This window comes from Heptranchias perlo, chromosome 14, assembly GCF_035084215.1.
Source record: "Heptranchias perlo isolate sHepPer1 chromosome 14, sHepPer1.hap1, whole genome shotgun sequence".
In the NCBI taxonomy this organism is placed as follows: domain Eukaryota; kingdom Metazoa; phylum Chordata; class Chondrichthyes; order Hexanchiformes; family Hexanchidae; genus Heptranchias; species Heptranchias perlo.
The window spans coordinates 50,381,582-50,525,760 of NC_090338.1; the positions used below are offsets into that span (position 1 = coordinate 50,381,582).

A 144,179-nucleotide genomic window follows, 5' to 3' on the forward strand; every position below is an offset into this window, starting at 1 on the left:
CGGGCTCCTCCTCGGGCCTCCCTTTTTTCGGCTTGTGTCCGTTTCGAACGCGCGGATCCGGGAATTGTGGAACGCGGCGGGGGAATCGTCTGGCGCAGCACGTCACAATGCACTCGGCTCCTCAGCCAATCGGGCCAAGCCGTGCCTGCCCGCCCCGCCTTGAACATTCCAGGCAGGAGGCACGTGAGGAGCGGGAGCGGCGGCGGGTGCTGCTGGTCAGAGAGGAGCAGCGGACCGGCTCACTCAAGACAAGCGGGATAGGAAATTCAAATCCCATCCCTGCAGATTTCATTGCTTAAAAACCGGAGACTCCGTCTGGAAATGTTTTATCAATTTCTGAAATACTGAAGCACTGTACAATATTGGAAGAATACACATTTAATGATAAACTTCTGGTAATATATCTTATTGCTCTATATTACCAAAGCCAAATGATAGGCAACGCTGAAAGTTTCTTTAATAGTAGAAAAAAGAATCGACATAGATTGCAAAAATTACGGGGTATTTTGCGCCGAGAAAAAAATTAGGTTACTTTTCATGAAAAGAATGTCTTTCAAGTAAAGACTTGAGAGGTCTTCATAACAATACCCAGCATTTGACCGTGGATGTACCCTGTGTTTGGGTAGTTCATTTTATTTTCCATATAATCCCATACTGGTTGCAGGATCTGGGATTTTTCTTACTACTTATGCCACAGAACTAATTCCGTTACTGGTTACTACCTAAATCATTTTTAAAAACACAAATAAAGATACGTGTATGGCATTGTAATCTTATTTTAAGCGATCGCTCCTAATCTCCCCGCAGCAAAGGTGTGCAAACAATTTCAAAAAATGATAAGAATTTGTCTTGAGACTACTTCAATTTATGTATACACATTTCATTTGTGAATGCTTTAAGTTTATTTATTTTTGTGCCCATCTCCTCCTTTCTTGAAGGCATTGACTCGTGCTAGGATAGCCTTCGATAGGCACCAGTCAGTCTCCAGTACCTATTCCAAGTTGCCATTCTTCATCTCGGAGAACAGTGACTGTTAGGAGGCAATTCGACAAGGGGGAATCACAACTGAGCCCAATGCCAACCCAACATTCATACATATGCACTTTCAAGCAGGAATCACTGGATAGTGATCAGGAGCAAGCACCCTGCCTGTTTTCTCCCTTCTTGGGTCAGGAGGACTAAGGGCTTTTCTACTCCTGCTTTGGTTGAGCTTGGCTAACTCAGCACAGAGCAGGAATCAAATTTGTGATTTTCTTATTAGTATTCCTTCTTCTAGAGTTCACAATCTGGGACAAAATCAATTTTGGAAAAAACATGGCTTAATTAATGACAGCCAACACAGATTTGTGAAAGGCAAGTCCTGTCTAGCAAACTTAATTAAGCTCTTTGATGAAATAACAGAGAGGATTGATGAAGGTAGTGCATTTGATGTATATAGGGGCAGTAGTAGCATGGATACGAAATTGGCTCAGGGGCAGAGAGTAGTGGTGAACAGTTCTTTTTCAGACTGGAGGGAAGTATACAGTGGTGTCCCCAGGGGTTGGTATTATTTCCACTGCTCTTTTTGATATATATATATATATATATATATATATAAATAAATAAATGACCTGGACTTGAGTATAGCAGGTACAATTTCAAAGTTTGCAGATGACACTAAACTTGGAAATAGAGTAAAACAGTGAGGAGGGTAGTAGCAGACTTCAGGAGGACATAGACAAATTGGTGAAATGGCGCATACATGGCAGATGAAATTTAATGCAGAGAAGTGAAGTGATGCATTTTGGTAGAAAGAATGAGGAAAGGCAATATAAACTAAATGGTACAATTTTAAACATTCACATACACAAATCTTTGAAGGTGGCAGGGCAAGCTGATAAAAAAAAAGCATCTAGGATCGTTGGTTTTATAAATAGAGAGAGAGTATAAAAGCAAGGAAGTTATACTAAGCCTTTTTAAAACACTGGTTAAGCCTCAGCTAGAGTGCTGTGTCCAACGAAGGATGTCAAGGCCGTGAAGAGAGTGCAGAGGAGATGTAAGCAAGAATGACATTGAGCCCACAGCACAGAAACAGGCCATTCGGCCCAACTAGTCTATGCCGGCATTTATGCTCCACCGAGCCTCCTCCCTCCCTACTTCATCTAATCCTATCAGCATACCCTTCTATTCCTTTCTCCCATATATGCTTATTTAACTTCCCCTTAAATGTATCTATTCTATTTGCCTTAATTACATGTGTTCCACATTCTTACCACTCTTTGGGTAAAGAAGTTTCTCCTGAATTCCCTATTGGATTTATTAGTGACTATCTTATATTTATGACCTCTAGTTTTGGACTTCCCCACAAATGGAAACATTTTCTCTCCGTCTAACCTTTCAAATCCTTTCATTATCTTAAAGACCTCTATCAGGTCACCCCTTAGCCTTCTCTTTTCCCTAATAAGTATATCCACTTAGTTCTTATGAATCTTTTTTGCTCCTTCTCCAATGCCTTTATATCCTTTTTATAATATGGAGACCAGAACTGGTCACAGTACTCCAAGTGTGGTCCAACCAAGGTTCTGTACAAGTTTAACATAACTTCTCTGCTTTTCAATTCTATCCCTACCAGAATGATACCTTGGATGAGAGGCTTCAGTTATGTGGAGAGACCAGAGAAACTTAGAGCTCCTTAGAGCAGAGAACGTTAAGAGAAGATTTAACAAAGATGTTCAAAATTATGAGGGGTTTTGATAAGAGTTAATAAGGAGAAACTGGGCCCGGATCTTGCTGGAAAAATAACGGTGTGTTAACAACGCATGCTGTTGTTAATGTGCAAATCGGCCAGCAAATTCAGGGGATTTAAAAAGATACACTCTGAGTTGCGAATCTCCAGAACTTGCTGATCGATTTACACCGCTCCGCCATTTGCTTCACACAAATGGCGTCTCGCTCTTAGCTCCCCCATTATTTTTAAGAATTTGAACATTAATTGCTATTTAAACTTGCCACAGAAAGTGAAGTCTGGTAATTAACAGCATAAGTACCTTTTCAGTGATGTGATAATTGTTAATGCAGTGCCGATCAACCTCTCTGGCCCAGAAATTGAACAGTTTAGTTTCATTCCTTCAGGTGGTAAATTATTTAAAGATTTTAAAAATGTAAAATTTTAAACTTTAAATTTTTTTCTTACTTTTCCTTTATGTCTCTTTTTTCCCCTCTCTCTTAATCCAGTCGTTCTTTCCCTCTCTTTCTGTACCTGATTAGACTCTAGTTCACCCTCCCTCTCAATCATTGCTGTTTCTTTCCCAACCCTTAAATCGCATGGTTAAGGAGATACATAGTTTGTCCCGCCGTTCACGGAAGTTGCAGATGCCCCATTACCCTTACCATGCCGTTATCAGCTCGCACTTACAGAAAGTTACGGTGCAAAAAAATTTTGAGCTGAAGAATGTAGAAAAAAGCCTAACAGGGCACACTCGTGTACAAGAGAACTTTCTTGATCAGTGTGTTTGCAGCCCGAGGAAGGAAGCAGTGCTGGATCTAGTTCTGGGGAATGAAGTGGGGCAAATGGAGCATGTTTCAGTGGGGGAGCATTTGGGGAACAGTCATCATAATATCATCAGGTTTAGAATAGTTATGGAAAAGGACAAGGACCAATCAAGCATAAAAATACTTAACTGGAGGAGGGCTAATTTCAGCAAGTTGAAAAGAGAGCTGGCACTGGTGGATTGGAATCAAAAAATTGGTAGGCAAAACAGTAATTAAACAATGGAAGGCCTTCAGAGAGGAGATGGTTCGGGTACAAAGTAGGCACATTCCCACGAGGGGGAAAGAAAGGGAATCCAAAGCTAGATGATTAAAGATATAGGGCTCGATTTTCGCACCCCCGAGCGGGTGCGTTTGTGGCGGGGGGGCTGCGAAAATCGGGGATTCCCGGAGCGGGTCTGGAGCCTGGCTCCAACCCGCCCACTTCCGGGTTCCCATGACACGCTGACATGCGCGCGCTGCCCCCGCATGTGGGACTCCCGGCGGCAATTAAAGCCGGCGGGGTACCACTTAAAGTAATTGAACAGGTACTTCAGGTCGTTTACAGACCTGATATTTTAGGAGGAGTGGGATTTTGCAATGAACGGAGACTGTTTCCCATACTGGGGGAAACACTCCCAGTTCAAATGGACGTGTTGCAACCATCAGCCTGTGGCAGCTGCAAAGGTCCATTTGACAGCTGGTGGGGGGGGGGGGGCGGGGAAGAGACCCTCACTCATTGCAGGAGGCCACTCTGTCACTTTGGACAAAGTTTGGCCTCCACCTCCCTCCTCCTAACAATAAAATTCACCAACTTGCACACTTACCCGCTGTCCAGACACATGTACCTACCTTGCGGACCCCCTCAGATGTACATCTTCTGGATGGGGGCCGCCGTAGCTGCAGTCATGACCTCCTCGGAGGACGAACAGCATCACCAGCCTCGCCGTCCACCTCTGACACGTGGAGACCCACAACACAGTGCTGTGACACATCCACCTGCACAGCAGGAGGGAGGGCAACAGCAGAGAGAGATGCGCCACAGGGTCTACAGACCGAGACTCAGCTTCCTGGACCTTCCTGACCAGCAGTGCACACAGAGGCTCAGAGTCACTCGCCATGTAGTTGTGGACATCTGCAGCCTCCTTCATGCCGAGCTGCTCCCGGCTGGCCTGAGCACCATCTTCATATCTGTCGCTGTCAAAGTCACCAATGCCCTCAACAACTTCTCCTCCACATCCTTCCAGGGTGCCACCGGGGACATCGCCGCGTCTCTCAGTCGTCTGCACAAAAGAGCCCTGCAAATACACCTAAACCCAATCTGCAGTGACACAATGGGTGGCATCAGTTGTGGGTCTTCATTGTGATCCTCAGGAAAGGGCATTATTGCACAAACTAGACAAGATTCGCAAAGACGTGGCAGTAGTGGTGACAATATAATATGTTGTGAGTTGATCAGAAATCAAATATAGGTAAACACCATGACAAACCCTCAAACACCCTTGTGCATCCCCTTCATGCTCACAACACATTTGCCTTACGCTTCCTACTACCCATATGTGATGCATGCCCTGTGGCAGCAGCACAGGTAGTGGCAGGTTGGGTGAGGCTGACCATGAAAGAGATGCAGGAGAGGGTGGGAATGAGACAGAGCCATGAGATTGTATGAGGATTGGGTTGAGTGGTAGTGGCGGGATGAGTACTGGCAAGGTAAGTGGCAGGTAAGTTGAGGATGAGCTTTGAGTGGGTGTGAAGAGTGATGTGACAGAGCAGTGTTGGCAGTGCAGAAGGAGATGTGGGGTGGGGGCGGTGATGCGGCAGACGGAGTGTAGGGGAATGAGTAAGTGTACTCACTTCGGCTGACCTAATTAGGTAATTGAAGCGCCTCCTGCACTATATGCAGGTGCGCGATATGTTGGTGGTGCAGGTGACCTCCTCTGCCACCTCGAGCCAGAGGTGGCAGAGGCAGGCCGCTTCCTCCCGCCCGCCGGGGGGGGGGGGGGGGGGGGGGAAGATCTCTGTCCTCCCCCTCCTCCTCACCTCATGCAATAATACCTGGAGTGAGGTATTAAACCTGGGAGCAGCCTTCCCCCTGGGCTGCTCCATGCTGTAATTTTTCTTATTTCCTGCAGCATCAGTCAGTGGAGGACTGCCCCTTTAAATAGGGCTCCTCCAGCTGACAGTCTACGCTGCGCATGCGCAGTCCGCCCGCTGTGCAGCTTTCCAGCGCGAAACCCGGAAGCACAGACAAGTGGATCCAATTAGCCTGCGATTCTGTGCGGAACACCCCGCTTTCACTGGGTGCGTTACCCACGCACCCAGTCGACCCTCCGCTGCGAAACCACCGCCCTCCTAATATCGGGCCCATAGAGATTAAAGTGAAATAGAAAAAGGCTTATGACAAATGTAAGGTTCATAATACAGTAGAGAACCAAGCTGAATTAAGTATTGTGCAATGAGAAGGGGTTAATTAATAATCTTGTTTTGCGGGCTCCTTTAGGGAAAAGTGACCATAACATGATAGAATTCTTCGTTAAGATGGAAAGTGAAGTAGTCCAATCCGAAACTAGGGTCCTAAATCTAAACAAAGGAAACTACGAAGGTATGAGGAGTGTGTTGGCTATGATAGATTGGGAAGCTTCATTTAAAGGTGTGACGGTGGATAGGTAATGGCTAACATTAAAGGAACGAATGTGTGAATTGCAACAGTTATACATTCCTTTCTGGTGCAAAAACACAAAAGGAAAAGCAGCCCAACCATGGCTAACAAAAGAAATTAAGGATAGTATTAGATCCAAAGAAGAGTCATATAAAGTTGCCAGAAATAGTAGCAAGCCTGAGGACTGGGAGCAGTTTAGAATTCAGCATTGATTAAGAGGGGAAAAATAGAGTATGAGAGTAAACTTGCAAGGAACATAAAAGTGGACTAACAGCTTCTACAAGTATGTAAAAACAAAAAGATTAGTGAAGACAAATGTAGGTCCCTTACAGTGAGAAACAGGATAATTTATAATGGGGAACAAGGAAATGGCAGAGCAATTAAACAAATACTTTGGTTCTGACTTCACAGAAGAGGACACAAATAACTTCCCAGAAATGCTAGGGAACCAAGGGACTAGTGAGAAGGAGGAATTAAAGGAAATTAGTATTAGTAAAAAAAAGTGCTGGAGAAATTAATGGGACTGAAAGCCGATAAATCCCCAGGGTCTGATAATCTGCATCCCAGAGTACTAAAAGAGGTAACCATGGAAATAGTGGATGCATTAGTTGTCATCTTCCAAAATTCAATAGATTATGGAACAGTGCCTGCAGATTGGAGGGTGGCAAATGTAACCCCACTATTTAAAAAAGGAGGGAGAAAGAAAACAGGGAACTACAGACCATTTGGCCTAACATCAGTAGTAGGGAAGATGCTAGAGTCTATTATAAAAGATGTGATAATAGAACACTTAGAAAATATCAATGGGATTAGACAAAATCAACATGGATTTATGAAAGGGAAATTGTGTTTGACAAACCTACTGGAGTTTTTTGAGGATGTAACTGGTAGAATAGATAAGGGAGAACCAGTGGATGTGGTTTATTTGGATTTTCAGAAGGCCTTTGATAAAGTCCTACATAAGATGTTAGTGTGCAAAATTAAAGCACATGGGAATGGCGGTAATATACTGGCATGGATTGAAAATTGGTTCACAGACAGGAAACAGAGATACTTGCTCAATTGTTAAATTTAAATCTGAGATAGATAGCTTTTTGGTAACCAAAGGTATTAAGGATATGGGCCAAAGGCAGGTATGTGGCATTAGATCACAGATCAGCCATGATCTTATCAAATGGCGGAGTAGACACAAAGGGCTGAATGGCCTACTCCTGTTCCTATATTAGATAGGATAAAGATAGATAAAAAGGAGATATTAAAACGGTTGGCAGTACTCAAAGTAGAAAAGTCACCCGGTCTGGATGGGATGCATCCTAGGTTACTGAGGGAAGTAAGGGTGGAAATTGTGGAGATTCTGGCCACAACTGTTTCCAGTGGACACAGATTTAAGGTGATCAGCAAAATAAGGAAATATAAATTTACGCAGCAAGTTGTAATGATCTGGAATGCACTGCCTGAAAGGGTGGTGGAAGCAGATTCAAGAATAATGTTTAAAAGGGAATTGGATAAATACTTGAAGGGAAAAAATTTAGAGGGTTATGGGGAAAGGGCAGGGGAATGGATAGCTCTTTCAAAGAGCCGACAGAGGCACGATGGGCTGAATGGCCTTCTTCTACGTTGTAAGATTCTATGCCTAAAAACACACAATGGCCCAGAATTTGCTGTGGCCAGTCAACAAACGGCACCCACCGTTAGACTTGCTCTTGCCAGTTTAATCTCCATTATATTTTGCATCGCACGTTGCTGGAAGGGCGAGGGGGAAACGGGGTGGCGCCCTCTACAGGGCATCTGGGATCTGATTGAACAGGGCAAGCAACTGGGTATCTCCTTAACCAATCAGATTGAAAGATTGCAAAATTAATAGCACAAGGATGGAGACGCAAGTGCAAGTTAGAGTGGTGAAATCAATGTCAAATCAGGTACAGAAAGAGAAATAAAGAGATGGAAAGAAAGATTGGATTGAGAGAAAAAATAGGCAAAGAAAAAGTAAAAACAATTTTAATTTTTAAATGAAAGCTCCAGCAACAATAAAAACCTGAAGGAATGAGATTCCACACTTCTAAGAGTTAATTTCCAGTGCAAGAAAGATTGATTGGCAGTAATTAACACTTTTCATGTCGTTAAAAGGATACTTAGACTAAAGTGGACAAGCCCTAAATTTCTGTGGCGAGTTTAGTTTGTATTTACCGTGCAAGTACAGGAACTTCACTCTGTTCAAAGCATTTCAATGGTGAGGCAGACAGCAAGATCCCATTTTCGCAAAGCTAATGGCGGAGCGGCGCATCTCGGGCAGCAACGTTTGCATTTCCACATTTAACCGCACATCTGCCCTCACCTGAAGTTGCTGTGCGACTTGTGCATAAATAAACGGTGAGTGCCATTAGCCTCACCGTTATTTTGACAGCAAATTCTGGGTCATTGCCTTTAGTAATTGAACCATAGAGGCAATGGTGGGGGTAATTACAAATGCATTTTTAAATGTACTGTTGGAAAAAAATGTTGACAATTATCTACCTTGGCAAAACAAATGAATAAATCATGTTGAAATAACCAATAATCATTGTAGTTAGACTGCAGTTCACAATCTAGCTTGAGACAAGTTTTGATTTACAGTATTTCAACATGTCAGTGCCTTTGTACTTTCAGCAGACAGGATGCGATCCTCTCTTCCCTTTCCATTCCACTACGTCTGCAAAGTGCTCCATCTAGTGATCACTTTGGAAACTGCAAAAATTTTGAAGTTAATTTCAAACATTCAGATTTGCATCACATTATTAAATAAGAGGGAAAAAAGCATCCCACGGGTGAGCATTGGCTCGGAAAAATAACTACTATTTTGTCTCCTAATTGCTGACTTTGAAAATCAGCTGTAGTGTGACCAGAGTTATCGGCATTGGGCAAAGCCTCGGGGTGAGAATTTTGGATGCAGATAAGATACCCAAGGAATCATCTTACACCAAAAACAAACAAGGTGCACCTATCACACAGTCTGCAGGGGACTGCCAGTCCCATATTTCAATCCAGCTTTGCTGATGCAGCTGCTAAATATTTTACCAGTTGTTTGGTTAGCCCATCAGAAATCACCTGCCTGAGATGTTCTTACAGTGGGAAGATCAGGCATTGTTTGTGGTATAAAAGCAGCTGGTGCAAATCCCAAGCTAAAAAGTTAAGCTTTTAAAATGATAACAGCTGCTGGCCTGCTGTACTACCATTTAAATTTTAATTATTCTAAAGAATACACCATCTTGTAATGTTTGCAATCATTAAAAATCAAACTGGTGGTGAGTAGCACTTCTCACCTGCATTTGAGTTCTGCATGGAGCTCTGCCTTTCCCAGCTTCACAACAATGCAAGCAGGCAGCAAAAAGTACATGAAACAAAACTGAGGAATAAAGTAATTAGAGCGGTTTCTGGAATAGAGCCTGTATCATAAGTGGGGATTTTTTGCATTCTATCAACGTCAAGCTAAACTGATGATAGTGGAGGACGTGACCTGTTTGAGGATTACTTGTTTCTCAAATAATCATCAAACTTTTTAAATTGTTATCATAAAAGCTTGAAATCTTGAGTATTCACTCTTCCTCCATCTAAATAAAGAGCTGTCTTCTATGACATTATTATGATTCCATACAACTTTACCTATTGAAAGGGATTACCCATTTTCAAATTTATCTGATGAATTGTGCAGTACTGCATAACACGCTATGCAATGCTAGTGCAAGGACACCTGCTTGATACTTTCCAATCTTAACCATGGTACTCAGGGAGCCATTAAGTGGAAACAGTGGCCTTCCTACAGACTGGATTGAAAATGAGAGAATCTGATCTTCCCTATAGCAACAAGACAAGGATTTAATTCATTTCGAAAATGTTCTTAAAAAGTTTACATCTGATTCCATCAAAGGATGGTACTCCACCAAAAAGTCATAAGGGAAAATGATGTAATGAGCTTACAGACTTATTTGGAAAATAGAAGCACATGGGATTAAAGGGACAGTGGTTACTTGGGTACATAACTCGCTAAGGGAAAAGAGGCAGAGAGCAGTGGTGAATGGATGTTTTTCTGACTGGAGGGAATTATGCAGTGAGGTCCCCCAGGGATCAATATTGGGTACATTGCTTTTCTTGTTGTATATAAATGACCTGGACTTGTGTATAGGGAGTACAATTTCGAAGTTTGTGGATGATGCAAAACTTGGCAACTTAGTAAACAGTGAGGAGGATAGAAGCAGACTCCAGGAGGACATAGACAGATTGGTGAAATGGGCAGACACATGGCAGATGCAATTTAATGTGGATAGGTGTGAAGTGATGCATTTTGGAGAGGCAGTATAATCTAAATGGTACTATTTTGAGAGGGTTGCAAGAGCAGAGGGATCGGGGGGTGCATATCACAAATTTTTGAAGGTGGCAGGGAAAGTTAATAAGGCGGTGAAGAAAAGGTATGGGATATTTGGCTTTGTAAATAGGGGCATTGAATACAAAAACAAAGAAGCCATGCTAAAACTTTACAAATCACTGGTTAGGCCTCAGCTGGAGTATTGTGTACAATTGTGGGAACCACACTTTAGGAAGGATGTTGAGGCCTCGAAGAGGATAGAGGAGGTTTACTAGGAAGATACCAGGGATGAGGGACTTCAGTTATGTGGAGAGATTGAAGAAGCTGGGATTGTTCTCTTTACAGCAGAGAAGATTAAGGGGAGACCTAACAGAGGTATTCAAAATAATGAGGGATTTTGATAGAGCAAGTAGGGAGAATCTGTTTCCTTTGGTAAGTGGGTCAGTAACCAGAGGTCATAGATTTAAAGTAATTGGCAAAAGAACTAGAGCGGAAATTAGGAGAATTTTTTTTTACACTAGAGTGATTAAGATCTGGCACTACCTGAAAGGTGATGAAAGCAGATTCCATAGGAACTTTCAAAAGGCAATTGGACATGTACTTGAAGAGGACAAATTTGCAGGGTTTTGGGGAAAAAGCTGGGGTGTGGAACTAAATTGGATAGCTCTTTCAAAGAGCCGGCACAGGCACAAATGGCCGAATGGCCTCCTTCTGTGCTGTAAAATTCTATGAGTCTATTCTGTGATACTAAGGCCAGCAAAATGCTATTGGTTCAGGGAGTCTTAAGTTGCCCTTCATTTTAACTTTCATCTATTTTTTCTAAGAATTTTTACTTGGCAATTTTGATGTACATAAAATTCTAATTGTCCCCATCATTAAATTAGCATGATTAATTTATTGAACACAATAATTATCTAATAGATTGATGAAGATTCCAATATACAATGCCACAAAAGATCAAATAAAGACTATTTTCATTGATATTCAACACATTTGTAACATATACGTTCAGGAATGAAGTTTTTTTTAAACCATTGTTTTACTTCCATACCCATGCATAAGCAGTCTGTCAGAGTATCAGTTTTCTGATTTGAATTAAAATACATTTATTAACTTTAATTCTTAACTATACCATAACATGCCAAAAGAATAATTCTAGTTTGATAAAATATTATAAAGTTTGTTTCGAGACAAAACACAAATACAAATTAAATATTATGTAATACAACACAACACATTTATCAGTAATTCCAAGTTTTGTAACCGTATTTAGACATGCCATTGGGTAGCTCTGAGGTACTAGCCTGTGCAATTAGATTACGCAATATAATTCTGTTGCAGAGTTCAGGAAATAGAGAACATTATTTTTTAGTTACACTATTATTAGCAGATTTACTCTAATTGTATGCTGAATTTTCTAAAGCTAAAACCAGGTTCAGTGAATGTGATTTTTTTTTGTTAAATTACTAACTTTTTATATTATAGTTTAGGCAGACACCATCCTTAAGATTCATTCACTGAAAAATATATTTTTCTATCATGACAGGCTATCAGCTTATTGCAGCTACGGTACATAGATCAGGACTTTGCTATTTCCTGGAGAAGCGACATTTTTTGATTTTCATTGGTATAAAAAAGGTAAATTTTTTTCATTGGTATACTTCTGACTTCCAGCTCAAAGTAGTAGTATCTGAGGACCTGGTCCATAGGATCAAACCTTTCTGGAATGTGTTGTCGTGGCTGCTCTTCATTAGTGTACACTACTGTTCTGAGAATTAGGAATGAATTAGCAATGTCTCAGTCTCAGGTCAGCTCCTTACCAGAGAAATGTAACAAATTTAAGTTTGTTCAACCGGGCACCTAGGGAAGAAGTATAGTATCTTAATGTGTAATCAAAATTAAAGGACTATATATGCACTAAGATGCTTTTGATGGCTCCGTTTCATATTCCCAAAATGAATTAAAAGTGAGTTAGCGGATCTCAGCCTGGATGGTGTTAGGGTTGCTGCAATTGATCTCAGAACCCCTTAAAGGAGAGCCAAAAGAATTCCTGTTCTTGATCTCTACTTAGCCACCCATTTTGGAACAGCACAAATTTGGGTGTTAGGTGCAGATAGGATTGTCCTCATTTATGATGTCACCATGGTCAAATATCCCATTGACACTCGCCGACAAAGCTCACATGTAAGTAATGGCTATGTTCGCAGGGTAGCATATCCCAGCAAGGAATTGATGTCTTCAGGTGAGGAAGGGAGAAAATTTCAGATTTTTAAAAACGAAACAGAGAATTACAATTCTGAAGTTCTAGTAAAGAATGAGTTAAGAGTAGGAAATGAATTAGTGCAATGACTTGATTTCAACAGTGTGTCAGAAGCTGAAGAAGACATCTTGCAAATATTGTTGGATTTATTCACAGGAAGGAACTCTTTCAAAAATAGATTTATATATGGATTTGTTGTTCCTCTTTAATTAATTCTCAAGAAAATTATGCTATCATGTTGAAAAATGTGAACAAGGCTCATCTTAGAGGTATGGCTAAAGAAAGCGAACAAAATCACCACCTTTTTGGAGAGTATGGTCTATAATATGAGTAGCGTAATAAAATCCATTCGGAAATAATAGTCACCCTATTTTTGATTCCAAAAGATCCTTGTATGTAATTTAGATGTGGTGTTTTCCTCCTCTTCTGCGCTTGTCTTCCAGAGAGTTGTATATTCCATACAGTTGCTTTTAACTCTAGTCGTTTATAACAATGCTCTTATTACAATGTTGTAAAATGTAAAATAACATTCACCACCTCACCCAAGTATCCTATCCCACCCATAAAGATAAATCATTACCGTTGAAGTGGTCGCAATTAGGAAAATGACAATACCTGGCAGATACTAGGCAAAATTAGGCAGTAAACATTACACCAACTCTTTATAATAAAACGTGAACATTTCAGACCTTTTTTCCTTTTTAAATGAATTTTTTGTTCATTAAGGTGAGGAATGTTTGTTTTGGCCACTGCAGGCAGCCAGTGTTAGCATCAAGCACTCTCAGGTTAGGTACTGCATAGTAAAGCTGCTTCTTCTCTGCCCCAAGCTTAGAAGAATGTTTTTACATTTCCAACATCAGTCATCCTTTTTGACTGAAATTGTTAATTCAATGTCAAATTAGGGACAGTTTGTGCTGTGGGCCCATGACCATTAGGAATTTGCCCAGACTCACTTTGCACAGGACCCTCACAGCCAACAGGAAACTTGCATTCCCTCGGTGTGGACTAGATTTGAACCCAGAGGTGACAGGCCAGTGTTTAACTCTTAACACAACCCTCCTCCATTCTTACTTTTTAATCTGTGCTTTAGAACATTTTGGGATAGCTAATGATGTACCAGATCCTGATTTAAAAAAATAATTTATGTAGTTCAATCTGAAACAATAGTTGAACTGTTTAAGTGTCAGTTAAAGTGTCAATTTTACAAACAATGGTATGCCATGCTTACATATTAATAGGAGCCTTAGCAAAACTGAGGTAAATGACGGTCAAAAGGAATACACTTCATTAGCTGGAGTCATACCTGACACAAAGGAAGATTGTTGTCATTGTCAATGGGCCGGTGGGGGGGGGGGGGGGGGGGGGAGGAGGAGGAGGAGGAGGAATGCAAAAGATGTTGGAGTCAGAGGAACGGCGAGTATGGGGGATCGTAGGGTTGGAGGAGGTTTCAGAGATTGGGAGGGGTGAGGATTTAAACACAAGGATGAGGATTTTAAATTTGAGACACTGGGGGCTGAAAGCCAACAAGGACCAGTAAGGAAAGGTATGATGAGTGAGTGTGACTTGGTGTGGGATAGGATAGGGACAGCAAAGTTTTGGATGAGCTATAATGGAGGGTGGATGATGGGAGTCTGGCCAGAACAGCATTGGAGTGATTGAGTCTGGAGATGACAAAGGCATGGATAAAGGTTTTAGTGGCAGATGAGCTGAGGTAATTTCAGGCAATTCTTAGGGCATTTCTCCTATGATGTCTTTGGCTCTACCGAGTCTAGGAGGAAGAGATGGAATCTCCATGTAATTTGTCACACAGGACTCCTATATTACATTACTGCTTAGGCATCAACATTGTACAGCACTAAAGTTCCTGACAATAACAAATGGAATTGAGCTTTCTTGAAGATTCTCACCCTTTTACTAGTCTCACCAAATATAAACTGCAATTACCAAACTAAGTAGCTAAATGTTTCTAAGTGAAGATAATTTATAACCCTTATAGAGTATAGGTACGTGGGCAGCCTCTTGATAAAGGCTTCAATGGAAAAGAAAACCAGGCAGAGTGTAAAACAGGCTACTGATCCGCTATCGCCCATGTTGCGCTACCACTCAGGATGAATTTCACCCCCAACTGTGTTTGCCTTCTCACCAACGACGATATCATTTGCTGCACACAGTCCACTAAACATTTTCAAAGATAGGGATCAGCATAGGTTTTACCAAAGGAAAAGAATACTTAATCCAGTGGCCACCATGGAACATGTTGTTTGCTCCACATAAAACGTACTGTGTTCTAGCACTGGAACAATGGATGGCTGCTCCGGAACCTACATAAATGGGGCAATGCAGCAGAGCTAATTGGATGCTTAACAGTATTGAGTTCACTTTCAAACACAAACACATTTTGACATAGACAACTCCAGTCAGGCCATTTTAGGGAAAATAAATGTGTACACTGTGTCAAACTTTTCTTCAATGACAATACATCTTTGTAAAAGGGTGAAAGCACTATTATTCTTTGAGCAAATGTATATTTAGGCAATTAATAGAATATTCAAAACAATATAATACAAAAACGACACTTATTTTTATTGAAGTTTGACTTTATTCGGGTTTTATTTTCCAGTTTCATCTAAATAATACACTTCCGTTGATTGAAACACTGGCAAGACAATATACTAATATTTTTTTCTATTAAAACTGTATTCCTATAATCATGACTTAATTTTAAGAGTCCTCAAGGCATCATATATCTAGGAATGCAAATTATTTTTAAGAATGTGCTTACCGAGCAACACTGAAGTTTTATTGCACAATTGTCAATGAGATCATAAATTTTAAAACCATTATCATCTGCTGATCACAGGTATCAAGTTCTGTATTGTTTCAAGTATTTAATAGCTCACCTACCTAGATATGTTGTCCTTTATTCTCAATCTGGAGTCTAAACTTTATTCAATTGCTTAAGTTCCACAAGACTACAATTTACCTTCTGATGCTTTCACTTACTGCCCTGACACATAATTTGAAGTGAAATGTTTAAGCTAACTCTCTAATATAATTAAGTCTGCATAACACTCAACCACTCAACACAGTCGCAAGATTTATTTTCTATTCTATTCTAATGAGCAAATGTTACCACTTGTTATAACTGTAAACATGGTATGAAAAACATATTAAGGTGGAATGTAGTAAACACACATTTGACTCGTAATGTTTTGTGCTGTGTCAGTTGACTGATAGAGGTTCACATTAGTGTGGTATAAGTTATTTTAGAAACAGACTACATAAATGCAGACAGCACAAACCGTTGCCTATTTTTACTGCAACATCTGAAACTAATATCAATCAGAATGAATTTAGATTAGTATTTTTAAGTCATTAAATAAGCTTTTTGAAAAACTATGTAAAAGTACAAATGGGTTAAGACATAAAGAAAACCAGTTTTTAAGTTTTGGCACATTTCACTCACTACAAACTGGATTGCTTGGTGTTTTTCTTCAGTTATTTTGTGCTTTTACAATCCTTTATTGAAGTAAACATATTCCACTCCAGGACTGGTCTCTCGAACTTTGGTCTGAATATCGTGCTCCAGACGGCTCACAGACATAGAACTGTAGGAAATTAAACAAAAGGCATCTCAAGACAATTCGGGTATACAGTATGTCCCATGAGTTGATCAACTGTGGATAGAAATCTAGGTATGTAATTTTAATTCAAGTCTATACCCAGTTTATGCGACCACTCTAACTATGATTTGGTTTTATATTTACACCCTAAATAAAAACTAAGTTGCTGCAGTGCATTCTGTATATCCTACATACTGCAGCCACAGTGCACCTGTGGTGGAGGAGGTAGATATGGAGTACAGTGGCAGGGGCATCAATCAAGCAAACTGCTCTGTCCTGGATGATGTGTTTCAGTGTTGTTGTGGTTGCACCCATCCAGGCAAGTGATTAGTATTCCATCACAATCCTGACTTGAGCCTTGTAGATGGTGGAGAGACTTTGAGGGGTCAGGTGGTGAACCACTCATTGCAGAGTTCTGCCCCGCTCTTGTAGCCATGGTGTTGAAATGGCTGGGTGATGGTAGTGATACTGAAGGTTGGGAGGCCGGGGGCGGGGGCTTTCTCTTGTTCAAGATAGTCATTGCCTGGCATTTATGTGGCACAAATGTTACCTATTACTTTTCAGCACAAGCCTGGATGTTGTCCAGATCCTACTGTAGGCTGACATGGGCTGCTTCATTATCAGAGAATTTATGAATGGAGCTGTTACTGTGGAATCATCAACAAACAGCCCCACTTCCGACCTTATGATAGAGGGAAGGTCAGTGAGGTAGCTGAAGATGGCTTGGACGAGGATGCTTCCTTGTGGAACTTTTGTAGTGATGTCCTGGGGCTGTGATAACTGGCCTCTAACAACCACAGCTGTCTTTGTGTCAGGTATAACTTTTAGGTGACTAGGAAATGATTTCTCAGACAAGAGAAATGGTTCATGAAGGTTCACTGCTGGTATCCTATGCAAATTCTCTTGGGATTGATATAAATATTGAGGCATAGCTCTTGAGTTTAACATAAACATGAAGGTTTAACTAACTTAAACACAAACAAGTGATGCTACTCAGTCATGATTTTGAGGACTGGTAACTTGCCTGTATCTCTGATGTTGTAGAGGGCAGATTCTGACATGAAGTAGGTCATCCCTGTCTGGGCCACTGTTTTTTTGTGGCTTTAGATTTTGTGTCCAAGAGCAAGAGCTGAGTTTCCATGTAATCTATAAGTATTGGTACAGGCTTTGCAGAAACCCAAAGTTTATAATGGTGACAAATAGGGCAGAGCTTTCTTAAGGACTCTTCCCCATTACCCCAGTTTTTTCAGACAACTCAACATATTTGATAATTACCAAGCTAAGACTACGTGGTACCCTCAGGGATCGATGATAGGCTTTCAGCTTTTCATACTATATATAAATTTAGGAACACAGGGGAGTATATCCAACTTTGTAGATAATACTCAGCTAGGAAGAGGATATAATATTGGAAAAGGACATAAATTAAGAGGGTGCAACAATGACAAATGCAGTTTAATGTTCCAGGTAGTACACTTTGGATGGCAGAGGGGGATACAACCTAAATGGGTAATTAGTGGGTAGATGGACAAAGGGATTTACGTGGCCCAAGTACATTACAAACTAACCTGCAGACACAAAAAGCAATCAAAAAGACTGATAGGATACTATGCTTCATTGCAAGAGGTATAAAAACAAAAGTAGTGCTATTGAAATTATACACAACACATGACAGACTTCATTTGGAATACTGTATTCAGTTTTGGGCAGCCCATCTTAAGACGGATATACTGGCCTTGGATTCACCAGGTGATATGTGGGATGAAGGAACTGAATTATAATGACAAGAGTAGATAAACTTGGGTAATACTCCCTGGAGATAAGGATGATAGAGATGCATAAAATAATGAAGGAAAGTTATAGGGTAGATAGGGAATGATTCCAGAAGGGAATCTAGAACAAAGGGACATACTCTTACAATATGAACTAAGTTGGTTAAAAGTGAATGTAGGAAAAACTTCTTCACACAAAGGACTGAGAGAATGTGGAATGCACTACCCCAAAAAGTCACTGATGCAGAATCAATTGAGGTGTTTAAAAGGGAGTTAGATACTTGGGATGTAAGGGATATGGAGAAAAGGTGAAGAATTGAGATTAAAAAGATAGTGCTGTCACAGCTAACAAAATGACATTAGGAATCAACCAGAGAGTGTAAGTCAGAAGACATGTGTACACTAGACCTAGTAGGGTGGCAGGTTTCCATTAGTGAAAAATCCAACAGTTTTTATGGTCATTTGTTTTGGTACCAGCCCACAAATAACGAGATTTATTAAATTCAATCTCCCAAATTGCTATGGTGGACTCGGGACCTTAGGATCACCAATCCAGTAACATAACTACTACATTACTATATCCTATCTGAGTATGTGGAACTGAAGGGAGCTTGCTAGCCTGACAAAATAGAGGTGGATGTGGTCAATCTTCCTCTACATAGTTATTGACTTCTTCTTAGCACTTAAGATAACACACCATTTATCTGCTCATTGTTCAATTTGTTCCACATTTGTCAGCTGTGATTGGTTCACTACTGCTTGTTCAGATGGAGAATTAATGATTCTGTAAAGTGAAATAGATCACCATTGGCATTTCTTATGGCATCCACCAGAATGTTGAAAAAGATTAAAAACAGAGTTGAACCTGACGGATTCCTGTGTAGGTTCTGTGACAAGACAGCAAACATCAATTTTCATGACCTGATGTTTGAGTTTTCTGACAGTCACATATCCAGTTCAATAGCTCACCAGGTATACCAGAAGAGTGTGACTTTTTAAACGAGGCTGGTGTGACATACCTGTCTCTGGAAATAAGAGTTGTTACCTACAAAATAGATGATCATTTTTCCACAGTGAGTATATTAGGTTTGATGAAAGGATTCAACAGAAAATAGAGATGAGAGTCTGGCATCAAGATATATAGGGGGTTAAATTGGATAACCCTGAAAACGGGCGTTGGGAGTGCGGTATGCGATTAACCCGTGGCCAGTTGTTGTGATGCAGGCAGCACATTACATTCGTGCTGCCTGCTGTTTCAAATGATTGCTGCGTGGAGCCAGCGCTATCTGTGCTGTTGATTGGTTGCATGCATCAGCAGGGGGCCCTGATATCAGGAGTGGCTTGCGCTTCTTAAAGGCAGCCTGCACCTTTTAAAGGGGAGGTGCATTGTGGCTGCAAGAAGCGGTGGGAGTCATTTCAAAACTGAATCTGTGCTATGCTACTTTGAAGAATGGCTGTGCCTGGGAAAGAGCATACACCAAGGTTCTCTGATAGTGCACTGAAGGCCTTGGTGCAAGAGGTGGAGAAAAGGAGGGGAATCCTGTATCCACAGGGGGGCAGGAGGCCCTTCAGACATATGCTCAAGAGGCATTGGGAAGAAGTAGCAGAGGAAGTGAATGCCAGGAGCATATCTTCAAGAACATGGATGCAGTGCAGGAAGCAGTTCAATGATTTAACACAAGTTGTCAAGGTGAATGAGTTCAAGCTTCAAGTGGCATATCTTACCAACTGCTCTACTAGCCTCATCCACTGCTCAATTCACTACATCCCCATCACGCACCTACCAACAATCTCTTTCAATCAGTACTCAATCATTCAAATCATAAGCTTTATCTCACCCTCATACACATAGCAATGTTACAAGCCTCACACCCACAACTCACAGTTCACACACACTGGTAGCTATTCCAACATGACTGCCACATCACCCAAACATCTTGCAGGACACTCACTGACATACTTCTCTCTCTCTTGCAGGAGTCAGTGGAGCATAACAGGAAGCAGCAAGTCGCACTGACTCCATGGAACATGAACCTGCTGTCCTCTCTCAGGATAATAACATTTAAAAAAAAAATGTATTCATTCATGGGTTGTGGGCATTGCTGGCAAGGCCAGCATTTATTGCCCATCCCTAATCGCCCTTGAGAAGGTGGTGGTGAGCCACCTTCTTGAACCGTTGCAGTGCTTGTGGTGAAGGTACTTCAATGGTGCTGTTAGGTAGGGAGCTCCAGGATTTTGACCCAGCGATGATGAAGGAACGGCGATATATTTCCAAGTCAGGATGGTGTGTGACTTGGAGGGGAACGTGCAGGTGGTGGTGTTACCATGTGCCTACTGCCCTTGTCCTTCTAGGTGGTAGAGGTCGGGGGTTTGGGAGGTGCTGTTGAAGCAGCCTGAGTGAGTTGCTGCAGTGCATCTTGTAGATGATTCCTGGTCTCCCCCTGCCACTCCGCCAGAGCCCTTGCTGTTGCCTGTCAGCCAGCCAGCCCATTCCCTGTTGAGTATTGAAACTTTATCCAAATATAGGAAACCTCCAAAAACACGTACAAATGCACCAGCAACCGGAAGAAATAATGAGGAACTAACCTGTAACTACTTCATCAACTCTTTAAATTCCACTGGTGGGGTGTCCTTCATGCCGTTTCAGACATGTTCAGCTGTGCGAGGTTAAGACACTGGTTTGGATGGAGTGTGGCGTTCCAAAATTGCAAAATTGCCTTCAAATCAGCGTTTCACACTGACTCGTGTCATATTCTCTCTATTCTGCATACTGCCGATGGTCGTAAGGTGTACGCGCAAACCCCTTTACCAAGATGACTTCCCGCGCACTTCCCTTCGGAAGTGTGCACACGCATCTCGAACACCATTTTCGAGGCTTAGTTGTCCGCATAGCGTCTTAAAAAACAGGCGTTACACGGCCCAATTTCACCCCCATCTGGTCTTGAAACTGGACTTAAACGATAGGATGAGAAGACTTGCTTTTTGTTATTTTTTTAATCAGCAGAAACAATGTAAAATGTCAATAGGCATGCTGGTTTCTTACCTTTTCTGTGGAAACAATGCACAACAAAGAGGTGTAGCAAATACCAAGCTGTAATAAGAAAGATTACCAACAGTGAAAATGGACAAAATGCAACTGATTTTGTATTATAGTAAGCTGAATATATATTCCCAGCACAATGCAGGAGATAGCCCAATATTTACGGTACCATCAAAGCAAGATAAATTTAAAGTTGCATTAAGATTCTTTTGACCACAGTACTTACACTAAACATTAAAGCTGTATTTTTTTGAATAAATATTGTTTAATTTATTCAGAGAATGTTGTAAATAAAGTCTTGGGTCTAAGGTTTTATATATACCTAATCATACTTTTCCTAACTGTTTCAATGCTGACTCGGTGTGAGATACTTTCTGCTGTTTTATGAGAGGCCAGTCTAGCTGTGGTGTGGTACAACAGAGGTAAGCCAATGGCCATGTAATGGAGCAGACGCTGAGCCAGCATTGGAGCAGAACAAAAGGTTTCAGGACAATGGTGGAGTGTGGTGAGAGGCTGGAGCTGTGCTCAACTAGTGCTCTAAAGCCTCTGTTAGTTACCTGGATAGAGGCTTGATCGCTCATGAAACAGCAGAAACAATATCTCACTGAGTTTGCAGTGAAACAGTACTGAAATTGTATTTTTGGTTCTTAGAAGGAAGGTCAATTGAATTATTTGGGAAAGTTTTCATCAGTTCTTCAGCTTTTTAGAGAAATCATAAACTGGCTTATTCTCAATGTGTCATTTTGAAGGGGCTGGGTGCAGTTTAGCATAAATCATAATAGAGCCTGCCACTTTGAAATACTTCTTCCACCAATTTCCTACCTGTGCTGAAAGTACAATAGTAACTACTTATCTAATGATAGATGCTTGCCTTTCTATAGACTATGATTCGCCCCATGCAGAAACTTCCTTAAGAACATAAGAAATAGGAGCAGGAGTAGGCCAATCAGCCCCTCGAGCCTGCTCCGCCATTCAATAAGATCATGGCTGATCTGATCCTAACCTCAAATCTAAATTCATGTCCAATTTCCTGCCTGCTCCCTGTAACCCCTAATTCCCTTTACTTCTAGGAAACTGTCTATTTCTGTTTTAAATTTATTTCATGATGTAGCTTCCACAGCTTCCTGGGGCAGCAAATTCCACAGACCTACTACCCTCTGAGTGAAGAAGTTTCTCCTCATCTCAGTTTTGAAAGAGCAGCCCCTTATTCTAAGATTATGCCCCCTAGTTCTAGTTTCACCCATCCTTGGGAACATCCTTACCGCATCCACCCGATCAAGCCCCTTCACAATCTTATATGTTTCAATAAGATCGCCTCTCATTCTTCTGAACTCCAATGAGTAGAGTCCCAATCTACTCGACCTCTCCTCATATGTCCGCCCCCTCATCCCCGGGATTAACCGAGTGAACCTTCTTTGTACTGCCTCGAGAGCAAGTATGTCTTTTCTTAAGTATGGAGACCAAAACTGTATGCAGTATTCCAGGTGCGGTCTCACCAATACCTTATATAACTGCAGCAATACCTCCCTGTTTTTATATTCTATCCCCCTAGCAATAAAAGCCAACATTCCGTTGGCCTTCTTGATCACCTGCTGCACCTGCATACTAACTTTTTGATTTTCTTGCACGAGGACCCCCAGATCCCTTTGTATTGCAGTACTTTCCAGTTTCTCGCCATTAAGATAATAACTTGCTCTCTGATTTTTCCTGCCAAAGTGCATAACCTCACATTTTCCAATATTGTATTGCATCTGCCAAATCTCCGCCCACTCACCCAGCCTGTCTATATCCCCTTGTAGGTTTTTTATGTCCTCCTCACTCTCTACTTTCCCTCCCATCTTTGTATCATCTGCAAACTTTGATACGTTACACTCAGTCCCCTCCTCCAAATCATTAATATAGATTGTAAAGAGTTGGGGACCCAGCACCGACCCCTGCGGAACACCACTGGCTACTGGTTGCCAGTCCGAAAATGAACCATTTATCCCAACTCTCCGCTTCCTGTTAGATAACCAATCCTCCACCCATGCCAGAATATTACCCCTAATCCAGTGATTCTTTATCTTGATCAATAATCTTTTATGTGGCACCTTGTCGAATGCCTTCTGGAAGTCTAAATACACTACGTCCACTGGTTCCCCTTTATCCACCCTGTACGTTATGTCCTCAAAGAACTCAAGCAAATTTGTCAGACATGACTTCCCCTTCGTAAAGCCATGCTGACTTTGTCCTATTAAATTATGTTTATCCAAATGTTCCGCTACTGTCTCCTTAATAATAGACTCCAAAATTTTACCACCACAGATGTTAGGCTAACTGGTCTATAATTTCCAGCCTTCTGCCTACTACCCTTTTTAAATAAGGGTGTTACATTAGCAGTTTTCCAATCTGCCGGGACCTTTGCCGAGTCCAGAGAATTTTGGAAAATTATTACCAAAGCATCCACAATCCCTACTGCCACTTCCCTCAATACCCTGGGATGTAAGCCATCAGGTCCAGGGGATTTATCCGCCTTGAGTCCCATTAATTTACTGAGTCCCAATTCCTTAGTGATTTTAATCGTATTTAGCTCCTCCCCCCCTAGAGCCCCGTTTGTCCAGTGTTGGGATATTCTTAGTGTCCTCTACCATAAAGACAAACAAAATATTTGTTCAGCATTTTTGCCATCGCCATGTTTCCCATCATTAATTTCCCGGTCTCATCCTCTAAGGGACCTACGTTTGCCTTAGTCACCCTTTTTCTTTTTATATAACTATAGAAACTCTTGCTATCTGTTTTTATATTTTTTGCTAATTTATTTTCATATTCTATCTTCCCTTTCTTAATCAATCCTTTAGTTACTTTTTGCTGTCTTTTGAAGACTTCCCAATCTTCTATCCTCCCACTAAGCCTGGCTACCTTATATGTCCTTGTTTTTAGTCGGATACTATCCTTAATTTCTTTACTTAGTCACGGATGGCTGTCATTTCTTTTACACCCTTTTTTCCTCAGTGGAATATATATTTTTTGAAAGTTGTAAAATAACTCCTTAAATGAACACTACTGCTCATGTACCGTCTTACCCTTAAATCTATTTTCCGAGTCCACTTTAATCAATTCCGCTCTCATACCATCATAATCTCCTTTATTCAAGCTCAGTACGCTTGTTTGAGAACCAACCTTCTCACCCTCTAATTGGATATGGATAAAATAGTTTTGTATTCATTTTATGAACTGGGCTGTTGAAAACTTCTTTCCCATCCACAAGCCAAGCAAAGAAAGAAAATGACAGTGACAATTATGACCTAAAAATGTCCAATTAAAATCTTTGTATCTATCACCATTTGACAAGGTAGCGGGTGGTATGACATGGTGTATTACATCATGCAATTTTGATATTGATGTTGATTTGCTTTTGAATCCCAAAGTACTCTGAAGGGTATTGCATAGGACAACTGTGAGGGATGGAGGGAGATGGAGAGGGAAAGAAAGAGAAAGGGAGATAATGGGCCCAATATTACCGAATTCACTGGTAACGCGCCCAGTGAATGAATTCGGGGTGCTCCGCACGCGATCGCAGCCTGTTTGAAGGCACTTACCATGGCTTCCAGGTTTCCCGTTCTAGACCTGCGCAGCGGGCGCACTGCACACCCGCATCACAGGCTGTCAGCAGGAGGAGCCCTATTTAAAGGGGCAGACCTCGATGCTCGATGGGGTGAGGAGGAGGAGGGAAATTTTTTTCCATCGGATGGGAGGAGGTGTCCTCCCTCCGCCACCAAGGCGGCTTGGCTGGAGGTGGCCGAGGAGGTCAGCAGCAGCGGCAATGTGTGCTGAACCTGAGTCCAGTGCAGGAAGCGATTTAATGACCTAACCAGGTCAGCCAAAGTGAGTATACTCGCGCATTCTCCCACACTCCGTCTTCCACATCACCTCCACCACCACACAACTCCTTCTGCACTACCACCACAATGCTCTCGCATCACTCCTCACATCCACTCAACCATCCTCACCTTGCCTGCACTTACTCACTGCTCCAGTTCCCATTTGAACACTACCACGCAACCCAATCCTCATACAATCTCATGGCTATGTCTCACATGCACCCTCCCATGCATTTCCCTCGCGGTCACCCCCACCCACACCAATGCATGCAGCGGGTCACTATGCAACCATCACTCAGTCACGCCTCTGTGTTTTGCCTTGATAGGAGAAGAGATGCCAGAATGCCTGGGACGGCAAGGACCGGAGGGGGCCTGCCACACCAGGTGGTCTTAACAGATGCGGAGCAGCAGGCACTCGAAATAAGCCGGATGCTGGAGTGCCTGTCCGTGGCGGACGCCGAGACTGGGAGTGCATAAGCGGCTGGTGACAGAAATCTAACACTCAGCATTCATGATAGCGAATGATCTTAGCATCACTTGGCATCTGCAGCACCTCAACATCTGTCCACATGCTTAATATTGCTTTCAGTTCTCTTGCAGGGCCATCTGCGAGCGCCGTGACGGCGGAGGGCGATTCCTCAGAGGACCTGCCGGCCTCTGAGGGTGCAGAGTCACATCTGAGCCAGCCATCCACCAGCGCAGATACACACACCTCGGTGGGTCCCCGTCCTCACTTAGTTGGGCTTGCACCATGGTGAGTCACCACACACGTGAAGACGAGCAGACCCAGGTGGCAGGGTCAGCTGTGGAGAGTCCGCGTCGTTGGGAGCACTCTTCTCCAGGCTCTGCTCAGCTGGACCCAGATGCTGAACCCTGGGGGCCAGCCATGAAAAGGAGAGTCATCGAGGGCTAGCAGCACATTGCCGAGGTACTGGAACAGTTGCCACGCGCACTCTCCACAATCGCGCAGAGGATGGAGGAGTCCAACTCCTGCATGAGTGGAATGGTGGCACAGGTACAGGAGGGTATCTCGGAGATAATGTCACAGGGACGTGAAGGCATCTCTGAGATAGTGTCACGGGTAGGTGCAGGAATGTCTGCGATGGAGGAAAGGCTCGCCTCCATCGAGCTTCAAGCATGGCTCAACAACGAGTCCATTCAGGTCCTGACAACGGCCGTTCGGATTCAGGGTAAGCAACATTCGGCCACCTTAAACAGGCTGTCGGAAAAATTACAACTGGCCTTCCAAGGCTTCACACAAGTCTTCCAAACTGTCATCCAGCCGGGTGGAAGAAGTGATGTGGGCCTGGGCCAGGAGAGGGATGATGGTGAAAGGGGACATGGAAATGGGGACGCCACTCAAAGCGCTCCCACGTCTCACCTGTTGCCCCCCTTTCAACTAGTACCTGCAATGCTGCCCCCTCTCCAGGTGGCCGAGTCTGCCCCTGCATAGGTGCAGGTGAACCAGTCTTTGGAGGGGTCCTCACGGGCACCGAAACCCAGAAGGCATCCACGCAAAGCAGCTCATCGGTCAGGGCATGGACAAGAGCAACCTGCCACTACCTCTGCTGAAGCCACAGGGGTTGCACCACGTAGGGGTTCCTGTAAACGTAAGGTGAAGGTTTTGTGAGCACAAAGGGGATGCACAAAGGTGTAAGACAAAATGTCTTACTTTTGATTTACTTTTGCTTGTTTTGCAAAAAAACATTTAAAAATTATCACCACTACTGCCACGTCTTTGCAAATCTTGTCTGGTTTGTGCAATAATGCCCTTTCCTGAGGATCACCATGAAGACCCACACCTGATGCCACCCATTGTGTCACTGCAGAGTGGGTGTAGGTGTATTTGCAGACGACAGAGACGCCAGCGATGTCCCCGGTGGCACCCTGGAAGGATGCGGAGAAGTTGCTGAGGGCATTGGTGACTTTGACAGCGACAGGTAAGAAGATGGTGCTTGGGCCAGCCGGGAGCAGCTCGACATGAAGGAGGCTGCAGATGTCCATGACTACATGTCGAGTGACTCTGAGCCTCCGTGTGCACTGCTGCTCAGAGAGGTCCAGGAAGCTGAGCCTCGGTCTATAGACCCTGTGGTGAGGGTAGTGCGTTCTGCAACGCATCTCTCTCTGCGGTTGCCCTCCCTCCTGCTGTGCAGATGGATGTGTCACAGCACTGTGTTGTGGAGGTCCACGTGTCAGAGGTGGACGGCGTGTTTGGTGATGCTGTTCATCCTCCGAGGAGGTCATGACTGCAGCTATGGCGGCCCCCATCCGGAAGATGTACATTTGAGGGGGTCCGCAAGGTAGGTAAATGTGTCTGCACACCGGGGTTGAGGTTGCAAGTTTGTGATTTTTTTGTGTTAGGAGGAGGGTGGTGCAGGCCAAACTTTGTCCAAAGTGACAGAGTGGTCTCCTGCAATGAGTGAGGGTCTCCCCCCACACCTGTCAAATGGACCTTTGCAGCTGCTACAGGCTGGTGGCTGCAACACGTCCATTTCAACTGGGAGTGTTTCCCCCAGTACAGGAAGCACTCTCAGTTGACCTGAAAATCCCATCCCTCCTAAAATATCCTACAAATCAGGTCTCCTAACGACCTGAAGTATCCAATTAATTGATTTAAGTGGGATCCCGCCGGCTTTAATTGCCGGTGGGAGTCCCTCATGCGGGGGCTGCGCGCGCATCTAAGTGAGTCATGAGGAACCGGGAAGTGGGCGGGTTGGAGCAGGACTCCGCACCTGCCCCAGGAATCCCCAATTTTTGGAGTCCCCCGCTACGAACTCACCCACTGGGACATCGGAAAATCGAGCCCAACGAGTGCAAATGAGCCAGCTGCATGAGGGGGATTAGGAAAAAAGTGAGAGAAAAAGAGAGACATACATACAGAAAGAGTGAAGACAAAGATGGAGAAAGAAATAGGAGTGTGAGGAAGCAGAGAAAATTACACGAAGAGAGATGAAGGGAGTGATTTTAACCCCGAAGAACGGGTGGGTTGAGGGCGGGTGGGTGTTGAAAAGAGTTATTTTTGGGGGTCGCAACCGCAACCCGGCTTTATTTCCAGGTTTAACGTCGGCACGTAAAAGTACAGGCTTCCCACTGGGAATGCAAAGTCCGAAAATTTTGCAGTTGTGACCCAAAAAACTATTTTCAACTCCCACCTGCCCCCAACCCACCTGTTCTTGGGGTGTAAAATCACCCCTGAACAGTTATTATTTATTTGTGTCTGTGAGCAACAACATAACATCATAAGATTAACTAACTGTAGACTAAAAAGTTATAAAAGCAAAACAGTGCATGTTTTTTCAAAGCAGATTCAGCATTCAAAGATATGGCAGAATAAACTTTAAAAAAAAAATAATGTATTCCAATCCCAAAATGCAACTTTTCTTTTCCAAATCAAAGGTTTTTTACTTTGTATTGTGTAGAGGGGATGTTAATTGACAAACAACCTTTTCTCTACACTCGTTTCATCAAGCAATAGATATTTTCTTTTTCCCTTACATCCATATACTTACGAATGCAATAATAAGAATATTTGTTGAGGAAGTTCTTTATCGGTAGAAAGTGTAGCCTTAAAGACTCCCTCACACATTGGCACAGTTGGGCAATAAAGAGAGGAATCACTCATTGTATATGTCAGAAAATTTGTCAAACCTGCCTATTTTTTTTTTAAAAAGAGACTCCTTTTCTAACCCATTGATTTATTCAATCATCTTTGCCACTGCCAGCCAAAGAAAAATATATTTTTAAAAAGGAAAAATCCTTTGATTATGTACCGCTGAGACAGCTCTACAGGTTGTTAGGCAATTAAAGAAATAGCCAATACTGACACTTCCCCCAAGCCCCATTTTCTCCCCTTCCTCACCTGAAAAACATGACACATGTTAGCATACATTCCATGGGCAATGCCAACTCTCTGGTACGAGTCTCAACAATGAGAACATCTAGGCCTGATCCTGTCTTCATCTAACATACACTTCCATCTAGGGTTACTAGCTAGGAACCAAGAAGAGAGGAAACCTATTCAAGTTTTCCCCTTGCTAAGCAATGCTGAGTGCACTTAGGCTGTCTCCACTTCCACTCCAGCTGAAAACGGCAAAGCAATCATTGAAACGATGAACTTCCTGGTCTGTGTGGCATAAAGCCACATCACGTGGTATATTTACCTACAGCCATTAGGTCAGAAGCTGGTTTCATGTTTTCATAACAGGAGTTTATAACATTAATATTGAGAACTCTCCAAGTTCCAAGGTTATTTAATGAAGCATCTTAAAAGTCATCATGTATATGCTTAACTGGAGGAGAGTAAATTTCAGTGAGTTAAAAAGGGATCTTGCCCAGGTGGATTGGTATCAAAAATTGGTCGACAAAACAGTAATTGAACAATGGGAGGCCTTCATGGAGGAGTTGGTTTGGGTACAGAGTAGACACATCCCTACGAGTGAGAAAGGTAGGGCATCCAAAGCTGGAGCTCCCAAGATGAATAAAGATATAGAGATTAAAATGAAACAGAAAAAGGATGTTTATGATGAATGTAAGGTTTATAATACAGTAGAGAACCAGGCTGAATACAGAAAGTAGAGAGGAGATCTAAAAAAATGGAATGAGGAGCAAAGAGAGAGTATGAGAATAGATTTGCGGCTAACATAAAAGAGAACCCAAAAGTCTTTTATAAACATAGAAAAAAAAGGGTAGTCAAAGGAAGGCTGGGACCGATTGGAGACAAAAAAGGAGATCTTCTTGTGGAAGCAGAGGGTATGGCTGAGGTACAAATTGAATACTTCGCAACTGTCTTCACTGCCATTGTAGTAGTAAAGGAAAAGGTAGTAGCGATATTGGATAGGATAAAAATAGATAAAGATGAGGTACTTAAAAGATTGGCAGGACTCAAAAGTAGAAAAGTCACCCGGTCCAGATGGGATGCATCTTAGGTTACTGAGGGAAGTAAGGGTGGAAATTACAGAGACTCTGGCCACAATCTTCTAATCCTCCTTAGATATGGGGATGGTACCAGAGAACCGGAGGATTGCAAATGTTTCACCTCTGTTCAAAAAAGGGGAGGGGGATAAACCCGGCAATTACAGGCCAGTCAGCCTAACGTTGATGGTGAGGAAACTTTTGGAGACAATAATCCGGGACAAAATAAATTGGCACTTGGAAAAGTATGGGCTGATAAATGAAAATCAGGATTTGTTAAAAGAAAATAGTGTTCGATTAACTTGATTCAGTTCTTTGATGAAGTAATGGAGAGGGTTGATGAGGGTAGTGCGGTTGATGTTGTGTACATGTACATGGACTTTCAAAAGGCATTTGATAAAGTACCACATAATAGACTTGTTAGCAAAATTAAAGCCCATGTGATTAAAGGGACAATGGCAGCATGGATACAAAATTGGCTAGGGGACAAAAAGCAGAGGTGGTGAATGGTTGTTTTTCAGACTAGAGGGAAGCATGCAGTGGTGTTCCCCAGGGGTCAGTATTAGAACCACTGCTCTTATTGATATATATTAATGACCTAGACTTGGGTATAGAAGGTATAATTTCAAAGTTTGCAGATAACACAAAACTCAGAAATGTAGTAAACAACGTGGGGGCTAGTAACAGACTTCAGGAGGACATAGACAGACTGGTGAAATGGACAGACACAATGGCAGATGAAATTTAATGCAGAGAAGTGTGAAATGATGCATTTTGGTCGAAGAATGAGGAGAGGCAATATAAACTAAATGGTGCAATTTTAAAGGGGGTCCAGGAACAGAGAGACCTGGGGGTGTATGTACACAAATTTTTGAAGGTGGCAGGACAAGTTGAGAAGTCTGTTAAAAAGGCATACGTGATCCATGGCTTTATAAATAGAGGTATAGAGTACAAAAGCAAAGAAGTTATGCTAAACCTTTATAAAACATTGGTAAGACTTCAGCTGGAGTATTGTGTTCAATTCTGGGCACCACACTTTAAGAAGGATGTCAAGGCCTTAGTGAAGGTACAGAAGAGATTTACTAGAATGGTACCAGGGATGAGGGACTTCAGTTATGTGGAGAGACTGGAGAAGTTGGGGTTGTTCCCCTTAGAACAGAGAGGGTTAAGGGGAAATTTGATAGAGGTGTTCAAAATCATGAAGGGTTTTGATAGAGTAAATAAGGAGAAACTGTTCCCAGTGGCAGAAGTGTCGGTAACCAGAGGACACAGATCTAAGGTGATCAGCAAAAGAGACAGAGGCGACATGAGGAAACATTTTTTTTTAAACACAGCGAATTGTAATGATCTGGAATGCACTGCCTGAAAGGGTAGTGGAAGCACATTCAATAGTGACTGTCAAGAGGGAATTAGATAAATACTTGAAGGGAAAAAAATTACAGGGCTATGGGGAAAGAGCAGGGGAATGGAACTAATTGGATAGCCGGCAAGGGCATGATGGGCCAAATGGCCTCCTCCTGTGCTGTACACACCAAGATATTGGAAACAGTTATGATATAATTCTGCAGAGTGAAGAATTCAGATTCAGGACAAATTAAAAAAAAACTTATATTTCCCCACATAATTCTTGAGCTCCTCTCTTCATAGATAACACAAGCGTTATATTTTATTTCTGTTGCTAATCATGAAAAAGAATTGGTTTTAATGCAGAACTTTTTGTTCAAAGTTTTTTACATACTAGATTAGTGATAAATCGGTAGCAAATAGAAATGCTCTGTAAAGAATTGCTAATAACTGGAATGTTTAGGATAGACCGCCTCCAATTTATAACTACTGCAGCTAGTGATATATGATAGTAGGAAGATTTCAAAGCACTTCCACTCACCAGATTCCCACCAAGCCCACTTGAATAGGTGCACTCATCCATGGGAATCGCTGTAATAATAATGCAAACATCAATAACTTCAATCTCATAAATTCAGATGGTAAATCAATGTTGCTAAAGTATTTCACTAGCTCCAACAAGGCACTGACAAGTTGGCTAATTTTTGTATTGGAGACACAGGCTCAGATGAAGAAACAATTAAGTCATTAATGACAGGATGGCTTTTCAGTAAGAATTGGTCAGTTAAAAACATAACTGTAGATATAATCATTGCAGTTAACCTGAGGAACTTGTTTTTGAAAGTTTAATCAGTTTTTTCTTCTTGCCTATGTTCTCCCCTCCCCTCCTGTAGATGTTGCCTCCTTGTTGAAGTATGATTCCATGGGTGCCTACTTCCTCCAGTGCCTTGTCTAAGTTCTCATTATATACATGAACTTTAACAGTGAATGTTGGCAGACTAAAAACTATTCCATGCATATTTTACACAGCAAATGACACATCTCAGACATGATTTTACAGAATGCAGAAAATGGAACATAGCCGTGTAACCTAAAAGAGATCTTTCCTGCAAATTAAAAAGCATTTTGGACCACACAAAATATTTTCCTATGGCTGAAAAGAAGTTCCAGAGGGTAGAGAGATAACAAAAAAAAGGATAGCTTCACCTTTTGAATACTTACAAGGATTTTTGCTTCAAATAAATATAATGCACTTTTTGTTGGAAATTATCGCTATTTTCAAATCCACTGGGTCTTTGTGCCTCTGCTATCACGATAGTGGGGACTTATTCAGTGTCCTTGATAGCCACTTACAGGGAGCATTGATGGCAATCAATAGGCAATGTGTGCCACAAATGCATTATTTTGCCTTCTGATTTGCATTCCCCAAAAGGAGATGGCATAGTGCTTTTCAGGGACTTAGAGCCAGAATCAAAACTACATTCATTCAGTCCATGACACTGAATATCTGTGCTCTTGACACTCATCACCATCATGCTGCACCCACAAACATTTTTTAATGCTCCTTTCAACATAGACAGTTTAGTAACAGGCCTAAGAGTGTGCTTCAGGCCTAAGAAGTTCAAAGTGTCCCAATAATTTATTTTCCCCCCAATTGCTTTACCATAGTGTGTAGAACATAAATTATGAAGTAAAGCCATGGTGAAAAGGCATTCAGATACTTGTTTTTCCTCTAGTTCATTATAAGTTAGTTTATGCATTTTAAGAATAAAAAGGTCAGTAGTGTGTTGAGTGAGTAGTTTGATTAACGTTCTTTAACGCAGGAAACAAAATTATATTGCTTAACATTAATACTCATGAATAGCTCCACAATCAGAAAGATAGAAAATTCAAAAGATAAATATGAAAAACATACCTTTAAAAAGGCTTTCCTTTCCAAGGTATTCATTATAAATGGAGGGATAGCTAAAAAAAACAAATAGCTCATTTAATAATTTAACAATATGATCACAATTAAAATGTAAAGCAAAAATAAAGCATTGGTGTCTTTGGTAACAATCGGAGATAAGCATATTTCTAATTTTTTAAGATTTTAGTCTAATGCAATGATTATGAACAGAAAAAGTATATAGGATTGGCATTTACAAGAGTCAGATTTTGAATTTCATCAAAAAAAAACAAAGTAATCTAGTTTTGTAGAATTCTGTAATCTTTGGGTAAAATGTTGGTGAAATCTGTAATACGGTCAAGATAACATTTCTGGTTTTCCAGTTTTCACGTATCTGTTGAAGGCATTCCCAGCATTAATACTTGAAACTCACAGGACGTGTAGGAATCACGAAATCTCACAAGACTATGTTAGAGTGGGGATTTTATTGATACTTCAGGATAGGTAGGGAAAAAACAGGTTAACATTTCACAATGAGCAATTGCAATCTAGAGACAGTGTGCACTTATGCCATTTGTTTCCTCGCTCTCCGCACCCACTCCCCTGACAGTTCTTGAAATCCTGAACAGGTGAACTCAGTTTCCAAATCAAGATGAATCAGTAATTGTCCTGTTAGTCTTAACGGAGTTTAATATACATCTATTTTCTTATTCACTAAGCTGTCTAACTGGTCTGGACTTAGTGCAGATGCAGTGGTAAATGTGCCATAATCAGGAAAATAGACTTATTAGGATAGAGTTAAAGCTCAGCAAAGAAACACCTGCCAGGTATTGGGAAGAATGTTTTCAAGCATGACATTTTTATTGGATCGTTCTTAAAAGCACAGATCTACATTTCCATATATAATCCATCAACTTCCTCCAGTTCTCCAGGTTCCTAATTTCCATACTGTCCTGCTTTAGACGGTTGAACTGTGAATGTCTCCATGGTCCTTGCCAATGCTGGTCCATGTTGTTTGGCAGTCAGTGTGTTTTTAATAGTCAAGGATAGACACCTCTGCTGCTTTTACTATCTCATTCAAGATTTTTCTACCACGAGTTTCCACCCAAAACCAGGCCAAGTGGTAGGATCCACCCACAGAAGCTAATTGAGTTTGAATGACAGGCAAAGCTGGGCCTCCTGAATTATAGCTCATCATTTCACCATTAGAGCTATTAGCAAATACTAAATCTGCTAATGAATGCTAAATCTAGCAGCAACTTAACATTGTATCTGAATTTTGTATTCACAGTAACACAAACAAGACAGAAAAATAGCTGGTAAAAATCTGCTTCAACTGAATTGGAATTGAATGATGCAATTAGTTTGTAAACCACAACTAGCATGCAAATGTATCAACATGATAAATCATCATCATGATGATTATCTACAGTAAAATTGGAATAAGTACATGTTTCCAATGACAAACAGTAACACTATGAGAAAAGTACATATCAGACACATATGGACAACAAAACTGCATGTGTTGTCTAGCGACAACACATTGTATAAATAACAAAACAAAAGAAAAGGCAGCAATTTGCTTAACCAGAGTGATTCAGGAAGTCAGATGGTTAAAACTGTTTACTTTTAGTACTACTGACCCATGCCAGGAGCAGCCATGAGAATCCTAGAGATGACTACTTGTACAATGGCCTGTTGAGCAGCTTTTGTTGATTCTGCTAGTCGGTTGCCATTCTCATCTGTCACTGGTATTCCGTGTTTCAATTCTCTGCAGAATGAAAGCAGACTGTGAAGATTTCCAGAATGTTTAAACTTAGTATTCCAAACTTTAAAATAGGCACTTGTCTCCATGTTGAAAGGCATTTTTTTGCTGGGCAGGAAGAAAAGCCAGTTTACAATTCATATTTTTATATCAGATGTTCATAAATAATGAAAAAGTTTAGACGATTACTTTTTCTGGCTTCTTTAAATCAATACATATCTCCTTATTTGTTGGAAATAGACAGCTAGCTTAACAGCAATTTAAACTTTCATAACTTTTCAAAAAGATTTATCTTCCAAAAATGGTACTGCTCATCACTGTAATCATGTCCCCTTTTCAGAAAGAGAGAGATTTTGGGCACCATATTCTTTGTGGTCTAGACCGCTTTTGGTTTGTAGACCAATGTTAAATAAGCTGATGAAAAAGGTTTTCAGTAGCTTAAGCCATACTGGTCTGAGAAACATATTGTTCAGGTTGCGAAGTAAATGAAACTCCATTATATATGAAGAATAAAAACCACGGTCTTTTTTTAAAAGGAAATATTAAAGGGGAATTAACATTTAGGTGCTCCCTGTGTATGCCCAATAACTGGAGGCTTAAAAAGGGCAGGTGTCATTTTAAAAATACCCACAGTCAAGGGATCTTCTACAGAACCCAGGAGTGTCTCACTCCCGGTAAGCAGGTCCATCAGGATGACGGGCAGATTATTTCTCACCAAGCACGCATGCTGCTGTTGCTGGGTTTTTGCAGCATTCGGATTTCTATACAGTAATCGAGAGTGTCTTTGTGTTTTTTAATGTTACTTTCTCCAATTTTTGATTTTCCTCAAATTTCTCCAGTTGAAAGGGAGAGTTAATAGGACTGCTCCCAGCACTCCGCTAAATTCTACTCCATAATAAGGATATGAGCAGGGATGGTCCAGAATGACTGGCTCTTGATCTTGGAGAAATGCCTGACCTATATCTCCCAGCACAGCAAAGTGGAGATTAGATAACTTACTATATGATGCATTATGCTGTACCACCCCTAGAATTATTTCATTTTGAAATCTGTGCTTTACTGCTATCGAGACAGTGAATGGAGAACTTACCTCTGTCTCATTAAAGGGATATTTATACAGTTGGCAGCAGCTACTGCAGCAAATGGAACAAAGCGTCCTATTAGAGGTGTCACATGCTGTATAGAAGAAAAAGTAGAATTAATTATTTCCTTTACAAGAATAGCTAACGGGGGCAGTGACAGTCTAAATCTTCATTATTACATCTATACAAATGTCTAAATATTACTAAATCTTTGTCTCCTGAATGTTTTCCCTTATCCGTATAATACTAATAGGTCTTTACTAATAGTGTTCATTATATTGTCTCTTTTCATTTCGGGAAGACTAAGTACTAAAGAATTCAAATCTAGAGTCCTGAGGAATGCGGGTGGAATCTGTCCATGTATTTTGTTATCTACCCAAAAAGAGTACCGATGCAAGAGTGACTAATTTCATTTTCTTTGATTTAATCTTAATATTCAGTGAAACCAAAAATTATATGGTGTGTAAATTATGCTTGTATTTTAGAATTTAATCGAGGTTATCTCAAATTGTAAACCCATGCTAGGTTTTTGCCATGTTTCATTAACTGCAATAAATCTAGATCATTCAGATTAGAAAACATTAAAGTAAATGAGTAAAATTATCCAGGGTTCCTGTTCCTGATCATTATCCAGTGTTCTCTGCTGAAGTCCATGTGTATACCACCAGGTGAGCATAGCATCAAATTTGCTCTGAACAGCCTGTTGATATGTTTTCAGAATCTTGAACCAGTGCATCTAATCTTTTACATAAGAACATAAGAAATAGGAGCAGGAGTAGGCCATAAGGCCCCTCGATAATTTAATAAGATCATGGCTGACCTTCGACCTCGCTCCACTTTTGCACCCTATCCCCATATCCCTTGATTCCCTTAGAGTCCAAAAATCTATTGATCTCACCCCTGAATATACTCAACGATGGAGCATCCATAGCCCTCTGGGGTAGAGAATTCCAAAGATTCACAAACCTCAGCGTGAAGAAATTTCTCCTCATCTCAGTCCTAAAAGGCTGATCCCTTATCCTGAGACTATGCCCTCTAGTTCTAGACTCTCCAGCCAGGGGAAATAGCCCTCTCAGAATCTTATATGTTTCAATGAAATCACCTCTCAGTCTTCTAAACACCAGAGTATAGGCCCATTCTACTCAATCTCTCCTCATAGGACAATCCTCTCATCCCAGGAATCAATCTAGTGAACCTTTGTTGCACGGCCTCTAAAGTCAAGTATTTCAATGGAACATGAGTAGGCCATTCAGCCCCTCGTGCCTGCTCCGCCATTTGATAAGATCATGGCTGATCTGTGATCGAGCTCCATATACCTGCCTTTGGCCCATATCCCTTAATACCTTTGGTTGCCAAAAAGCTATCTATCTCACATTTAAATTTAGCAATTGAGCTAGTATCAATTGCAGTTTGCAGAAGAGGCTTCCAAACTTCTACAACCCTTTCTGTGCAGAAATGTTTTCTAATCTCGCTCCTGAAAGGTCTGGCTCTAATTTTTAGACTGTGCCCCCTACTCCTAGAATCCCCAACCAGCGGAAATAGGGTGGATGGAGAGAAACTATCTGTTCCCCTTAATATCTTATAAACTTCGATCAGATCACCCCATAACCTTCGAAACTCTAGAGGATACAACCCCAAATTGTGTAATCTCTCCTCGTAATTTAACCCTTGAAGTCCAGGTATCATTCTAGTAAACCTACGCTGCACTCCCTCCAAGGCCAATATGTCCTTCCGAAGGTGCGGTGCCCAGAACTGCTCACAGTACTCCAGGTGCGGTCTAACCAGGGCTTTGTATAGCTGCAGCATAACTTCTGCCCCCTTGTGCTCTAGTCCTCTAGATATAAAGGCCAACATTCCATTAGCCTTCTTGATTATTTTCTGCACCTGTTCATGACACTTCAATGATCTATGTACCTGAACCTCTAAGTCCCTTTGGAAATCCACTGTTTTTAACTTTTAACCATTTAGAAAGTACCCTGTTCTATCCTTTTTTGATCCAAAGTGGATGACCTCACATTTGTCTACATTGAATTCCATTTGCCACAGTTTTGCCCATTCACCTAATCTATCAATATCGCTTTGTAATTTTATGTTTTCATCTACACTGCGTACAATGCCACCAATCTTTGTGTCATCGGCAAATTTAGATATGAGACTTTCTATGCCTTCATCTAACTCGTTAATAAATGTTATGAATAATTGACGCCCCAAGACAGATCCCTGCGGGACTCCACTAGTCACATCCTGCCAATATGAATACTTACCCATTATCCCTACTCTCTGTCACCTTTCGCTCAGCCAATTTCCTAACCAAGTCCGTACTTTTTCCTCGATTCCGTGGGCTTCTATCTTAGCTAACAGTCTCTTATGTGGGACCTTATCAAATGCCTTCTGGAAGTCCATATAAATAACATCCATTGACATTCCCCTGACCACTACTTTAGTCACCTCTTCAAAAAATTCAATCAGGTTTGTCAGGCACGACCTACCTTCCTTAGGAAAGGAGACCAAAACTGTACATAGTACTCCAGGCGTGGTCTCACCAAAGCCCTGTACAATTGCAGCAAGACTTCCTTACTCTTGTACTCCAACCCCCATGCAATAAAGGCCAACTTACCATTTGCCTTCCTTATTGCTTGCTGTATCTGCATGTTAACTTTCTGTGTTTCGTGTACAAGGACACCCAAATCCCTATGAACACCAACATTTAATAGTTTCTCACCATTTAAAAAATATTCTGTTTTTCTATTCTTCCTACCAAAGTGAATAACCTCATATTTCCACACATTATATTCCATCTGCCACCTTCTTGCCCACTTACTTAACCTGTCTACATCCCTTTGCAGACTCTGTGTCCTCCTCACAGCTTATTTTCCCATCAAGCTTTGTATCGTCAGCAAACTTGGATACATTACATTCGGTGCCTTCATTTAAGTCATTAATATAAAATGTAAATCGCTGAAACCCCAGCACTGATCCTTGCGGCACCCCACTAGTAATAGCCTGCCAACCTGAAAATGACCCATTTATTCCTATCTTTGTTTTCTGTCCGTTAACCAATCCTCTATCCATGCGAATATATTACCCTCAACCCCATGAGCCTTTATCTTGTGTAATATCTTTCCATTTATCCCTTCAAATACTTTATCATTTTGAATAATTTTATTCGACCTCTCCTTCACTTTCTCTGCTCCTTGAATACAGCACTATTTTCCATAATTATGTCTGCTTATTCCTGGTATCATCCTCGTGAATCGACAATACGCCTTTTCCGTAGATCCAATATCCAATAATGGATAAGACATGCATGCAACAAAAGTTAGTGATACCTTAGTTAGTGAATTAAGGCCAAGAGCTGTTGCTACTGCACCTGTTGTAGCAGACACATAGGCTGTACCAAGCTGGCTGCAATTTAAACAGGAAAAAAAGTAAGAAATCATAATTTTAATGATATTCTTGAGATTTCCAGAACAAAATCTAAACACGATGGGCTCGATATTAGGAGGGAGGCGGGTTGGCAGCAGAGGGGGTCACGCCCAGTGAATTCGGGGTGCTCTGCACGCGATCGCAGCCTAATTGAAGGCACTTACCTTGGCTTCCGGGTTTTGTGCTGGAAAGCTGCGCAGCGGGCGGACAGCGCAGCCGCATAATAGGCTGTCAGCTGGAGGAGCCCTATTTAAAGGGGCAGTCCTCCACTGACTGATGCTGCAGAAAGGAGCCAAAATTACAGCATGGAGCAGCCCAGGGGGAAGGCTGCTCCCAGGTTTAATGATGCCTCACTCCAGGTCCTACTGGATGGGGTGAGGAGAAGGACAGAGATCTTCTCGATGGCGGACGGGAGGAAGTGGCCTGCCTCTGCCACCACGAAGGCCTGGCTCGAGGTGGCAGAGGAGGTCACCAGCACCAACATATCATGTATCTGCATACAGTGCAGGAGGCACTTCAATGACCTAAGTAGGTCAGCCGAAGTGAGTACACTTACTCATTCCCCTACACTCCGTCTGCCACATCACCGCCCCCACCCCATATCTCTTTCTGCGCTGCTCACCTCGCCAGTACTCATCCCACCACTACCACTCAACCCAATCCTCATACAATCTCATGGCTCCGTCTCATACTCACCCTCTCATGCATCTCTTTCACGGTCAGCCTCACCCAACTTGCCACTACCTGTGCTGCAGCCACAGGGCATGCATCACATATGTGTAGTAGGAAGCGTAAGGCAAGCGTGTCGTGAGCATGAAGGGGATGCACAAGGGTGTTTGAGGGTTTGTCATGATTTTTACTTATATTTGATTTCTGAGCAACTCACATTACATATTATATTGTCACCACTACTGCCACGTCTTTGCAAATCTTGTCTGGTTTGTGCAATAATGCCCTTTCCTGAGGATCACCATGAAGATCCACACTTGATGCCACCGATTGTGTCACTGCAGAGTGGGTGTAGGTGTATTTGCAGGGCTCTTTTGTGCAGACGACTGAGAGACGTTGGCGATGTCCCCGGTGGCACCCTGGAAGGATGCGGAGGAGAAGTTGTTGAGGGCAGTGGTGACTTTGACAGTGACAGGTAAGATGATGATGCTCGGGCCAGCCAGGAGCAGCTCGGCATGAAGGAGGCTGCAGATGTCCACGACTATATGTCGAGTGACTCTGAGCCTCCGTGTGCACTGCTGCTCAGAGAGGTCCAGGAAGCTGAGCCTCGGTCTGTAGACCCTGAGGCGATGGTAGTGCCTTCTGCGACGCATCTCTCTCTGCGGTTGCCCTTCCTCCTGCTGTGCAGGTGATGTGTCACAGCACTGTGTTGTGGAGCTCCACGTGTCAGAGGTGGACGGCATGGCCGGCGAGGCTGGTGATGCTGTTCGTCCTCCAAGGAGGTCATGACTGCAGCTATGGTGGCCCCCATCTGGAAGATGTACGTTTAAGGGGGTCCGCAAGGTAGGTAAATGTGTCTGCACACCGGGGTTGAGGTTCCAAGTTGGTGAATTTTATTGTTAGGAGGGTGGTGGTGCAGGCCAAACTTTGTCCAAAATGACAGAGTGGCCAACTGCAATGAGTGAGGGTCTCCCTCCGCCCCCCCACCCCACCACCTATCAAATGGACCTTTGCAGTTCCACAGGCTGGTGGCTGCAACACGACCATTTCAACTGGGAGTGTTTCCCCCAGTAGGGGAAACATGCTCAGTTGAGATGAAAATCCCATCCCTCCTAAAATATCCTACAAATCAGGTCTGCTAACGACCTGAACTATGTAATTAATCGCCTTAAGTGGGATCCTGCCAACTTTAATTGCTGGCGGGAGCCCCGCATGTGGGGCCTGCACGCACATCTAAGCGCGTCACTGGGGAACCCGGAAGTGGGCGGGTTGGAGCCGGGCTCCGGACCTGCCCCGGGATTCCCCGATTTTCGGAGCCCCCCCGGTACGAATGCGCTGGCTCGGACGTCCAAAAATCGAGCCCTATGTGTCAATCACGATCAAAATATTATTCTGTTATAACAGTAAGGTTAACTAAACACACTATATTTCTATATGAGAAGTTAATGCATACAAAATAAATTAGGTGAAAACCTAGTTTTGCTTACTTTTTTTTAAACTTTGATTTTGACCAGCAAAAGCCATCATTTGGTTATCAGCATAAAAAATAGTTTAAAATTGAAATTTATGGCAAAGCCTATATCAATCTGAATATAACCACAACCTACCCTACGGTTATTGGAGCATCTCCACTTCTGTTAGTATAGTTCACAATAGCGTTGAAGGACTGATTAATCCACTGCCAGAAAACCACTGCAGGAGTAGTTCTAAAATGAAATCAGTAAGCAAACATTTTATAACTGCGTACAGTAAATGTAAACAATAATGCTTGGGAATATTTTTAATAAAGAGATTGTTCAATGTCCAAATTGGATCACTATTGTCTCTACACCTGTACTCTTTCTTTTCTTTGTATACATTACAACAAATGCAAACATTGGTATAAGCTTTTTTTAAAATTGAAAAACCAAAGTGAAGGGCCGAGGCTTATAGCCAGGGTTGAAGATGAGGTAAATCAGGAATTAGCGATTAGATGGTTTCTAGCCTGAAGAGGAAAGAAGTGGGGGGGGGGGGTGGAGGTAAGGAGTTCTATACTATTAAGGTCCCTGGGAAAGAATGAGTTAAGAGTACGAGATGGTCTTGATTTCAACACAGTTGGGGATATAGGGAGTAGGAAAAGAGTGTAGCTTAGAAAGAACAAGAAAGGAAAGGTAAGAGATGCACTGGCCAAGGTAGCACACTGGGTGAGAGTCAGTTCTTACATAAAGTCAACAACCTGGTTTAGCTCATCTGTGCCTTGGTTTGTAAGAATGTGGTGGAGTCAGCTCATTTTGAAAATAATAATTGTTTCAAAATTTCAAGTAGCCAATCCATGACAAACCATAAAGATTTTGATCACTTTATTACCACCACTAAATATCATTAATGCCATAGCAAAAATGCTATTTGGTATCTTTCCAAACATGCATCACATTCTTCCTCCTACACTGCCGTGTCCCCTTTTAGTAGTATAATGCTGTAGTAGTATTATAATGTTGTTGCTCTGTGCTCCTATGGAGGAGCTGGCATTGATACTTTCCTTCAAAACTGCTCCTGCTTAAAATGCCCACCCTGTACCCTTCCATCTGATGGCTCATCTCTAACCTCCTCCTCTTTAAAGCTCTTGAAAACGTCATCGCTACCAAACTCTGCACCAGTTATCCTTGTTTGACTCACTTCAGTCTGGTTTCTATCTCACCGACAACACTGAGACCCTCCTGGTCAATGTCACCTGTAATATTTTGTATACCGATCTCTCTCCCCTTGTCCTCCCTGTGGTTTGCAACATGGGTGACCGTTCCATCATCCTCAATCACCTCTCCTCTATGATCCATCTCCATGGCCCTGATTCCATTCCTACCTGTCCCAATGTAGACAGTATAACTCCTGCAATGGCTTCTCTTCCCACGGGTTCTGACGAAGGGTCATAGACCTGAAACGTTTACCCTAACTTCCTCTCTCCACAGATGCTTCTGACCTGCTGAGTGTTTCCAGCATTTTCTGTTTTTAATTAGATAAGCAGACAAGTTCCATAATTGGTAGGAAAATATTATATGTAAAAAGTCGTTATAACACAGTATTATCACAAAGTTAGGAACTATTTATTATTTTATAATATACAAGGACTTAGCAAAATTTAGGAACTATTAAAATCATATGTTTTGTTATTGCTACTATTTGCTTATTCTATTACTGTTTAATAAATTATTCGTCAGTTAAAGCTCAAAACGAGGTCTAATGCAGTATTATCCTGCTACTTTTGAAGACAAAGAAAATCTCATGGAGGCATTGGATAGAACCAATGCCTGAAGCAATCTATAAAGGGTCTCTGTTCATTATCCTGTGCACACTATGATGTTTTATTTATCAAGGTAAGTGAAAACACTCAAGAATGTTAACAGTTAGGGTTCACCAATGAGTGTTGTCTGAAACACAGAAGTAAAAAAAAAACCTAGAGTATAAAAGGAAAAACAACCCATAAACATAACACCCTCATTCATGCCCTTATCATCTCTCAATTCAAATTATTTACTGTTCTCCTCCTTGGTCTCCCAAGTTGCACTATACACAAACTCTAAGCCATCCAGAACTCAACTACCCACATCTGATCCTGTACTGTTTTAGTCACCTGTCACCCCTGTCCTCACCAATTACCACTGGTTCCTCTTTCCCCAGTATGTTGCCTTCAAAATACTCATCCTTGTTCCCCCATGGCCTTGTTCCACTCTACCTCTGCAACCTTCTCCATATGTTCCAGCTCATACCTTTGTTCCTTTGACCCTGGCCTTCTGCCATTCCCACTATTGGTGAGAGAGAATTCAGTTATCTTGCCCTGTTATGGAATTCCCATCCTAAACCCTCTGTGTTGCCACACCTCTTCCGATTTTCAAAAGCCCCCTCAGAACCTTCAGTCACCTAACCTAACCTTTCACCTGAACTTCTGCTCTGGTATCTGAACCATGCTTTGTGCCATGTCTTGGGACATTTTGTTACAATTAAGGCACTATATGATGTTCTTGCTGAGACAACAATAATGTGATACCTGAGCCATCAACATAACTATAATATTTTCTAGAAGTTGCACTGGCCCCGATACCCATGTCAGCCTTTACAGAAATCTATTTTATATTTTAAAAGTCTCGTACCTGCGTGACTTCCTGTTGTACAACACTTATTTTCTGTATGGTCGGTCACATGTTTTCTGTCCAGGTCACACCTGTATCATGCTATCTGTCATGCTATTTCCATGGCACCTGGATGTCATGCTATCTGTCACACCTGTAAATTAGTTTTAAACTGTCAGTTATGCCTTTTAGGCCTCCCAACACCACATAGAAATAGAATTTCATAGAAATTACAACTTCTGTTTGGTCCAACCCGTCCATGTTGGTGTTTATCCTCCATGTGAGCAGTAGTCCTAATCCCATATGCCTGCCCTGTTCCCATGTCTCTTTATTCCCTTTTCCTTCAACCACCTATCTAATGTATTCTTAAATGTTGACAACACTAGGTAGCACTGCTGCTCCTCCAACCTATCTCCTAGGTTCATTCCTCTAGATGGTACTTGAGGCAGTGTTTAAAATTCTATATTCACCTTTTCCCCTTCCATGCATCCTGTTCCTTGCAGGTAAGTTAAGTTTTATTTGCCACCTTCTGGCTTAACTGTCCTCACTGTCATAGATCTCCCACACTAGGCCTGCTATGTTAGCCCCTAGGCTGCCTGCACTTACTGCAGCAGGGTTCTGCTGCCATCGCCCCCTGACCTGCTGAGTTCCCTTCAGCTCCTTGCCTGCCCATCCCTGCTGCTGCAGGACTCCTTCACCACCCCGGGATTGTTAGTCCAACTTCCCCACCACCTTCAGTTCTGCTGTGTCCTATGGGGCTCCCCGCCACCCTCAGGTGTGCTGCCTGATCTTCCACACCACCTCTGGACCTGCTGCTGCTATTACTGTAGGACCTGTTGCGTCCTGTTTGGCCTGGTCTGCCTGTCATTGCCATTGCATGGCACCCCTGCCACCCCCAACGCAATGAGCACTTTGAAAAAGAAACTGCCGGTTCCCAGGCCAATGCTGGGAATCTGGCAATAATCACACACCAGGCCTGGGATAGGGGGGATTTTTACCTGAAAAAAAGTTTTGGGGTAAGGTTGGTGGGGGCTGGGGAGGGATGTTAGATTTTTGGGGAAAGCAGAGAATGTGAGAAATAGTGGAAGGTGGACATATGAGGGAGAACACAGGTGCTGTAAAGCCAGAACAGGCAGAGGCAAAAGTGGAAGGGTGAAGGAGAGTAGGCAAAATGGGGAAAAGAGGCAGGAAGAGGAGAGCAAGAAGGGCAAGGGAAAGTGCTGGAAAAAGGGGAGGGGAGATGGTGGAGGTCAACTGAAAAGGGGAAAGGGAAGGGGAATAGGAGGAGGGCAGAGGCAAAAAGAAAGTAGGGACTGAGGAAGAGAGGGAAATGGAGTGTCATTGGGAAGAATGTCATGGGTGAAGGAGCAGCAGAAAGTACAAACAGGGGCAGTAGACAGGATGGGTTAAAGGGAAGAGGTAAAGAGATAGGACACGACAGCAACGAACAGAAGGAGAATGAGAGCACAAGGGGTGCGGGACAGTAGTTCTTTAGATACAAGGGTAGCTGATGGGGTGTAAGGCAAAAGCATAAAACCAGCTGACGGACCACACATTAGAGAAGGCCGTTAGAATGCCATCCCCTTCAATGTTGCTTGCCACTGCCAGCCTGCTCTGTGATCACATGCCTCCCCTCCACTCACAAGAACACAAAAGAGGGAGCATGAAAAAGACAACAGAGACAGAAGAAAAGCAGAGAAACATCCAGAAAACGGTATAAAAAGACGGCGTGAACCATGAGAGGACACAATGATACCACTAGCAACAGACAGGTCAGGCACAAACCATTTCCAGCAACCTACTGTGAGCAACATCTTGGGAGTACCATTTGTATTTTTTAAAAAAATCCTTATACTGCCCAGGGGTCCCAGCCTCCATTAGTTACCAGGAAAGAAACTTCCAGGATTTACTTTAAATTTCCAGCACCACGTGAAGCCCATTTCTTCTCTGGCACTTTAATACAATTATAATCCAAAATTATGCTGGAAACATGTTGAATAAATCCACAGTATCGACTTGACAGTACAAGCCTACTACACATTGTGCCACGGAATTTTTTTTTGTCGTGATTCACAATATTTTTTAAAATTACTGTTCGTATATTTTAGGGTATGACAGCCCCTAATTGCTCCCCAAATACTGCAATAGAGATTTCCAAATGGCACCCGGTTTTTGGCGTTGTAGATCATAGTTTCAATCGTATGATCATTTCAAATATTTTATTTAAAAAAAAATATTCCTTATTTGATGTTCCTATGGTTTAAATTTTTTTGAAAAATATTTAGTGAGAAAACGGATTCCTTAATCCAGCCGGTCCTGCTTTTTTCCACCATTTTTGGGTCAGCGAGACTGAGAAAAAATGCAGAGTTTAATGAGTCTGTCACCATATCACATGCTTCCCTGGAAATGGGGTTAAGTGGCAGGCGGGCAAAAACCTGCATCTCCCCTCCATGCAAATTGGTAGCATTAAATGGTCATTAACCTTCTTCCTGCACTATATGCTTTCTACAGTTGTGAAAAATCACAAGAGAAGCTCTTAATTTTAAAAGGTATTTACTCACTTATAGAATGTCATCATACATCCAGTAATAGTCATGTTCATTGGCACCTGAGCTGACATTCGACCAATAAGAATCATCTTTTCTCCTGTATCTGGGTGAAACGCAGAGTCATAGACATACTTTGCTCTCCAAAGTTCATCTTCTGTAAGTTCAGGAGCTATGATACCTTGCCTAAGATATAACACATGTAACAATACAATAAATCAGCATTAGGATAAGCATCAACCAAAAAAAACCCCTCTTACAAAAAAAGACAATAGGTTAAAAGCCATCAAATTAACAAAATACAGATGGTAAAATGGACCTGAGTTCCTCTTCTGTATCCAGGGCGTAAATTTTACCCCAGAGCCAGGAAGGTGGGGGTGGGGGGAGGGAAGGAATCCTGATCGGAAACATGGAAGTACGGGTTTCCCGGGCGTCCTTACGATTTAGATGTAAGGATGTCTTTTTTTCTGGTTTCCCACCTGACAGACCAGCCCGATTGACAGGCTGGCCTCAGTCAGACGAGAGAAGAGCCAGGAAGTAGATGCGAGCAGATAAGTATTAGATTGGGGGTGTCGGAGGTCGCGAGGGGGGGGGGGGGGTGGTGTCGGAGGTGGAAAACCCCGGGTGGGTGGGGACAGGTCGGCTTATTGTGCCTTGGGGAAGCACTCCTGTTCCTCTGGGCCACAAACAGTATGATAAAGGCACTTACCTGCTGTTTCGGGACTTCTTGCCTCCTCTTACGTGGCATGAAGCACAAGACCCGGGAGTTAACAATAAAAAAGCTGTAAAAAAATGGAGGCCTGCAGCCTCCTGGAAAACTTTCACTGACCGACCTGTCTACCCCTCGTACTGCCTCCATTAAAACCAAAAGTTGGAGGTCAGTTGGGTCGGGTTATGCAAAAATTTGGCAGATGGAATATAATGTGGGAAAATGTGAAGTCATCCACTTTGGGAGAAAAGGTAAAAAAAAAGCAAAATTTTATTTGAATGGAGAAATACTACAAAATGCTGCGGTACAGAGGGATCTGGGTATCCTCGTACATGAAATACAAAAAGTCAACAGCAGATAATCTAGAAGGCAAACGGAATATTGGCCTTTATTTCTACGGGGATGGAGTATAAAAGCAGGGAAGTTATGCTACAACTGTACAGGGTGCTGGTGAGACCACACCTGGAGTACTTCGTACAGATCTGGTGCCCTTATTTAAGGAAGGATATACTTGCATTGGAGGCAGTTCAGAGAAGGTTCGCTAGGTTGATTCCGGGTATGGAAGGGTTGTCTTATGAGGAAAGATTGAACAGGTTGGGTCTATACTCATTGGAGTTTAGAAGAATGAGAGGAGATCTTATTGAAACATACAAGATTCTGAGGGGACTCGATAGGGTAGATGCTGAGATGATGTTACCACTCATGGGGGAATCTAAAATTAGGGGGCATAGTCTCAGAATAAGGGGTCGCCCGTTTAAGACGGAAATGAGGAGGAATTTCTTCTCCCAGAGGGTCGTGAATCTTTGGAATTCTTTACCCCAAAAAGCTGTGAAGGCTGAATCATTGAGTACATTCAAGGCTGAGTTAGTCAAATTTTTGATCAGCAAGCGAGTCAAACGATATGGGGAAAAGGCAGGAAAGTGGAGTTAAGGTAAAAATCAGATCAGCCATGATCTCATTAAATGGCAATGCAGGCTCGAAGGGCCAAATGGCTACACCTGCTCCTATCCCTTATGGTCTTATGGTTTTCTTTCCAACAATTTTTACCTTTCCACCCGTCCCCAATCCAACCAATCGTGGAGTTAAAATTTAGGCCCAGGTGTCTAAATGTTTTACATAACAACAGTGACTATACTTCAAAAGTTACTCATTAACTGCGAAGCACTTTGAGACACCCTGAGGGTCCTATGTAAATCGAAGTTCTTTACTTTATGTGAACAGTTATTTTTGACAAGTTAAAGATTTTACTGAATTAATGGGCCAGACGTTACTCGTAAAATAACGGTGAGTCCATCAGTGCTCACCGTTATTAATGGGCAAATCGAAGAGCAAGTTCCGGCGACCGCACATGCACAGTCAAACGCAGAAATCCAGAACTTGCTCTTCCTGATTTCCTGCTAATCTGACAGCTTCGTGTTAAAGATATCGTAGGCTGGAATCAATGGACCAGAGCGAACTTGCTCTCCTATCCAGCTGGAAACTAACTAACTTCGCCAGAAAAAAATAGTACGCTGAGTTATATCAGGTCTAAACTAAATTTTAATGGCATGGTAAGTATTAATAACTGCCAAACAACCTTCCTGGCACTGAAAATTAACTTTTAAAAATGTTGAGTCTCATTACTCGCAATTTTAAACGTTACAAAATTTTTATTTTTTTAAAACTTTTTCTTTCTGCCTCTTTTATCTCAGTCTTTTAATCGTGCCCTCTCTTTATTTCACTTTCTCTTTCTGATTTTATAGTACATTTACTAACCTTATCTGACACTTCCTGGTTCTTAGTCTGTGCAGTTTGTGAATGAGCTTCACTTCCTGGTTCTCACAGCATGGCTTGCTTCAAGGGACACAGAGATCCTTTCCTCTTCTCACAGCTCAGAGAAGCCAGAGAACGACCGCTGCATTTCTTGCAGGTCTCAATTAAAGCAAGTTGGCGCCCAGCAGCCCGTGAAAAGTTTGTGGGTGAGTTAGTTACTTATGAGCGATAGGTGGCGTTCATTTGCCGCTCAGCGCAATTTCCGACCTAAGGTCATTGTTAAGCCTTGAAAATGAATCTTGCACATCCTAATTCAATTTGTTAAATCTTAGTATACACATTCAGAACTGTGAGACACTAAAATTCTTCCAGATAATTAGCAAAAAACCTAGAGAACAAATAATGTTTTGCTGTTATTAGATTTGCTGATATTTTTCTTAAGGCTCCACGATTCTAGAGGATTTTTTTGGTTAAAGTCAAAGACAACAATTTTCAAGACAACACTTCTACAATATACCAGGGCTTCAAATTAACACTGGTCTGTTGAAGGATAATAGTGGTGGACATGTTACCAGGGGACTGAACATTCTGAAGCCAACACATGCAGATTGCATTTTGTGCTTATAAATTCATATGGCTTCTTGTGTTTATTTTTAAACAAATTACCTATGGTGGACACCTGTGTAAAATTAAATGCATTTTTTCTTTTCTATAATGTGCCTTGGAGAGGTGCAGAGGAGATTTACTAGAATGATACCAGAGATAAGGAATTTCGGTTATGTGGAGACATTAGGGATGCTGGGGTTGTTCTTCTTAGATCAGAGAAGGTTAAAGGGGAGATATAATAGAGGTGTTCAAAATTATGAAGGGTTTTGATAGAGTAAATAAGGAGAAACAATTTCCACTGGCAGGAGGGTCAGTAACCAGAGGACAAAGATTTAAGATAATTGGCAAAAGAACCAGAAGGGAGATGAGGAGATTTTTTTTTTAAAACGCAGGGAGTTGTTATGATCTGGAATGCACTGCCTGAAAGGATAGTGGTAACAGATTCAATAGTAACTTTCAAAAAGTAGTTGGATATATTGGATATGCTGTGGCGATAACTGAGACCAGGCTCAAAAAAGGGCAGGATTGGGTACTAAATATTCCTGGATACAAGGTGTTCAGGAAAGATAGGGAAGGAAAGAAATGAGGGTGGGGTGGCAGTATTGAATAAGGAGAATATTGCAGTGGTGGAGAGAGAGGATGTCCTGGAGGGGTCAAGGACAGATTCTATTTGGTTAGAGTTAAGAAACAATAGAGGTGCCATTATACTGTTGGAGGTATACTACAGGCCATCAACTAGTGGGAAGGATATAGAGGAGCAAATTTGTAGGGAAATTACAGAGATGTGCAAGAGCCATAGAGTAGTGATAATGGGGGACTTCAACTATCCTAATGTAGACTGAGATAGTAATAGTGTAAGGCGCAAAGAATTTTTGAAGTGTGTTCAGGAGAACTTTCTGAACCAGTACGCTTCTGGCCCAATGAGGAAGGAGGCATTGCTGGATCTGGTTCTGGGGATGAGGTGAGCCAAGTGGAGCAAGTGTCAGTGGGGGAACATTTATGGAACAATGATCATAGTTTCATAAGGTTTAGATCAGCTATCGAACAGGACACGGAACACTCTAAAGTAAAAATACTCATTTGGAGGAGGGGCCAATTTTAGTTGGATGGGAATGGATCTGGCCCAGGTAAATTGGAATCAAAGATTGGCAGGCAAATGGGCGGCCTTTAAAGATGAGATGGTTCGGGTACAGTCTAGGTACATTTCTACGAGGGAGAAAGGTAGTGCAACTAAAGCCAGAGCTCCCTGGATGACAAAGAGATAGAGAATAAGATGAAGCAGAAAAAGAGGGCATATGACAGATGTCAGGTTGATAATACATGTGAGAACCAGGTTGAATATAGAAAGTTCAGAGGGGAAGTGAAAAAGGAAATAAGAGGGGCAAAGAGAGAGTATGAGAAAGGACTGGTGGCGAACATAAAAGGGAATCCAAAAGTCTTCTATAGGCATGTAAACAGTAAATGGGTAGTAAGAGGAGGGGTGGGACCGATTAGGGACCAAAAAGGAGATCTACGCTTGGAGGCAGAGGGCATGGCTGAAGTACTAAATGAGTACTGTGCATCGGTCTTTAACCAAGGAAGAAGATGCTGCCGAAGTCACTGTAAAAGAAGGAGGTAGTTGAGATATTGGATGGACTAAAAATTGATAAAGGACGTACAAGAAAGGCTAGCTGTACTTAAAGTAGATAAGTCACCCGGTCCAGATGGGATGCATCCTAGGTTGCTGGGGGAAGTAAGGGTGGAGATTGCAGAAGTACTGGCCATAATTTTTCAATCACCTTTAGATACGGGAGTGGTGCCAGAGGACTGGAGAATTGAAACTGTTACACCCTTGTTCAAAGAAGGGTGTAAGTATAAACCAACAACTACAGGCGAGTTGAACCTCGGTAGTGGGGAAACTTTTAGAAACGATAATCCAGGACAAAATTAACAGTCACTTGGACAAGTGTGGAATAATTAAGGAAAACCAGCACAGATTTGTTAAAGGCACATCGTGTCTAACTAACTTGATTGAGTTTTTTGATGAAGTAACAGAGAGGGTCGATGAGGGCAATGCGGTTGATGTGGTGTATATGGACTTCCAAAAGGCGTTTGATAAAGTGCCGCACAATAGGCTTGTCATCAAAGTTGAAACCCGTGGAATAAAAGGGGCAGTGGCAGCATGGATATGAAATTGGCTAAGTAACAGAAAACAGAGCAGTGGTGAACGGTTGTTTTTCGGACTGGAGGAAGGTATACCGTGGTGTTCCCCAGGGGTCGGTACTAGGGCCATTGCTTTTCTTGATATATATTAATGACTTGGACTTGGGTGTACAGGGCACACTTTCAAAATTTGCAAGTATAGTAAATAGTGAGGAGAATAGTGATAGACTTCAAGGGGACATAGACCTGCTGGTGGAATGGGCAGATACGTGGCAGATGAAATTTAACGCAGAAAAGTGTGAAGTGATACATTTTGGTAGGAAGAACAAGGAGCGGCAACTAAAGGGTACAATTCTAAAAGGGTTGCAGGAACAGAGAGATCTGGGGGTATATGTGCACAAATCATTGAAGGTGGCAGGACAGGTTGAGAAAGCGGTTACAAAAGCATACTGGATCCTGGGCTTTATAAATAGAGGCACAGAATACAAAAGCAAGGAGGTTATGATGAACCTTTGTAAAACACTGATTCGGCCACAACTGGAGTATTGTGTCCAGTTCTGGACACCCCACTTTAGGAAGGATGTGAAGGCCTTAGAGAGGGTGCAGAAGAGATTTACCAGAATGATTCCAGGGATGAGGAACTTCATTTACTTGGATAGATTGGAGAAGCTGGGGTTGTTCTCCTTAGAGCAGAGAAAGTTGAGAGGAGATTTGATATAGGTATTCAAAATCATGAAGGGTCTAGACAGAGTAGTTAGAGAGAAACTGTTCCCATTGGCGGATGGGTCAAGAACCAGAGGACATAGATTTAAGGTGATTGTCAAAAGAACCAAAGGCAACATGTGGAAAACCTTTTTTTACACAGCGAGTGTTTATGATCTGGAATGTACTCTGAGGGGGTGGTGGAGGCACATTCAATCGTAGCTTTCTAAAGGGAATTGGATAAGTACTTGAAGGGAAAAAATTTGCAGGGCTACGGAGATAGAGTGGGGGAGTGGACTAGCTGGATTGCTCTTGCAGAGAACCGGCACGGACTCGATGGGTCGAATGGCCTCCTTCTGTGCTGTAACCATTCTATGATATACTTGAAAAGGAAAAAAGATGTAGGGTTGTGGGGAATGGCCAAGAGGTTGGGGCTAATTGGACAGCTCTTTCATAGAGCTGCCGCAGGCAAAATGGGCTGAATGACATCTGTGCTGTATTTTTCTATGATTCTATATGACAAATCTAGTTTTCCCTAAATTTCAGGCTCTGGCCCAGCTGTGTATTTTTTTGCATTAACTTTCAAATTCAACTATAGCATTCAGAAACAGTCACCGTAATTAAGTAACTGCCTTCAATTTAATACAGATAAAATATTAGTTTGCTCACTATCAACTGGAAATACTTTCCAAGCCAGATGCACTCACTGTGACACAATTACTATACAAATATTCCATCTTTGCTTGGTACTTCAATTTCATGTTTTGCACATCAACTTTGCTTGTGAAAAAATATTTTTTCCAGTTATAGTTATGAAACATCAATTTAATTAACCCATTGGAGATATATATTTTGTCCATTGTAAAATAATTTTACACTTGCATTTGTTTCTCATATGAATCTACAAGTGATTTCTTTAGTACTCCCTAGAAATTACTTCTGGAGTCCTGAAGACTTAGGAGGGTTTTGGATTCTAAAATTAAATTTTGCTGCCTTTACATGAAGTAAAGAGGATTAAAAATAAGCTGACAAGATTGCGTTAAGTTGATTTCTTTTTAAATTCTTGGACCATTTTAATATGTATACTTGAACCCCTGCACCATGCACAGTTAAATTCTTCCTTTGGTGTAGCAATACAAATAGTATTTGCGAAAGACAAATGTGCTACATCCTTTAGCATTAGTGCTGAATAATTATATACAGAAGATATATGAGTCAGTCAATATCAGGAAGGTTGGCAGTTCAAGCACACAATCTTTTAATATTCCACATTTTTGCAACGACATTAGGATGTTAAGTGTAAGAATCAATCCCCGGCACAGTAAAAACCTTCAATAAATGCACACTGTTATTCATTGTAGACAGACACATGAAAAAGAAATTGGATATTGTATGTAAAAATATGCCGTCTTTGTGACTTTGAGCTAGAAATGGATGAACATTTATAAGAAATGGCATTTGAAAAAGCAGGTTTAGATTAAATGGGAAGCAAATGTTTTGAAATACCAGAGGTATTACAATGCTGTCCTACGATTGACTTGTAGTTAACTCATCTATTATGGACTAGACCCAATGTAGTACTGCAATGTTTTATATTGAAACAACTGGTCTGAGGTCAGCCTGGCAGTAAATTTTCTGTATTGCCTGGTTCTGAATCGAACATTTAAGATCAGGAAAGAACTCTGCACATGTGCATTTACTTCGATACACCTGTAGAGCTCTTATAGCAGATCATAAATTTTACGTGTGTTATAAGACAAGGGGCGGGGCATCACGTCTGTGTAAACTTACAGGCTTTCCAGAAAGATCAAAGGACCCTCTAGGCATTGCTTTAAATCAAGTTTGACACTGGAATTATACCCCATGATTTATCAAACCCAAGGATTCAGAAGTGGCCTGTCCAAATGTAGTCATACCAGTCTGTTCTAAAAATCAGATCTTGACTTTTTTTCGAATTCATTCATGAGATGTGGGCGTCGCTGGCAAGGCCAGCATTTATTGCCCATCCCTAATTGCCCTTGAGAAGGTGGTGATGAGCTGCCTTCTTGAACCGCTGCAGTCCGTGTGACGAAGGTACTCCCATAGTGCTGATAGATAGGGAGTTCCAGGATTTTGACCCAGCGATGACGAAGGAACGGCGATATATTTCCAAGTCAGGATGGTGTGAGACTTGGAGGGGAACGTGCAGGTGATGATGTTTCCCATGCACCTTCTGCCCTTGACCTTCTACGTTGTAGAGGTCACGGGTTTGGGAGGTGCTGTCGAAGAAATCTTGGCGAGTTGCTGCAGTGTATCTTGTAGGTGATACACACTGCAGCCATGGTGCGGCCAGTGGTGAAGGGAGTGAATGTTTAAGGTGGTGGATGGGGTGCCAATCAAATGAGCTGCTTTGTCCTGAATGGCGTCGAGTTTTTTGATGTTGTTGGAGCTGCACTCATCCAGACAAGTGGAGAGTATTCCATCACACTCCCGACTTGTGCCATGTAAATGGTGGAAAGGTCATGGAACGTCAGGAGGTGAGTCACTCGCCGCAGAATACCCAGCCACTGACCTGCTCTTGTAGCCACAGTATTTATGTGGCTGATCCAGTTAAGTTTCTGGTCAATGGTGACCCCCAGGATGTTGATGGTGGGGGATTCGGCGATGGTAATGCCGTTGAATGTCAAGGGGAGGTGGTTAGACTCTCTCTTGTTGGAGATGTCATTGCCTGGCACTTGTCTGACACGAATGTTACTTGCCCCTGATGAGCCCACGCCTGGATGTTGTCCAGGTCTTGCTGCATGCGGGCTCGGACTGCATCATTATTTGAGGGGTTGTGAATGGAACTGCACACTGTGCAATCATCAGCGAACATCCCCATTTCTGACCTTATGATGGAGGGAAGGTCATTGATGAAGCAGCTGAAGATCGTTGGGCCTAGGACACTGCCCTGAGGAACTCCTGCAGCAATGTCCTGGGGCTGAGATGATTGGCCTCCAACAACCACTACCATCCTCCTTTGTGCTAGGCATGACTCCGCCACTGGAGAGTTTTCCCCCTGATTCCCATTGACTTCAATTTTACTAGGGCTCCTTGGTGCCACACTCGGTCGAATGCTGTCTTGATGTCAAGGGCAGTCACTCTCATCTCACCTCTGGAATTCAGCTCTTTTGTCCATGTTTGGACCAAAGCTGTAATGAGGTCTGGAGCCGAGTGGTCCTGGCGGAACCCAAACTGAGCATCGGTGAGCACGTTATTGGAAGAGGGGACCGAGTGTAACATAACGAAGTTTGCAGATGATACAAAGATGGGAGGGAAAGTAGAGAGTGAGGAGGACATTAAAAACCTACAAGGGGATATAGACAGGCTGGGTGAGTGGGCGGAGACTTGGCAGATGAAATACAATATTGGAAAATATGAGGTTATGCACTTTGGCAGGAAAAAATCAGAGAGCAAGTTATTATCTTAATGGCGAGAAACTGGAAAGTACTGCAGTAAAAAGGGATCTGGGGTCCTAGTGCAAGAAAATCAAAAAGTTAGTATGCAGGTGCAGCAGGTGATCAAGAAGGCCAACGGAATGTTGGCTTTTATTGCTAGGGGGATAGAATATAAAAACAGGGAGGTATTGCTGCATTTATATAAGGTATTGGTGAGACCGCACCTGGAATACTGCATACAGTTTTGGTCTCCATACTTAAGAAAAGACATACTTGCTCTCGAGGCAGTACAAAGAAGGTTCACTCGGTTAATCCCGGGGATGAGAGGGTGGACATATGAGGAGAGGTTGAGTAGATTGGGACTCTACTCATTGGAGTTCAGAAGAATGAGAGGCGATCTTATTGAAACATATAAGATTGTGAAGGGGCTTGATTGGGTGGATGCGGTAAGGATGTTCCCAAGGATGGGTGAAACTAGAACTAGGGGGCATAATCTTAGAATAAGGGGCTGCTCTTTCAAAACTGAGATGAGGAGAAACTTCTTCACTCAGAGGGTAGTAGGTCTGTGGAATTTGCTGCCCCGGAAGCTGTGGGAGCTACATCATTGAATAAATTTAAAACAGAAATAGACAGTTTCCTAGAAGTAAAGGGAATTAGGGGTTACGGGGAGCGGGCAGGAAATTGGACATGAATTTAGATTTGAGGTTAGGATCAGATCAGCCATGATCTTATTGAATGGCGGAGCAGGCTCGAGGGGCCGATTGGCCTACTCCTGCTCCTATTTCTTATGTTCTTATGTAAGAGCCACTTGATAGCATTGTCGACGACACCTTCCATCACTTTGCTGATGATTGAGAGTAGATTGATGGGGCGGTAATTGGCCAGATTGGATTTGTCCTGCTTTTTGTGGACAGGACATACCTGGGCAATTTTCCACATTGTCGGGTAGATGCCAGTGTTGTAGCTATACTGGAACAGCTTGGCTAGAGGCGCAGCTAGTTCTGGAGCACAAGTCTTCAGCACTACAGCCGGGATGTTGTCGGGGCCCATAGTCTTTGCTGTATCCAGTGCACTCAGCCGTTTCTTGATATCACGTGGAGTGAATCGAATTGGCTTGTTCTATGTTTCTCTCATGGTATTTTTTTATTCCTATCTTATTTGGAATACCACCCACTTTTTCTCAAGAGGTTCCTATCCTTGTAAAGAAAGGACTTCAGCCTACAAACATGTGCATTTTTCCCCCTCTTGTTTAAATTTAAAAATAACTTAAAATCAAACACAAATGGAAAACAGTGATAAAATTGCACTACATCATAAATATAACAAAAATGTGTCAATAATGCATAAACAAAAATTTTTAAGATGGATTATTGTGCCCAATTTTGTAGTAGCACTAAGAAGGAATAAATAAAAATAGAAGACAGGCTCCATTGTCACATACCAAAACTGTGCTATACCATACCTATAATCATGTATTATCTTTCTAGCATTCTCCAACTGGGTATTTGATAGAAGGATATTCCTGGGGTCAGTAACTGTGAAGAAGTGTTTTGCTCTCCCAATGAAAGTACCCTGGTCCCATCGAGGTTCTTTGATATTTATGTTCAATGACACTTCTCCAGTCATTTTATAGTCTCTACAAGGCAAACAACAAACATAAAAGTTATGCATTAGCTGGCTCGGTAAAGTTTTTTTTGAAACCAACCGCATTTCAATTTAATTCAGAAAAATTAAAAGAGCATGCTCATTGGTTATTATTTACAATGACAGGTGATATATACACATGACCATTTAACCATAACATCTGCCACCCTGTTGTGTTAAATGTTGTATTTATATGGCTGTAAGTTTAAGCTACAATAATCCAGCAGTAAGACAATAAAAAGGTAACAAATAAATATTTTTTACTAAGACTAACCAATGCCCTCGTTATACCAGGATTTTCCTCTAACAACCTGTAGTAGTGTAAATATTCTGCAAAAAAACACTAATTCAAAAAGAGTCAAACAACACTCTGATTTGGTACCTCTAGCTCCACCAGAATCACCAAATAGGTAGATTGACACAGAAGCAATGGTGAAACACCTCTCATCTAGCAACGGAACCGCAAGAGTGCCAAGAATATAATGTGCATCACTGCATCACAATGTTATCTCAAAATGGTACATTGAAATTGCCCTACTTACTGGTGTGTACTTGATTCTGTGGACAAAATAATCTCAGACCTGTAAGAAGACTGAAAACCAATCACATCTCCAGTTTTCTAATGCTCAGTGGTACTTCAAGTTTTGGAGGAGATCAGAATCCTATTGTCTTTAGATGACCATGCAAGTAAACATAGGAATAACGTAGGTCATTCATCCCCTCAAGCCTGTTCCACCATTCAATTAGATCATGGCAGATTGGTATCTCAACTCCATTTACCTGCCTTTGTTATCCCTTGACGCCCTTACCCAATAAAAATCTATCGATCTCAATCTTGAAAAAATGTTTCCTGATTTCACTCCTAAATGGATCCCCTCAACAGAGGAAATAGTTTCTCTGTATCTACCCTATCGAATCCCTAATCAATTAGATCACCCGTCAACCTTCTAAACTCAAGAGAATATAAGTCACGTTTATCCGAGCCAGGAAAGGAATCCTAGTTTAATTGAGTGGTCAGGATGTTAAGCAATAATGGAAAAGTACACAAGCTCTCTAAAGAGAGGGTATTAAACAGCTTCCCACTTGATATGTACCTGATAATGCCCCATTTTGTCATCCATTATTCCCCCACTAGCAAGAATTCATTTTAATTTCTATTATTTCCTTCATGACATGTCCTTCTGTGTTCCTGAATACTGGCATTTGTACTTTTAAATCTAAAAAAATCTTAACACAGTGGTTTCTTCAATGCCTTTATTAATCTTATTTATATGGCACTACAGATAAAGAAAGCAGTAGTGAGTAATATTTTATTACTAAACCATTACAAACCCAGAATCCATAATATCATGATAATCAAGTGGAAAAAAACAAAAAGTGCACAGGTAATGATTAATGTGAGCAGAACAACAATTTGTGAGGTTGGCTAAGTCACTAAAGCAGAAGTACTGGACACTTGCACTGATATGTTTTCATATTGTGCGTGTGTAAATTTTTTTAAAATTAGGGCTCTACATCCTGACCATTTAATGAAAGTAGGACTCCTTTCCTGGCTAGAGTAAAAATACACAAAAAATTAATAAATTATACACAAGACAATCTGACATACTAGACCCTGAATACTTCAAATGGATGCAAATAAAGACAATATCCAATGAACTTAACCTAATATATTAAACCAGGGGCAATAAAAACAGAAAATGCTGAAAATACTCAACAGGTCAGGCAGCATCTGTGGAGAGAGATACTGAGTTAATCTTTCAGGTCAATGACCTTTCATTAGAACTGGAAGTAGTGTAGATTTAACAGTTTTTAAGTAAGTACAGAGGTACAGAGTCATGGAAAGTGGGATGGGGGGGGGGGGGGGGGGGCAGAAAGAAGGGGAGGGGAGGAAAGAACAAAAGGGAAGCTCCGTGATGGGGCGGAGGGCAGGAGTAATTAAATGACAAAGCGATGATGGCGCAAGGCAAAAGGGGCGGTAATAGGACAAGTATAGAAATAAAAGATGTGTCTGGAGCAGCTGTAAATGGCAGCAGCAGAACCATTACCAGCACCTGCTGTCCAAAAAAATGCAAGCAGTGGTTATGGTCTGAAGCTATTAAAATTAATGATGAGTACGGAAGGTTGTAAAATGCCTAATCGAAAGAGAAGGTGCTGTTCCTCGAGCTTCATTGGAACAGCGTAGGAGGCCGAGGACAGAGGTCAGAGTGGGAGTGGAACGGAGAATCAAAATGGTAAGCGTCCTGAAGCTCAGGGTCATGCTTGCGGACTAAGCGGAGGTGTTCAGCAAAGCGATCGCCCAATCTGCTTTTGGTCTCCCAATGTAAAGGAGACTGTAACATGAGCAGTGAATACAGTATACTAAATTGAAAGAAGTACAAGTAAATCGCTGTTTCGCCTGGAAGGAACATTTGGGGCCCTGGACGGTGGGAAGGGAGGAGGTGAAAGGGCAGGTGCTGCATTCTCCTGCGCTCGCTCGGGAAGGTGCTGTGGGAAGGGGAGGTGTTGGGGGTGATGGAAGAGTGGACCAGGGTGTCGCGGAGGGAACAGTCCCTTCGGAATGCCGAAAAGGGAGGGGAGGATGTGTTTGGTGGTGGCATCGTGCTGGAGGTGGTGAAAATGGTGGATGATGATCCATTGAAAGTGGAGGCAGGTGGGGTGGAAGGTGAGGACAAGGGGACCTATCGTGGTTCTGGGAGGGAGGGAGGGGTAGGGTTGAGGGCAGAAGTGCGGGAAATAGGGTGAACACAGTTGAGGGCTCTGTCGACCACTGTGAAGACGAATCCTCATTTGAAGAAAAAGGAAGACATAGCGGAAGCACTGGTATGGAAGGTGGAATCATCGGAACAGGTGCGACAGAGAAACTGGGAGAATGGAATAGAGTCCTTACAGGAGCAAGGTGGGAGGAAGTGTAATCAAGGTACCTGTGGAAGTCGGTGGGCTTATAGTAGATATTGGTTGACAGTCTATCCGCAGAAATGGAGATAGATAAGTCGAGGAAGGGAAGGGAAGAATTGGAGATGGACCATGTGAAGACGAGGGAGGGATGGAAATTGGAAGCAAAGTTGATGAAATTTTCCAGTTCGGGGCAAGAGCAGGAAAAAGCACCGCTACGGAGGTCAATATACAGGAAAAAGAGGTGAGGGAAGGGACCTGACTATGTTCCACGTATCCCACAAAAAGGCAGGCATATCTAGGACCCAAACGGGTTCCCATAGCGACACCTTTTATTTGGAGGAAGCGAGTGGAGTCAAAGAAGAAGTTGTTCAATCTAACAAATTCAGCCAGGCGGAGGAGGGTGGTGGTGGATGGGGACTGGTTGGGCCTCTGTTCAAGGAAGAAGCGGAGGGCTGGCAGGCCGTACTGATGGAGAAATAGAGGTGTAGAGAGACTGAATGTCCATGGTAAAAATGAGACTGTTAGGGCCGGAAAATTGGAAACTGTTAAAGTGGCGGAGGGTGTCGGAAGATGCACAGATGTAGGTCATAAGAGACTGGACAAGGGCACAAAAAAAGTCGAGATAGAAAGAAATAAGTTCCGTGCGGCAAGAACAGGCTGAAACGATGGGTCTACTGTGGCAGTCCTGTTTGTGGATCTTGGGAAGGAGGTAGAAGTGGGCTGTGCGGGGTGGGGGGACAATGAGGTTGGAGACTGTGGTGGGGCGGCGCGGGGAAGAGAGGATCTCCAGAGGAGATGAGGTCTGTGACGGTCTGGGAAACTATGGCTTGATGTTTGGTGGTGGGGTCATGGTCCAAGGGGAGGTAGGAGAAGGTGTCAGTGAGTTGGCATTCAGCCACTGCAAGGTAGAGGTCTGCTCACCAAACAACAATAGCGCCGCCCTTGTCAGCAGGTTTAATGACAATGTCAGGGTTGCTCCTGAGAGAACGGAGTGCTGCAAGATCAGAGGGAGGTAGGTTAGAGCGAGTGATGGGAGTAGAGAAATTGAGACGGCCGATGTCACGCCGGCAGTTCCCAATGAAAAGATCAAGAGAAGGTAAGAAGTCAAAGGGAGGGGTACAAGTGGAACGAGAATTCTGAAGGCAGGAGAAAGGGCCCGCTGTGCGTGTCAAGCTCGAAATTCATTGAGGTGGGGGCATAAGGGGATGAAGCTAAGGCCTTCGCTGAGGACTGATCGTTTGGGGTCAGAGAGAGGAAGGTCAGAGGGAATAGTGAAAACACGGCAAAGCGTGAGGTTGGAAGGAGGGATGGGGTGAGAGTAAAGTGAAGGGGATGGAGGATCAGGAGATGCATTGGTATCTATGAGTTGTTGAAGCTTGCAGTCCCTGACGCCTGAAAGGAAGAAAAAAAAGTTTTGTTGAAGTGCCGGATGAGGCAAAGGATGAAATGGAACTGTGGACCAGGACTACTCCCCCCACCATGCTATTTAAAAGGGACCATGCAGGAGTTGCAGGTTAGTTGCTGGATTATTGCTTCCACTGCTGGTGGAATAGAAAGTGATTTTTGAAGCTCCCCTTACTTAGAGTTGCTAGAGTACATTTGAGAGTGGTTTGGCAGGTACTGCTTTAGGGTTTAGAAAGTTACAACCATGGTTGAACAGATTCCTGGCAACCATGGGTGGTCTGCTAGGGCTCTCGCTGGGCATTGAACATGACTGGAGCATGCAGAGAGGCCACGCAGAGCAGGTCAAGCTGCAAGGAGAGGGAGGAGGCGGTGGTGCAGGGAAATGAGCAGGAGGCCATATCCAATGAGGGCCTTCATGGACCAATTCTCTTACCTCAACATGAACGAGGAGCATAGCATCCGACATCTGAGGTTCACCAAGGAGGTTGTGACAGAGGTCTGTCAACTGCTGCAGCCACAACTACAGCTTCAGAGCAGGGCAAGGACAGCATTGCCTATGGCTGTGAAGGTAACCGTGGCGCTGAACTTCTACGGCTCTGGATCATTTCAGGCCTCTGCTAGCGATATCTGCAACATCTCGCAGTTTGCAGTGCACTGCTGCATTAGGGAGGTCACAGACAAACTGCATGAGATGAGGAATAGGTTCATCAGGTTCCCATTTGATAGAGACAAGCAGAACGAGCGAGCACGGGGGTTTGCTCGCATTGTCGGCTTCCCCATAGTTGAGTGTGCCATTGACTGCATGCACATTGCTTTGCGTGCTCCACATATCAACTCAGCTGGCTTCGTGAACTGAAAGGGCTGCCACTCCCTGAACGTGTAGCTGGTGTGTGACCACACGCATCGAATCATGGAGGTCGATGCCCGCTACCCTGGGAGCAGTCACGACACCTTCGTTACGCAGCAGTCCAGCATGCCAGCTATCTTTCACCCGGCTCAGCAAGTCAAAGGCTGGCTACTGGGCGACAAGGGCTATCCCCTCATGCAGTGGCTCATGACTCCGGTCAGGAACCCACGGACATGTGCAGAACAGGCCTATAGTGAGAGCCATGCTGCCACGTGATGTTGTGGAACACACCTCCTGAAGCAACGCTTCCACTGCCTGGACTGTTCTGGAGGATCCCTGCAGTACTCCGCTGAGCGGGTGGGAAGATTCGTGGTGGCATGCTGCGTGCTGCACAACCCCGCCATCATGAGGGACCAGCCCCTGCCACTGATGATTGGACTAGATCCTGAGCCAGAGGCTGAAGAGGAGGAGGAGGGGGACAAAAAGAGGCTGAGGAGGAGGAGGAAGATGCAAGGGGGCAACAAGGAATACACACCTTATCTGCATGCTCACCTGATCTGTGCCCACTATCAGTAATGTGAACAACATCCCCCAAATCACCAACAGTCCTATACTCCCCACCTGTCCGCTCCCAGATGACCATAAAGTCACCCTCCATCTGATTACACATTGCTTTCTCCCTCAGCTCATCGCACAATTAAAAACCACCGCCAAATGCAAATTCAAAGTGACATCAATTAACAAATGAAATTATGCAAACAAAACTGGACTATTCATCCTTGTGCATTCCCTTAGTGCCTGTTATTCATGTGTCTTTACCTTTCCTAGTGCTCCTACGAGGTGCTTCCCCAGTGGCTGGAGCATGGGTGGTGGAAGGCTGCTGGCCTTCAATTGGGAGTGTGCAGATGGCCTTGGAGGTCGACCTCAAGCAGCTCTAGGCCGGGAGAGCCTGGCTTCAGACTGTACCATCTCAGCCCAGGCTGCAGCAGTCTGGCCTGGCTGGCTGATAGGCTACAACAAGGGCACTGGCAGTGTGGCAGGGGTGGGAGCAGGAATGCCGTTGCCTGGAGAGAGGTGCAGGCTGCCTGTGATGTGCATTGGCTATGCCCCATTTCGGGCTTCCTGATTCTCCGTGCAGCCTCTCAGCAGCGCTGGTACCGCTGGCTGCACTGAGGAATCATTCTAATTAGTAGGCAACACGAAGTTCACATACTGCCTGCGCAGGAAGCACCGGGCGCAGGTTAGTCGTGGATTGCACTACCAACGCCTGATTATTGGCCTAATCAAATTTAACCCCTCCCCTTCATCTTTCTGTTAGGCACTTTACAGCCTTGATTTTAATAACTTGAGATCACAACCACTGCTCCCATTTTTTTTTCGGACAGCAGGTACTGGTAATGGTTCTGCTGTTGCAATTTACCCATCTTTTGTTTCTTTACTTGACCCATTACCACCCCCTTTGACTTGCACCATCATCCCTTTTGTCATTTAATCACTCCTGCCCTCCACCCTATCACAGACCTTCCCCTCTCCTTCTTCCCCACCTCTTCACCCCCCACTTTCCCTGGCTTTGTACTTACTTAAAAACTGTTAAATCTTTACTTCTTCCAGTTCTGATGAAAGGTCATCATCCTGAAACGTTAACCCTGTTTCTTTTCCCACAGGTGCTGCCTGACTTGCTGAGTATTTCCAGCATTTTCTGTTCTTATTTCAGATTTCCAGCATCCACAGTATTTTGCTTTTGATATTAACCAGAGGATCTCCCATGGTGTTGCTCACAGGCACAGATCAGGTGTGGAACATTTTGAATAAGATGAGCTGGAACAGCAGCTGAAGGGCGGCGTCTCACTGGATATCAAGGTCGTGCATGCATAGAAGGCCAAAATGTTCCGCTTTCTGTTCGGCAGCTCTTTTTTTTTTAAAAGCACATGATCACTTTTCTCGTAAGCATGGGAATCAGCTGGGTATGGTTAAACCAACTGTTCTCTGTTTGATTACACAGACAATTTAATCAAGGCCATGCCAATACAGTTAGACAGAACATCAAATGAACAGAGTATTTAGAAAGACGACTTTTTTTTAGGAAACCAAAATTCAGATACAATGCAAAAAAAAAAAATCTACATTCACCTCAGCTGCATCATAGATACTAAAATGCAAAACCATGTTTTGGCTCTCTGATTTAACAATAGTTTTTCTTCCAATGGTACGTAGGAACAGAAGTAGGCCATTCAGCCCCTGATGCCTGTTCCATCATTCAATTAGATCATGGTGGATCTGTACCTGAACTCCATTTACCCACCTTTGTTCCATATCCTTTGCTACCCTTACTTAATAAAAATCTGTCGATCTCAGTCTTGAAAATTTCAATTATAGAGTCATAGAGTTATACAGCACGGATAGAGGCCCTTCGTGTCCGCGCCGGCCATCAGCCCTGTCTACTCTAATCCCATATTCCAGCATTTGGTCCGTAGCCTTGTATGCTATGGCATTTCAAGTGCTCATCCAAATGCTTCTTGAATGTTGTGAGGGTTCCTGCCTCCACAACCCTTTCAGACAGTGAGTTCCAGACTCCAACCACCCTCTGGGTGAAAAAGTTCTTTCTCAAATCCCCTCTAAACCTCCCGCCTTTTACCTTGAATCTATGTCCCCTTGTTATAGAACCCTCAACGAAGGGAAAAAGCTCCTTAGTATCCATCCTATCTGTGCCCCTCATAATTTTGTACACCTCAATCATGTCCCCCCTCAGCCTCCTCTGCTCCAAGGAAAACAAACCCAATCTTCCCAGTCTCTCTTCATAGCTGAAGCGCTCCAGCCCTGGTAACATCCTGGTGAATCTCCTCTGCACCCTCTCCAAAGCGATCACATCCTTCCTGTAGTGTGGCGACCAGAACTGCACACAGTACTCCAGCTGTGGCCTAACCAATGTTTTATACAGCTCCATCATAACCTCCTTGCTCTTATATTCTATGCCTCGGCTAATAAAGGCAAGTATCCCATATGCCTTCTTTACCACCTTATCTACCTGTTCTGCCGCCTTCAGGGATCTGTGAACTTGCACACCAAGATCCCTCTGACCCTCTGTCTTGCCTAGGGTCCTCCCATTCATTGTGTATTCCCTTGCCTTGTTAGTCCCTCCAAAGTGCATCACCTCGCACTTTTCCGGGTTAAATTCCATTTGCCACTGTTCCGCCCATCTGACCAACCCATCCATATCGTCCTGCAGACTGAGGCTATCCTCCTCGCTATTTACCACCCTACCAATCTTTGTATCATCAGCGAACTTACTGATCATACCTTTTACATTCATATCCAAGTCATTAATGTAGACCACAAACAGCAAGGGACCCAGCACCGATCCCTGTGGTACCCCACTGGCCACAGGCTTCCAGTCACAAAAACAACCTTCGACCATCACCCTCTGCCTTCTGCCACTAAGCCAGTTTTGTATCCAAAGTGCCAAGGCACCCTGGATTCCATGGGCTCGTACCTTCTTGACCAGTCTCCTGTGGGGGACTTTATCGAAGGCCTTACTGAAATCCATGTATACCACATCCACTGCGTTATCCTCATCCACACGCCTAGTCACCCCCTCAAAAAATTCAATCAAATTAGTCAGACATGATCTTCCCTTGACAAAGCCATGTTGACTATCCCTGATTAATCCTTGCTTCTCCAAGTGGAGACTAATTTTGTCCTTCAGAATTTTTTCCAATAATTTTCCTACCACTGATGTTAGGCTCACTGGCCTGTAGTTCCCCGGTTTTTCCCTACTCCCCTTCTTGAATAATGGTATTACATTAGCGGTTCTCCAGTCCTCTGGCACATCCCCTGTGGCCAGAGAGGTTCTGAATATATGTGTCAGAGCCCCCGCAATCTCCTCCTTTGCCTCACACAGTAGCCTGGGATACATTTCGTCCGGGCCTGGGGATTTATCCATTTTTAGGCCTGCTAAAACCGCCAATACCTCCTCCTGCTCGATGTTAATATGTTCGAGTATATCACAGTCCCCCTGCCGTATTTCTATGTCTACATCGTCCTTCTCCATAGTGAAAACAGATGCAAAAAATTCATTTAGAACCCCTCCTACATCTGCCGGCTCCACACACAGATTGCCATTTTTGTCCCTAATGGGCCCTATTTTTTCCCTAGTCATCCTCTTACCCTTAATATACTTATAAAACATCTTAGGATTTTCCTTTATTTTGCTCGCCAGTGTTATTTCATGGCCCCTCCTTGATCTCCTAATTTCTTTTTTAAGTATCCCCCTGCACTTTTTGTACTCCTCTAGGGCTTCCTCCGTCTTTAGCCTTTTGTATCTGCCAAAAGCCCTCCTTTTTTTCCTAATCCATTCTCGTATATCCCCTGACATCCAAGGTTCCCTGGAGTTCTTGGAACCACCCTTGACCTTTATGGGAACATGTTGCCATTGTATGGTCTCAATCTCCCTTCTGAAAGACTCCCATTGCTCCGATGCGGATTTTCCTACAAGCAGCTGATCCCAGTCCATTTTGGCCAGATCCTGCCTTATCCTATTAAAATCGGCCTTCCCCCAATTTAGAACCTTTATTTCCGGCCCCTCCCTGTCCTTTTCCATGACCACCTTAAATCTCACCAAATTATGGTCACTGTCACCAAAGTGCTCACCTACTAGCACTTCTTCCACTTGGCCGGCCACATTCCCTAGAATTAGGTCCAGTACCGCCCCCTCTCTTGTAGGACTTTCTACATGCTGGCTCAAAAAGCTCTCCTGGATGCACGTTAAGAATTTTGTACCCTCTAAGCCTTTTACACTCTGAGTATCCCAGTTAATATTGGGGAAGTTGAAATCCCCCACTATTATTACCCTATTATTTGCACAATTTTCTGAGATTTGCCTACATATCTGTTCCTCGATCTCCCCCTGACTGTTTGGGGGCCTATAGTACACTCCCATCAAAGTGCTTGCCCCCCTTTTTGTTTTTAAGCTCCACCCATATGGCCTCATTAGAGGAACCTGCTAATATATCATCCCTCCTTATGGCAGTAATTGATTCTTTAATTAATATTGCGACCCCCCCTCCTCTTATACCTCCCCCTCTGTCTCGCCTGAAGATTCTGTACCCCGGAATATTGAGCTGCCGTCTTGCCCCTCCCTCAACCATGTCTCTGTGACAGCAACAATATCATACTCCCATGTGTTTATCAACACCTTCAGTTCAACCACCTTATTCGCAAGACTCCTTGCATTAAAATAGATGCCATCCAGCCTTGCCCTCACATATTTGCCCTGTCTTCCAAGCTGACTTGTTTTTTTCTCTATATTTGGCTGCACATCACCCCCTATTGTAGCTCCACTCTGTATCCCATCCCCCTGCCAAGTTAGTTTAAACCCCCCCCAACAGTGCTAGCAAACCTCCCCGCAATTGACCCAGCATCAACAGCCATTTGAGCGAGTTCCAGATTTTCACTACGCTATTACACCTTATATGTTTTCTTCATGGTCAGAGGTATAAAATATAATGTTATAAGTAAAAATGGGACTAATAATATATCCTTTCAAACTTTTTCTGAGAGAGGAGACTGACTGACTCACAGGAACTCCTTCTTTATAACACTACATCAGCAGAATATTCCATCTGTTCAAGTTCTGGGTTTACTGTTGTGGAGACCAGGAAATGTGAAGCCTTGGAGGACTGACTTAATTTATATCTTTTCTGAATATATTTGCAACAATGTTTAGTATAACTAAAAGCTTGTGTGTGTGAGTGAGTGAGTGTGAGAGAGCGCGAGAGCGATCATATCAATTTATTAATTCCAGCAATAAAACAGCTTAATATTTATGCCAATTCTTTATGAGCCACTCTATTTACAGTGTAATGCATTAGTTATCCAGGTGAAACTAAATTTACCTAGAATATTGAGGAAAATATAAGTTTCAGTGTTATTAGTAAGTAGGGACAATGATCGGGAGGGAACCTGGGCAAGAAAGATAAGGTAAGTAGTATGGTGCTTGAGTTAAGGGGCCAGAATTAATGGCACAAGGCTGTAGTTCTTAAGTATTGGAATTGATTAAATGCACATTTGCAGGGACCCTAGTACTGAGGTAAGGTTCCAGTCTAATAACTTAGGCTTGTAAGGACTCCAGTATCGAAGTAGAGTATTAACTGACTGCTGAAAATATTCAAGCCTAGAGTCGAATGAGAAAAGCATGAACGATAATCGATGACAGAAATCAAACCATCCTGGTAATTCTAATCATAATGGCTGGAGCCTGTGCAGAGCTTCAGAGGGAAACTTGAATTGTGCAGCAGGATATCCAGTAATGCTACCAAAGCTGCACCTCCAAATATTAGAAAGTTGTCCAACAACAACAACAAAAATTTGCATTTATATAGCGCCTTTAACGTAGTAAAACGTCCCAAGGCATTACACAGGACCGTAATCAGACAAAATTTGACACCGAGCCACATTTTTTTTATACTCGTTCATGGGATGTGAGCACCGCCGGCAAGGCCAGCATTTATTTCCCATCCCTAATTGCCCTGGAGAAGGTGGTGGTGTTCTGCTTTCTTGGACCGCTGCAGTCTGTAAAGTGAAGGTTCTCCCACAATGCTGTTAGGAAGGGAGTTCCAGGATTTTGACCCAGCAACAATGAAGGAACGGCGATATATTTCCAAGTCGGGATGGTGTGCGACTTGAAGGGGAACGTGCAGGTGGTGTTGTTCCCATGTGCCTGCTGCTCTTGTCCTTCTAGGTGGTAGAAGTCGCGGGTTTGGGAGGTGCTGTCGAAGAAGCCTCGGCGAGTTGCTGCAGTGCATCCTGTGGATGGTTCACACAGCAGCCACGGTGCGCCGGTGGTGAAGGGAGTGAGTGTTTAGGGTGGTGGATGGGATGCCAATAAAGCAGGCTGCTTTGTCCTGGATGGTGTTGAGCTTCTTGAGTATTGTTGGAGCTGCACTCATCCAGGCAAGTAGAGAGTGTTCCATCACACTCCTGACCTGTGCCTTGTAGATGGTGGAAAGGCTTTGGGGAGTCAGGAGGTGAGTCACTCGCCACAGAATACCCATCCTCTGACTTGCTCTTGTAACCACAGTATTTATGTGGCTGGTCCAGTTGAGTTTCTGGTCAATGGTGACCCCCAGGATGTTGATTGTGGGGGATTCGGCGATGGTAATGCCGTTGAATGTCAAGGGGAGGTGGTTAGACTCTCTCTTGTTGGAGATGGTCATTACCTGGTACTTGTCTGGCACAAATGTTACTTGCCACTTATCTGCCCAAGCCTGGATGTTGACCAGATCTTGCTGCATGCGGGCGCGGACTGCTTCATTATCTGTGGGGTCGCGAATGGAACTGAACACTGTGCAATCATCAGCGAACAATCCCCATTTCTGACCTTATGATGGAGGGAAGTCATTGATGAAGCAGCTGAAGATGGTTGGGCCTAAGACACTGCCTTGAGGAACACCTGCAGCAATGTCCTGGGGCTGATATGATTGGCCTCCAACAACCACTACCATCCTCCTTTGTGCTCGGCATGACTCCAGCCACTGGCGAGTTTTCCCCCTGATTCCCATTGACTTCAATTTTACTAAGGCTCCTTGATGCCACACTCGGTCAAATGTTGCCTTGATGTCAGGTGCAGTTACTCTCACCTCACCTCTGGAATTCAGCTCTTTTATCCATGTTTGGACCAAGGCTGTAATCAGGTCTGGAGCTGAGTGGTCCTAGCGGAACCCAAACTGAGCATCGGTGAGCAGGTTATTGGTGAGTAAGTGCCACTTGATAGCACTGTCAACGACACCTTCTACCACTTTGCTGATGATTGAGAGTAGACTGATGGGGCAGTAATTGGCCAGATTGGATATGTCCTGCTTTTTGTGGACAGGACATACTTGGGCAATTTTCCACATAAGGAGATATTAGGTCAGGTGACCAAAAGCTTGGTCAAAGAGGTAAATTTTAAGGAACGTCTTAAAGGAGAAAGGTAGAGAGGTTTAGGAAGCGAATTCCAGAGCATAGGGCCTAGGCAGCTGAAGGCGCAGTGGCCAATGATGGAGCGATAAAAATCGGGTTTGCGCAAGAGGCAAGATTTGGAGGAACGCAGAGATCTCGGAGGGTTTTGGACTGGAGGAGGTTACAGAGATGGGGATGAGCGAGGCCATGAAGAGATTTGAAAACCAGGATGAGAATTTTAAAATCAAGGCGTTCCTGGACCCAATGTATATCAGTGAGCAAAGGGGTGATGGGTGAACGGGACTTGGTGTGAGTTAGGAAAAGTGCAGCAGAGTTTTGGATGAGCTCAAGCTTATGGAGGGTGGAAGGTGGGAGGCCGGCCAGGAGAGCATTGGAATAGTCAAGTCTGGAGGTAACAAAGGCACGGATAAGGGTTTCAGCAGCAGATGAGCTACGGTAGGGGCGGAGATGGGCGATGTTACGAAGGTGGAAGTGGACGGTCTTGGTGATGGAGTGGATATGTGGATGGAAGCTCATCTCACTGTCAAATAGGACGCCAAGGTTGTGAATGGTCTGGTTCAGCTTCAGACAGTGGCCAGGGAAAGGGATGATGAAGTTGGTGGCTAGGGAACGGAGTTTGTGGTGGGGACCGAAGACAATGGCTTCGGTCTTCCCAATATTCAACTGGAGTAAATTTTTGCTCATCCAGTACTGGATGTTGGACAAGCAGCGTGACAAATCAGAGAAAGTGGAGGGATCAAGGGAGATGGTGGTGAGGTAGAGCTGGGTGTCATCAGCGTACATGTGGAACCTGATGTTGTCTTTTTGGATGATGTCGCTGAGAGGCAGCATGCAGGTGAGAAATAGAAGGGGGCCAAGGATAGCTCCTTGGGGAACTCCAGGGGTAATGGTGAGGGAGTGGGAAGAGAAGCCATTGCAGGTGATTCTCTGGCTACAAATGGATAGATAAGAATGGAATCAGGCGAGCGCAGTCCCACCCAGCTGGACGACGGAGGAGAGGCATTGGAGGAGGATGGTATGGTCATCTGTGACAAAGGCTACAGACAGGTCGAGAAGGATGAAGAGGATTAAGTGTAGTTACCTTGTACAAAGTTTTATCGATTTTTACTGAAAAATTAGCTTTTTTCTCTTCTTGGAGAATTTTTTTTTTCTCATTTTGATCCATATTGTTAAATTTTTTTTGGTCTGCTGAATCCTAAGCACAGTCACTTCAGCTAGCCCCAGAATATCAGAAAATGGAAGAATGAACACCAAACAACTGTATAGCACAATTTTTGTTCACCAATTGCCCATAAACTTTTATCTTTTTCTTTCGAATTAATGCCTGTAGAAAAATTTAAAATTACCAAAAAAAAACCTGCAAACCTGAAAACTTGAAGCATTATTTATAGCTATTGGTTTATTATAGTAAGATGCTATTGTAATGTACTCGTCTTATTAATTCGTTAGAACCAAGCAATGTCGGCTTTCCATTGTTAGTGATCAATGAAGGAAAACTCTTTCGTATGTCAGAATCATGTGTATCTATTGTAGTTTATGTGAAGATTTGGAGTTCAAATGAGTAGCACGTAATGTAGGCCAATGGCGATGGACTGGTTTCAAGTGATTCTTCTAGATTCTTTGATTCTAAGGCTATGGGGAAAGAGCAAGGGAATGGGACTAATTGGATCACTCTTTCAAAGAGACGGCACAGGCACAATGGGTCAAATGGCCTCCTTCTGTGCTATATGATTCCATGAAGTGAATTCCTGAAGATTAGACATTTATGTGACTAGAAAGGGAGAGAGGAGAAAAAAAAATCACTCTGGGGTTGATTAGGAGGTAAACCAATCAACAAAGATGATGGGCCCGATATTTATGGGGAGGCAAGGAGAGTAGGGGAGCATGCTTGCGGGGGGAGGGGGGAAAATCCGGGGAAGGCGGATGTCATGTCGAATTTGACGGCAGGACCTCATTATTATTTTTTTACTCCATTTCCCATCTGGCAGCTGGCCGGATTGACAGCCTGGCTGGCTGCCGGGTGGGAAAGCCAGTAGTCGAAGGCCACAGCCGGGGACCGTTGGGGACGGTCCCCGATAACACAGGGCAGAAGGGGCGGGTGGGGGGGACATGCAATCGGGAGGGGGGGGGGCACAGGCTCAGGATCGCAGGTTTGGGGTGGGTGGGGGGGGCAGGGTAATCACGGCAGAAGGCTTGCATGAGGGGCTGGGGGGGGGGAGCATGCCTGCTCCTCCAGGCCTACAAGCAGTGCTCCAAAAAGCACTTACCTGCTTGATCTGGCTGCTCCTGTCTCCATTTTGTTGCCGGGTTTCCCGAGCCCTGGGAAACCCGGCCCGCAGATGTTAAATTTAAATCAGGCTCCCAGCTGCACTGTGGGAGCCTAATTTAAATATTATAATGATATATCCCGCCTCTTGAGAACGGGACACAGACACGTTTCACAACCCACCGCCGTAAAATTGGCAGCAAGCGCATACACAGCGGGTTGGGTTACCGATTTTAAATTTTTACCCCCCCCACCCTCCCAAACAGGGTTAAAATTCCCCTGATAACTCTGTCCTGCTAGTCACCAGTTGACATGATTTTTAGGCATCTCCCTCTGTGGTAGCAATGCAAAGTTCCTGTTAATAAGTTTGTACTTTGAAGGATGAGAACAGGCAAAGTCTGCTGAAGTAGCTGAATATGCAGTTAAAATGGAAAATTACAGAGAAATAGAATAGTGTTGCATCAGTTGGTTACCATTTAAGGCATTTTAAGGTCTTTTATCTTTTAACAGTTTCACAGTGGCACCTATAAGCAGACCATGTCCCGTGATCCAGAAGTTGTACCTTTTCAAGAATCGGACACTGCAGATTTGGGTCATCCAAAGATTAACAATTACCCAACTTGCAGTGGTTTGCTTCCTGGATTAAACATAGCTACATGCTACACCTGCGCATTCTCTTTGTTAAGGTGGGATACTAAACATAGACCAGAGGTTTTACAGGCTAACACAATTAATATATTTACAATTCAATGAAAATATGATGTAGCAAAGTAGCAAAGAATTTGACAAATATTATAGAGTAGAAATATTAAAAGTAAAAATAATGAGTTAAATCTCCAATGAGTTTTCAAAAAAAAAAATTTGGATAAAAATTCTGTGTATTGGAAAATTCTTCCTGGCTTATCATTCACTTTTGATTGGAACTGAATTGTGATTTATGTAATACGAGGCTCACATTATGGAGTACCATTATGACCAAATCTCAGAATGAGCTGCTGAGCCTGCTGGATGTTAAAACCATTTATTCTGGGAAATCTAAAAAATTTATTTTACCAGCAAGAGCAAATAATGACTTTTGCTATCAGATTAGAATACAGGATTACTTTTGGGTGCTTTAGATGGGTTCCTGGGTAAACAGATAATGCTTAATGTTATCAGACTGCAAAAGTACAAATATCTTCCAACAACGTTCAGCTAATCACAGTATCCTATAAAAACCAAGATAATTTTTAGGCTGCATAGCTCAATTCATTTATATGTACTCCCTTGGCACTATTAGTTTATTTAGGAAATAGGAAATCAGTGGCCAATGTCTGAACTAAATTTTAAAATGACCAGGAACAAATCTACATATTTGCAACATTGTAATACAATAACCAAACCACCAATTCATACATGTAGCTCTGAGGCTGAACAATTAAAGTATATTCTACTGAACTGCCATCTAACTCTACATACAATAAAGGAAGATGAATGCACACTGGCCAGTGTTTTTAGTCAAGCCTTGCTGTCATGTTTTCTGCTTTAAGACTGCTTGCTACAAGAAGCCTGGCAGTGAATGTTTCATGTACAACCCCTTCTAATGTGACATTGTAAAGTTCTACTCCAGTGACATGACGAATGGCTACATCTCTCTTTCTCTATTAACAATGCCAGTGGAGTGAACTTCATGATGTTACATCAGTGGGGGCTCTACATGAAATCTCGACACCTAGTAAGTCTCTAATGAACAATTTTAAGGAATCTTACAACACCAGGTTATAGTCCAACAAATTTATTTTAAAATCACAAGCTTTCGGAGATTATCTCCTTCCACATCATGAACAATTTTAAAGCATGAAATATGGTAACAAAGAGTGACATATTGTCAATTTGCTCATTTGCCCTATTCTTGGCAGTGCTGGGTGCCAATGGAGATTTGTGCAATGCATGCTTATTGCCTTTTCACTACAGGTCCTCCCTTAACTGCAAAAAACAGATCATAAAGCTACCAGGGGTTCAATGGATACTTCAAAACTACATTTTAATGAAAGTAGGTGACATTAGCATTGTTATTTGTACTTTCCATCTATTTCGCTCATTACCTAAAATGATACTGGTACTCAATGCCATTTGGGTTCAAAAGCAATATGAAGATTTTGCCGAACAATTATACCGCAACTGGCATAATCTTAAACCACTGCAAGGCCAGCATTGGGATGTACATATCAACTAAATAAGCAGCTGTCTCCTATCAAGTGTACAATGTGTTTTAAAATCGCAGACAATTTCTGACATTATAACCACCTATTAGGGAAATCATGGGTCACTTCTGGCAAAACATCTTTGGGTCAGTTTGTGAAAAAAAACAAGGGCAATTCACCTGAAGAATCTGAAATTTAAAACTGCTGAAAATAATACATAAAATGTACAGCACAGAAACAGGCCATTTGGCCTAACAGGTCCACGCCGGTGTTTATGGTCCACACGAGCCTCCTCCCTCCCTACTTCATCTAACCCGATCAGCATATCTTTCTATTCCTTTCTCCCTCATGTGTTTATCTAACTTCCCCTTAAATGTATCTATGCTAGTTGCCTCAGCTACTCCTTGTGGTAGCAAGTTCCACAATCTGATCACTCACTGGATAAAGAAGTTTCTCCTGAATTCCCCATTGGATTTATTAGTGACTAGCTTATATTTATGGCCCCTCGTTCTGGTCTCCCCTGCAAGTGGAAACATCTTCTCCATGTCTACCCTATCAAACCCTTTCATAATCTTAAAGACCTCTGTCAGGTCACCCCTCAGTCTTCTCTTTTCTAGAGAAAAAAGAGCCCCAGCCTGCTCAATCTTTCCTGATAGATATAACCTCTCACTTCTGGTAACATCCTAGTAAATCTTTTTTGTACCTTCTCCATTGCCTCTATATGCTTTTATAATCTGGAGACAGAATTATTCACAGTACTCCAAGTGTGGTCTAACCAAGTTTTTATACAAGTTTAACATAACTTCTCTGCTTTTCAATTCTATCCCTCTAGAAATGAACCCCAGTGCTTGGTTTGCTTTTTTTTTTAAAAAAAGAAAATGGCCTTATTAACCTGCATCGCTACTTTTAGTAATTTGTGTATTTGTACCTGCAGATCCCAGTGTTCCTCTATCCCATTTAGACTCTTATTATCCAAGCAGTATGTTGCCCCCTTATTCTTCCCACCAAAATGTGATACCTCACACTTGTATTGAAATGCAATTGTCAATTACACGCCCATTCTGCAAGTTTATTAATGTCTTCCTGTATTTTGTTGCAGTCCTCCTCGGAATTAACTACAACCCCCATTTTGGTGTTGTCCGCAAATTTTGACATTGTACTTCCGACTCCCAAGTCCAAATCGTTTACATAAGTGGTGAACAACAGTGGTCCCAGCATCGATCCTTGTGCAACACCACTTCCCACTTTTTGCCAGTCTGAGTAATTACCTATAACCCCTGCTCTCTGTTTTCTGTTTTGTAGCCAGCTTGCTATCCATGCTGCTACTTGTTCCCTGACTCCACATGCTCTGACCTTAGTCATGAGTCTAGTAGGTGGTACCTTATCAAAGGCCTTTTGAAAATCCAAATATATTACATCTACTACACTACCCTTGTCTACACTTTCTGTTACTTCTTCAAAGAATTCAGTAAGGTTGGTCAAGCATGACCTTCCCTTTTGAAATCCATGCTGACTATTTTTTATTATATTTTCAGTTTCTAAATGTTTTTCTATTACATCGAGTAAGGATTCCATTATCTTTCCAACCACTGACATTGGGCTAATTGGTCTATAGTTCCCTGGACTGGTTTTATCTCCCTTTTTCGATATAGGAATCATATTAGCTGAACATCAGTCCTCTGGCACTATTCCCTTTACTAATGAATTTTTATGTACATGTAATAGTGCTTCTGCTATCTCTTCCCTAACTTTTTTTAACATGCGTGGATGTAATCAATCCATATCAGGTGTTTTATCCTCTCTAAATTTGATTAGTTTATCAATTATCTCCCCCCTTTCTATCTTAAATGTCTTCATATCTTTTTTGATCTCTTCTTCTAATGTCATGCCCACTATGTTAGTATCCCTGGTAGGTACTGAGGCAATGTAATTATTTCATATTTCTGCCATTTCGCTGTCATTACCTGTGAGTTTATCGTGTGTATCCCTTAGTGGCCCTATCCCTATCCTGATTTTTCTTTTGTTAATTATGTGTCTGTAGAAAACGTTACTATTTCTTTTTATACTCCTTGATAGTAATTTCATAGTTTCTCTTTGCTTTCCCAATTGTTTTTTGTAAATTTCTTTCCTAACCTTTTCCTATTCCCTTTTGTCATCCTCTTCTTTGTGGTCTATGTACTTAGTGTATGCCTTTCCCTTTAGGTTCAATTTTGCTCTTATTTCTTTATTCATCCATGGTGTATCATTACTGGCTAGTTTGTTCTTGCTTTTTAGTGGGATATATTTCTCCTGGACTCTACTGATCACTGTTTTAAATGTTTCCCATTGCTATTCTATTTCTTTGTTTATCAGTACATTTTTCCAGTTTATTTTCCCTAGTTCCATTCTCATCCCATGAAAATCAGCTTTTTTTCTAATTTATTACTTTGGTCTTTGTCTTACTTATGTCCTTCTTAAACTTTATCTTAAACCTATTATGTTGTGATTGCTATTGCCTAGATGTTCCCCTATGCTTAGTTCTCTTATCTGTTCTGGTTCATTTCTTATTACTAGATCCACCAGCACTTCCCCTCTTGTTGGGTTTTTTACGTACTGGGTAAGAAAGGAGTCATGCACACATTGTAAAAACTCTATTCTCTGAATCCCTTTACCTACCTCTTCTTGCCAGTTTATTTGGGGGTAGTTAAAATCTCCCATGATTATTATTCTATATCCTTTACTCATTTCGCATATTTGCTTACATATTTCTTCCTCCACCTCCTTTCCACTATTAGGTGGTCTGTAGTATACCCTTATTAGAGTGATCGATCCCTTCCTTTCTTTTATTTTAATCCACATGAATTCTGCTTCTATCCCTCTGTTAGTTATGTCCCTTTTCCCTACTGCCATTATGTTATCTCTAATTAATACAGCTACTCCACCCCCCCCTTCCTTCCCTATCCTTTCTTATTAGGTTATAGCCTGCAATATTTGGTTGCCAGTCCTGTTCTTTACGTAGCCATATTTCAGTTATTCCTATTACATCTGGTTCCTCACTAAGGATTATTGCCTCCAGTTTCCCTGTTTTATTTTGGATGCTGTGTACATTGCAGTACAGGCAATTTAATTCATCTTCAATAGTTGTTCCTTTTACTTTATTTTTAAACAGTCCTTTCATACTTCTGTTTTATAACTGTATTTGTTCCTTGTTCGTTTATGTTATCTTTATTCCTTACCCTGATCTGACATCCTTTTTCATCCTTATGTCGTTGGTGCCGACATAGACCACAACAACTGATCATCCCCCTCTCTTTCCAAGTTCCTCTCCAGTTGCTTCGAGATGTCCTTTACCCTTGCACCAGGTAGGCAACACTCCCTCCTGGACTCTCGGTCACGACAGCAGAGGTCGCTATCTATCCCCCTGATTAGAGAATCCCCTATGACTACAGCCTTTAAGAGCCTGCTCCGCCATTCAATAAGATCATGGCTGATCTTCGACCTCAACTCCATTTTCCCACCCGATCCCCATATCCCTCAATTCCCTTACAGTCCAAAAAATCTATAATTCTCAGCCTTGAATATGCTCAACGATTCAAGTATCCACAGCCCTCTGGGGTAGAGAATTCCAAAGATTCACAACCCTCTGAGTGAAGAGGTTCTTTCTCATCTCAGTCCTAAATGGCCAACCCCTTATCCTGAGACTATGCCCCCCTAATTCTAGAATCTCCAGCCAGGGTAAATAGCCTCTCAGCATCTACCCTGTCAAACTCTCTCAGAATCTTATATGTTTCAATCAGATCACCTCTCATTCTTCTAAACTCCAGAGTATAGGCCCATTCTACTCACTTCATCTCTCCTCAAAGGACAACCCTCTCATTCCAGGAATTAATCTAGTGAACCTTTGTTGTACCGCCTCTAAGGCGAGTATATCCTTCCTTAGCTAAGGAGACCAAAACTGTACACATTACTCCAGGTGTGGTCTCACCAAAGCCCTGTGCAATTGCAACAAGACTTCCTTACACTTGTACTCCAGCCCCCTTGCAATGAAGGCCAGAATACCATCTGCCTTCCTAATTGCTTACTGTACCTGCATGTTAACTTTCTGTGTTCATGTACAAGGACACCCAAATCCCTCTGAATACCAACATTTAATAGTTTCTCAACATTTAAAAAATATCCTGTTTTTCTATTCTTCCTACCAAAGTGAATAACCTCACATTTCCCCACATTATACTCCATCTGCCACCTTCTCGCCCGCTCACATAACCTGTCTCTATCCCTTTGCAAACTCTGTCCTCCTCACACCTAGCTTTGTATCGTCAGCAAACTTGGACATATTACACTCGGTCCCTTTATCTAAGTCATTAATATAGATTGTAAATAGCTGAGACCCCAGTACTGATCCTTGCGGCACCCCACTAGTAACAGCGTGTCAACCTGAAAATGTCCCGTTTGTTCCTACTCTCTGTTTTCTGCCCGTTAACCAATTCTCTATCCATGCTAATATATTACCCCCAACCCCATGAGCCCTTAACTTGTGTAACAACCTTTCATGTGGCACCTTATCAAATACCTTTTGAAAATCCAAAATATACTACACCCACTGGTTCCCCTTTATCTACTCTGCTAGTTACATCCTCAAAATACTCTAACAGATTTGTCAAATACGATTTTCCTTTCATCAAACCATGTTGACTTTGCCTAATCATATTATGATTTTCTAAGTGCCACGTTAACATGTCTTTAATAATGGATTCTAGCATTTTCCCAACGACTGATGTCAGGCTGACTGGCCTGTAGTTCCTTGCTTTCTCTCTCCCTCCTTTCTTGAATAGCGGGGTTACATTTGCTACCTTCCAATCCACTGTGACCATTCTAGAATCTAAGGAAATTTGGAAGATTACAACTAATACATCCAACTATCTCTACAGCCATCTCTTTTAGAACCCTAGGATGTAGGCCATCAGGTCCACAGGATTTGTCGGCTTTTAGAACCATTAATTTCTCCACTACTTTTTCTTTACTAATATTAATTACTTTAAGTTCCTCACTCTCATTAGACCCTTGGTTCCCCACTATGTCTGGTATGTTTTTTTGTGTCTTCGACTGTGAAGGCAGATACAAAATATTTGTTTAACGTCTCTGCCATTTCTTTACTCACCATCATAATTTTTCCTGTCTCAGCCTCTAAGGGACCCATGTTTACTTTTGCTACTCTCTTCCCTTTTACGTACTTGTAGAAGCTCTTACAATCTGTTTTTATATTTCTTGCTAGTTTACTCTCATTTTACTTTCTCCCTCTATCAATTTTTTGGTCATCTTTGCTGATTTCTAAAAGTCTTAACCTTACTACTCTTCTTGGCAACATTATAAGCTTCTTCTTTTAATCTAATACGATCCTTAACTTTATTAGTTAGCAATGGATGGATTACTTTTCCAGTGGAGTTTTAATTTCTCAATCAAATGTATATTCTTAGAGAATTATGAAATATTTCTTTAAATATTCACCATTGCTTATCTACCATCATATCTTTTAATCTAATTTCCCAATCTACCTTAGCCAACTCGCCCCTCATACCTATGTAATTGGCTCTGTATAAGTTTAAGTTTAAGACTCTAGTTTCAGACTTAAGTATATCACTCTCAAACTCAATGTGAAATTCTATCATATTATGATCACTCTTCCCCAGAGGATCCCTTACTATAAGATTACTAATTAACTCTGTCGCATTTCACGAGACAACATCTAAAATAGCTTGTTCCCTGGTTGGTTCCATGACGTATTGTTCTAGGAAACTGTCTCAAATGCATTCCATGAACTCGTCCTCCAATCTACTTTTGCCAATTTGATTTGCCCAGTCTACATGAAGATTAAAGTCCCTCACAATTATTGCATTACTTTTGATACAAGTTCCTCTGATTTCTTGATTAATACTCTGACCAACAGTATAACTCTTATCTCCACCCATATTGATTCTACTTCCTGATCTTCTGAGCCAAGATCCATTCTCACTACTGTCTTATGTCATCCTTTATTATCAGGGCTACCCCCACCCCCTCCTTTTCCATTTAGTCTGTCTTTTCAAAAAGTCAAGTACCCTGGAATATTTCATTCCCAACCTTGGTCATTTGCAACCACGTCTCAGTAATGGCTACTAGATCAAACCCATTTATCTCTATTTTATACTTCAACCAAAGTAATTGGTAGAAGGATTAGAGGGAAGCGGAGGAGAAATTTTTTCACCTCGAGGGTGGTAGGGGTCTGAAACTCCCTGCCTGAAAGGGTGATACAGGCAGAAACCCTCAACTCATTTAAAAAGTACTTGGATGTGCACTTGAAGTGCCGTAACCTACAGGGCTACGGAGCAAGTGCTGCAAAGTGGGATTAAGCTGGATAGCTCTTTTTCGGCCTGCACGGACATGATGGGTCGAATGGCCTCCTTCTGTGCCGTAACTTTCTATGATTCTATGATTGTGCCATTAATTCATCTATTTTGTTACAAATGCTTCACGCATTCAGATAAAGCGCCTTTAATTTTAACTTTTTACTATTTTTCCCTGATTTGACCTTATTCACTGATGCACTATTACCGTTAAACTCTCTGTCCCTTCCTGTCACACTCTGCCTATCTTTACTCTAATCGCTATACTGCTTTATGACCTTGACTTTTCTCTTCAGATTTATAAATTTCCCCTCATCTGAACTCTCCCCGTCCTTTTTAGTTTAAAGCCCTATCTACAACCGTAGTTATTCGATTCGCCAGGACACTGGTCCCGGCCCAGTTTAAGTGGAGCCCGTCCCAACAGAAGAGCTCCCTCTTTCCCCAGTACTGGTGCCAGTGCCCCATGAATAAAAACCCCTGTCTCCCACACCACTCTTTGAGCCACGCATTTAACTCTCTGATCTGTTTGACCCTATGCCAATTTGCGCGTGGCTTAGGTAGTAATTCAGAGATTATTACCTTTGAGGTTCTGCTTATTAATTTGGACCCTAGCTCCTCAAACCCCCCCAGCTGACCCTCATTCCTAGTTCCACCTATGTCATTGGTTCCTAAGTGGACCACAACAACTGGATCCTCCCCTTCATGCTCCACATTCTTTTCAAGCCGCGAGGAGATATCCTCAACCCTGGCACCGGGCAGGCAACACAGCCTTCGGGACTTCTGGTTGCGGCTCCAGAGAACAGTATCTATCCCCCTGACTATACTATCCCCTACCGCTGCTACCTTCCTTTTTACTCCCCCCACTCGAATGGCCTCCTGTACCACGGTGCGGTGGTCAGTTTTCCCATCCTCCCTGCAGCCTTTGTTCTCATCCATACTGGTAGCAAGTACCTCGTATCTGTTGGACAAGGTCATAGGCTGAGGCTCCTCCATCACTGCATCCTGGGTCCCCCATGCCTGCCTTTCTATTCTGATCTCTCTCCCCTCCCCCACCCCGCTGGACTGCCTCATGCTCTCGGGTGCCATTGTTAGCATTCTGGGCATCCTCCCTGCAGCATTCATCCTTATCCTCACAGATATCAAGTACCGCGTACCTGTTGGATAGGACCAGTGTCTGCAGGACCTCCCTCTCTACCCCCCCCTTATAATTATCAGCAAATTGATAGAAAGATTCATTAACAATGTCATCAAGCAATGCCTGCTCACCAATAAATTGCTCACTGATACTGAGTTCAGGCTCTGCCAGATTTACTCTGCTCCATACCTAGTCACAGCCTCGATCCAGACATGGATGTAGGAACTGAATACCAGAAGGGAGTAACTGCCTTTCACTTCAAGGGAGCATTCAACTGAGTATGGTACCAAGGAGCCCTACAAAACTTAAGTCAGTGGAGTCAAGGGGAAAACTGTGCAGGGGCTGAAGTCATACCTGACATGAAGGAAGATGGTCGTGGTTCTTGGAGGACAATCACCACATTCCCAGGACATCATTGCAGGTGTTTTATCAGGGAAATGTCCTGGTGTCAATCATATTCAACTGCTCCATCAATTACTTTCCCTCCATCATTAGTCAGAGTGGAACTGTTCACTGATGATTCTAATGTTCAGTTCAGTTCCATTCCATTTGCTGCTCCTTCATCGTTGCTGGGTCAAATTCCTGGAATTCCCTACCGAACATCATCATGGGGGCACCATCAACACAAGAACTGCAGTGGCTCAAGGAGATGATTTACCACTATCCTCTCAGGCCAACTAGGGAAGGGCAAGATATTTGGCCTTGCCATTGTCTCCCACATCCAGAGAACAAATAAAAAATGTTGCTTGTTTTCTTTAAAATTTATTTCAATGCACTATTATTTTTCATGGTGGTAGTCTTTAAAATTTTGAACTTGGATTCTTAAATAGCTATATATGGAGTTACATCTCCAGTTCTTATCATCCCCTACCACTACACCTTCTGGGCAAGAAAAGTGAGGGATGATAACAGTCTTATTTTGTCAGTCAGTAGGAAATGGAATTAGGCTGTAGATGGAACAGGACACTGCTCAGTTTCAATAATAAAAATGCATAATTGAATTGGAGTTTTAAACGGCTTATACTTAATAAAAGTTACAAATTAAAAAGATGAACATAATCACAACTGGAGTATTGTGTCCAATTCTGGGTACCGCACTTTAGGAAGGATGTGAAGGCCTTAAAAAAAAGGTGCAGAAAAGATTTACTAGAATGGTTCCAAGGATGAGGGACTTCAGTTATGTGGTTAGAGTGGAAACATGAAACAAAGAAAATAGGAACAGGAGTTGGCCATTCCACCCTTTGAGCCTGCTCCACCATTCAATATGATCATGGTTGATCCTCTATCTCAATACCATATTCCTGCTCTCTCCCCATACCCCTTGATGCCTTTTGTGTCGAGAAATCTATCCAGCTCCTTCTTAAATATATTCAGTGACTTGGCCTCCACAGCCTTCTGTGGTCGAGAATTCCACAGGTTCACCACCCTCAGTGAAGAAATTTCTCCTCATCTCAGTCCTAAATGTCCTACCCCGTATCCTGAGACTGTGACCCCTCGTTCTGGACCCCCCCCAGCCAGGGGAAACATCCTCCCCATATCCAGTCTGTCTAGCCCTGCCAGAATTTTATATGTTTCAATGAGATCCCCTCTCATTCTTCTAAACTCGAGTGAATATAGGCCGAGTCAACCCAATCTTTCCTCATATGACAGGGATCAGTCTGGTGAACCTTCACTGCACTCCCTCTATGGCAAGTATATCCTCTCTTAGGTAAGGAGACCAAAACTGAACACAATACTCCAGGTGTGGTCCCACCAAGGCCCTGTATTACTGCATTAAGACATCCTTACTCCTATACTCAAATCCTCTTGCAATGAAGGCCAACATGCCATTTGCCTTCCTAACTGCTTGCTGCACCTGCATGTTTGCTTTCAGTGACCGGTGTACAAGGACACCCAGTTCCCTTTGTACATCAACGTTCCCCAATCTATCACTATTTAAATAATACTTTGCCTTTCTGTTTTTCCTTCTGAAGTGGATAACTTTACATTTATCCACATTATACTGCATCTGCCATGTATTTGCCCACTCACTCAACTTGTCTAAATCGCCTTGAAGCCTCTTTGCATCCTCCTCACAACTCACGATCCCACCTAGTTTTGTGTCATCAGCAAACTTGGAAATATTACATTTGGTTCCCTCATCCAGATCATTGATATATATTGTGAATAGCTGGGGTTGTTCTCCTTAGAGCAGAGAAGGTTGAGAGGAGATTTGATAGAGGTATTCAAAATCATGAGGGGTCGAGACAGAGTAGAGAGAGAGAGAAACTGTTCCCATTGGCGGAAGGGTCAAGAACCAGAGGGCACAGATTTAAGGTGATTGGCAAGAGAGCCAAAGGTGACACGAGGAAAAGCTTTTTTATAAGCAGCGAGTGGTTATGATCTGGAATGCACTGCCTGAAAGGTTGGTGGAGGCCGATTCAATCGTGGCTTTCAAAAGGGAATTGGATAAGTACATGAAGAGAAAAAATTTGCAGGGTTACGAGGAAAAGACGGGGGAGTGGGACTAGCTGGAGTGCTCTTGCAGAGAGCTGGCGCGGGCTCGACGGGCCGAATGGCCTCCTTCTGTACTGTAATCAATGATTTCCCACAATACTTACATTTTTTCCCTGAATCTCTGATTCAGGGAAAATAGTCTGAAACTAGAGCAATGGTCACTTGTCACGCCCATATATTTCTTCCCGAGATTATCCCTCAAAATAGGCTTCAAGCTGCTACATATTGCATTTTCATTTATATTTTAAACTTACTCGATAAGGTAAGAGATGGGGGATGTTTCTCTTGTCATCCCAATGTATTACCCTGGTCAATTCCACCATAAGCAGCATTACCTCTGGAAAGGTTCCCCCTTCCCTAACTGTTCTCTAGTTTCTTTCCTATCCTCTCCTCTCTCTGAGCTCATCTTGTCCACGAGACCCCCTTCCTGTCCTCTTGACCGCATTCCCACTAAACTGCTGACCACCCAACTTCCCTTCCTAGCCTAGCCCCCATGCTAGCTGGCATTGTAAATGGTTTCCTCTCCTCAGGTACTGTCCCCTTCAATTTCAAAACCGCCGTAATTACCCCCCTCCTCAAAAAAAACCACTCAACCCCTCTGTCCTTGCAAACTACTATCCCATTTCTAACTTCCCTTTCCTATCCAAAGTCCTTGAACATGTTGTCACCTCCCAAATCCGTGCCCATCTTTCCTGCAACACCATGTTTGAATCTCATCAATTAGATTTCTACCCCTGCCACAGCACTGAAACAGCCCTAATCAAAGTCACAAAAGACATGCTCTGTGACTGTGACCGTGGTGCACTATCCCTCCTTGTGCTTCTCAAACTCTCTTCAGCCACTGACAGTCGACCACACGATCCTCCTCCGTGCCTCTCTTCCATTGTCTAGCTGCCCTTGCTTGGTTCCACTCTTACCTGTCCAACAGTAGCCAAAACATCTCCAGCAATGGCTTCTCTTCCCAACCTTGCACTATTACGTCTGATGTCCCACAAGGATCTATCCCTCCTCTTCATTATCCATTGACCCTTGGCAACATCATCCAAAAACATGGGGTCAGGTTCCACATCAACATCCACTGACAACATCCAGCTTTATCTCTCCATCATTTCTCACGACCCCTTGACAGCTTATCCGACGTCCAGCCCTGGATGAGTCGCAATTTTTTCTAGTTAAATATTGGGAAGACTGAAGCCATCATCTTTGGACCCCATCACAAACTCCATACCCTTGCCACTGATTCTATACCCCTCCCCGGCCACGGTCTCGGGTTAAACAAGGTTGTTTGCAACCTCTGTATCCTATTTGACCCTGAGCTGAGTTTCCAAACCCTTATCCTCTCTATCATAAAACCACCTACTTCCACCTTCGTAACATCACCCATCTCTGTCTCTGCCGCAGCCCATTTGTTGCCGCAACCCTCATCTATTCCCTTGTCACCTCCAGACTCGACTATTCCAATGCTCCTCTGGCCAGCCTCCCATCTCCACCCTCCATAAACTTGAGCTCATTACCTTTAGGTATTTGATTTTTGATATAAAAGCAAAACTGATATTTAGTCACAGGAGTAATACTTAGAGGTCTGCAGATAAGAGAATGAAAACGTCTAATGTGAAGCTATTGTTGAGTGCCCTAGCAGTTTTATAATGCAATGTTGGCCAATCTCAGTATAGTTTTCAATCTCTGTGATGTAATCAACATGTCATTTCACTTTTTATTTTATTTCACTTTTAAGCAATATTTAAAGTCCGAACTATGGTGCCTACTTCCACCACATCTCTCTAATTACTAGATTAATGCAAGATCGAAACATATTTATTGAAAAGTGTCATCATCACCAGCTGGTGATTCTTAGAATTTTCTGGAATAAATGGTCTCAGCTGGAAGTGTCCACAATGTTCTCCACCACTATATATATTGGGCCGGAAATTACTCGTAAAATAATGGTGAGGCTAACAGCACTCACCGCTATTAACAGGCAAGTTGAATAGCAAGTTCCGGTGACCGGACATGCGCAGTCAAATGTGGAAATCCAGAACTTGCCCTTCCTGATTCCCTGCTGACCTGGCATATTGCATTAAAGAGACATCACAGGCTGGAATCAATGGACCAGCGCGAACTTGCTCTCCTGCCCAGCTAGAAACTAACTAATCTCCCCAGAAAAAAGGTACGCTGAGTTATATCAGGTCTAAACTAACTTTTAATGGCATGGTAAGTATTAATGACTGCCAAACAACCACTCTGGCACTGAAAATTAACTTTTAAATAGGTGGAGTCTCATTACTCCCGATTTTAATAGTTTTTGGATATTTAAAAAAAAATTTAAAATTTAAAATTTTTCTTTTTCTTTCTGACTCTTATCTCAGTCTTTTAATCTTACCTGATCTTTATTTCACTTTCTCTTTCTGATTTTATAGTACATTTACTAACCTTATATATAGTATGTAAGTACTAGTTATAAACAGATTTCTTCTTGTACATGTATAAATTAAATGGTTCTTTTATTTTCATTCCCTTTTTGTCATTTTTATTTTGATAAAGTCAGACCATGGAATAGCACTGATTAACCTAAAAGGTTCAGAATCCACTGAACATTTGGAAATGTTTCTTTTTGCTATTTTTTAAATGGGATTTACACAAATAGAACAGCAGCTTTATTTTAGTCTTCTTTCTTCTGTTTGGCTGTTAGACAGATGCAAAGAATGGATGGCTAGGTGCTTGACACATGCAAATACATAATCAAGATACATCTGCAATTTGTTAAGTGCAATTTTCCCACGATCTCTGCACAAGTTTTAGGATCAGAGTGGACATGTACAGACAGGTGATCTACAGCAAATAAAAAACATAAAAAGGAAATGCTAAATTATCCGACCCCAGATAAACCCTATAATTTGGCACAAAGAACAATGGCAAATGACACATCCTGATAAGAAGCAGGAATACAAAATATACATTTGCAATATCAGAAAGGGGAAGTGGATATTTTGAAGGTTAACTGCACCAGAGGTCCAAGTGTTAACAGTTACATACTGAAGTATCTAACATTTCTTACATAGGGGTTAATTTTCTCCTTTATTCCAAAAACAACATTGTTATCCCACTAGTTGTACTTTGCACAGATTACTAAACACAAGATTACAGTATCTAACTGCTGATGTGCGAAAACGGTATCTTGCCAGCTGAATCACCAAAGATATTGAACGGCGTGAAGTTCCTGTACTTAACTCATAGATACGGACTAAACTTGCCAAAAAGTTAGGGCCAGTCCATTCCAGTCTAAACACCCTTTTAACAGCGTGTTAAGTCTTAGTTACTGCCAAACAACCTCTCTGGCACTGAAAATTAACTTTTACAAACAGTCTCATTCCTTCAGCTTTTAATTATTGTTGAACATGTAACAAAAAAATGTATTTAAATAAAAAAAACTTCTTACTTTTTCTCTGTCTCTTTTATCTCTGTCTCTTAATCCAATCTTTCTTTCCCTCTCTTTATTTTGTTTACTATGCCTGATTTGACATTGAATTCACTATTCTAACTTACACTTCCTGGTTCTGACTGTGCTGTTATTAACGATTTTTCAATCTGATTGGTTAAGGGGATACAAAGCTGATTGCCCCGTTCACCAAGGTCCCAGATACCCTGTAGAGGGCGGCGCGCTGAATGGATCTCTAATTTACAGCAACTTGCTGGCAAAAGCTCATAGAAAGTCCATGGATAAGTGCAAGTCTAACGAAGGGCTGGTGCCCTTCGTTTGCCACTCACAGCAAAATCCAGCTCAATAATATTTCTGAAAATGCTCAGCAAAAGTCATTACAAGTGAAGGATTTTGAGCTTTTTGATATGGACTTGTTGGTGCCCGCTCTTAAGGAGAATTAAGTAAGTTCATTTTTGAACCCCTCCGATCAGGTTTCCGCCCCGGTTTCCGCCCCTGCCACAACATTGAAACAACCCTTATCAAAGTCACAAATAACATCCTATGTGACTGTAACCGTGGTAAACTATCCCTCCTCATCCTTCTCGACCTACTTGCAGCCTTTGGCACGGTTGACCACACCATCCTCCTCCAACGCCTCTCCTCTGTCGTCCAACTGGGCAGGACTGCCCTCGCCTGGTTCCATTCTTATCTATCCAGAGAATCACCAAAATGGCTTCTCTTCCCACTCCCGCACTGGAGTCCCCCAAGGATCTATCCTTGACCTCCTCCTATTTCTCAGCTACATGCTGCCCCTCAGCGACATCATCCGAAAACATTTCAGGTTCTACACGTAGGCTGACGACACCCAGCTCTGCCGCACCATCTTTCGACCCTTCTACTGCCTCTGATTTGTCACGCTGCTTATCCGACATCCAGTACTGGATGAGCAGAAAATCTTCCAACTAAATATTGAGAAGACTGAAGCCATTGTCTTCGGTCCCCGCCATAAACTCCGTTCCCTAGCCACCGATTCACCACTCTGAGGCTGAACCAGACCATTCGCAACCTTGGCGTCCTATTTGACAGTGAGATGAGCTTCCGACCACATATCCACTCCATCACCAAGTCCACCTACTTCCACCTCCAAAACATCGTCCATCTCTGCCTCTGCTCATCTGCTGCTGAAACCCTCATCCGTGCCTTTGTTACTTCTAGACTCGACTATTTCAATGCTTTCCCAGCCGGCCTCCCGTCTTCCACCTCGATAAACTTGTGCTCATCCAAAACCTTGCTGCCCGTATCCTAACTCGCACCAAGTCCCGTTAACCCATCACCCGTGTGCATTAACCTACATTGGCTCCCAATCTGGCAACACCTCGATTTTAAAATTCTCATCCTTGTTTTCAAATCCCTCCATGGCCTTGCCCTTCCCTACCTCTGTCACCTCCTCCAGCCCTACAACCTTCCGGAGATCTCTGCGCTCCTAGTCTGGCTACTGACTTAATTGCTCCACCATTGGTGGTTGTGTCTTCAGCTGCCTAGGCCCTAAGCTCTGGAATTCCCTCCCAAAATCTCTTCATCTCTCTACCTCCTTTAAGACACTCCTTAAAACCTACCTCTTTGGCCAAGCTTTTGGTCACCTGTCCTAATATCTCCTTATGTGGCTCGTGTCAAATTTTGTTTGATAACACTCCTGTGAAGCGCCTTGGGATGTTTTACTACGTTAAAGACGCTATATAAATGCAAGCTGTCGTTGTTGGCTTATGGATCGGGAACTGCCAGGGCAATGTTCGCCTGGGAGCCGTAAGATGGATAAAGGAATGAACTTTATGACTTAGTGCAGAGTGCACTTTTGCTGCTTCAAAAGAAAAACAATTCTGCAACACTCTAGTCTCCCAGCGATGTACAATCTGCCTCATTTACATTGCAGGTCAGATTCCATAGCACTGAAATAACAATTTGAACAAGTGGGTGGGTGCACGCACAGTTGTCTCAAACTCACAGTTCATAACTTAATTTCTGGCTGGTAGATCTTCGCTAGTGAATGGGGACGATCTGGGAACACTACCAGCCTGCCCAGATCATGGAAAGGTCGTGATCAGCATCTCTGAAGGCATTTACATTACACCTCAGTACTGCTGCCAATTCAGGTGCCAGGGAAAATCATCTCTAAGTGGGTCCTGCAAATTCTGGAAACAGTAACGCCTCTTCATTCACTTTACAGTATTTATTTTTATTCGTTCATGGGATGTGGGTGTCGCTGGCAAGGCCAGCATTTATTGCCCATCCCTAATTGCCCTCGAGAAGGTGGTGGTGAGTTGCTGCCTTGAACTGCTGCAGTCCTTGTGGTGAAGGTTCTCCCAGAGTGCTGTTAGGTAGGGAGTTCCAGGATTTTGACCCAGCGACGATGAAGGAACAGCAATATATTTCCAAGTCGGGATGGTGTGTGACTTGGAGGGGTACATGCAGGTGGTGTTCTTCCCATGTGCCTGCTGCCCTTGTCCTTAAGGTGGTAGAGGTCGCGGGTTTGGGAGGTGCTGTCGAAGAAGCCTTGGCGGGTTGCTGCAGTGCATCCTGTGGATGGTACACACTGCAGCCAAGGTGCGCTGGTGAAGGGAGTGAATGTTTAGGGTGGTGGATGGGGTGCCAATCAAGCGGGCTGCTTTGTCCTGGATGATGTTGAGCTTCTTGAGTGTTGTTGGAGCAGCACTCATCCAGGCAAGTGGAGAGTATTCCATCACACTCCTGACTTGTGCCTTGTAGATGGTGGAAAGGCTTTGGGGAGTCAGGAGGTGAGTCACTCGCCGCAGAATACCCAGCCTCTGATCTGCTCTTGTAGCCACAGTATTTATGTGGCTGGTCCAGTTAAGTTTCTGGTCAATGGTGACCCCCAGGATGTTGATGGTGGGGGATTCAGTGATGGTAATGTCGCTGAATGTTAAGGGGAGGTGGTTAGACTCTCTTTTGTTGGAGATGGTCATTGCCTGGCACTTGTCTGGCGTGAATGTTATTTGCCACTTATCAACCCAAGCCGGATGTTGTCCAGGTCTTGCTGCATGAGGGTACGGACTGCTTCATTATCTGATGGGTTGCGAATGAAACTGAACACTCTGCAATCATCAGCAAACAGCCCCATTTCTGACCTTACGATGGAGGGAAGGTCATTGATGAAGCAGCTGAAGATGGTTGGGCCTAGGACACTGCCCTGAGGAACTCCTGCAGCAATGTCCTGGGACTGTGATGATTGGCCTCCAGCAACCACTACCATCTTCCTTTGTGCTAGGTATGACTCCAGCCACTGGACAGTTTTCCCCCCGATTCCCATCGACTTCAATTTTACGATGGCTCCTTGGTGCCACACTCAGTCAAATGCTGCCTTGATGTCAAGGGCAGTTACTCTCACCTCACCTCTGGAATTCAGCTCTTTTATCCATATTTGGACCAAGGCTGTAATGAGGTCTGGAGCCAAGTGGTCCTGGCGGAACCCAAACTGAGCATCGGTGAGCAGGTTATTGGTGAGTAAATGTCAACTGATAGCACTGTCGACAACACCTTCCATCACTTTGCTGATGATTGAGTAGACTGATGGGGTGGTAATTGGCTAGATTGGATTTGTCCTGCTCTTTGGGGACAGGACATATCTGAGCAATTTTCCACATGGTCGGGTAGATGCCGGGGTTGTAGCCGTACTGGAACAGTTTGGCTAGAGGTGCGGCTAGTTCTGGAGCACAAGTCTTCAGCACTACAGCCGGGATGTTGTCGGGGCCCATAGCCTTTGTTGTATCCAGCGCGCTCAGCCATTTCTTCATATCACATGGAGTGAATCAAATTGGCTGAAAACTGGCTTCTGTGATGGTGGGGATATCGGGAGGAGGCCATTTTGGATCATCTACTTGGCACTTCTGGCTGAAGATGGTTGCAAATGCTTCAGCCTTGTCTTTTGCACTCATGTGCAGCTATTGATGTTGGACCTGCATGTGTAAGGACTCTAAGGTAAATGCAGCATTTGGCCTGGATATACCGTAGCAGACAGGATGCTGATCTTAGCAATAACTTTGCACTTGAGAGATGCGGTGTGCGATAGAACATAAGCCAAGAGTTAATGGGAAGATAGCAGACTGATTAAAGTTCAATGACTTGTTCTTTTCTACTTTTCTCACAACACAACCGTGAACAGTTTCAGCACACTACTACAGAAATAATGAAAATCACTTAACTAACAGGAAAAAAGTTAGTGCTAGAATAGTTGGTCCAAGTCAGTTTAGGCTGTATTCTCTATAATCCTGCTGCTGTTAACACCGAAACTCTGAAGCTGATATTAACCGTTTCATCTCCACTCTCAATGACTCAAACCTAGGTAGTGAGGGGCATCAGTTATTTGCAATTTATTTTTGACAAAAGGAGAGAGAAGGAAGTAAAGGGGAAGAGGTGGAAGGAGCTTGAATTTATAAAGTGTCTCATCATGTCCTCAGGATATCCCAAAGTGCTTCAGAACCATGAATTACTTTTGAAGTGCAGTCACTGTTGTTATGAAGACAAATGCGACAGACAATTTACATACAGCAAGGTTCAACACCACCAAATGAAATGAATGACTAACTCATCTGTTTATGGTGGTATTGGTTAAGGGAAGAATGATGGACAGGGCAGTTAGAAACCTCTTGCTTTTCTTCAAAATAGTTACATGGGATTTCTTACATCCACCCATCAAGCTAGAGCAAGATAGGGACTCAGTTTAATGTCTGATCAGAATGATGGCATCCCTGATAATGCAGCACTCTCTCAGTACAACACTGAAGTGTCACCCTAGATTGTGTGCACAAGTCCTGGCTTAGCCAGGCAGGGGACATTTTAAATCCTTTGCTTATGCACATAGCAGATGGTATTACAGCTCAAATCACAAAACAATGAATTGCATTTAATAATTGATCGCATCATTTCATATCTATCACCTTGCTGAAACCACAGCCCTCCCATTATGAAGCTATTTTTCTTCCCCAAACTTGAATGAAATAGCAGTGCATTAAATTGGCACATCACTGTTAATGAAGGAGATACATGCAGCCTTACACAATTACCTCCCAGTCACCTTTATAATACTGCTTTAAACATATTGGTTAGACATAGCCGTTTTCTGAAAGCCTCATGACATAACTGAAGTTTCATTCCAATGTCATGAACACAAACAGTAGTCTGTATGCAGCATTCCTCATCTGTGTTATTGTTGGACATGAACACCAAAGTGTCACAAGGGTGACACGGTGTGGCCTGACCAAAATGTCTGCAGAAAATATATTTCTTCCTGGATGATCAGAACAAATTTTTTTGAAAAGTTTGCTATTCGTATTAGGCTTTCAGAAGGTTCATAAACATTTACATTTTATAAAAATATATTTAGTGTAATTCATCATTAAATTGTGAATCTGCCAAGTTTTGAAGAAGTAACCATTTCTAGTGCAACCAATATACAACTAATTGTCAGTCAAAATTGATATTTCACTTTATTTTGATGTCACTGCAGTGGTTTACTGGTCTTATCACCATTATTATAGCCAAAGATGAGTACAAAAATGCATGAACCTACATAGGTTAAGTGGTAATAATATAGCCTAAAATGGAACGTTATTTATTTTACTAGTGGATATTCTACTGTTCCCTGCAGCATTTGAGTTTTATGCAGCCTTTCTCCTGATGAAATAGACCAAATGAAGATTAAAATCTTGATTGTATCACCTTTCCTGAAAGTATCATCGCTGGCTTGAACATTCCAAAGAATTCATAAACAAATTCTTGCTAAATTACTATAATTGCATGAGTGCACATTATTATCCATTTGTTAAACTGAACAGAATAAAACAGAGGCTGAACACAAGTCATTGTTTTAGACAGCAGATTATAAGCATCACTACTGATTCAGAAATGCAGATCAGTAAAACTGAAATCTGAGGCTAATTTATTATTACAGGATAACAATTGTCAATCACAATGGTTTTGAACCTCTGGCTGAAGTGACAGGATAGACTGTAGACATAGTGCTGCAGCTTCTAATAACCTTGAGATACAAGCTCAATGACTCCCCATTTTCCCTTCTTGACTTTCATTGCACCTCTTTTTAAAGGGATGAGGAGATTGCCTTTTACTAAAGATGTCACAGCATCACAGCTGCTGCACTGTATTTGTTGGACCACATATGGAGCCACAGTTTGCTTTGCTGATGTGGAAGATAATTCTTTATTTGTTTATTTTAACTGCTCAGTAGGTGTCTGACACATTAAACGCAGTATTACTGCTTGTAATAAAACTATATACGTAAATGTAATCAGTGATAATTCTCCCTCACCCTAACTCAATCAAATTGCCTTATTTTAAGACACTTGTATTACATTTACACTCTCCCCATTAAAAGATAGAATAATTTATAATTGGGAGTATAACACATTTGTATGTTTTTGAAAGGTAGCTAGCTTTAAGCCAGCACCTAAAAGGAGCTTTAGAGCCTCAGGGCTTACATTCCTGACTTCCCATACAAAGTTGAAAAGCAGTATAGTGCCTTGATTTTTTGCTCATTAATTATGGGTGAAAACCTAGCCTTTAATGCCAACTTTAATTAGCCAGTAATATGACTTTCCATTCTTCAAAATTAGAGGGAAAATGTGGATGGAGTCTTGATTCCAGTGGGGCAGGATTGATGTCCTTTGAAGCACTCACGAATAGAGTCAAGTTTGTTTCCATTCAGCACCCAATGTCTCAATTTCACTGATATATAAACAGTGATTGTACTTCGAAGTAATGCATTGTTTGTTAAGTGCTTTGGGATGTTTGAGAAATGTAAAAGGCACTATATAAATGAAAGTTCTTTTATTTAACCTTCAGTGCAAGGGTACAAGCACCAAATACCCAATTTTCAAAAGCAGTGAGTTTAAATATTTAGATACATAAAGGCCATAACTCTCAGTGAGAAATAGTCTGAGCAGAGGCCTAGAATTATATGTTGAATAACTTAAAGCCCTGCAGCTGCACAGAGGGAAATAAAACCCCACAGATTAACTTGGAAAGAATATCTTAATCATACAATGCTCCTTAATGCAGCAACATGTTAATATTTAGCTAACAGCAGCATGATTTTTGACTGACACTCTGGATACACAGCCTTCCACTGCATCCTCTCAAATGTAGAAATACGTTGCAACTTCATGACCTATTTGACGACACAGGATGAGGCTATAATATCACACATTATCTCTCAAGTGCTCGGCAGGATGCCATTAATACAAACTAAATCCCAGTTTACAGTTATCACATCTGCCACCATTTGGATCAAAGGTCATTCAAGACAAAAGTGCTCATTCACAGAAGCTTTCATTATCATGCATATAAAAGCTAAAATAAACTGACAGAAAAGGATCATGTTTGAGAGTGCTCATTACATACAAAGCCATAAATCCCTGAAAATTCTGCAGTACTTCTTTTATTTTCACCATTTTACTTTCTTCTGTTTCCCATCTATTGTCTTCCCACCTTCATTATGTCATTATCATTCTGGGCTGTAAGCTTCTCCACATATGCTGTCAATGCCATTCTAGATCTGCCTAGATCTGCCAACAGGATCTATTTGCATGGTCTTGTTGCTAATGGGAATAGTGGAGGATGGAAATCTTGGAAACTGAGAACATTCATCTAGCAACTGGGTAAGTACAAACAAAATGTTCCCATTGGGGATAGCCAAGCTTAGAATATCAGTGAACGCAAAATTAAATTTGGGTCACTGGCATGAAAATTCCACACTGCAGCTACTGGGATACCTCAACACCAGTGTTTTAAATACAATATGTAAAACATTGCTTAAAAACCAGAACGGTGGCACTAGTATTTGTGGTCCAATATGACATGATACAGTGACAGAACAGGGCTGATCATCCACAATTCCCTAATACTAGTTGTGTCACATTGATATGAGAGGAGACATCGACTGGAAGTGCTTCCCAACAAAAAATGAAGGAAAAGTTGAAGTCACCCCAGGCAACATTCATTCATCTCATAGGGGTCTGCCATGTCCTGTAGGTTGGATTATATTGTATAACAATCCTATGCTAGTCACACGAATCTGCTATTTTTGTTGGTAGAATTGCAACACTGTGAACAATGTGATGTATATTTGGATACTATGGCTCCAGGAATGTTAATTGCAGGAGACCAAATAATCTGTAATTCAAAGGAAGACCACTGAAAGCAAGCAGATGCAAGGTAAACAAATGTGGAACCAACAGCTGGAAACCAGAGATGTGAATAGGGAAGTTTGTGGTGGTTAAGTAAGCACAGCAACTGAGATTTCACTGACATCTTGAAACATGCATTTTGAATAAAGCGGAGGAGAGATTTCATAGGAGGACTTGATTTTGAATTCAATGCGAAGTAGTCGATGGGAGTGATAGGTGAATGCCGTGGGAAGCAGGCAATGGAGGGCATTGAAGAAGTAAAGTCTGGAGGTAACAAAAGTGTGGACAAAGCTTTCAGTGGCAATAGTACTAAGGGCAGAGCTCGGCGAAATTGCAGAAAGAGAAGTGGTGTTGGTGATGAATGCGACGTAGGGTTTGAGACTTACCCCTGAACTGATCAGGACACCGGGGCTTTGTACCATCTGGTTCAACCTGAGTGAGCAACTGGGGAGGGAGTTGGAATCAAAGGCAAGGGTATTGAATTTTTGGTGGAAGCTGAAGATGATGGCTTTGCATTTTCCAGATGTTCAATTCGACAAAATTCTGGCTCATCCACCATTCGATATTGGACAAAGGTAGTCATAGAATTCCCTCTTCTTCCTGAGCTTCTTGCTGGGGTACGATTCCATGGGTGTTGGGTGCTCATTCCTGCCACTGTTCATGCTGAGATCAGCTAAATTATGGCTCAGACACTCATTTGATAAATCCATTGAGCTATTAGAGGAGCCATTACAATGTAAGCATTTTGGCAACATCTCATTGATGGTAATCTCCTTTTGCTTGTAGCAGACATTGGATAGTTAACTGAATTGTTGCAATACTTACAGGATCAACACAACTTGTAGCTATTATTACAATGGAAGAATGCAAAGATATGCCTCACAACATTCAGAGCAGCTCAAGTTAGATATATCCGAACTAGTAACGATATCCAAAATGAGCACATATAAAATTGTGAATGGGAATGACAACATCCCAAGGAATTTTCTACAGCCCTGGAATTTGGTAGTTGTGAATGCATGAACTGGGAAAGAAATTTACATTTCCCTCTCTAAGAGGAGCATTGTTAGAGACCTTTTCATCTTTATATCACTTTTTGTGGAATAGATATAAAAAATCTTACTGCCCTTTATTGCAATAATAGTGATCACCACTTGTGCAACTGAAATTACTAAGTGATCATAAATCAGATTACTGACTCAGATAAATTAGTGCAGTGTTTAGCAGGTTAAGGCATGTTTTGGGAGTCAAAATGATTTCCTAGCTGTAAACGGTAGATTTGGAACACAGTCAGAGAAAAAAGATACCACTGCAGACCAGAAAAAAAGGAATCAAATTGAAAAATTGACAGGTTAGTCTGAAATTAGTAAAAAAAAAACAAATGAACATGTATTTATTTAGTGCTTTTCATTTCCTCAGGAGTGTGCTGCATAGCTAATGGTTACTTTTAAAGTGTAGTCACTGTTATGTAATAGTTGAGGGGCGATGACAAGCCTCCAAGTGGAGAGTGTGAAAGGGCAAGAAAATGAAAAGCAATGCACTGAAATCTAATATATTTTGAAGTGAGAGTTAAACTGTATATTGAAGCCATTGTTCCCACTGTGCATGTGAGGTTCCCTTTGTCAGGGTGCTGCAGGAAGAAAATGTTTTGCGACATGTCCTGCAGGTTGATGTTGCGCATATGGACTACAAAAGGCGTTTGATAAAGTACCACATAATAGACTTATTAACAAAATTGAAGCCCATGGGATTAAAGCAGCAGTAGCTGTGTAGATACAAAATTGGTTAGGGGACAGAAAGCAGAGTAGTGGTGAGAGGTTATTTTTCAGACTGGCGGGAAGTGTGCATTGGCGTCCCCCGGGTCAGTGTTGGGACCACCGCTCTTTTTAATATATATTAATGACCTAGACTTGGGTAAACAGGACATAATTTCAAAGTTTGCAGATGACACGAAACTTGGAAATGTAGTAAACAGTGAGGAGTATTGTAACAGATTCCAGGAGAACATAAGACAGAATGGTGAAATGGGCAGATATATCGCAGATGAAATTTAACAGTGAAGTGTGAAGTGATTCATTTTGGTATGAAGAATGAGGAGAAGCAATATAAACTATCTGGTGCAATTTTAACGGGAGCGCAGGAACAGAGAGACCTGGGGGTGTACGTCCTCCAGTCTTTGAAGGTGGCAGGACACGTCGAGAAGGCTGTTAAAAAGGCACATGGGATCCTTCGCTTTATAAATAGATTTTAAAATAAATTTGTTGGACTATAACCTGGTGTTGTAAGATTCCTTACATTTATAAATAGAGGCATGGAGTACAAAAGCATGGAAGTTGTGCTAAATCTTTATAAAACACTGGTTAGGTCCCAGCAGGAGTATTATGGCCAATTCTGGGCACCACACTTTAGGAAGGATGTCAAGGCCTTAGAGAGAGTGCAGAGGAGATTTACTAGAATGATACCAGGAATAAGGGACTTCAGTCATGTGGAGAGACTGGAGGACCTGGTGTTGTTCTCCTTAGAACAGAGAATGTTAAGGGAAGATTTGATAAGAGATGTTCAAAATCATGATAGAGTAAATAAGGAGAAACTGTTTCCAGTGGCAGAAGGGTCAGGAACCAGAGGACACAGATTTAAGGTAACTGACAAAAGAACCAGAGGTGACATGAGGAAACATTTTATTTTAAAACGCAGAAAGTTGCTATGATCTGGAATGCATGGCTTAAAAGTGTGGTGGAAGCAGATTCAATAATAACTTTCAAAAGAGAATTGAATAAATGCTTGAAGGGGGGAAATTTGCATGGCTATGGGGAAAGAGTAGGGGAGTGGGACTAATTGGATAGCTCTTTCAAAGAGCCGGCACAGGCACGATGGGCCGAATGGCCTCCTTCTGTGCTGTACCATTCTGTGATTCGAATGGCTTAGTACGACCGCAGAAGCATAAGTGGCTGGGGGAGGTTTTACCCAAGCTATTTCCAATAGTTGAAAAGAAAGGCAGAAAGACTTGCATTTATATAAACGCCTTTCACGACATCAGGAGGTCTCAAAGCCAATGAAGTATTTTTGAAGTCTAGTCACTGCTGTAATGTAGGAAACACGACAGCCAATTTGCACACAGCAAGCTCCCACAAACATAGCTTTTGTGATTTGTCTATTCCTCTCAATTTAAAGTTACTTAATTCAAATTACCTTTTAATCTCTAAATTCCCACTTTGCATTATTTGCCTTATTTAAATTTAAATTATTGGATAACTCATTTTTTAAATCCAAAAACAACTTTGAGTAAATCAATAGCTTGCATATTGCATTTAACGTAAAGTACACTGTAAAATACATACACAATTAAATAACAAGTCATTTGTGGGACACTGCAAATCTTAATTCATGATAACATGAGCTAATAGTTAATGTTTAATTTGGCATTGACTGTACACGAGTCAAATATGAACAGTCAGCAACCTACCTGGCAATACACTGTAACTACAGCATGTTCAGAGCTATCGTTTCACTGACAAGAAGTCACTCGCTTTTAAATATGAACAGAAAACTGCATGAGTATTTTATTTAGAATGCAATTACAGTACTGCCCAGGGATACACGTTGGAAATAAAGTCAACAAAATTAACACCAACTACTGTAAACATAAAGCCTACTATCTATGTTATCTCAAAGCAACAAACCTTCGTAACAGATTACAAACTTCTGGAATTCATTTTCCTCTCTCATGCAACCATCTTTCATGTAATTCGAGAAATCATTGCATCATCAAATGTTAAAACCTGTACAACGCGATATAGTTTGCAGTAACTCCAGCAAAAAAAACAGTGGTCAGCAAGTATCCCTGCGACACGTATGCAATCTGTATGCGATTACATGGGACTCACGTTAAAGTTACATTGCCTGATCAGTTTCTGCGACAGTGTTACTCTGTCAAAACTGTTTGATTGGTGGGAGGGGGGAATCACATTGACTTTTCAAGCTCTAACTGCAAAAAATAAATGAACCGAAGCCACCCGTTGCATCGCGCCTAATCTTTACTACACACATACACACAGATAGAGCTGCATTGGAAGCATTCATTCTGCACCATCCGCAAGCAAACAGAAAATGGAAAGGAGCGAGAAACCTCTTTCAATTTGAGGCCGGGGGTTTTCCTTTGATTTACTGACCATCCCGTTAGAGATCGGCTCCATCGGTGACTATGGGAATCCCGGGCTCCCACTGCCCAATTAACCCGATAATAATTAAATCGTTCAACACTGGTGGTGGTTGAGGGGGGTAGGGGGGGGGGGGGAAGAGGAGAGGACCCCCTGAAGATAACGGTCCCGGGGGGGGGGGGGGGGTCGCTGCCCCTCAGTCCCGCTCCCGTTCGTTAAACCCCACCGGCCTTTGACAGCCGGTCGGTCGGTGAAATCACCCACTGACTCCCCCGCTGGGGGACATCCATCCCCTCACCCGGCCGTGTGTCTCTGTCTCTGTCTCTATTCATCTCCCTCTCCCTCTCTCGCGCGCGGCCTCGGTTTCCGGAGGGCCCCGCTTTTAACGACATTAACGGCCGTTTACTCACCACTAACCGGCGCCGCCGCTTCTCCTTTGAATTCAATCAGTCCAATCCCACGCTCGCCCGCTCCAGCTCCAGAAACCACTTCACCCGGAAGTGCTGCTCTTGACAGCTCGTGGGCCCGACCAAACCGGGCACGTGCGGGGTGGGCGAGCGGGCCGGCCGGGCGGGCGCGCGCCCTGCAGGGGGCTCGTCACCAGGCGAGGGGGCGCGCGGGGCGGGCGCGCGCCCTGCAGGGGGCTCGTCACCAGGCGAGGGGGCGCGCGGGGCGGGGGCGCGCGCCCCAGCGCACGTGACTTGATCACGAACCTGGGGAGTGATAACGAGTTGTGCCACCAGCCAAAACGATAAATGAACATCTGAGAGAGGATTCATGGAAATGGATGGGACAGGAGCAACAAGGATGGTTGCCAACCTTCCAGCATTGTTCTGGAATCTCCAGGAATTAAAGATCAATCTGTCGGATATTGCATTGCCAGCAACCTGGGAGTAACATCATGGGCTCATTAAAAAGTGTGTCTTTTTTTCACTTTCGTATTATTAGTTCTTAAAATATTGGAGATGGGGGACAAGACGCTGTTTGACTGAAAGCCAAGAATCACACAGTTGGGTAATGAAGACTCTTATTTATATAGCTGAGGACATCACAAAGTGCTTCATAGCCAGTTGATTACTTTTGAAGTGCAGTCACTGTTACATAGACAAAAATGGCAGCCAATTTGCTCAGCAAGGTCCCACAAACTGCAAATGAGGTAAAAGGTCAGTGAATCTGCTGCTGCTGGTGGGACCTTGCTGACCAAATTGGCTGCTATTGGCATTTGTCCATATTGCGTTTAGGAAAATGATGTAAATGCACTCACATTTTATACTGAGTTACGGTGCTCACCATGCCACTCAGGAGGAGTTTGTCCAATTTGCAAGAGCTCAAATCTATACTTGTTGGTTGCCTAATGACCAACTAGGTGTACCCTCCTAGACTAGGCTGGGAATAGAGATGATGATAAGCGGGGTCTCTTTGGGCTCATATTGGCTCCAAAATGCTTAGTAGTGGACGATTAGAAGTAAGTCGATCCTGTGTAAAGGCTAAAAATTGCCTTGATTTTTCAGAATAGTGAGATTCCAATGACAACAGTTCCCACAGAACCAGAGCACAATGGCGTAGGTTAGATTGTGTGAATATGGAGAAGGCTCAGATGGACTGAAGAAAGAGATAATTTGTAATAGAGGGAAAGTTACAATGTCAGGTGAGTCCAAAAGAAAGAGGCAGATAATATTAAGCTTTATGCTTATTTCTAGTTTAGTTTGAGACCTTCAATGAAACACTTCACATGCCTTAGTCCCCCTGAAGTCAGGCTTTATTTTAAGGCTGCATATAGTGACACCACAAGTCCCAGACAGATTGGAGAGACAGAGAATATCAATAATGAGTGATCATTGTGTTGGGAGCCAGAGGGCAACCATGTTTCAGTGTGTGATTGTGTGAAACAAGCAGAGCATTAGTTCTTAAGTGTAGAGTTGGATATGTTAAATTCCAGCTATATTAATTCATGAGGGTGCATGTATTCCTTTGGTCTCACTGAATATGTGTGAGGTTCTCATTCATGAGTACAACTTATTGCATAGGAAATCAAAGGAGTCTTACAACACCAGGTTATAGTCCAACAGCTTTATTTGAAATCACAAGCTTTCGGAGCTTTCCTCCTTCGTCAGGTGACGAAACCTGACGAAGGAGGAAAGCTCCGAAAGCTTGTGATTTCAAATAAAGCTGTTGGACTATAACCTGGTGTTGTAAGACTCCTTACATTTGTCCACCCCAGTCCATCACCGGCATCTCCACATCATAGGAAATCAATCAGTTTGGAAATCTTTGCTGGCATGTTTTCTCATAACAGAAAAGAACAGTTGCTCGCATAGCTATCAAAAAATGGAGTATCTGTCTCTACAGCCTCCTGGCTTTTATAAAGGCCATATTCCATGTTGTAACCTAGTCCAAAATGTAAATTAGTTAATGTAGTTTATAGCCTGCATTTACTGCAAAATAAACAGGGGTAAGAGTTTCTGCTTTGGGCGCATTCAGTAATTGGGTGCAAATTGCACCGGCTGGGTTACAGTTTGAGCTTTTGCTAAAATGCATTAACATAATCACAAACATAAAATCTTCCATAAACCAGCACAATCTGGCAGCTTAGCAGAGCATAATCGTTTATATTTTTTTCTTTGCAATAAAAAATATTAATTGATGTATTTAAGAGTGATAACCTGGTACACTTTTATTAATACAGCTGAAAGTAGGTTTATCACAAAAAATAAGCATTTTTAATAAGTGTCTAGTTCTCCACCTGTGAGTAGCCTGATTTGAAATCACTGAAAGTGACATAGAAAACTATACCGAAGTATTTACTACTTTCATTGGTGTACATTAGTCAGTTTCTTTGTAAATTAAATATTTTTAATGTGTAAAAATGTTTAAAACGTATTTACTAGTGCCTGTGCGCTTAAGAAAACTAGCTTAATTTGAAGACCCTCCTCGAATGGGCACAATCGCCAGAAACTCACCATCCTCGTTATTTCGTTCGAGAGTGTGACCAGTTTTGTGGGTGGGGTCAGCTTCAGCGAAAATAAAAATTCCTCAATCTTTTGCGCTGGTTCAGCCGGATGGCGCTGATAAAACCAGCGCAATCTAGCAGAAACGCTACCCCACAATACCTTTGTGTATTCTGTTTTTCCATTAAATGCTAACATATCTTCTACATGCATCTTAGTTACCCTATCTCTTCTTTGTTGGTTTTACCTTTTCTATGCTACGCTAATGTTCTAATTAAATAAAAATACTCACATGTCTTGCCAGCAATGTAATACTTCGATGTAACATTATCCATTCCCTCTTCAATGATAATCTATCCATTAACAGCATGACATTGGTAACAAATAAGTTACATATATAATCCACTCAAAAACCGATTGTGATTTTTGTTGCTGTTTTCACATTTTATTTGCTAATAACTTGTTATTGTTCTGAGAATTTTGGCATAAAAAAATTGACAGTAATTCTAAAGAATAACTTACTATGTTTCCAGTGCTGCACATTGATTTCATGACCCAAACATTTTGTTAATTATGTTCAGTGTGGTGGGGGGCAGGGGGGGGGTGCATTTGGCTATCTAATGATGGCTGTTTTGCCAGAACATAACCTTTAATCAGCACTATATAATTTCAACATAAAATTGTCGTTCAAAATATAACTGTACTAGTTGTACCCCATGATGTTGCTCACAGACAAATGTAAAAGAAACTTGGGGTAGAATAACTGTGTGGGTTCTCCCAATCTCTTGCCATATTTTCGGCACAAGATCGGTGGAAAAGGCCATTTAGGCCATTTTTCTGACATTTCCGCTGATCTTGCACTGAAGTTACAGTGGGAGATCAGGAGACCCCACATGGAAATTCTACCCCTGTGTTTTTAACTTTCTCTGTGCTTGTCTCTCACTGAGATTCTTTCTTTCTACCTCCCTTTCTCTTTGTTTTCTATTCGTTCTGTCTCTGTCTAGCTCTGTATAACTCTTGCATGCTTTCTTTCGTTGTTATCTCCGAGGAGTATGAACTCTGGCGTATATTTTTGCATTTCTTAGTGTGCGGGTCCTGAGGCCAATTTTAGTGCTCCTGTATCAAGTTAATGGAAAAGCAGAAAAAATCCCAAAATTTCGACAATGAAAAGCTGTAAAAGTGAGAACGAAGCTGTTTTTACTCTTACAATTTCTGTTCTGTTTCAATTTGTTCTTTTTTTGGAGTTTATCTGCTTCAATTTGTATACTTTTTTGTTTCTCACCTGCATCGATTGCTTGAGATAGGTTGATAAGTCCTATCCTCCCTGTGGATCCAAATATCACTATATTTCTGCCTGTGGTTGTGCAGGACAGGAGCTCTCTCAGCTCAGATGGTTAGAGACAAGCCTGGACCCATGCTTATGCAGCAGAGCAGAACTCGGCCCAGAGAACAGAGGAAAGACAGGCCTAGGCCCAGGTTGCAGAGTCACAGGAGCCGGGACAAGGGCCACAGCATTGTGGAGAGCTGCAGGTGAGAGCAAGTGGACAGTGGAGTTTTCCATGATTTGCACTAGAGGCAGGAAGGATGGAGTCATCAGCATGCGAATGTCTTTATGTGCATGCTGTACATGTGTATTTGTTCTTCACATCGGACCTTGGTGTATTGGTTTGGGTCTGAAAGCATAGGATTGTGGGCAGGTGTATTATTGTCTGCCATTAGGAGAAGGTGTTCCCAGTGCTCCTCTCTACCATAAATTCCAATTGATGGAAAGCTTCACCTTGCACATCCTTATCCATACGATTGTCTTGCTCCCTTATCAATCCAGAGCTCACCGACATCCATTGGCTCCACATCTCCCAGCACATTGAATTCAAAATTCTTATTCTCATTTACATTCCATAACTACCTCTGCAACTCCTCCAGCCTTACTTACCAGTGTGCACCCTCTTCTGACTCTGGCATTCTTTGCATTGTTCTCTCCCTTTGTTGCACGACAAGTGGCAAAACCTTTCCGATGTCTGGACCTACAGCTTTGGAACTCTCTGCCTTAAGCTCTCTGGCTTGCTACCTCTTTCCCCATTGAATACATCCTTAAAACCTACCTCTAACCATACCTCTTGCCTCACCTATTTCTTTTCTTGCTACTGCTTGGCTTCTCTTTCTGCCTCTGAAGCACCTGGGGACATGCACTATGTTAAAGGCACTATCTAAATGCAAGTTGCTGTTGATTTTGGATGGATAGGGAAGAGGGAAGAGATATGAAGCAATTGGAAAGTAAGATGAAGGGGATTATGGGTAAGTTTGTGTTTTTTCAATACATTATTTGTGCATTTTATGTGCCAGTTATGTGATGAAGTTTATTTTAGGGCCCAATATTGAGTGGGTGAGGACTGATGATGGCTACGTGCCAAAGAACATATTTTTTGACGGACTGTGATTGGTAGTTTATGTTATGGAACTGACCAAAAGATATGATTCAGAGATCCAATTAGTTCCTGGTGACATGGTTCTGGGTCTGATTAATTGAATGGAGAGTTGAAGGAACCTTCATTTATAAAATCTGATTTGTTGTGGTTCCAGGATTCAATCGGTTGAAGGGCAGTTTGATTGGTGGAAAGAAAGATGCTCTTTGGCACTAAAATTTACATGGGCACAAGATTTTATAATATATATAAGGTTGATATAATAAAGTTTTCTTCTTCCAGTTTTTCTACCTTTACGCTGTTCTGAAGCTTATATATGCTTACCGTCAGCACTTTGGGGGGCCAGACCGTGTGCCTGAATTTTAAGATGAAAAACAGCATGGACCTGACCCCGTTCTCCTCAATGCTGCATATCGTAGGTGGGAATTGTCACAAAAACACAAATTCCTTACTGTAGGTCACCAGGGCTGGAATCACTTCAAATAGCAGCAAGACTCAGATAGAAGTGAAATTGGGGGGAAAAGGGGGGGATTAAATGAAGGGGAAAGAGAAGGGGTTAAGTGAAGGGGAAAAGGAAAGAGATTAAGAAGTGATTAAAAAAAATTAGTATTTCTTTGCCATGTTTGTAACCAAATAATGTGAGTGATTTATGTTTTGCTATTACGCTCATGTTAAGTTGCAACAAGCCACACACAGTAATGAGAAATATTCCTGTCAAGTTGCTTAACATACTGACCAGTGACTTATACATCTCTCTGCCAATTGTTATCACCATTTGAAAGTGTTACTCTAATGACTATTTTGTTTTTATTGGGAATGGATTTTACAATGATTTGACACCTTGTTCTGCAGCTTTATGTCTAGAGATTCAAATCCAAACCAGAAAACGATGATTCAGGTCTCATCCCTTAATGCACTGAAACAACTTGTGATAGTTGAGTTCAGATTGAAAAAAAAATATATATAATAAAAATGTAACTGAAAGACATGTAGGTTTTTTCTCATTGAAGACAGCAGTAAAAGTTGATTTGAGTTCTGGCAGTCTCATTTCATGAAAGTGCATAGACAGTGCCAGAAAATGAAACTTCTACTCAGTCAGTAACTTCAGGATTGAAAACAGAATAGAACGCTCACATTTTTCTTTCCTTTTTCCCCCCTTTTTACATAAGAACATAAGAAATAGGAGCAGGAGTAGGCCATTTGGCCCCTCGAGCTTGCTCCATCGTTCAATAAGATCAAGGCTAATCTTCAACCTCAACTCCACTTTCCTGCCTGATCCCCATATCCCTTGATTCCCTTAGATTCCAAAAATCTATCAACCTCAGCCTTGAATATATTCAACAACTGAGCATCCACAGCCCTCTGAGGTAGATAATTCCAAAGATTCACAGCCCTCTGAGTGAAGAAAATCCTCCTCATCTCAGTCCTAAATGGCTGACCCCTTATCCTGAAACTATGCCCCCTAGTTGTGTACTCTACATGCCAGGGCAGGTAGCCTCTCAGCATCTAACATTTTTGCCAATCAGCAATGCCATCTCAGCAGTTTTGTCAATTTACTCCCCTCCCCTCCTTAAGGTGTTGACTCGTTGCTGGAGTATGGTTCCATGGACACCCTTCAGTACATCACTAAAGTGTTCATTATTCATATGTGAGCCTTGAGTGTGATTATAGATGGGTTGTTTAACCACTAAAGGTACCACAATGAAGGCCAATCTAGTTCTTGTTCAACATCCACTAACATGCACTTCCCACAGGAATTGCATGGTACCTCCTATGTTATCGCTACTGTTACAGAAGTCTTGATTGCATAGAAATCTTCTGGGCTGTCATTTTCTCCAGGATGTTCTGTAGGTTGTGGGAAACATCCTGCAATGTATTGTAGATGCAGGAAATTCACTCCTCCCACTTGTCCATCATCTCAACCATATCTCATGTGCAGTGGACATCATCTCCACTGCACATGAGATTGATGCTCTCTAATCATAGTTGTTTTGAAGACTGGATTCCTGACATCTGGATTTCCAGGCTCCTCAGACAAGGGCGATTGTTTCTCCATCTTCCATGGAGAAGGAACAGCACTGTCCCACTCTTACACACCCAGTTCCTTATTCTTACTAGTGCTCAGTACGTCACCCAGTGACAGCTCTTCTAACTCACTAACTACTTCCTCCCAATTCGGTGTCTCTGGGCTGGTGCTTGTGTGGGTAAGATGCCTTGACAGAGTTGGTGATGAAGTGGTAGAAGCTGAGGACCTGAATGTGATAATTATGTGGTAAACTGAGTTTTGCGGGCCTAATCCTGCAAGGCACCCCCTATGATGTGAAACACAGAAGAACTTTTTTAGCCATGCACACAGTGATGTCTGCCTTTGAAGAAATAGTCTCCAAGTACTGCAATACTTTGAGAAAGCACATAACTCTGAGACTACGTATGATGAGCCATGATCAGCCTTTACCAACCTTCTGTTGCCACCTTGCTTCTAACTTTGCCATCTCCCACATCCTCTCCTGTCTGTCTGCAGACTCAGAGTGACATGAATGCATGCTATTGATGAGCTAGGTTCTTTTACCCTCAGTCTGGTTCAGCAACACTGAATCGAATACACCTTTAAAGTTCAACACCATTTTATTAGAGCAGAACTTGGTCTACAGCATCGATCTGGACTCCTGATAGAGTCCCACCATGCTAGCAGAACAAGACAAAGAACATACAGAAAAATACACATGTTTATACAGATCAATAGGGGTTGGAACATTGTTAGCATGAGGGTCAATACCAATCATAAGCCAGGCATAGGTTGGCCATGAGGGGTTACCTAATTGCAAGCCAATCATATGTATATTTCTGGCTGATCACGCCGCAGTGACAGACATAGATGAATGTCTCCTCATCTCTCAGCTTAGAATGTTTCCCCTAATCATCCCCCATCCTTATCTGCTAACCTGGAATGTCTCCGGCCTCACTCAGCTCATTATTTTCTATTGATCAACCAGCTGTACAGAGACACCTACACCAAACTCCCTACTCCCTAATGTTGCCATGCCAATGATGAGCATAAGCAGACCCCAACATCTAACGAGTTACTCATACCACTATTAGCCTTGAAGGGGCCCATTGTCCTAACCTAGGCAGCTTCTAATTAACCCTTGCTTGTCCTTATTACTACTTTTCTACTTTGCCACTTAGACATTCTCATTCTCTACTTTGCCACTTAGACATTCTCACTATGATGATGAGAGGAGTGGGAACATTGTCCCTTTAAATGAAGTGTCCTTTAAGACTGGCAGAAGCCTTTGTGGGAGGCAATGTGAGTCGACAGAGTGGTTGTTAATTAAGATGGTGCATGAGTGTTTTGAGAGGTTTCCCTTTGCATTAATGAGTTTCTCTGGCACCCAGGCGCTGAGAGAGAAAAAACATAATAGTCAGAGGTAAGTGAAGGCAATATGAGTGGTAGATGTGTATTGGCACCAGTGCTTAGTCATACCTGAGCTATCTGTATGAAGCCATTGAACCTCTTCCTGCACTGTGTGGCAGTTCTTGAAGTGGTGGAGGTTGCACTGACTGCCTCTGCCACCTCCTCCATATAGCTTGAATGAACCTCTTATGGGGCTATCTGCTCTCAGTACCCAACAGTCTTGTTCTTCTGGCTCTCACTTCTGCCAAAATAATCTCCAGGGATGCATCCAAGAATCTGGGGGCCTTTCTGGCTACTGACACTTTCAGACATTTTGGCCACTGCAGTCTGCTGCTCTCCAGAAGCGCCTGTGCCCCTATAAATTGCTGCAGCATTTGAAATGCAGAAGCTTGAATTTACCTTGCTCCCAGAGGCGGTAAAGCAAGAGTGGTATTATGGCTTTAAAGCCATGTGATTGCAAATGAGGGTTCCGGGAAATTGTAGTGGTTCACATTGGCAATCGGTATTCCTACTCCATCACTAACCAGGAGAATTCAGCCCAGTAAATTAATTGGCTAGAATCAGCTAACACTTGGAATGTTTTGAGGTCCATGTCAACAGTGTAGAGTGAGTATATGGAACAGAAACAAGGATCAATTGTGGGCTCAGATAGATTTAAAAGAGCTTAGTCATTCTCCTTCGAGCAAAGAAGGCTAAGCAGGATAATACATGTATTTAAAGCAGCTAGGTTAATTGATAAAGTGGATATAGTGCACTGAGAAAGAGGACATTATAACAAAACATGAAACAATTGTCTAGCAATGAATTTTGGTTGAAATTTTTTTGTTAGAGAACACTGGGTATTTGGAAATAAACTGACATCTAATCTGATTAATTTTATAATGGTAATATTTTTTGGAAAAGGGGTCAGGTCTTTATTGGAATTGGATGATTTAGGGCATGTTTGAGACTCAAAATGAGCCCATTTATTATTTGAAAAGAGATTAAGTTGAAAAATAGGATTGAAATGTGCATTTATGATATTAATTCAGTAGTCAGCAATGTAAAATAATGCGCAATTAAGCTAAATTGTTCTTTCACATTCCTCATTTATGCTCATTAAAATGACCTAATTATGCCACTCACATTTGTGCAACTACTTCTACATCTAATTAGTAGATTTAGATTGTATTTTTGTTCTGTTGATATTTAAATACACATTAATTAAATTATAATTTTACAAAATTTTAAGTTATTTTTAAACTTCTTGCTTTATGGGTTGGTGTGATTGCCTTTACCAAAATGGTATACAATGATGCAGATGAAACCAAAAAAATTGAAAGTGTCTAAGGAATAAAAGGTTTTCATCACCATTTTCTTTTTCCTTTTTCTCTGCCAACATTTCTTTGATTTACTGCTCGATCCTGAGCTTGACTTCATTTTCCACATTCTCTGTTACTTGGACAACTTTCCTTCACGTCTGAAACATTAGCTGATTCTGCCATTACCTAACAATCCATTGCTCCCAGAAACATAATCCATGATTTTATCACTTTGAGGCTCGACTTCTCCAATGCTCTCCTTAATGCTCTTCCTACCTCAACCTATGGCAAACTATAATTCATTCAGAATGCTTTGGCCCCCTCCTCACCCATGCAAAGCCCTGCACCTCCACCACTTCTATTTTGTCAAGCTCCACTGACCTCCCATACCCCAGCAAATTGACTTTATGATCCTTGTCCTCTTCTTCAAATAACTCTTCGGTCTCTCCCTACCCTACCTCAATGAGCTCCTCCAGGCCTGCATGCACTCTCTGCTCTTTCTATTGCAGTTTGCTCTCAATTCCCACTCCCTCTATTCCACCATAGGCGACCTTTCTTTCAGACACTGTACTCTTGTGTCAATTGTGGCTAATTGATGGCTCACTCGCCTGAGTCAGATGTTTGTAGGTTCATGTTGCACTCCAGCGACCTGAGCACAAAATCTAGGCTGACACTCCAGTGCAGTGCTGTCGGAGGTGTCATCTTTTCAATGAGACGTTAAACTGAGGCGCTCTCTGCCCTTTCAGGTGGACGTAAAAGATCCCATGGCACTATTCAAAGAAAAGCATGGGAATTCTCCCCAGTGTCCTGGCCAATATTTATCCCTCAACCAACATCTAAAAACAGATTATCTGGTCATTATCACATTGCTGTTTGTGGGACCTTGCTGTGTGTGAATTGGCTGCCGCATTTCCTACATTACAACAGTGATTACACTTCAAAAGTACTTAATCGGCTGTATAACACTTTGGGACGTCATGGAAGACATAATATTAATGCAAGTCTTTCTCTTTCTTTCTTTCATTTCCTGTCCTTCTCTAACTTTCTACCTTTTCAAAATCTTTCTCTTTGTCCATGCGTTTACACTCCATTCCCATTTCTTTCCTGCTCAGTGACCACTTTTTCCTTCATCCTGTAAAAGGCTGTAAGGGGACTTTCTGTAGGTGAAAAGCACTAGAGAAATGGAGGTTGTTATTGTTCTTTCTTTCCCTCTTCTGACTTCTTGCTGGGGTTCAGTTCCACAGCAAGAGTTGCTCTCTGGTACTTGATCCAGATTTTTGTTTTTCTGAAAGCTGATGACCATATCAGATGTATAGTCAAAATCTAACATAAATCATGTCTTTCCTGGAGCAGTGTGTGTATTGACTATCAGGATATAATCAGCTGTAGACTATTGTTGAACATCCCTTAGGCTAACCTAGAGTGCAGTCCAAATTTGGCACTCATTTTTACAGTACTCGATTGTGGGTTTTGAGCCTTAAAGACTTCCAGTATTTAATCTCGTTACTGCTGTTGGTTCTGCAAAAAAATGTGCCTGTCACTATAACTGCTGCTCCCTTTCACACTGGATGCTTCCATCTCACTCTGCAGAGACTTCAATATCAGCCACCCAGTTGCATTTTCTGTCTTCAGATCAGCGAGCTGCCTATAGGCAGCATGTTTCCCAATGGCAGCTTGCTAGATTCATTTAAATTTGGTCCAGCCATGAAAATACCATTGGCCCAACATCGACTCCTTTGGGCTGGTGCAGAGCACGCCTCACCCACTGCCCATCCGATTAACACTGTATATGATAATCACTCCCAGGTCATGCTATTGTGTAATTAGATATTGGGAGTAAAGGCAGTCTCATGCTATTAAAGGCCATGTATAGAAGTGGCCAGTGACCCTGAACCTGATAGAATATCTAGTGCAGCCCAAACATTTGTAAGAGTGGTGGTGATTTTGATTGCCATTGGCAGTGCTGTCCCTATGGTTAGACTTGTCCTTACAGTAAATGGCACAGCTCTGCAACTGCTCTTGTGCTGATCTGGAGCCTGCAGAGGCACTTGGTCACTGCCAGTTAGGTGTGTCAGGGCCGGGAACTGTAGGTGCAGGTAATCAGGCTTTGGAGCTAGCTGATCTCCATTGCATTCCTTCTTTCTTCATGTACCACTTCAGTCATGAACTATTGCAATTGGAGTTTTTCAAAAGCAACCCCGTCATTACCTGCATGGGTCACTATCGCTTTCAGTTGTTCTGTGTGTTGGAGTGAAATTTTATTTGTCTAAGACCTCTTTTTAATATCCCAACTTTCTCTTCTGCTGAATTCTTGCAAATGTTTCAATTACAGTTGGTTTTCTGATGATCTTGCAAACAACCTTGAGATTAACATATATTGAAGTACTTCTCATTGAAAATGAAGTAAAAGTTTTGAACGTGCTGCTTTACTGTTACGACATGCAGAAAGGTGAAAGCTGTTGATGACAAAAAGGAACTGAGTCACTAATGCCTGTTCTGCTCAAGATAGGTGTTTGAGAGGAGAGAGGTAGTTAAACAGTACTGATGCAGAGCTGGAACCAACTTGTAGTTGCTCTTAACTCCACTGACATTTTAAAAATGGAAACTCAAAGCCGACTAGCATGGTGTTGGAATGCATAGCTGTTAATGCGGGAAGTGTTACAAAAAAGGTTGATGAGCTGCAGGCACAAGTTGCCACATGGGGTTATGATATAGTGGCTATAATGGAGACCAGGCTTAAACAATGGCAGGAATTGGGACTAAACATTCTTGGCTACATTGTATTCAGGAGGGATAGGGAAAGAGGTGTTGGTGGGGGGTTGGGTGGCAGTATTGATCAAGGATAATATTACAGTTCTACAGAGGAATGATACACTAGAGGGGTCAAAGACTGAATCTACTTGGTTAGAGTTAAAGAACAGAAAAGGAGCTGTTACATTGCGGGGTGTTTATTATAGACCCCCAAATAGTGAGAAGATAATAGAGGAGCAAATCTGTAGGCAAATTTCAGAGAAATGTAAAAATAATAGAACAGTAATAGTAGGGGACTTCAATTACCCTAATATAGACTGGGAAGAAAACAGTGTAAAGGGCAAGGAGGGTGAAGAATTCCTAAAATGTGTACAGGAGAACTTTCTTAATCAGTATGTTTTTAGCCCAATGAGGAAGGAAGCTGGATCTAGTTTTGGGGAATGAAGCAGGGCAAGTCGAGTGTGTTTCAGTGGGAGAACATCGGAGTAATAGTGATCATAATATAATTAGCTTCAAAGTAGTTACGGAAAGAGACAAAGTCTAATCAACGGTGAAAATACCCAACTGGAAGAGAGCCAATTTCAGTGATTTGAGAAGGGATCTAGCACAGGTGGACTGGAAACAAAGATTGGCCAAGAAAACAGTAAATGAACAATGGCAGGCCTTCAAGGCGGAGATAGTTTGGGTACAAACCAAGCATATTCCCATAAGGAGAAAAGATAGGGCATCCAAAGCTAGAGCTCCTTGGATGTCAAAGGAAATAGAGGTTAAAATAAAACAGAAAAAGAAGGCTTATGACAAATGTCAGGTACAGAATACAATAGAAAACCAGGCAGAATACAGAGAATGCGGGGAGAAATTGAAAAAGAATATAAGGAGGACAAAGAGAGAATATGAGAAAAGATTAGCAGGTAACATAAAAGGGAACCCAAGAATCTTTTACAAACATATAAAAAGTAAAAGAATAGTTAAAGGAATGGTGAGGCCAATTAGGGATAAAGAAGTAAATCTTCTTGTGGAGGCGGAAGGTGTGACTGAGGTACTGAATGAGTACTTTGCATCTGTCTTCACAAAAGAAGAGGATGAAGTTACTATTGCAGTAGAGGAAGAGGGTGTAGAGATATTGGATAGGATAAAAATAGATAAAAAGGAGGTGCTAAATAGGTTGGCATCACTCAAAGTTAACAAGTCACCCGATCCAGGTGGCATACATCCTAGGTTGCTGAGGGAAGCAAGGGTGGAGATAGCAGAAGCTCTGACCACAATCTTTCAATCCTCCTTGGATATGGGAGAGTTGCCATAAGACTGGAGGACTGCAAATATTATATCCCTATTTAGAAAAGGGGAGGGGGATAAACCTGGTAAGTACAGGCCAATCAGTCTAACGTCAGTGGTGGGAAAATTTCTAGGACAAAATTAATTCTCACTATGAGAATCATGGGTTGTAAGGGACAGCCAATATGGATTTGTTAAAGGCAAATCATGTCTGACTAACTTGATTGAGTCCTTTGATGAAGTATCAGAGAGGATTGATGAAGGCAGTGCAATAGATGTATATATGGACTTTCAAAAGGCATTTGATAAAGTACCACATAACAGACTTATTCAGAAAATAGAAACACATGGGATTAAAGATTAATGGGGAGGTAGCAACTTGGGTACATAATTGGCTAAGGAATAGGAGGCAGAGAGAAGTGGTGAACGGATGTTTTTCTGACTGGAGAGAAGTATGCAGTGGGGTCTTTCAGGGATCGGTAGAACTTTTTCTTTCTTGTTATATATAAGTGACCTGGACTTGGGTATAGGAGTACAATTTTGAAGTTTTTATATGATACAAAACTTGGTAACGTAGTAAATAGTGAGGATAGTAGCAGACTTTAGGAGGATATAGATAGATTGGTAAAATGGGCAGACAAGTGGCAGATGCAATTTAATGCGGATAAATGTGAAGTGATGCACTTTAGGAGGAACAATATGGAGAGGCAGTACAATCTAAATAGTACTATTTTGAGGGGGTGGGGTGCAAAAGCAGAGGGATCTGGGGGTGCATATTCACAAATCTTTGAAGGTGGCATGGCAAGTTGATAAGGCGGTTAAGAAGGCCCACGGGATACTTGGCTTTACAAATAGGGGCATTGAATACAAAAACAAGGAAGATCACTGGTTGGGCCTCAGCTGGAGTATTGTTTACAATTCTGGGCACCACACTTTAGGAAGGATGTAAAGGCTATGGAGAGGGTACAGAGGAGGTTTACAAGGAAGATACTAGGGATGAGGGACTTCAATTATGTGGAGAGATTGGAGAAGCTGGGATTGTTCTCTTTAGAACAGATAATGTTAAGGGAAGACCTAATAGAGGTATTCAAAATAATGGGGGGTTTTGATAGAGAAAGTAGGGAGAAGCTGTTTCCACTGGCAAGTGGGTCAGAGGTCATAGATTTAAAATAAGTTGGCAAAAGAACTAGAAGGGAAATTAGGAGAATTTTTTTCACACAGAGGGTTGTTAAGATCTGGAACACACTACCTGAAAGGGTATTGGAAGCAGATTCCATAGGAACTTTCAAAAGGCCAATGGACATGTACTTGAAGAGGAATAATTTGCAGGGTTATGGGGAAAATGTTGGGGTGTGGGACTTAATTGGACAGCTCTTTCAAAGAGCCAGCACAGGCACGATGGGCCAAATGGCCTCCTTCTGTGCTGTATGATTCTATGATTTTATGAAAGGATGAGATAATACACACTATTCATCAAAACCTCCTGGAGGCTAATTTTGTTAATTTGACTGCTGGCCTTTATATTTGAGAAAAAAGTGTATGGTATGGGGAAATCTAAAGCAAGAAAGGCAATTTTAACATGAAGGAAGATGTTTTGTTAGTGCAGCCTGGATGCAAAAGTTTGAGCACAAGCAATTATGTCATCACATAATGAGAAAAGACAATGAACATGATTTTAGCTTGGAGCCGGGAACTCAGCGCATCTGCAGATATTCGCATGGGGAACCAGAAGCCAAATGAGTGCGTCTCAATCTGCGATCGCAGCTCAATTGATGGTAAATATTTGTGCTTCCGGGTTTCTCACGCCAGGCAGCCAGATGGACAAGCTGGCTGCCTGTCAGAAGTGAAAGCAGCTGTGAATTCGAGAGGAGGGCAGGAGGGAGAGAGAGAGATTGTGAGCAGTGGAAGAAATTGCAGGAGTGGGGGGAGGTGGGAGGACGTGGATGTCATTGGGTGGGCCTTGGAGAAGATCGGGGTGGGGGGTCCAGCATCGGGGGGTTCAGCAATGGGGAAGGGGTGGTTCCACCATTGGGGGGGGGGGGTCCAGCATTGGGCTGGGAGCCAGCATTGTTGGTGGAGGGAAGGGGATTGAGGTCCAACATCGGTGGGGGGGGGGGGGGGTGGGGAGGTTGGTGTCCATCATCGAGGGCAAGGGTCCAGCATTGGGGGGAGGATCCAGCAACGGGGGGACAGGAGGGTCGGTTGATCGTGGGGGTCCGATCACGCCAGGTGAGTTTGTTGGGCCTGGATGAAGCACTCTTGCTCCTCCGGGCCCACAAGCAGTGCAATAAAGACACTCACCTCATGGATCCGGCCCTTCCCTTTTTACTGCCCAACCATCTCCAACCCACCCGTTCTTGGGGGTTAAAATTACCCCCAGTGTGTGCTTGTAATTATTGGTTGTTTCGTAAATACAGAACGAAAATAGAGAATAATAGATATCTGGAAATGATTACAACAATGACTTGCATTTATATAGAGCCTTTAGCATAACAAATATCCCAAGGTGTTTCATAGAAAAGTGTAAGAAAAGCAGATGCATGAAGGGGGAGGTTAGGAGGGGTACAAATGTTTGGTTGAAGAGATGGGTTTTGAGTATATTTTTAGAGGAGAAGGAGGTGGAGAGGCAGAAAGGTTTAGTGAAGGATTCCGGAGAGTAGGACCCAGGTGATAACAATGGTGACTGCACTTGAACAAGCAGTCCATTGGTTGTAAAGTTCTTTGGGACATCCTGAACACCACAGGGACTACACCATTTCAACAAGAAGGCCCACCACCACCTTCTGTGGGCAACTAGGATGGACAATAAATGCTGGCCTTGCCAGCGACACCCACATCCTGAGAAAGAATTTTAAAAGTTCTTTCTTTAGTAAATGGAAACTATTGCCATATTTTTAATGCTAGCCAAAAATGCAATTAAGTTCTCTAAAAAAAAAATAATGAATAAGATGAAGGCCTTTGAGTTCTTGATGTGTGTTCCATTGTGTCATCTGCAGATGGTGGCAACAAGATTTCCTTTCTTCCTGCACAATCTCAGATCTGTAAGATTGCTGTACAACAGCAACAATCTTATAGATATGAGTTTCTGTAGGATGAAAAGGCAGCCACAACTATTTCCATAGATGCAAGCAACATCATTACACTAAAACATTCGAGGTGGTTCAGTACCTTCATGCTTCAAACCATTTTGCAGCAGAGTAGTAGATTGTGAGTTCAATCTTGTGGTTCTCTATACCACAAGTTTTCAATCATGAGCTTGGCATCAGACAAAGGTAATCAGTGAGGTCAAGCAAAAATCACTGGATATTCCATTCCAGGCCATTTTCTCATTTGTCCTTGTGGTGGAATCAAGAGCAATATTAACAGAGGCCTATGAGACGATTTAATTTCACTAAAGGAAGAGGAGTGAAAAATGGGGGTTTGATGTAATATAACACAGAAACAGAGAGCATTTCCTCCTGGAGACAAGGTGAAAATTCAACAAATGAGTAAAGCATCCAAAAAGTGTTTGACTTTTCTGCGACATGACATCAATAATACACCCTAGCAGGGAGACAACCTGACAGTTGTACCACCTTGAACCATTTAATGTTGTCAGTGATAATACAGACTTCAGCCTTCTATCCAGCATAAATTTATTCTTCAGTCTACTTTCCACACTTCTCTGTGCTTTCCGTTTTCGATAATAACTCCTTCTTCATCTTGCTCAGAAGCAAGCTATTCGCAAAGCATGAGAGAGTAACCAGCCACTAGAGACAGAATAAGTAGGTTACATAATTAGTTGGAGTTCTACACTCCAATAATAAGTCGAGTTCAGTATCAGTTAATGGGTATTAAACATGGTAAAGTTTACTTGGGGATCAGTGAACAGCGTAATTTGTATCAGTTTCTACCACACAATGAACTAGAGCAAGACACTTGAAGGAACTCAAACAATCTTTTCAGAGATTATTTATGATAAAAGGATCACATGAAACAGAATCTGATTTGTCATCTAATTATTCCTACTGAAACCAGTGGACTGAGCTACTAGCTCCATTATATTCATACAGTGCAACATTTAGTATGTAATCACATTAAATTACACTTGTATTGTACTTTAGAAAAAAATCACATTAACAAAATAGTAGAATGAATGAATTAAAAATTAAATTCAGCTCAGAACTTTCATTGTTTTAAGGACTAATGTGAGGAATAATGAACTAAATTCAGTGCTCGGAGGGATATCTCAAAAGTTTGTCTTCTGTTTAGCTGGACTTATGGGGAGAAAAATTCATTAAGGGTCGTTTTCGGGCGGGGGTAGCCTGATGCGCTAGTACCCTGTGCCTGATGGACCCTAAGCAGGCAGCACATGAACTTCGTGCTGCCTGCTAATTATCATGATATCTCCGTGCAGCTAGTGCAACCCGCGCTGCTGAGAGGCTGCATGGAGAATGAGGAAGTTGGAAATGGGGCGTCGTCATCAGCAGCATGCACCTCTTAAAGGTGCAGGTGCACATTTCAAATGGCAGGTACACAGCTTACTTGGAGAAGGGAAAGATGGCCAGGAAAATAGCAGGACTGGCACAAGAGAGGACTGGCACAAGAGAGGGCTCCACGCTTCTCTGATGATGCTCTGGAGGCCCTAGTGGAAGGCATGGATGAAAGGAGGGCCAACATGTACCCACAGGGTGGCCAGAGACCATCCAGACTGCAGCTCTGCAGGCATTGGCAGGCTGTGGCGCAGGAAGTAAACGCCAGGAGCATTGCACCACGCACATGGGTACAGTGTCAAAAGAAGTTCAATGATTTGACACGAATGGTTAAGGTGGGTGAATGCAGGTGTCAAGTGGCACATCCTACCAACTGCACCACTGCTCCACGCATCACACTCCCCGAGAGGAGACAGTGCTTAGGATCATTTGGCGGGCCGTCGCTGCAGCCGTCACAACATGCCGTGCTGGAGGTCCCGATGAAGGGGGTCTCTGCATATCTAATGCTCCTTCTCCTTTTCCACATCTCCCTCCTCCCATAATCTTTTCTGACTCACGTGCTGCAGATGCTGTCAGCACACACACCTTACTTGCTCGTCTCCCCATTCCCCAACTCAACCTGTTTCCCTTTATCATTGCAGATACCCAAGAACATGTGGCGGCACCATCTGAGGAGGAGGAGGAGGACACTGAAGCCACACCATCACTCGATCTGACACTTGCTTCCACCAGCTCAGAGACTGACACTGCGCGTCCTTTAGAGGTTAGGTTAGAGGAGGGATCTGCTTGTGGTGAGACACTGAGCACAAGTGCACAGGAGCCGGGGCAGGGGGAATGGATACCAGGTGCCAGCTCGCCGGAGGGTGAGGTCGCTCACTAGTTCTGCTGCAGAGGTGAGAGATGAGGGTAGTCACCTCCATCAGCGCACCTGTGGAACCTACCATGATGCAGCGTTTGATGACTGATATCACAGCTTCCATTGCAGCACAAACATCTGCCATCCAAGGTCTGACTGCTGCATTTGTAGCTCAGACTGCTGCCTTGGAAGCTCAGACTGCTGCTATTGTGGGTCTGGGAACCACTGTGGAACGGGGCTTCCAATGCGTCAGAGCACTCCAGCAATCCATTCTCCAGCTGATCACCAGGATTGCTGAGGTGCCGCCCTGGGAGAGTGGCAGTGGCGCCACGGCAGTCGGACCTGCTGTCCTCTCTCAGGACGATAGCCTTCTTGCTCCCACCCCTGCCACTCCGCCAGTGCCCCTGTTGTTGCCTTTTGGCCAGCCAGGCCAGACTGCTGCAGCCCATGCTGTAATGGTGCAGTCTGAAGCTGGGCCCTCCCGCCCCGAGCTGCTCAAGGTCGTCCTCCAAGGACATCTGCACACTCCTCCATTGAAGACCAGCAGCCTCCCACCACCCATGCTCCAGCCACTGGGGAAGTACCTCATAGGAGCACTAGGATAGGTAAAGGTACACGAACAAAAGGCACTAAGGGAATGCACAAGGGTGAATAGTTCTGTTATGTTTGCATAATTTCATTTATTCATTGATAAATGAGACTTTGATTTTGCATTTGGTGGTGGTTTTTATTCATGCAATGAGCTGAGAGGGACACCAATGCGTAATCAGATGGAGGGCGATTTGATTGTCTTGTGTGAGCGGAAAGGTGGGGAGTGTAGGACTGTTGGTGAGTTGGGGGATGCAGTTCAAATTATTGATAGCGGACACGGATCAGGCGAGCATGCAGAGCCCTTGCAGACAAGGCGTGTGGTTCTTGTTGCACCTTTTGCTTCTTCCTCCACTTCCTCTTCCGGCTCCTCCTCCTCCTCCTCCTCCGCCTTTTCCTCCTCCTCCTCTTCCCTGCCTCAGCCTCCTCCTTGTCCTCTGCCTCTGGCTCAGGGTCTTCTCCAATCATTGGTGGCAAAGGCTGGTCCCTCATGAAGGTGAGGTTCTGCAGCATGCAGCAGACCACCACAAATCTGCCCACCCGCTCAGGGGAGTACTGCAGGGCTCCTCCAGACCAGTCCAGGCAGCGGAAATGTTGTTTGAGGAGTCCTATGGTGTGCTCAACGATGCTGCGTGTGGCAGCATGGCTCTCATTATAGGCCTGCTGAGGACATGTGCATGGGTTTCTGACCGGTGTCATGAGCCATGGCGTGAGGGGATAGCCCTTGTCGCCCAGTTGCCAGCCTTTGACTTGCCGAGTCGGGTGAAAGATAGCTGGCATGTTGGACTGCCGCATGACGAAGGCATCGTGGCTGCACCCAGGGTAGCGGGCATCGACCTCCATGATTTGATGCGTGTGGTCGCACACCAGATGCACGTTGAGGGAGTGGAAGCCCTTTCGGTTGACGAAGACGGCTGAGTTGATGTGCAGGGCATGCAGGGCAATATGCGTACAGTTAATGGCACCCTGCATCATGAGGAAGCCAGCAATGCGAGCGAACCCCCGTGCTCGCTCATTCTGCTTGTCTCTGTGAAGAGGGAAGGTGATGAACCTGTTCCTCATCTGGTACAGTGCGTCTGTGACCTCGCTTATGCAGCAGTGCACTGCATACTGCGAGATGTTGCACATGTCGCCAGCAGAGGCCTGAAATGCTCCTGAGCCGTAGAATTCAGCGCCACGGTGACCTTCACAGCCACAGGCAATGCTGTGCTTGCTCTGCTCTGAGGCTGCAGTTGTGGCCGCACCAGTTGACAGATCTCGGTCACGACTTCCTTGGTGAACCTCAGGTGTCGGATGCAATCCTCCTTGGTTATGGTGAGGTAAGAGAATTGGTCTCTTAAAACCCATCTTGGATGTCAGAGAGGCCATGTAGCACCGAAACAATGGGCGCTACATGGCCCAATTTAGCGCCCATACTTTCCTGCTGGGAGAGAGCTCTGAATATGCCCATGGGCAGAACTCTTTTCCTGCACCCTATACATTTAAGTTGATGCCCAGTAGTTTAAAAAGTGTCCACCTTGTCCAAAATACCCCATAGCCCCTGTGCTAAACTTTTAATATAAATATACTCCAAGAGATGCCAAAAGGATGGGTTTTAAGGGAAATGGAAAATTCAAATTGGTGCAGTATGGGTTCTTCTGAAGTTGGCATTATGAATCAGAGTTGGGCAAAACAAAGTTTTACTCCTCTAATGAGAGCCCACCTGTCATATGCAATAGCAATATTCTGGCTGCATGGTCTGTTACTTTGTGCATAATTATTCTCTTTCTATTTTTATATTGTAGCTTTAATCTGCTAAAATGTTAGCGTTTTAACAAAATATATCTTTTGCAAGTTTGGGTAATCTCAATAATATCAATCCTGAAAGATGTAGTGACTTACATCATTGAGATTACTCAAACTGGCATTAAAAGACAAGTTCCACTGTAGTGCTGACATCAGGTACCAAAAGAATTCAGTTTCCTTGTATTGACATCCTTCAACTCAGTAAATCCAACAATATTCCAAAAATACATACACATTTCCAAAAGAATATTTCTTAGACTTTGAAAATGAATTACGACAGAAGTAAGGAAGTGGTGATGGAATCTTTTGCAAACTCACTGGAAATATAAAAAAAGTCTTGGTTTGGGGAGTTATAATCATATTAGCTTGACATCTATAGTGGGAAAATATTGGATAAAGGAAGCAATTTAAGAGCCTGACCATTTATGCCTTTGAGAATGTTCTTTCTGGAATGTGGCTGCAATAATCTCTCTCGCTTTCTCAACCTTTGTATCTATAGGTCATACAATCTCTACTGTTAGTTGCAGAACTATAGAACCATAAAAGTTTACAGCATAGAAAGAGGCCTTTCAGCCAGCTGTTTGTTAGAGCAATTTAAAACGAATCCCTGTTCTCTCCTTATAGCCCTTTATCTTATGTTGCTTCAATTTTTTTATCCACTTTTTCCTTAAAAGATGCAATGGACTCTGCCTTAACCACTCCCTGTGACAAAGTATTCCATGCTTTCATTGAACAAACCTTTGCATAAAGAAATTTCTTCTAACCTCTCTCTTCACTGTCTTAGTGATGATTTTAAATTGATGACCCCTTGCCACTGACTCGCCAACCAGAGAAAATAGTATTTCCCAGTTCACTCCATCAAAATCCTACATATTTTTAATACTTATTCTCTTAAATATTCTCTTAGCCTTGTTTATTGCAGCGGAAATAGACCCAGTATCTCATCATAATTGTAGTTTCTCATTCCTGCTATCATCCTGGTGAATCTATACAGGTTTGCTTTGGTGTTCTTTCTATAACGGGCACCCAAAACTATACAAAGTACTAACCATTGCCTAGTTCAAATTTATTATTACCTGAACGTCTAGATTTTTTAATAAAATGAATGAGGCTGAATGAGTCAATTGGTCTGTGGGTTATGAGATAAATAATTATCAAGCCATGAGTTGGATCTAGTTTTCAATAAGTAAAGATATATATAAAACAAAATTACCAGAATATAAATACGTTTGTCAGGTTTTCTCAGTCAAATTAATTTCTATAGCCGGGATTTCCCCCTCCATCAGATCTGAGTGGGGCTGGCTTTATGCCGCCTGAGTAACCCACCTTGGCCTCGTTTAAATGTCTTTGGTGTACCCCCAGCTCTAGTTCCACCTGCTCTTGGGAACCAGCTGCTGTGGGGGGAGGGGGCAGGGGTGGGATTATGGGGACAATGACTGCTGCTGCTGGATTCAAATGCCTGCAGCAGCTTAAGGAGCCAAAGTTTTCAATCCAATGGCCTTCACTAAAAAACTGACTTTGCTGCACTTCGGGTATTTCCCTTCATCATGCTTATATAATTAAAGTGGCTTCAGTATCCAAAAAATGTAATCAGATGACTCTCTATCACCTAGTAATGTTGGACCTTTGTTGAATACTGGCATTCTTAGCTTGGTGTTACTGAAGTGATAATGATGAAAATGTCACCATGTCATTATCGACAAATGTCATCGCATCTGCTGGAAAATACATCAGCCTGAAAGCTTGGCGGGCATCCAGGGTTACAAACTGGAGGAAAGGCAGAAGAAAATCGTGCCGTATGTCTCTAAAAGCTGTATTACATCGGATGTAATTTCCCACCCTCACTTTCCAATGTCCCTCTCTTCCATTATGATATAAGAACATAAGAAATAGGAGCAGGAGTAGGCCATATGGCCCCTCGATCCTGCTCCACCATTCAATAAGATCATGGCTGATCTTCGACCTCAGCTCCACTTTCCTGCCCGATCCCCATATCCCTTGATTGCCTTAGAGTCTAAAAATCTATCAATCTCAGCATTGAATATACTTTTTTTTCATTCGTTCCTGGGATGTGGGCGTCGCTGGCGAGGCCGGCATTTATTGCCCATCCCAAATTGCCCTTGAGAAGGTGGTGGTGAGCCGCCTTCTTGAACCGCTGCAGTCCGTGTGGTGAAGGTTCTCCCACAGTGTTGTTAGGAAGGGAGTTCCAGGATTTAGACCCAGCAATGATGAAGGAACGGCGATATATTTCCAAGTCGGGATGGTGTGTTACTTGGAGGGGAATGTGCAGGTTGTGTTGTTCCCATGTACCTGCTGCTCTTGTCCTTCTAGGTGGTAGAGGTCGCGGGTTTAGGAGGTGCTGTCGAAGAAGCCTTGGCGAGTTGCTGCAGTGCATCCTGTGGATGGTACACACTGCAGCCACTGTGCGCCGGTGGTGAAGGGAGTGAATGTTTAGGGTGGTGGATGGGGTGCCAATCAAGTGGGCTGCTTTGTCCTGGATGGTGTCGAGCTTCTTGAGTGTTGTTGGAGCTGCACTCATCCAAGCAAGTGGAGAGTATTCCATCACACTCCTGACTTGTGCCTTGTAGATGGTGGAAAGGCTTTGGGGAGTCAGGAGGTGAGTCACTGGCTGCAGAATACCCAGCCTCTGACTTGCTCTTGTAGCCACAGTATTTATATGGCTGGTCCAGTTAAGTTTCTGGTCAATTGTGACCCCCAGGATGTTGATGGTGGGGGATTCGGCGATGGTAATGCCGTTGAATGTCAAGGGGAGGTGGTTAGACTCTCTCCTGTTGGAGATGGTCATTACCTGGCACTTGTCTGGTGCGAATGTTACTTGCCACTTATCAGCCCAAGCCTGGATGTTGTCCAGGTCTTGCTGCATGCGGGCTCGGACTGCTTCATTATTTGAGGGGTTGCGAATGGAACTGAACACAGTGCAATCATCAGCAAACATCCCCATTTCTGACCTTATGATGAAGGGAAGGTCATTGATGAAGCAGCTGAAGATGGATGGGCCTAGGACACTGCCTTGAGGAACTCCTGCAGCAATGCCCCGGGGCTGAGATGATTGGCCTCCAACAACCACTACCATCTTCCTTTGTGCTAGGTATGACTCCAGCCAACGACTGAGCATCCACAGCCCTCTGGGGTAGAGAATTCCAAAGATTCACAACCCTCTGAGTGAAGAAATTTCTCCTCATCTCAGTCCTAAATGGCCAACTCCTTATCCTAAGACTATGCCACCTAGTTCTAGAAACTCCAGCCAGGGGGAACAACCTCTCATCATCTACCCTGTCAAGCCCTCTCAAAATCTTACATGTTTCAATGAGATCACCTCTCATTCTTCTAAACTCCAGAGAGTATGGGCCCATTCTACTCAATCTCTTCTCATATGACAACCCTCTCAGCCCAGGAATCAATCTAGTGAACCTTTGTTGCACTGCCTCTAAGGCAAGTATATCGTTCCTTAGGTAAGGAGATCAAAACTGTACTCGGTACTTCAGATGTGGTCTCACCAAAGCCCTGTATAATTGCAGCAAGACTTCCTTACTCTTGTAGTCCAACCCCCTTGCAATAAAGGCCAACATACCATTTGCCTTCCTAATTGCTTGCTGTACCTGCATGTTAACTTTCTATGTTTCTTGTACAAGGACATCCAAATCCCTCTGAACACCAATAGTTTCTCACCATTTAAAAATATTCTGTTTTTCTATTCTTCCTACCAAAGTGAATAAGCTCACACTTCCCCACATTATACTCAATCCGCCACCTTCTTGCCTGCTCACTTAACCTGCCCTTTGCAGACTTTTTGGGCACGATTTTAAAAGGGCAGCGGGATAGCAGCAGTGAGGTGAATGTGCACGCGGGTAACCCGAATAATAAAAACTTACCGTTCCCCACGCGATCGCAACTTAATTGGTGGCCATTAATCTTGTTTCCGGGTTTGCCATCCAAAAGCTGCGCAGCGGGTGGACTGCGCACCCCCATGACCTGCCGTCAGCTGGAGCATCCAGATTTAAAGGGCGATTGCTGCAATGGATTTTGCTGAAGCAAGGAGCAAGGAGACACAACAGAGTAGCACAGGGACAAGGCTGCTCCAAGATTCACTGATGCCTCATTCAGGTGCTGCTGGCCAGGGTAGGAGGAGGAGGGAACTATTGTACCTGGTTGACAGGAGAAAGCACCCTGCCTCTGCCACCAAGAAGGCCTGGCTCAAGGTGGCAGAGGAGGCCACGAGCAGCAGCAACATATCCCGCACCTGGGTCCAGGTCAGCAAAAGTGAGTACACTTACTGATTCTCTTGCATTCTGTGTCGCACATCACTGCCTCCTCCCCTCACATCATTCTGCACTGCCAAGACTACTCCATCACATCATTCTTCACACCCACTTAAGGCTCATCCTCAACTTACCTTCACTTCCTGAGCACTTCCTCACCTCCCCATTTGTGATTCCACCACTACCACTCACCCCAACCCTGATCCAATGTGATGTCTCTGTCTGATACTAACCTTCTGGTGCACTTCTTTCACAGTCAGCCTCACCCAAAGCAATGCATTCATCGGCTGACCACTTCACCATCACTCACTCACCCGTCTGTACTTTCTCCCCTTGTAGAAGAGAGTGCAAAATACACTCAAGAGGGCGAGGACTGGAGGGGGGCTCACAACAAATTGTTGTCCTCACAGAGGTGGAGGAGGAGGCCCTGGAGATCAGCCGCACCATCGAGTGCCTGTCCATCAGGGACGCTGAGACTGACACCCCACAAACGTCTGGTGACACAACTTTAACATTCAACACACACATGAATTGATGTTAACAATGATTGGCATGTTGAACACCTCAGTATGCTCATCGCAACATGACACATCTGTGATGATGCTTAATATTGCCTTCTGTTCTCTTACAGGCCATTCAATGACCACAGTGACGGGAGAGGGCGATTCCTCAGAGGAACTCCCGGCCTCTGAGGGCATACCGTCACATCTTAGTAAGCCATCCACCAGCGCAGATACTCACACCTCGGTGGGTCGTTATAGTCAGTTAGTTGGGTTGGCACCTGGTGAGTCACCACACACAATTGAGCATGAGCAGATACTGGTGGCAGGAGCAGCTGTGGAGAGTCCGCGTCGGTGGGCGCACTCCTCTCCAGGCACTGCTCAGCTGGATGCAGATGCTGAACCCCAGGGACCATCCTTTAAAAAGAGAATGATTGAGGGACAGCAGCACATTTGCAAGGTACTGACTGGAACAGGTGCCACACATATTCTCCACAATAGCACAGAGGATGGAGGAGTCCAACTCCTGCATTAGTGGAATGGTGGCACAGGTAAGTGAGGGAATCTCTGTGATAGTGTCACAGGGACGTGAGGAACTGTGCTCGATAATGTTGCACGTAACTGCAGAAATGTCTGAGATAGTGTTGCAGGTAAATGCGGGCACGTCTGCGTTGGAGAGAAAGCTAGCCTCCATTGAGCTTCAAGCACAGATCACAAATGAGTCCATTCAGGCCCTGACAACGGCTGTTGGGACTCAGGGTGAACAACGTTCTGCCGCCTTAAACAGGCAGACAGAAACTTTACAACTGGGCTTACAAAGCATCACACATGTCCTCCAAACTGTTTTCCAGCAGGGTGGTAGGAGTGATGTGGGCCTGGTCCAGGAGAGGGATGATGGTGAAAGGGGACATGGAAGTGGAGACGCTACTCAAAGTGCTCCCACATCTCATCCGTTGCCCCCCTCTCAAACATAACCCGCAGTGCTGCCTCTTCTCCAGGTGGCCCAGTCTGCCCCTGCAGAGGTGCAGGTGGAACAGTCTTTGGCGGGGCCTTCGTGGGCTCCAAATCCAAGAGGGCATAGGCAAAAGCATCTAAGCAGTCCGGGCATGGACATGAGCAACCTGCCACTACCTCTGCTGCAGCCACAGGGGGTGCACCACGTAGAAGTAGTAGGAAGAGAAAGGCTAAGGTTTAGTGATCACGAAGGGAATGCACAAGGGTGTTTGATAGACTGTCACATTTTTCATTTATATTTGTTTTTTGATAAAGTCACATTAAATGTTATCATTCCCACCACTACTGCCACGTCTTGCCCATTCTTGACTGCCCTTTGTGATAGCGCCCTTTCATGTGCTTCATCGTGAAAAGCAAGTCTTGATGCCACTCAGTGGGTGACTTTACAATGGGTGAATGTATAGTTGCAGGACTGTTTCGTGCAGTGGTGGTCGGGGGGGGGGGCGGGATGGGGCCTGGTGTTGGCGCTGGTCTTTCCAGGTGGTGTGAGGACTGGACTATTCTCACATTGTGATCTTATGAGAAGCTTTCACATATGAGTGACTCCCTGGCCTCACAAGCAGCCAGGTGAACCGCAGCTCTGCCAATGGATTTGTCCTCCTCCTCTTCCTCCTCCGCCACCTCCTCCCCCTCCTGTTGCTGCTGCTCCTCCTCAATGTTCATTGCAGATGTGGATGCTGGATGAGGGCATGGGGCCTCCTCAACCAGTACCCCTCTCTGTTGCGCCATGTTGTGCCGGACACAATACACTACCATAATGCGACCCACTCTCGCTGGTGCATATTGAGAGGCTCCCCCAGAATGATTGAGCCACGTAAATTGCATCTTCAGCAGTCCTATTGCATGTTCAATGAACGATCTGGTGGTGATGTGGCTCTCGTTGTATCGATGCTGTTGCTCGCTGATGGGGTTCCTAAAAGGTGTCATGAGCCACATGTGCAGGGGGTATCCCTTATCTCCGAGGAGCCAGCCCTTAAGGCTGTTCAGGGCATGGAAGAGGTCTGGGTGGAATCCCTCAGAATGAATGAATCATGGCAGTTGCCAGGGAATCTCGCACACACCTGAAGAAATCTTTTGCGGTAGTCACAAACGAGCTGAATGTTGATCGAGTGTTATCCCTTTCAGTTGATGAGCAGTCCTGGCTCGTGCAGAGGTGCTTGGATTGCTATATGCATGCAGTCGATTGCACTCTGTACCTGTGGGAAGCCAGCCATAGAGTGGAATCCCACTGCCCTCCCTGTCTGGCTGAGGTCGTCCACGGGGAAGTTGACGTATTGCGAGGCCCTGCGAAACAAACCGTTGGTGACCTGTCTTATGCACTTGTGGGCAGACAACTGAGACACCCCGGCGATGTCACCGGTGGCACCCTGGAATGATCTGGAGGCGAAGAAGTTGAGGGCAGTGGTCACTTTAACAGCGATGGGTAATGAGATGGTGCCAGGCCCAGCTGGAAGCAACGCGGCATGAAGGAGGCTGCAGATGTCTGCGACTCCATGTCGACTCACTCAGCCTCCATATGCACTGCTCAGAGAGGTCCAAGAAGCTGAGCCTCTTCCTCATGAGGGTAGCGCCTCCTGCGACGTTGCTCCATCTGTTGTTCTCCATCTGCTCTTGTGCAGGTCCCTGTGGCGCAGCACTGTGTTGTGGAGCTCCAAGTGGCGGAGGTGCACGCCGTGCCTGGCAAGGATGGTGATGTTCCTCATCCATGGATGTACTGGTGAATTCAGCCATCACGCCCCCACACCACCCCCCCCCCTTCCCCATCCTGATGGTGTTAGTTTGAGGGGGTCCGAAAAGTTGGTAAATATGTGTAAACAGAACAATTCTGGGTGGAAACCAAAAATTTTCAGTCTAAACACAAAGATCTCCCAGCCAAAAGTTTGTCTAAGAGAACTGAGTGCCCTGCTGCAATAACTGACCTTTTATCTCCATCTGTCAAATAGGGATTTAAATGTCCAAATGGCTGCCTACTGAAACCTGACTACTTTCCCATGGCTTGTTTCACACAGCATGGGAAACACATTGAGGCAGCGTTGAAATCGCTTGCCTTCATTCTTAATTAGATTTATGAACATTTCAAGTACTTTAAGTACTTGAATTACTACTTTAAATATCGTCCCACCGGCTTTAATTGCCTGTGGGACTGCCGGGTTCGGGAATGGCGCGCGCACCCAGATGGCTCTGGGTCATGCTCTTTCTTTGGCGTGTTGGAGCCGGGAGTTCTGCCCGCTCCTCAAAAACCTGATTTTCTTTGCCCCCCCCCCCCCACCACCCCGTGCCCAACGCACCTGCACTTTTCTTTTAAAATTGTGCCCTTTGTGTCCTCCTCACAGCTTACTTTCCCACCTAACTTTATATCATTAGCAAACTTGGCTACATTATACTCGGTTCCTTCATCTAAGTTATTATTGGGCCAGAAATTACTCACCTCGTGACGCCCTTCCATAACGGCATCCTCTCTCTCCACCGGCGAATTGGTGCAGTAAGTTCACGAATGCGCACTAAAACCCAGAAATCATGAACTTGCTCCCATTGGTTCGCTGGCAGTTTGACAGCTGCATTAATGGGGCATGCTATGCTACAATCACTCAAATCATTCAAAAATCGTAAACCTACCCATCTGCCCAGCTGGATCGAAAATACTTAGCCACCAAAAGGTGCGCTGGAAAATATCATCCCTACACTACTTTTAAAAAGCATGATGACTCCTAATGACTGCGAAAAAATTAAAAATTAAATTTTAAAAATGTGGAATGTCACATTACTCTAATTTTAATATTTTTTGATCATTAAAAAAAATGAAAAATGAAAGATTTATTTTTTTTACTTTTAACATCTGTCTGTTTCATTAAATTAAATCATTTGCTTGGCTTTTTATAAGATATGTTAAATTTTTATTTACACTGACTTACAGAAGTTTACTTTAGTTGAATGATTTCTTCTCACCTGCTTGTGGGCATGGCTTCCATTCCCACAGACATTTCCCATGTGAATCAACCCATGCTGTTCGGAGGCTGGGCTGATGTCGCGATTTTTTTCAAAGCTTCAAAATCACGCAAGCCTACGCCACGGATCCGCGGTAAGTAAATTTGTACATTTTAATCGCAGGAGCTGCTACAAACATGGACATGCCGATGTGAGCAGCTGAGGCCCCAGCACTGATCGTTGAAGCACCCCACCAGTAACAGCCTGCCAACTCTCAGTTTTCTGTCCATTAACCAATCACAGCAGCATATTACCTCAGGTGTGTAAGCAGTTGTGAGATCATAGGTGTATGGTATCCTGGATAACGTAACAAGCTGAGAGGCAGTTTGGTGAGAGGAAAAGAAAGGTTCTGATTTTTTATTTATATAAAATGAAGAACACAATCAGAAAAAAAGATTGTTAGGATTGATGGGAGAGATACAATAATTCGGATAGTCTATGCTGCTTGCTAATATGATTGAACCCATTAGCCTTTGACCCCTGTTTCAGGATGTTGCTTTCACCCAGAAAAGCAAAAAAAAGTAAATAAAAATACTAATTTCCCACAATGGCTGGTTGGTAACAAAATTGCCCAGAGTAAACTGTTAGGGACTGAGTTCAGATAATGTAACATTTTTGGATCATATGTGCATATTTTCCAAAAAAGCCTCACACCATTGTTCACACTCATTGCCATAACCACCTAACAGAATCACACCAAGGCCAAATAGATTAATTTAAAAAGAAATGTCTGCTCTATTTCTAACAGAAACCTCCACTAATAGCTTTTCCTTACATGTGGTCACCTTCAGAATACTTCAAGTTCTATCCTTGGTCTCCTCCTTTTCTATATTTACATGTTGCACCTCTGAGATATTATCTGTATGCATGGAGGGCAATTTCCATGTATGCTAATAACACTCAGTTCTCCCTTTCCACCACCTCTCTCAACTCCACAAGCATCTGCTTGTCTGACATCATCATGGGTGAGCCAGAACTTCCTCCAGTTGTCATCAGGATTAATTTAGTCGTATTTGGCTTCCTCCAAAACTCTGTACCCTTGTGTCCAACTCCATCCACACCCTGGCTAAACCTGAAGGTGCACAACCTTGGTATCCTGTTCAACTGAGTTGAGCTTCAAACTTTATATTCCATCTATAACCAAACAATTTACTTCCACCGTCACAACATCATCTACCTCAACTCTTCCCTCACTCCACACCACTGAAATCCTTATATGAGTATATATGAACTATAAGCATTTGTTAGATTGTAGATACAACTTCCTATCTCATCATAAAAAGCCAGAGTTTATTGCTATCCATTTTGAGGCAGCAACAATCACTTTCACTCTATTTGTCATATTTTTTTGCAGTGGACCTTGAGGGATCATTGAGAGGCTCCCAAAGCCACCAGACTTCTGTTTTTGTTGACTTACTATCATATTATTTCTGTTGCTGTAAAAATAAAAAAACATTTTCAATTAGAGCACTTTTGGGTAACTCAGTAGTTAGGACAGGTCTAAAGGATCAAGTCAATATTTGCTGGGGTTCCTGGGAGTATGTCAATATTTTCGGTCAGTTTCTCGCAAAGAGAAGTTTGAAAACCACTGTATTTCTTTCTCTTTATGTGATCTTCAGATGACCATGCCACAAAAGGATATATGTGCATTAGAAAAGGTGCAGGAAACAGTAACAAGACTGATCCCTGCTGTAAAGAGGATGAGCTGTAAAGAAAGATTGGAGAAGTTTATGTCTAGAAAGAATGGGGTTAATGAAGTCCTCTTCCAAGTACATAATGAATAAGATTATTACTTTAAAGTATGCCAGGGAAGTAGAACCAGAAGACTTGAATTGAAATAAGTGAAAAATAAATTTGCAACAGATCACAAAAAGTTTTAAATCAAAGAGTGATTTAGATTTGGAATGATGTGGAGATGCCGGTGATGGACTGGGGTGGACAAATGTAAGGAATCTTACAACACCAGGTTCTAGTCCAACAATTTTATTTTAAAATCACAAGCTTTCAGAGATTATCCCCTTCGTCAGGTGAATGAGTCATTCACCTGACGAAGGGGTTAATCTCCGAAAGCTTGTGATTTCAAAATAAAATTGTTGGACTATAACCTGGTGTTGTAAGATTCCTTAGATTTGGAATGACCATCAACTATCAAGCAAGATAATAGAGGGAAAACACTGGGGTTATTTAAAATTAATTTGGATGCCATGAAGGGAGAGTTAATATTCCGAAGGGAAGAATGTGGGCAGAAAGGGCCTTTCTTATGTTTTTTATGATCTGGTAGAAGTTGTGTGTTTCACTATTTGTTTATCTTGATTCTGTAATTAATGTATGTCTGTCTGTATCTTTCTCAGTCTATGCCAACTTTTGTTTATCTTTCTATTGACCAGAAATTCTTCCACACATTATATATATCCCATGGGCAAAGTTATAATGGGTGCATTACTTTGCCCACAGCTAAATGTAATGCATAGAGGAATTTCTAGCCAAAATATGTGTTTATATCATTCTCTAGTGTATGTATATCTCAATCTATACCTCACTGATTTAATTAAAGTGTACTTGTATCTGTCAATTTGCATCTGTCTCAAACTGTCTGTCTGTAGTTGTCAGTCTCTATTTTGAAGATTTTCCTCACTGAAAGTCAATACCAGAATGTTCTTCATTCAGTGACTCTTAGTGTATTCAGAGACAAAGGAAGGATTGTCAGGTCACTGGTAATTGATTGTGCTAATAAGAATGGTTTAACCCACACACTTCACACAATCTAGCCTGAATAATAATTGGGAGAAAAGTACACAATATTAAACATTCATGCAGTTCCTTCTGCTACTTTGTGTTTTTTCTCTCACCCTCCTACTCCCAACATCCCATCGGTCCCTGCGTTCCAGTATGATTCCTTGTCACTCATCTCCCCTCCATGCTCATTTCTTCCTCCTGCTCTTTTGACCCCCTTTTCACTCAGCTCCTGACCAATCAACTTCCTCTCCTGGCCCCCATTCTAGCTAATAATGTTAATGACATCTTTTCCTCAGGCTTTGTCCCTCTCACTTTCAAAACAGCTGCCATCACACCTCCTCTTAAAAAAACACCCTTGCCCCATTTTTAACTTTCCATTCCTTTGTAAGGTCTTTGAATGTGTCACTGCCTCCCAGCTCCATGGCCATCTCTCTCAGAACTTCCTATTTGAATCCTTCCAGCCCAGCTTCTGCCCTTCTCCCAGCACCAAGATGGATCTGGCCAAAGACAGAAATGACATCCACTGTGACTGTGATCATGGCGCATTATCCCTTCTTATCCTCCTTGACCTCTATATTGTTTGATATGGCCAACCACACTAAGCTCCTCCATCTCCTCTCTTTCATTGTCTAGCTCAGTGGGAGCACCCTCGTGTAGTTCCACTCCTACTTATCTGAACGTAGTCAGCGCATCTCCAGAGATGCCTTCTTTTCTTACTGACACACATCACCTCTGGGATTCCCCAATAATCTATCCTTGGCCATTCCTCTTCCTCATTAACATGCTAACCCTTGGTGACATCATTAAGAGGCATGGGATCAGTTTCCATATGTAAACTGATGACATCGAACTCTACCTCTCCACTACGTCTTGACCCCTGGACCACCTCTGTGCTTTTAGATTTCCTGTCTCACATCAAGTCATGGGTGAATCACAACTTTTTCCAACTGAATATCAGGAAGACAGAAGCCATTGTTATTGACTCCCAGCATATACTTTGTTCCCTTGCCATTTACTCTTTCTAACGTCCCCAGTCACTTACTTGTGTTGAACCAGACTGTGCATTCTATTCAAACCAGAGCTGAGCTTTAAACCTCACATCCAATCCATCACTAAGCACACTCACTTCCATCTCAACAACATTGCCTGCTTCTGCCTCACCTCATATCCTCCTCTGCTGAGACCCTTCTTCATTCTTTTGCCACCTCTAGACTCAATTATTCCAATGCCCTCTTCCCATCCTCCACTCTCTATAAACTCCAACTTGTCCAAAATGCAATGGCCCAAATCATGTCCCACTTGCTCATTATCCATTATCCCCTTCTCATTAAACTACACTGGCATCCTATCCTCCAACACATTGAATTTAAAGTCCTTGTGCTCATCTTCAGATCCTTCCACATCCTTGCCCCACTCTATCTCCACAATCTCCTCCAGCTTTATATTCCCTCCCACACCATTCAGTCCTCTGACTCTGGCCTTTTGTGTGTCCCTCCCTCACTTTGCCCCACCATTGGTGGCAGAGCTTTAGTGCCTCAGTCCAAATCTTTGGAACTGCCTCTCTAAACCCCTCCACCTCTCTACTTCTCTCTCTACCTTTAAAAAACCTACTCAAAACCCATGTTTTTGACCAAGCTTTCAGTCACCCCTCCTAAATCTCCTTCCACAATTAGCATCTGTTCCCCATGCAATCTCATTGTGACGCACATTTGGGATTTTTTTCATGTTAACAGTTTACATAAATAGCTAATGTAACATTGTGGTTATGTTACTGGACTAGTAATCCAGTGGCCTGGACTAATAAACTAGAGAACATGAGTTCAAATCCCAACATGATAGTTTGAGAATTTGAATTCAATTTTAAAAATCTGGAACTAAAAAAACTGATATCAGTAAAAAGTGACCATGAAGCTGTCAGATTGTCATAAAAATCCAACTTTAGGGAAGGAAACCTGCCATCCTCACCCAGTCTGGCCCATATGTGATTCCAGTCCCACACCAACATGGTTGAATCTTTACTGAAGTAGCGAAGCAAGCCATCCAGCTGTATCAAGCTGCTACAAAGAATAGATTGCAGGTGTTTAAGAAGACGGCCCACCACCACCTTGAAGGATTTTGGACTTTTCAATATGGACTTTTAATACTTCTTTCTAAAGAAGACTAAAGGAATGGACTTGAAACCCTCTATTACTTGGTGAAAGAACACAGAACTGTCAACTTGAGCAAAATTAGAATGCTGGGAAATTAGGCCATTGATATGTCCTGAAAAGGATCATGAGATTTTTGTTTACTACAATACTGGCAGGGTGCAGTTTTGCTGAGACAGTAGGTAGGATGTGTCAGCAAGACTGACCTTGATAAGAAGAAACAATGCTGACAGTTGCAAAAACTGGAAACAAGGCCTGCAAAAAGAAATTCTCTAGTATTCAAATTGAAAAATAACCTAAATATATGATGTTTAACAGCAGATTTTGAAGAAAAAACATATAAAACAGCCCATGCTACAAGGGTTTTCAGGAGAACCACATGCGACATCAGGGCAGAAACCTTCTTATCTCCCAAGAACAAAGGACTTGATCGATCCTTTTTCTTGAACAGTACTTGCCAGAAAAAGGTTGTACGAGAAGCCACTACTTTCTTTCTGGTAAAAACTATAGTGTCAGTATGTCAAATTAAATTCTTTTAAGTTAGAAAATAACTACAGCGTCTCACTTGATCCTTGACCTTTTGTATTCTGAACAAGAGAAAAGAAATCCTACAACCTTCTCAGGGCAACTTACAATTGGCAATAAATGCCAGCCTTGTCAGTTATGCACACATTCGGAGAATGAATAAAAAATTGTTGTTGTTGAGAGATGAAAAAGATAAACAACCCCAAAAAAGTGAAAGTTAAGTAAATTTACTATTAGAAACTCATAGAATTAATCAATAGATGGAAAAAAATAAATAAGGTTAAGAAAACAAAAATGGTTTTAGTTGATTAAAGGAGATGTAACTAAGGTTTGAGTACTAGATTCTGCAGTGTGGTTTAAACCCTATTGACCCAGAAATAAATAATGCTCGGGTAGGTTAAGTGAAGTTCATCATGTGACATTCATTAGATTATGTCACTATTATCACCATCTGTTGGCAGCGATATAAAATCTACTCAATAATCTAGATTTTATTTTAGATTTCATTTAATGACCCTTAGTTTTTTTTCAGTGACACAGAATTGTCAGGTCACTGGTAAAGGATTGTGCTAACAAGAATAAACAGTGAGAGCATCTTGGTCTATTCTCAGTATTTTCATTATGTAATAAAATATTGCATGTTTATAGTTTTAGATGAGATTGTGCAGGGTAGAATGCGACTCATTGTGCCATTTTTGCAAAGTTCGGTTAACTTGAATTACATGTTGCATTTATGGTCTAAGAAGTACTATTTTAAAAATAGTGACAATGACTACAAAGGAACATTGTGGACTAGAGCTGGAGCTTTCCTTAAAATAGCAACCAAAATGTTCTTCAAAATATAATCTAAAGCTATGATTACAAAGAGACCGTGCACAGTACAGCTCAGACCATCGCCCATATTTTACTGTAAAGGAGGCAGAGTATTGCTAGTTGCTGGCTGTTGATTATATCTGTGGACCGCGGAGTGGGATAGGTAATTTGGGCAGGATGTCCTTAATGGAACACTGCCTTCATGACAAAGTATTTGGCAAATCTATTTCATTTATCCGAAATACATAACAATTATGTAAATTATATTGATGTACATCAACGTACACAAACGTACCTAATTGTCAAGTTCGCGAAAATGACAGGCTCGAAACCAAAACACTTGCCAAACACTTGTCATGTAGAGACTGCCCTTTTAATTACAGCATCTACTTGAAAAGGAAGCAGAAAGCTGAACATAAGTGGACTGGGGTTGATTTCACGTCGAAGTGATGGACACGTCTTAAACATAGCAGGGAGATTTCATCCGAAGGCTTTTTCTACCAACACTGCAAACACGTTCTTTTAGATTTGGCTAGAAGTAGCTAATATAGGAAATCTTCCAGTTATATTGACGATTTCGCTGAACCATTATTATGACCATGGGAATTCTCATCCCCAGGACTTGGTAAACTTTGCCTGAGTAGTTAATTTCCTGTACTTAACTTTCAAAGTGCAGCCTGAAGTATTTCCTTAAACTGTTAGCGGGCTAGTTATTCCCTCCCCTTCGCCGACGTGCAGCATTTGTCAGTTACTGGCCCTGTTGTCCGGTGGGCCGGAGGAGCTTTAACATCAATCCCTGTCCACAACCCGATTGCACGATTATAAAGGTTGATAAATCCAGTCCGTCCCTCTGATAACAGTGTTCGCAATCCGCTTGGTGGCGCAACAAGATCGCGTCCAGTAATCCGAGATCTTGGATAATTCATTAACAACGGAACTCGAGAAATAGGTAACAGAGGTCGTAAGACTGCGAATCACCACACTTTGTGAATGACGACACATGCACCTATAGCCGGAGACTTAACTGTGAAAAAGATTTATGTTGTCCAAGTAGTTGGCTGTATTGCGGGTATTAAAATATTTACAGAATGTTATTGGAAGTTTTCTTCTCGATCTGGACGTGAAAATTGCAACGGCGGAGCCTATCGCTTTAAAATGAGTATGGTACTGACGTTTAACACTGGGTCAACAAACACCTTTCTCTCGTAAGAATAAGAACAGTGGAAAGTGTTGGATCGTTTCTAAATAGACTGGAGTACATCGTTTCGCGATTTTGCCTCCTTCGCAAACACATAGTGGGACAACACCGGTGAGTAGGATCCTTAAATGCAAATGTGTAACGATTAACGGCGCGGTATGCAGGTAGTGAGATGAGAAGTACAGACTGTGGGTTTAACCGAAACCTGGGCGGACTGGACAGCCCTAACAGACCAAACACGACCTGCATCGTGATATCCATAAAGTTGTTCAAGATTTTGGGAATGGTAGACATAGAATGAGCATTATTTTTAAACACGATGTAAACGGCCTCATTACAAGAGAACACAATAAGCAAAAGACTGCAGACACTGGAAATCTGATCTGGCGAAAGGTCGACCTGAAACTTTAACCCTACCTTGCTCTCTCCACAGACGCTGCCTGACCTGCTGAGTGTTTCCAGCATTGTCTGTTTTTATCTCATTACAGCGGATGCTGGTTGTAAATTTGACCCAACAGCGACCACAGCTGTAATGCGACCCGGAGTGGAGTAAAACATTGTGTGAATGAAATCCATACCAATTTTTGTGGTTATTTAAAGATGACAATTTATTCTTTATATCCCTAAGGAACCTCAAGTGAACGATGGGGCGCAGGAATTACGGACGCTATTTAACGCTGAAGGCAAGGGGAATCTAAAGTGAGAGAAGCGCACGTTCTGAGAGAAGCCGCAAAAAAATCTCGCACCACCAGTGTACGCTCCATAGGACGCAAGGGAGGACAAATAAATATGGACACTTACGGAGGATCAATAGCCTATTAGTATGCAATATATGTGCCATATTTTCCCTGCAGAATTTTCACCACTGCACTCGGGAACAGTGCAATGTTCATAGTTACTTTTTCCCGGGCTGTTCACTGGGACAGAGATGTTCATCTGCGTTACGATTATGGATTTTAAGATAAAGCTAAACCGGGATAAAGTTCATTGACCAAAGCTGGACCAAGCCACCATGGAAATGGTTTGAAGGTAGGTCCTTTTTTTAAAGAAGTGTGAAAGGACCTTTCGCCATGTTCGCCCTCTAGTCGATGGGTTAATTGTGAGTTGCGGTAACCGAACAGGGTATGGCATATGAGGGCTCCTCTCTCTTTGGAGCAATGAGGCTGAACACGACCACCATGGATGGGGGCTCGATAGATGCTGAAAAGGACTCCTCGTTTCGCATACTCACAGGCTGTTTCCTCTCCTTGTTGATACTTTCTACACTGTTGGGGAACACTCTGGTCTGCGTGGCTGTGATTAGATTTCGCCATCTCAGATCGAAAGTCACCAATTTTTTTGTGATCTCGTTGGCTGTGTCCGACCTCTTAGTGGCCGTTTTGGTGATGCCCTGGAAGGCTGTGAGCGAGATCGCGGGGTTTTGGCCATTTGGTTCCTTCTGTAACATCTGGGTAGCCTTTGATATAATGTGCTCCACGGCCTCTATCCTCAATCTGTGTGTCATCAGCGTGGACAGATACTGGGCCATCTCCAGCCCATTCCGCTACGAACGCAAAATGACACCCAAAGTGGCTTTTGTAATGATCAGCGTGGCATGGACCCTTTCAGTCCTGATCTCCTTTATACCAGTGCAGTTGGACTGGCACAAGGCTAAACCCATCACTTTATTGGATTACAACACCAGTTCCCAGCACTCAGGGGACAACTGTGATTCCAGCCTGAACAGGACCTACGCCATCTCCTCGTCCCTGATCAGTTTTTACATCCCCGTGGCCATCATGATCGTCACCTACACCAGGATCTACCGAATCGCTCAAAAACAAATCCGGCGCATTTCGGCCCTGGAGAGAGCCGCCGTGCATGCCAAGAATTGCCAGAGCAACAGGAGCAGCGCCAGCAACGCGGACAGCCAGCAGCCCGAGAGCTCTTTCAAAACGTCTTTCAAGAGAGAGACCAAAGTCTTAAAGACCCTGTCGGTGATCATGGGGGTCTTCGTGTGCTGCTGGTTGCCCTTCTTCATCCTCAATTGCATCGTGCCCTTTTGCGAGCCCCAAGCCCGCATCAGCAGCAGAGCGCCCTTGCCCTGCATCAGCGGCAGTACTTTCGATGTATTTGTCTGGTTCGGGTGGGCCAACTCTTCCCTCAACCCCATTATCTACGCCTTCAACGCAGATTTCCGCAAGGCCTTCTCCACCCTGTTGGGCTGCGACGCTCTCTGTTCCAGTAACGCGGTGGAGACGGTCTCCATCCACAACGGGGTCTCCACCTACAAACCCGGGGGATCCCTGGATAAAGTGGAGAACTGCGTCTACTTGATCCCCCATTCGGTGCCGTGCACTCAGGAAAACCCAGCGGATCCCAACCGCTGCGCAAAGCTTTCCCCCGTCTCCCACCACGGGGCAGTCAGCCTTCTATCCAGCAATGGAGACTGTGAGACGGACGTGTCATTGGAAAAGATCATCCCTATTACCCAAAACGGTCAACACAACACCTGACAGCTTATATAATAATACTAGAAAAAATGCTGCTTTAAATTTAAGAGGCAAAATACATATGAGCTGGTATCAAATCTACTAAACGTGGCTCGCCCAGCATCCACCATTAGCAATGTACTGCTTACTGTAGTTACTTGAAACACGTTATATATAACAGGATCATTTTTTCTTCAGATTCAATGATACAATGATAAAGATTTAACGAAATTAAGTAACAGAAAGGGTTCATAATTCTTCTGAATAGATGGTTATCCTTTAAAGGAGCTGCCCATTGACGAGTTGACAAGATTTATTTATGTTCTGTTTTCTTATGTTCTTATATTTAGTGCAAAGGCTACAAAATACCAGTCATATTTTATAATATTTGAATAGTGCCCGGCTTCAGGCAATACCGATCTCTGTGGAATGCGAAATGTATGTGGGCAGAAATCGCTGTGGAATATATAACTGAAGCCTTTAACAACTGGGCGACATGGACATGTTGGGCCGAAGGGCCTGTTTCCATGTTGTAAACTTCTATGATTCTATAACACGGTTTCTGATAATATTCGTTATCCCGATGAGGTGAAATTTTAACACATTTTTCTCTGTTATTTCCCAGTCGCACCCGCAGTCAGATTACCGTACTTGTGAGATTTACTATCAACATAAAAAAACTCAGATGTACAACTTAGTACCAAAAGGTCCAGCATGAGCAGTCAATACTCAAGTTTGGGGTACTTTATTATTTGGTTGTGCTGGCAGCTCCTTTAAGTTCCAGTGATAACAAAATTCCCTGTTATACAGACAAGACTGGCAAATGGTGTTAATCAAGATGGAATTCTTTCACATTGATATGAAAAGGATCGTGGCGGTATTTATTTCCAAAGTTTGAAAAAAACTGTATTCAAAATATAACTATTCATTAACGGATAGAACATCATTGTACAACTTGTGATGAATGGTACACAGTATACGCTAAATGTGAGGATGTAGCTAGTATTTAGATTTTTTCGAGATTTCCATTACTTTTAACTTGTCAAGACGCCGGTGAGTTATGTTGTCGGACTGTAAAGACCATTCTCCTTGTTTGTTGAGAAGTAAACTAACTGCACAGTTTTGTCTGACGTGGATTTTGTGCTCATTCCTCTAGCGAAATGCTGCCACACCAGTTCCAAGCAGCTATTTTATATCTAGTGGTCATTTATGTAAATAGTATTTGGTATATATTTTGAAAACGCCACTAATTGTCCTTCAATCGGTTTTCTCAACCACACCCCTTTCCATGATTGATGTCTCTATCTCTCCCCTTTCTTTCCTTCGTTTCCTGTATTAACATGTCGCGGCAAACAAATAATACTACATGGAAATCGTTCATTGTGTGCTACTTAGTACGGTACTTTGCACTCGTGTGGAAGCTTGGGAACTGTGTCATGTATGAATTTTTTGCTTACCTCAGAACTAGCTGTTTTATAAAGGTCACTGTGTGCCTGTGTCATGTCAACCTGAACTCGCAAGTATCGCGCGCCCTGTTAAACCAAGAAACAAACATGGATAAGAAAGCCAAAAGCACGATGTTTTCACGCTTTCTGATTACCAAGACTGTTCCAAGAAAGGACTGAGCAATTCAGATACCGATAGCGAATGTACAGCTGAATGTCGTGAAATTAAATGTTCAGTTCGACAATTTACAGTGAAACCGACTGTGCTGCCATTGTTAAGGTGAATGTCTTGGAATTTTTTTTCTCACTTAACCACGAAGGATTTACTGGTGCTGGAAAATATTTCAGCTTTAGCTGAATGAGGTACAGTCCTGTTGTATAGGTCTGTCACGTTAGTATTTTAATATTTATTGGCAGTAAACCGAAACAAAACTTTAAAAAAAATCTATTGTATGGATTGGGTATCTGTCATTTAGATGAAGCAGAACATCGGTTGGAGAACACTTACCCTGCCTTCTCCACAGGCGATACCTCTGCACTGGGATATCACCTCTACCGACACCTCCAGATACAAACATCATCAACAGTGCTACTACACAAAATAAGAGTTCATGGTGTAGGGAGTCACATATTAGCATGGATAAAGGATTGGTTAGCTAACAGGAAACAGAGAGTAGGCATAAATTGGTCATTTTCAAGTTGGCAAGATGTAACGAGTGGAGAGCCACAGGGATCGGTGCTTGGGACTCAAATATTTACAATCTATATCAATGACTTGGGTGAAGGGACCGAATATATGGTTGCTAAATTTGCTGATGACACAAAGGTAGGTAGGAAAGTAAGTTGTGAAGAGAACATAAGGAGTCTGCAAAGGGATATAGATGGGTTAAGTGAGTGGGCAAAAATTTGGCAGATGGAGTATAATGTGGGAAAATGTGAACTTGTCCACTTTGGCAGGAGGAATAGAAAAGCAGTATATGATTTAAATGGAGAGAGATTGCAGAACTCTGAGGTACAGAGGAATCTGGGTGTCCTAGTACATGAATCAAAAAAAGTTAGTATGCAGGTACAGCAAGTGATTAGGAAGGCAAATGGAATGTTATCATTTATTGCAAGGGGAATGGAATATAAAAGGAGAGATGTTTTGC

The 144,179-nt window shown here is 42.8% G+C and overlaps 2 protein-coding genes across 5 annotated transcripts; one reads left to right on the forward strand and one right to left on the reverse strand.

The window, feature by feature from the left end:
- Positions 1 to 15,360: 15,360 nt before the first annotated feature.
- On the reverse strand, positions 15,361 to 101,686 carry LOC137332523 (sideroflexin-1). Of its 4 annotated transcripts, none has more exons than XM_067996425.1 (11): positions 101,514 to 101,686; positions 57,584 to 57,757; positions 46,810 to 46,980; positions 41,753 to 41,851; positions 39,380 to 39,455; positions 36,059 to 36,144; positions 34,847 to 34,974; positions 33,231 to 33,280; positions 31,857 to 31,906; positions 21,204 to 21,251; positions 15,361 to 16,373 (listed from the first exon to the last, which is right to left on the reverse strand). In XM_067996425.1, exons 2-11 carry the CDS (start codon positions 57,745 to 57,747, stop codon positions 16,277 to 16,279), a joined length of 969 nt encoding a protein of 322 aa, XP_067852526.1. In that variant the 5' UTR covers positions 57,748 to 57,757; positions 101,514 to 101,686; the 3' UTR covers positions 15,361 to 16,276. The 4 variants fall into 4 exon arrangements, with proteins under 4 accessions (XP_067852526.1, XP_067852528.1, XP_067852529.1 ...); XM_067996427.1 differs by lacking the exon at positions 101,514 to 101,686 and adding an exon at positions 101,073 to 101,092; XM_067996428.1 differs by lacking the exon at positions 101,514 to 101,686 and adding an exon at positions 100,627 to 100,646.
- A 38,385-nt stretch (positions 101,687 to 140,071) lies between these two features.
- drd1a (dopamine receptor D1a) lies at positions 140,072 to 141,610 on the forward strand. Its single transcript, XM_067995845.1, has one exon. The coding sequence runs from the start codon at positions 140,240 to 140,242 to the stop codon at positions 141,608 to 141,610; it is 1,371 nt and encodes a 456-aa protein (XP_067851946.1). The 5' UTR covers positions 140,072 to 140,239.
- Positions 141,611 to 144,179: the final 2,569 nt, after the last annotated feature.

Excerpts from the sequence above, each read along its gene's own strand:
- LOC137332523 (XM_067996425.1), bottom strand. The coding sequence starts at position 57,747 with ATGACTGGAGAAGTGTCATTGAACATAAATATCAAAGAACCTCGATGG. Across the intron at positions 36,145-39,379 it reads GCCTTAATTCACTAACTAAG|CATGTGACACCTCTAATAGG; the intron begins GTATCACTAACT and ends TCTTCTATACAG. Across the intron at positions 34,975-36,058 it reads ATCCCTTTAATGAGACAGAG|AGAATTGAAACACGGAATAC; the intron begins GTAAGTTCTCCA and ends TTCATTCTGCAG.
- drd1a (XM_067995845.1), top strand. The coding sequence starts at position 140,240 with ATGGCATATGAGGGCTCCTCTCTCTTTGGAGCAATGAGGCTGAACACG.